Source organism: Salmo trutta, chromosome 14 (assembly GCF_901001165.1).
Source record: "Salmo trutta chromosome 14, fSalTru1.1, whole genome shotgun sequence".
NCBI classification, from domain to species: Eukaryota; Metazoa; Chordata; class Actinopteri; order Salmoniformes; family Salmonidae; genus Salmo; species Salmo trutta.
In genome coordinates this window covers 34,942,171-35,057,440 of record NC_042970.1, presented here as the reverse complement: position 1 = coordinate 35,057,440, position 115,270 = coordinate 34,942,171, and the positions used below count along the sequence as shown (strand labels likewise).

The following is a 115,270-nucleotide window of genomic DNA, read 5'->3' as shown; positions in this document are numbered from 1 at the left end:
GAGTGTTGGCTTTCAAACACTTTATATGAGTTTGTGTGCATATATACTATATATGTTTATATTTTCTTATATTTGGATTTGAAGGTATCTGAACATTCCAGGAAGCTTTAAGAAGGAGGCATCTGTTTGAGGTCATGTATTTGTGATGTCTTGTCCTCAGGCTCCTGAAGTGTATTTTCCTGTTTGTACTGTGTGTATGTCCCCTGTAGATGGTTCTTGTGAACACTGGTATGTACTTGAGCACTATGAGGGGGGTACACTCCCATATAGCAGTTGATGAGGAAAGCCATGAAGGAGTCACTCTGAAGACGTCACCACATGTAAAAGTGTTGGTATTGCTTATGTCATACATTGGGAGCACACTAAACACCTAAGTGAGAATGATTTTTTTCTCCTTGTTTTGATATGTTGGCACTGAATGACATTCTGACAGTCTTATATTTTCATCAATTTCTACTATCAATTCAGTGCTGATTTTTATGTTATTATCGCTAGTTTCTTAAGTCTACTTGTCACTTTGTTTTGTGAAGGGCCTTCCGTGAAGAGAGGTGTCCTGGTTTGATTGCAGTGTTCAAGTAAAGAAATCAGAGTACTAATATAAAAGATTTTGAGTGCTGTCTGACCAAAGTCTCATTTAAGCCTTTAATACTACTATATAAAACAAGCTGTCTAAAATGTACATTCCATTCTTTAAAAGTATATTTAATAAAGATGTGAAAAAAATCACCCTCTGTCTATCTGTATGAAATATAACAGCACAGAGAGAATAATTGTGACATGTATTAGACAGAATCTAATGATTGGTGTCCCCCAAGGATCAATAGTTGGCCCATTTACTCTTTTTATTTTATAGGTTAGGAGTTTTTCCTGAACACTTCACCTGACCAGGGAAAACTCTGAGCCCTATAGCCTAGAACTAGGTCCCAGAGTTTGTCAGGTCACATGGATGGAAAAACCCCTCTAACATAAGCATTTTTAGAGAACATAGTCTGAAATTTGTTCTTTAGCTTTTCATAGATAGAGGCATCATGATGAAGCTTGTATAGGAGGTTGTTTTTCCCCACTAATTAGAAGTGAATGAGACATTAACGACGGACACGGGCTAGATTGCTGTGTGCTGTTATGTGCATCATGCGATGCACATAACTGGTTATCCACTTATGACTAGAGTAGTGCCATTCATGCAGGGTGCTGCCCACTGTAGCCGGAGCTGAATGAGTCCTCTGACACACAGGAAGCAGGGGAATGCCACCAGATAGTGTGAAATCTCCTCTGGAGGCTCTCTCACTTTAACACTAATTAGGAAATGCCCTGCAGCTTATCTCCTGCTGTTTTTTAGGTTGCTTTATTGAAAGAGTTCCAAACGTTTCAGGACAACACAGATTGAAAATGACATATCACAATCCCAATACAGTAAGCAGACTGAAGAAAATAAAACTAAGCAGTAGAAGATCAAATTAATATACAGCTACAATGCAGATAGCCTTTAGCAGAAATATAATAAATACCGAAAATAAGTGATAAATTAATAAAGATGAGGGAAAAAAGGGTCAGATTGAGTCAAAACCTCAGTCTCCTTTTCTTAGTATGGAACAACCTGGAGAGTTCAAAGGGGTATTAATAGTTGTCCCCATTATAAAGTTACATGGTTCTTCAGGTCAGTCAGGTACGTGCCATTGCCATGGCACCTGGACCAGTCGTTAGGTAAGTGTTCTCTTACCACAGCACCTGTTGTCAAGTGAGTGTCCTCTTACCCCATTCAGACTGCCATCGGCAAAGCATTACCAGTCACTGTTCTGTAACAGTGCTAGTAGATGATGCAAAGAGGTCCATTAAAGACCCACTCCAGCCTTTTGATCACCTCATTTGAAAAGGGCTTTTTACAGTATGTGCAGATTTTTGCATTTGTCTGCAGAGCAGTCAACCACAAGCAATCAAACTACATCATATAGCGTGCGGTTATGCTAGTGTTAGCAGAAGGTGAATCCAAAGCATGTGATGCGTTGTAATTCTCTCCTAATTTAATACACACACAGGCTGCAGGACTAGTTCCTGTTATTTACGAGCAGTAACCAGGTGAGAATGAGTTTGTGGTTTGAATCACTCATCACAGAGGCAAACACTACAAAGGCTGACCTGAAGCCAGTGCCATAGAATGAAGAATCATGAATCATTCTTCATTCTATGGGCAACACAGACTGCGGAGAATAATGGTGAGACAAAGTTGATCGAGAAATGGAGTGCTGTTTGAACAGATTCTCAATAAATGTGTATAAAATATCCATTATTTACAGTCTATTTGAAAGATATGTGAAAACTTTCACCCTCAGTAGGGCATCACATCTATATGGGGTATTTTATTTCATTTATTTATACAATTTAGTTGACAGGAATAATACGTCACACATCAATATTTCAAATATAACATTTAAAGTGTGGACTTATTTCTGGTTATTCACTTTATATAAAGGCGCCATGCCCCTAATGTTGAGTACATTTTTTTACATTTTAGTCATTTAGCAGACGCTCTTATCCAGAGCGACTTACAGTAGTGAATGCATACATTTCATACATTTTTTTTTTTCGCACTGGTCCCCTGTGGGAATCAAACCCACAACCCTGGCATTGCAAACACCATGCTCTACCAACTGAGCCAGGGACTGATGGCCAAATTTCTTTGAAATAATTGTGGAAATAAACTTCTAAAACATTGAACAAATTGATGAGCATGACAATTATGATTTTATACCCCCCAAAACACACACACGCTGGCTTAATTAGCTTTTTTGGGGGGAGGGGCTTTTATCCCTTTTTCTTGTCCCATCGCTACAACTCCAGTACGGACTCGAGAGAGCCGAAGGTCGAGAGCCATGCGTCCTCCGAAACACGACCCCGCCAAGCCGCACTGCTTCTGGACACTGCTCGCTTAACCCGGGAGCCAGCCGCACCAATGTGTCGGAGGAAACACTGTACAACTGGCGACACGAGTCAGCATGCATGCACCCGGCCCACCACAAAGAGACACTAGAACACGATGGGACAAGGACATCCCGGCTGTCCAAACCCTCCCCTAACCCAGACGGTGCAAGGCCAATTGTGCGCCGCCTCATGGGTGTCCCGTTCGCAGCCGGCTGCGACACAGCCTGGGATCGAACCCTGGTCTGTAATGACGCCTCTAGACCGCTGCGCCCTTCGGCAGGCCCTGGTTTAATAATCTTAAACCTGTTTGTGTCCCTAAAGTGAATCTCTTTGGTAACAGAATGTATTGTCAGTTGATGAGGTGTGTACTCAATCTTTATCAACACTGAAAAAAATTAAGGTTCTTAAATGGTTCTTTCTCAATTCTTAAGGATCCTTGGAGAACTCTTGCCGGATTTAAGTGAGTTAAGTGTGGGGTTCTTGACGAGGTATCTACGGTTCTTCAGAATTCTTAAAGGTTCTTGAAATGCAGATGCATCCCTTTCATAGCAGGCAGCAAATTGGCCAGTGTTAACTAGTGTTGATTTTTCAGCGTAAGATTTCTAGTGTTGATTCAGGAGTTAAATTAACACTCAGTGGTATAAAAGAACCCCATCCACTGGGCACACTGGTTGAATCAACTTTGTTTCAACATAATTTCAAAGAATTTACATTAAACCAATGTGGGACATAAAATTGACATAAAGTTGAACCAAAACCAAGTCCATATCATATTTTCCAGAATGTTCTATTGCAGGTTGATTTGTAGAATTGTTTGCTTCAATATCTAGGTTTTTGCATGTACATTGATTAATGAATTAATCTTATGCTACTCAAATATAAATAATATACATTTTTATAACTAATCCAATCTGTGAGTTGGTCTTATTGCACCCGTAACTGAAATGGTTGTTCTATTAGATTATTTAGATTTATTTAGTCTAATGTCCTAAACTTCCCAACCCTGGCAGTCATTCTGAATGCAGATTGCGGGTGAATAAAAATGCAAAATGTTGGATATCCCTACCCTGGCTGGGTTCCAAGAGGAATTACACATCACGTTGCAATCCAGCATGATATGACTTGCAGGCCTGATGTGGCCTGTGAACTACAACTTTATTAAATGTGTATTGTCTAAAATGTATTTTTAATGGAAGCATTCATTTTGAATCTCACTTGGTGAAAGGCATAGTAATTACTATGATGACTGCAACAATCATGTCTCTGTCACAAGCAAACACAGTCATGGGTGTTACCATAGAGATAGATAGAGGACTCTAGTGCTTAAAAGCCCATTTTAGCATGGGCAGTGCCATTGAGCACTTTCACCATTTTGAAATGGTCAATTGGGTGGGACTTCCTTTGGGTTAAGGAAGGATCACATAATTCAATCCAGGTCACCAGGAGGATCAGCTAATGAACTAATACTTCTGAGCAAACATTGCGTAACTACTGATGGCAGTAAATCGCCAACCTTGGCTCTATACCTGTTCAAACAACACACTCCAAGTGGTCGTATACACCCTTTCAGTTTGTTTGGCAAGTCATTGAAGTAGTAGAAGAAGAAAATGTACAACTTAAAAATGGAGATGGCTTCAATGGAGCTGCCCGTGCTCTCAGAGACGGCATAATGGGACAGATATAATGTCAATCTAAGTATATGGGTGGTACTGGTAACTCTAAACTTCCCTCGAAAGGCAACCAGGGAAATATGCAAATAAGGCTCAACACCCTATAGCAGGGCTATTCAATTCCAGTTCTGGAGGGCCAGAACAATGGTTCTCAAACCTGTCCTCGGAGACCCCCAGACGTTTCACAATTTTGTTGCAGCCCTGAACTAACTCACCTGATTCACTTAGTCAAGGGCTTGATGATACGTTGGTAATTTGAATCAGTTGTGCTAGCTGTGGAATAGTTAAAATACATGGAATGGCTGGGACTCCCCAAGGAGAGGTTTGAGAACCCCTGGCCTATGGCATCGCTCTGATAAAACATATTTGGTTCCAACTCAAACTTTTATTTTTAAGAAGTTAATTGTAGGTTATTATGTGTGGCAAAAACATTAGCCAATAAAGGGGTTCTGATATGGTTAACTAGCCTATATGTTGTCCTTCTGACCTGTTTTATTTCTCTATGAATGTCACAATATTTTGTTTTTTTCCCTCAAATCCGGATAGTGGGGAAATAGGATTAAATTAGTTTATTTGGTTATGCCGGTATATAATTGGTCCATTCAGTCTAAATGATTCAGATCTGTGGGGGCTTTCCCTATTAATTGTCCGCATTCCAAATGTAAAATATTTTAGTAATGGTCGGAATGCGTAGTGTGACGTGCGTGTTGTTGGTAAAATTGAATTACTTAAACCCTTAGATTTCAACGAATGATACTAAGTGGTATGTCGCATGCTTGGGACTTTCTTCAATATTTTTCAGATAAATCAATGAATTTGGTGCGCAATGTAGGCCAACAGCCTCTTCAAGCCAAGGCTGTATAGACTTCTATGATAGAAGCCTATTTAATAGACAGACGTCGGAGTAATTGACAGAAGTCACCAGAGTATGGAGCAGGCAGGTGCATGTTAACCTGTTCAGCTCTGACACTCTCTGGTGGCATTTTATAATATATGCATAATATTGTATACTACCCTCGTAAAGTACATTTTGGTTTTAAAACTATAAGTTCTACAAACCAGGGCTTGGAAGCAGTTCAGGGACCCGAAATGAAAATGGGTAAATAAATTTTTTAAAGCACAGAATCAGAGCTGGAAACTAGCGTGATCTACACTGTTCCAGAACAGAACCGTTATTTTAAAAGCATATGCACCGGTTAATAACATTTTACATTCCAAGATTTTTTTTGCAGTCCCCCCACAAAAACGCATCAAAGCGCCTATGCACAGCCCTCACTCTGTCACTTGGAAATGTATTCCAGTGTCTGCCTGCCAGAAAATCTTTTCGCGTGTAGGCTATAGTGCCTTCGGAAAGTATTCAGACCAGTTGAATTTTTCCACATTTTGTTACATTACAGCCTTACTCTAAGGTATTACATTTTAAAAATCCTCAGCAATCTAACCACAATACCCCATAATGACAAAGTGAAAACAGGTTTAAGAAATGTTTTCAAATTTTTAAAAAATTAAAAAGGTAAGTATTCAGATGCTTTGCAGGTGCATCCTGTTTCCATTGATCATCCTTGAGACGTTTCTACAACTTGATTGGAGTCCACCTGTGGTAAATTCAATTGATTGGACATGATTTGGAAAGGCACACACCTGTCTATATAAGCTCCCACAGTTGACAGTGCATGTCAGAGAAAAAACCAAGCCATGAGGTCGAAGGAATTGTCTGTAGAGGCGCAGATCTGGGGAAGGGTACCAAAATATTTATGCCGCATTGAAGGTCCCCAAGAACACAGCGGCCTCCCTCATTCTTAAATGGAAGACTTTGGAACCACCAAGACTCTTCCTAGAGCGGGCCTCCCGGCCTAACTAAGCAATCTGGGGAGAAGGGCCTTGGTCAGGGAGGTGACCCAAGAACCCGATGGTCACTCTCACAGAGCTCTAGAGTTCCTCTGTGGAGATGGGAGAACCTTCCAGAAGGACAACCATCTGTACAGCACTCCACCAATCAGGCCTTTATGGTAGACTGGCCAGACGGAAGCCACTCCTCAGTAAAAGGCACATGACAGCCCACTTGGAGTTTGCCAAAAAGCACCTAAAGACACTCAGACCATGAGAAACAAGATTCAACAAAGTACTGAGTAAAGGGTCTGAATACTTACATAAATGTCATACTTTAGTTATTTTTATATATAAAAAAAAGTTTTGCTTTGTCAGTATGGGGCATTGTGTGTAGATTGATGAGGACATCAATTTTAGAATAAGGCTGTAACGTAACAAAATGGGGAAACAACTGTCTTGCTTGCCCGCTCCATTAAGCTGCTCTATCTGCACTGATTGGTGAAGTAATTTAATGTTGCGGTAAAAAAAGCATATGTATGATTGCTGAGGTTTTAAAAGGAACAGAAAGGAACAATATAAACTAACTTTGTTTTGCTGGTAGGAAACAGTGGAACGGAATGAAAAAAGGTTTTATTTTCAGAACGAAACGGTTGGAAAATAATTTCAGTTCCAACCTGTGCTACAAAAACATGTTTATAAAGATGAGAACTGTGGGATTCTGATAAAAGTGGCAGAAACAATGTGACTACTACAGAGCCCGAGATACAGCAGAATTGTCCAGAATTGTTTTATTCTATTTTTGTTGGGTCCCCCAATTATCAATGTTAGGGAATAAGAGTTTTGAAAATCTAGGTTTGACATAAAATACGTCACCAATTACTGTTCCAAAAGGATTTAAAAAAAGAAACTCAGCAAAAAAATAAACGTCCTCTCACTGTCAACTGCATTTATTTTCAGCAAACGTAGCATGTGTAAATATTTGTATGAACATAACAAGATTCAACAACTGAGACATAAACTGAACAAGTTCCACAGACATGTGACTAACAGAAATGGAATAATGTGTCCCTGAACAAAGGGGGGGTCCAAATCAAAAGTAACAGTCAGTATCTGGTATGGCCACCAGGTGCATTAAGTACTGCAGTGCATTTCCTTCTCATGGATTGCACCACATCTTCCAGTTGTTTTTGCATGATGTTACCCCACTCTTCCACCAAGGGCTATACAAGTTCCCGGACATTTCTGGGGGGAATGGCCCTAGCCCTCACCCTCTGATCCAACAGGTCCCAGACGTGCTCAATGGGATTGAGATGCAGGCTCTTCGCTGGCCATGGCAGAACACTGACATTCCTGTCTTGCAGGAAATCACGCACAGAACAAGCAGTATGGCTGGTGGCATTGTAATGCTTGGAGGGTCATGTCAGGATGAGCCTGCAGGAAGGGTACCACGTGAGGGAGGAGGATGTCTTCCGTGTAACGCACAGTGTTGAGATTGCCTGCAATGACATCAAGCTCAGTCCGATGATGCTGTGACACACCTCCCCAGACCATGACGGACTCTCCACCTCCAAATCGATCCCGCTCCAGAGTACAGGCCTTGATGTAATGCTCATTCCTTCGACGATAAATGCAAATCCGACCATCACACCTGGTGAGACAAAACCGTGACTCCTCAGTGAAGAGCACTTTTTGCCAGTCCTGTCTGGTCCAGCAACGGTCGGTTTGTGCTCATAGGCGATGTTGTTGCCGGTGATGTCTGGTGAGGACCTGCTTTACAACAGGCCTACAAGCCAATAAGTCCAGCCTCTCTCAGCCTACTGCGGACAGTCTGAGCACTGATGGAGGGATTGTGCATTCCTGGTGTAACTCGGGCAGTTGTTTTGCTATCCTGTACCTGTCCTGCAGATGTGATGTTTGGATGTACCGATCCTGTGCAGGTGTTGTTACACGTTGTCTGACGATCAGCTGTCCGTCCTGTCTCCCTTTAGCGCTGTCTTAGCCGTCTCACAATACGGACATTGCAATTTATTTCCCTGGCCACATCTGCAGTCCTCATGCCTCCTTGCAGCATGCCTAAGGCACGTTCACGTTGAGCAGGGACCCTGGGCATCTTTCTTTTGGTGTTTTTCAGAGTCAGTAGAAAGGCCTCTTTAGTGTCCTAAGTTTTCATAACTGTGACCTTAATTGCCTACTGTCTGTAAGCTGTTAATGTCTTAACGACCGTTCCACAGGTGCATGTTCATTAATTGTTTAGGGTTCATTGAACAAGCATGGGAAACAGTGTTTAAACCCTTTACAATGAAGATCTGTGAAGTTATTTGGATTTTTACGAATTATCTTTGAAAGAAAGGGTCCTGAAAAAGGGACGTTTCTTCTTTTGCTGAGTTTAGATCCAGTTGCAGCGTGTTAAGGTGAATCCGTTATGGTGGGTTTCGGAGCTCTACGTGATTTCTGTGATTTTCTGTACACACACACACACACACACACACACACACACACACACACACACACACACACACACACACACACACACACACACACACACACAAACACATGCACAGTCAATGTGGAGTGACACAGTGTGGGGTTTACAGACACACAGAGATTGCAATAGTTACTGGCGTTCAAACCATCAAAGAACCATCAGACCTAGAGCTCTAAAACATAACACTGTTCTAGAGATTAAGTCACTTGTGCACGGTGAGTTATGTGGCTCTAGAAGGTTCTCAGGCCGAGAAACAGCCTCGTCCATTTGCAATAAATTCAATTCATTTTTAATGTAGTGAAAATGATGACATTTAGAAAAGTCCCAGAATCACAAGACTAGCTGCATTGAAACCGCCTCGGCCCATAGTGACGGACCCTAAAATGTCTGTCCGATTGCTCTTTCAGGGACCCCGCAGCAATGCCCGGAAAAAGTGAAATTTCAGGAGCAATTAAGGTCGCTGCTCGGGCTCCAAATGACCTATCGAGCCGAAACTCGGGATTTGGGGTCATCGCAGCGAGGCTTGCAGCTAGAACGTAACTACATGTTTCACTTTTTTTTAAACGGTTTTAACAGAAGGCTCTGTGAATTTTGGGCCAGCTCTGAAATATGTGATAGTTGGCTTCTAAACGAGTTGGACAAAGTGGGTTTGGTGTCAGTATGTATCAGTTTGGTATCAGAATGATATCTTATTGACTGATGGACGATAACTTGATGGCTGACTTTTGTCCATTTCCAATAAGTTTAAACAGTGATGAACCATCACCAAATGGACAGGCTGAAATCAACACTGAAAGGGTTGGCAAATGGCATCACCATAGTCTCTAGGCCCCACTTGACCGTAGCTTGCTCGGTCTGACCGCAGCGACCATGCAAAAAGTAGGCTTGGAATGAAGCCTGACTAGTAGTTGTTAACCCCAATGAGGATATGTGTTTACTTTCAGCTTCCTGTGACAACCGGAAGTGCCTTAAATTGGGGTCATAGGGGCTGTTTCGAAGGGTTAAAAAGGTCACATCTTTCTGAAATGTCATTTGTGTGATTAGGCAACCCTCATGAACCGGTACATATTTTTTACTGAGTTAATATAGTTTACCTAATGGTGTCTCTCTAAACATATGCACATTTCCAAAGGAGCACAGCCATTTTAAAAGCGCAGGGCTTGTACAATGTAATTTTCTATCTTACAGGCATCATTTTTAATCTTACAGAAATTATGTAGATATGAGGAGAAAGCAAAAGTCTCTACCTATCCTTTGATGTTAACATATCCCTTGTCTGATTCACATGATGTCTCTTTGACACTTGAAACCAGTTGTGTCATGTTTGGGTAGTGATTCACTGTGCCAAAATGTCTGAATCAGTTCAACTTCAAGATTGTTGTCTTGGTTTAGTTTGGAATTAAATAAACAGCCTACTTTCCATTGATAACCAAATATAATCGCAGCGACTGTTCAAACAATATACTAAACAAGATTGTAACCATGGAAGGGCAAAAATGACAAAATACAGATGCAAAATACCATAAAGATCAATGTATCAAAATGAACAAAATTAGTAAAACAATTTTGCAAGTAGTCAACCCGAACAGCAACATTTTCAGTAATGGTTTAAAAAATATTTTTCTTGCTATGACTGTAATATGTTGTTGTTTATCTACCTGAGTTGACCAAGTAACTCTGAATAAGAGTGTCTGCTAAATGACCAACATGTAAATGTATACAGTGTATGTGAAATTGAACATCCCAAAATAAACTACAAAGCACACTGGGTATTATTATTGCCCTTGTTTCGGGGGTGGCGCTCATCAGAATAATACTCAGCATGCCTTGTTTTGTGATTGTTCATTTTTACATTTAGATTTAGATTTTAGTTATTTAGCAGACACTTTTATCCAGAGCGACTTATAATTGCATTCATCTTAAGATGGCTACATGAGACAACAGCATTTTACAATTGTATCAAGTACATTTTCCTTCAAAGAATTTATCAAAAATGTTACAATTATATTGAGTTCATTTAACAGACGCTCTTATCACACCATCGTGTTATCCGACTTCTGATACCAATGCAGGGTGGCACAAAATGTAAACCCCTCTAAATAATTGGTATGGGAAAGTATTTTGTGTTTAGAAAATAGAAATTACAGAATTTTGAAAATACTAAATACATTGAAGTTTAGTTCAGCCCAGTGTAATTCAAACCACAAAATACTCAGAAGTAATTCATTAAAGTATAAATATGCTCCCTTTTAAAGGTCCTAAGTGAGTTTTGGTTGGCAGGCAAAACATTTTAGTGGCCCCTCTCTTAACTGTGGAGGGAGAAGTACATTTCCTGCAATTCTACACATTATGCCATGGGGAGAGAAAATGCTGCAGTTAAAACTGCAGCAACTTTTCTGCAAGTCTACACATTTTGCTATGGTGTGGAGAGAGATCTTTGCCGTTTTAAAGCAAATTTCCTGCAATTCTACACATTTTGCCATGACTTATGCCATGATAATAGGATATCTGAGTGAGGTCAGGGCCCCTGGATGTCAGAGCCCTGGGCATGTGCCCTGCTTGCCCGGTCGGTATTTGTCCATGATAACAACAAGTTTAGATAACTGGCTAGACTAACTTAGCAATCTAAAAAGTATTAGTTGACATGGCTAATTAAGTGACTGGCAATGACTGACATAACAGGAGAAAAACTGCTGATTCACAACCAAATCTCAAAATTGCACCTTGTGTATTCTACATGAAATGTGTGATCTTTTGTAGCTCAGTTGTTGGAGCATGGTGCTTGTAACACCAGGGTAGTGGGTTTGATTCCCATGGACCACTCATACATAAAATGTATGCACATTTCACTGTAAGTCGCTTTGGATGGAAGCGTCTGCTAAATGGCATATGTTATATATTCTAACTTTCAACAGTAATTTAAGACACCAACTGAGTTCCTAATATAATTGTTTTAACATGTCTGCAACCCATACTTAAAAAAAGCTGCTTTAGACTGTCAGAATGGTGAAAACAATGAATGCTGAGGGCAAATAGAAAGCCACAATTATCACAAATCCAAACAATTATCACTAACCCCCTAACTAATAGTGAGCATGCAACTTCAGATTATTTCCCCCACTCTTCCCTACCAGCCAATTAAGGAAGTTCTGAGGAGTACAACCAGGGCCGGATCAAAAAATCATAGGCTCAGAGGCTTTGTTGTTTTATAGCTCCTTCATTTCATGCAATTCTATGTCACTTACATGACAGAAGACATTAGCTGAATCTTTTGTAATACCAGAAAAATGAACGAAATGAGTGGCTACTCTGACACTGACAAACAGAGATCAATCTGGTCTTGAATTCAAACAAACAATAGCTCAGGCCACTGAATCAATGCACAGATTGTACAATATTGGGAGACAATATACACTGAACAAAATATAAACGCAACAGGTAAAGTGTTGGTCCCATGTTTCGTGAGCTGGAATAAAAGATCCCAGAAATGTTCCATACACACGGATTTCTCTCAAATGTTGTGCACAAATGTGTTTACATCCCTGTTAGTGAGCATTTTTCCTTTGCCAAGATAATCCATCTGCCTGACAGGTGTGGCATATCAAGAAGCTGATTAAACATCATGATCATTACACAGGTGCACCTTGTGCTGGGGACAATAAAAGGCCACTGTAAAATGTGCAGTTCTGTCACACAACACAATACTAGACGTCTCAAGTTTTGAGGGAGCATGCAATTGGCATGCTGACTGCAGGAATATCAACCAGAGCTGTTGTCAGAGAATGTCATGTTAATTTCTGTAACATAAGCCGCCCCCAACGTTGTTTTTTATTTTATTTGTCAGTACGTCCAACTGGCCTCACAACCGCAGACCACGTGTATGGTTTTGTATGGGCGAGCGGTTTGCTGATGTCAACTTTGTGAACAGAGTGCCCCATGGTGGCAGTGGGGTTATGATATGGTCAGGCATAAGCTACAGACAACGAACACAATTGTATTTTATCGATAGCAATTTCAATACAGTGTGATGAGATCCTGAGGCCCATTGTTGTGCCATTCATCCTCTCCATCACCTTATGTTTCAGCATGATAATGCACAGCCCCATGTCTCAAGGATCTGTACACAATTCCTGGAAGCTGAAAATGTCTCAGTTCTTCGATGGCCTGCAAACTAAGCAGACATTTCACCCATTGAGCATGTTTGGAACGCTCTGGATCGGCGGGTACCACAGCATGTTCCAGTTCTGCTAATATCCAGTGACTTCGCACATCCATTGAAGAGGACTGGAACAACATTCTACAGGCCACAATCAACCTGATCAACTCTATACGAAGGAGTTGTGTCGCACTGCTTGAGGCAAATACAGATCACACCAGATATTGACTGGTTTTCTGATCCACACCCCTACCTTTTTTTAAAGGCATTTGAGACCTACATATGCATATCTGTATTGCCAGTCATGTGAAATCCATAGATTAGGGCCTAATGATTTTCTTAAATGAACTGTAACTCAGTACAATCTTTGAAATTGTTGCATGTTGCGATTATACTTTTGTTCAGTATATATACAGTGTCTTAGTATTCAGACCCCTTGACTTTTTCCACATTTTGTTACGTTACAGCCTTTTTCCTGAAATGGGTTAAATAAATAAAAATCCTCAGCAATATACACACAATACCCCATAATTACAAAGCAAAAACAGGTTTAAGAAATGTTTGCAAATTTATAAAACGAAAAAGTATTCAACTCCTTTGCTGTGACACTCGAAATTGAGCTCAAGTGCATGCTGTTTCCATTGATCATCCTTGAGATGTTTCTATAACTTGATTGGAGTCCACCTGTTGTAAATTCAATTGATTGGACATGATTTTGAAAGGTACACACCTTTCTATATAAGGTCCCACAGTTGACAGTGCATGTCAGAACAAAAACCAAGCCACGAGGTTGAAGGAATTGTCCGTAGAGCGCCGAAACAGGATTGTGTCGAGGCACAGATCTGGGGAAGGGTACCAAAACATTTCTGCAGCATTGAAGGTCCCCAAGAACACAGTGGCCTCCATCATTCTTAAATGGAAGAAGTTTGGAAGCACCAAGACTCTTCCTAGAGCTGGCTGCCAGGCCAAACTGAGCAATCGGTGGAGAAGGGCCTCGGTCAGGGAGGTGACCAAGAACCCGATGGTCACTCTGACAGAGCTCTAGAATTCCTCTGTGGAGATGGAAGAATCTTCCAGAAGGACAACCATCTCTGCAGCACTACACCAATCATGCCTTTTTTTGGTAGACAAGGCCAGACGGAAGCATCCTAAAGACAAGATTCTCTGGTCTGATAAAACCAAGATTGAACTCTTTGGCCTGAATGCCAAGCATCACATCTGGAGGAAACCTCCCTGCGGATGTTGGTGGCAGCATCATGCTGTGAGGATGTTTTCAGCAGCATGGACTGGGAGACTGGTCAGGATCGAGGCAAAGATGAACGGAGCAAAGTACAGATGAAAATCTGCTCCATAGTGCTCAGGACCTCAGACTGGGGCGACGGTTCACCTTCCAACAGGACAATGACCCTAAGCACACAGCCAAGACAACGCAAGAGTGGCTTCGGGACAATCAGAGCCTTACAGGCGTGCAGCGGGAAGGCCCAACAGCCTTCCTAAGAAGGCCTGGTTCTGACAGAGATACACGGCAAACGAAGGCATTTACATGTAAATACAGTCATGATTTCTTGCTCCAAATGGGCAGCGGTTCGTGTGCAAAGTACATGATTACTGTGAGAGTAGTTCCTAAAATGTACCAATGATGTGTCTCTTTCTCTCTCGCTCTCTCTCTCCCGCCATCTCCTTTGTAACAAGCCACCATAAATTGTCAGTCCGTTAGGGACCTTTTTCTAATGTTTTAAGTGTGTTTTTTTCCCATGTGTTATCATTTAGTTAGCTAGTAAATAAATAATTAAACCAATTTGTGTAGTACTGAATCATAAGTAAGGCTGGGGTTTTTGGAGATGCAGGAAATTATGACTGTTCGAAATGATATTTTACAAGGTTATGATTAATACGTTGTCTGTTTTATGGATATGATAGGTAAGAGTTTAATTCGGGAGATGGTAAGTCTTTAAACAACCGCTCTCGTGGTGCTCCAAATCCTAATGAGTTAATTGTTACATGATTCATTTAATCATAGTTAGTTGATTAGATAAATAATAGTCATTCGATTAATGAATGTAAAGTCACGACAGGATTATGTCTATGGCCACAACGCAACAAGCTGTACACTATATTTGGCACACATGATGTCCTAACTAACTGTAGGCATACCGCTAAATGTCAAAATAAAGGATACACTTGAGAAAACAAGGTATACAAAGTATATGTTATAGTGGGGGGGGGGGGGGGGGGGGGGGGGATTGGGGGGTGCATTTTCCTGGCATGGTTTAGGTCCACTTATAGAATCTATGCCAAGGCGCATTGAAGCTGTTCTGAAACACCCTTTTAAGACACTTTATGTTGGTGTTTCTTTAATTTAGGTAGATACCTGTTTGTGCTTGTGATAAAACCTAATCCACAGTTATTTTTATAAACTATTGATCCTCTGTAGATAAATTATGCTCTCTGGTGTATTGTGAACATTGAGAGTGGGCTCCTGTGATTTGATACAAAATTATTTTAATTAAACAAATTACGTAATTATTATTTAAATTGTTTCGCCTCTATGGACTTGGGCCCAGCCCCTGACTGACACAAATGGACAGTCACATTTATTTATTATGCATTTTATTTTTATTAATCAGTTACCCAATCAAGGCAGAGCCCCCCCCAGTTACCCATGTGGGCCCCATACCTCCTCTCCTCCCCCCATCTGATATTAGCAGAGCAGCAGCAGGCTGTCTACAGTACACTCATTGAGTGGGCTCATGAGTCTTCCTGTGGTTGGCGGTTGCATTAAAAAATATATTAAATATATTCTACGTATTTAATATATAGCCTACAGTACATATTTCCTTAATAAATAAATAAATAAAAATGTGTGCTGCCTCTTGTATCCCCCACGGGCCTGGGCCCAGAGGCTTCAGCCCCTGTAAGCTCCTGCATTAATCCGTCCCTCCTGCATTAACCCATCCCTTAGCACGACAAAGTTTGAGGATATTTTTCAATTAAAGTAAAGGACAGTGATGTTATGAGTAAGGTAGGAAGCGCACCCTGGTTTTGATAGGCGATACGATACTAATGTATCATGAAAGATTGTGGATATTTGGCCTGGTAAAGCGGTTTTATGCTCTGACTGAATTGGAGCTGATAATTATGAGGTTTTTACTCCGCTGGTCTCGGCTATCTCGGGAAGAAATGACCAAGACCGAGGCTGTGTTCGAATACCCATACTAATATACTAACATACTGTACACTACATACTTAATGAGTATATACTACTAGTTCCTTTTAGTATACTGTAAACAAACGGTTTCATTTCAGTTGAGCGTACTAGAGCTTCGCCTGTCTACCGGAAGTTGATGCTGTTGCTACGCAACCTCTTGCTAGCTAAACATTATACGATTTTGGGTGTGTTTGTAAATTCAATCTGTAGTGCCGTTGTCAGATTGTAAATTCAGGCGATTCGCTCTCGAAGATTTCAGAGCGCACACTGGACGCTCTGGCCGAAGAGTAGGGTTGATCCGAGTGTTCAATTGCAGTCAAGCACCCAAGCTAACTGGCTAATGTTGGCTAGCTACTTCTAGACACCAATGAGAGAACACCTCACTCTGAACATTTTACTCGCCATAGCAGAGCTGGTTAGGCTGTTTTCATGTTATCCAGAGCGTTGGGGACTGTAACTGTGCTGCTGGCAACAATTTATTACGCCCTTTTTTTGCCAACGTTTACTGACACCGGCCATATTCAACAGTGCTCTTAAATCGGAGTAGATAACCAGAATTAACAATGTCCATTGAAACGCACAACGACTATACCACTTAGCTAAGAATGATGTGAATAATCAAGTCAATAAATGTTGGTTAGTTAGATAGCAGACAGTTAATATACTGCCTGGTAAGTTCGATGTATTTGTATCCAACTAACCTTAGGTAACTAGCTAACATACCGGTACATACTGCTGTAATGCTATGCGCTTCGTTAGGATAGCGTAGCTAACAAATTGTCAGCCAACATATAATGTGTAACATAACTTATTCGAAAAGTCATTACTTTAATACATTGCTCAACATTTTCTTTACATTTGTCATTAGTTAGTTCAATGAATTTGTATTTGCTCTCGACAGACTTCGGCTGCATATTTTCAGCTATTTTCTTCAAATCTGAAACCTGAATTTAGTAGGACATCCGGGAACTTTTGGCATGCTAACTATATCCATACTATGACAAATAAGTATACTATATACTCAATTCACGTCACAAATAGTAAGGTTAGCGAGGTTAGTATGAGTATTTGAGCACAGCTCGAGTCTTCAAGACCAAGTAAAAATGTACAAGACATTGTGACAAGACCGAGACCAGGGTTGCCAGGTCAAGCTAAAATTTCTAGTCCAATGACCACTCAAAACCCACCCAAAAGGCCTGAAAACAGACCCATTTTTTTGTTTACAGCAAGAGAGAAGTTGCTATATCTGTACAATAAACCCTTTTTCCCTAACGTTATCGAGCCTATTAAGAAGGAATATCATAGTAACTTGTAATGACGTTAGAAGCAAAATTCAGGTTTCCTCAAAATAAGAATTATTGCAAGTTATGAGCTTAATCATAGCAGTCAAACGAGTTAAATCGACATCCACTGATAGAAAATTATATGGCGAATTTAATAAGGGCAAATTATATTTTCTCTTGCCCCATATTCAAATTCCTTTATTATGTCATAAGAAGTGGAAGCTGCTGAGGGGAGGACGGCTCATAATAATGTCTGGAATGAAGTCAATGGAATCGTATCAAACACATCAACAACGTGGTTTCCATTCCATTGACTCCATTCCAGCCATTATTATGAGCCATCCTGCCCTCTGCAGCCTCCACTGGTCATAAGGCACAAGGGGTATGGTATATGACCAATATACCATGGCTAAGGGCTGTTTTTAACCATGACACAACGTGGAGTGCCTAGATACAGCCGTTAGCCGTGGTATATTGGCCATATACCACAAACCCCCAGGGTGCCTTATTGCTATAAACTGGTTACCATTGTAAAAAGTCATTTTTTCATACCCGTGGTATTATGGTCTGATATACCATGGCTTTCAGACAATCAGCATTCAGGGCTCTGTCACGTCCTGACCAGTATAAGGGGTTATTGTTTATTGTAGTTTGGTCAGGACGTGGCAGGGGGTATTTGTTTTATGTGGTTCGGGGTTTAATGGTATATGTATTTATGTAAGAGGGGTGTTTGATTTATGTGTTCCGGTGTTTTTGGGTAATGTTCTTGTTTTGTATTTCTATGGTTTTTTATGTTGTGTATTTCTTTGTGTTGGCCTGGTATGGCTCTCAATCAGGAACAGCTGTACATCGTTGTTGCTGATTGAGAGTCATACTTAGGTAGCCCTGTTTTCACCTGTCCCTTTGTGGGATGTTGTTGTACTGCTGTGTGTTAGCCTGCAACGCTGTTCATTCGATCGTTTTCTTGTTTTGTTTGTTACGTGTTCTAATAAAGTAAAGATGAGCACTCAACCCGCTGCGCCTTGGTCCATTACGTACGACGGCCGTTACAGGCTCGAACAAGGTTTATAAATCTAAATGAATCCCCTTTGCGCATGTGAATAACTATACATAAATCCCACAGGAGTGTTTGAGTGATGAAAGTTGGACAGAGGATCTCGAAATCTCTGAGGAAGGAACACTTGGATGAACATAAAAAAACTCATGTTAGGCTATTTTCGGGCAATTGCACCGTTATTATGTCCCATATGTTAAGACTACAAACCGTATAAATGGCCCATTTGCGAGATTGACTTGTCATTTCAATAGGCATAGGCTACAGACTAAAATCTGGGTTTATGATTGTAGTTGCATTTTGCCATAGTTTGCTTAGCTAAAGGCAGGTAGCCTATATCCCCTAACAGGCCTACATCTAATTTCAGATAGTCTACAGTAGCCTGTAGTTCAAATTAGCAGACTAATTTATGAATGAATAGCGAGGCTATTTTGCAATAAGAAGTGCTTGTGTTTCCCAATAGCCTGCTGGAATAGGCTACCGAGGATGGTGTCATAATTTAAATCACTGAATTAAATATTAATAATAGAACTGAATATCCTTGTCAACAACAACCAGTTGTATTTTTTTTTTAAATAGTTTTACCTGTAGCCTAATCTGACTGTTACTGTCAATCTAATGTGTTCATGATAACACAAGGCTACAACAACAAACTGTTGTAGGCTATTTATTCAATTGGTTTGCCAGGTCTCGGTAGGCTACACAAGTTGCACAAATTGATTTGCAATGACTCCAGTGATATTGTTCCACATAAAACCAACCACGTGTGTCACACCCTGATCTGTTTCACTTGTCTTTGTGCTTGTCTCCACCCCTCTCCAGGTGTCGCCCATCTTCCCCATTGTCCCCTGTGTTCTGTTTGTCTGTTGCCAGTTCATCTTCTCTTGTCAAGCCTACCAGCGTGTTTTTCGTACTTCTGTTTCCTTGAGCCTGTTTTCCCGGTTTTGATCATTCTGCCTGCCCTGACCCTGGATTACGGACCTCTGCCTGCCCCAGATCCTGAGCCTGCCTGCCACTCTGTACCTTACGGACTCTGCCCTGGACTACTGACCCTTGCATGGCTATGACCTGTCCTTTGCCTGCCCCCTGTTTATATAATAAACGTCCATTATTCGAACTGTCTGCATCTGGGTCTTTTCCTGAGCCGAGATAACGCGAGGGAGTTCCATAACTTCCATTTCAAATTTCCTCTCGGGCTGACCCCGAGACCCAAGAACTGACCATGCATAAAGCCCTTTGCTTAATACCATTTTCTTTAAGCAGTCAACATTAGAATGCAGTTTAAACCACCTCTGAGTGAATTTATGTAATGCACTCTAGTGCGCCAAAAGTCATTTTCCAGTGCTTTGTCTCCATTATTTATTTAGTTCTATCGTATTATTATTATTATTATGTTTTATGGAAAAAGGGTTGTAAATAGGTGTCTCCATAATGACAATCTTTGTAGCCCACCTACAACTAGTAAAAAGTTGTCACAACCGCTCTCTCTCAATTCAATTGAAGGGGCTTTATTGGCATGGGAAACATATGTTTACATTGACAAAGCAAGTGAAATAGATAATAAACACTTGGCTCACAAGTGGCACAGCGGTCTAAGGCACTGTATCTCAGCGCAAGAGGCGTCACTAAAGTCCCTGGTTCGAATCCAGGCTGTTTCACATCCAGCTGTGATTGGATATCCCATAGGATGGCGCACAATTGGCCCAGCGTCATCTGGGGTAGGCCGTCATTGTAAATAAGAATTTGTTCTTAACTGACTTGCCTAGTTAAATAAAGGTTACATCATTTTTTTTATTGTGAAATAAACAATAAAAAATTGAACTTACAAAAGAATCAAGACATTTCAAATATACAGTGTTGAAATGATGTGCAAATAGGTGTGTACAAAAGGGAAAATAAATAAACAAAGGTTGTATTTACAATTGTGTTTGTTCTTCACTGGTTGCCCTTTTCTTGTGGCAACAGGTCACAAGTCTTGCTGCTGAGATTGCACACTGTGGTATTTCACCCAATAGATATCTCTCTGGCTCCTCTCACTCATGTGACTCAGTCAATAACTGTAGTGCTCTCTCAACACACACACACAAACACCTCTGGCCCTACCCACCAGTCGCTCACTCAGCAACAGCATGCGGCACTGCCTGACAGTCAGTAGCAGGTCACAGTGAAATACATATGTTTTAAGAGAAAATGCCATGGCGGCCGTGGTGCAACTTAGAAATAGCCCAAAAACCTGCAACATCGTTTTCAAAGTAGCCCAATTTGTCAGGAAAACTGCGAACATGGCAACACTGACCATATGTGGTCTCGAGCACGGACTCTTCTCCAGTACTAGGCCTTAAAAACTGCTGGCAAGTAAATAATATTTGCTCAGGCACATTATTTAATTATAAATCTGATTCTTTCACATGGGGGAGATGTGGGAAGCTAAAAGGCTAGCTTGCTTGCTGTTTTTAGCCAGCTAGGTAATATGCTGCTAGTGGAGTAGCCTACAGCAAATGTGCCCTTAGCGCACAGGGGCGGGTGAGGCCATGAGATCAATTTGACAACGGGTGTGGCACACTTGATAACAAAGCAGCCAGTCTTCAGACATATTTCCAGTCTGAACTAGCAGATGGTTCTGATGGCGCGAAATAACATTATGGCCCTTCACACTTGTTGACACCAAAGCAATTAGTCTGGTTGTCTCTAAGCAATGAGATCTCTTATAAAAATAAATGTCTCAAGCAGGTGTACTTTTTTTCAACCGGGTCCTCCTAATGCCAAAAAACGTAATAAAAAATATCAGAGGTCATCAATTATACTGCATGCTTGAAGGATAATTTATAATTTACAAAAAATATGTTGGCTATTACACTATATTATAATGTTAAATTGTGGGCCTATGAATCTATGGATTCATTCCAAGTTAAACATTAATAATAGGGCTAGCCTACATTTCCAACATTTGACATTGTGGCATCACATGCACTTTTACTCAGTTTTTACGCACGTTCTCTTTCAATGATAGGGCCTATCTTGCATTTTCAATTCATTTTTTCAGCCAATGCGTTTATATGGTGAAATATAGCCTTACATTACTATTTTTAAGGATTACACAAGGTAAATGGCAAGCCCCCTATTATAAAACCCTATGCCATAGTTATATTAACTTATCACAGTGAAGAGGTACAAGTTAGAGTATGATAATTTAATAATGCATTGTAATTGTGAATTACATGCGTGAATTGAATTATTTTTTATAAAGTTATGGCTAAATTGTGTTGTGTCGTGTATGATGCAACAGGTGGATGAGTCCCATGGATGATATAGCCTAAATAAACGGATTGGGATAAGATATTATCAATTTTAAACTCCCCAATATTTGCAAAGTTATTCCCATATCAATATTATTATTAATGCCATGATGTCTTGTCAGTAGTGGAACCTGCTGAGCATTATTAGGGAGATGCGTAGCTCTGTGTTGTGTGTAGCTACTAGCCTGGCGATATTAGCCAGGTACACTGGACGCGGGATTCAGCCCTCCGGTGTGACGTGGCGCCGACGTCCGCCCCCAGATCCTCATTATCAGTAGAAAATGGGCAGTCCGAGAAGACAGCGCCGTCCAAAACGTGAGACTCATGTGACAGAGGTAGGTCATTGCGAGCGAGAGTCAGGGGTTTATTTAACACGTAGCTCTGTCCTCCCCCACTTTCCCAACGAGCAACCAAGACTAGTGCATCTGCGGGACTCCCTCTTGACTGACTACGTGGAGATCTCCGGGACACTGCTCACATTATGCGATAAATAATCCTAACAACAACAATGCAAATGTAAAAGAGATTACTTATCTCTACAAATTGGAGGAAATACTGAAATATTTTTGTGAAACATTTCACGGACTATTTACTTCCATTAAATTTCATATGCATTCTTGAGTGAAAACATTGGAAAAACAAGCTTGCCCTTTCCTGCGTCATTTGGAGTAGCTTAAAGAAAATGGAAATGGAAAGGATTCCAAGTGCGCAACCCACCACCAAGCACCAGCAGGCTGAGCTGTCTGACATGCAAGGGTAAGTTGCAGATGATTCTTCTTGTGCCGTATGCCATGCTTGCCCTCTTCATAGTGGCATACATTCGCGTCTCCTGACATTGAGTGCGCAACCTCACCAAACCCACATCTCATTGACTGTCTTCTGGTTTTCTTTAGGATGGATTTCCCTATGTATGTATACAAATCCCGTCGGGGAATGAAACGAGGAGATGACAGCAAGGTTGGTTGATATTTTAGATCTTTTTTTTTATAGAAACAATATTGCTCTTTATTCACTTAATTAACTGTTTGTAAATATGATTACAATAGAAGAATAATGTGATTTATATACAATGCTATTGAAACATTGATTTATTTAGATCAATTAGTTGGCCTTATCATTCACATCATGTGGTGACCTATTTTCCCATATGATGTAATCCTTGGGAGTCCATGTTACTGTTCACAGTGCTGCTTGTCAAACTGCTGAGGTTGTTATATAACCTCAGTATCACTCCTGCCTTTAGGAAACCTACAAACTGCCTCATCGACTTATCGAGAAGAAAAGGCGTGACAGGATAAACGAGTGCATCGCTCAGTTGAAAGATTTATTGCCCGAGCACCTGAAACTTACAGTAAGTTCCTATTTATCTTGTAGTACATTACTTGGCTACAGTTCTCTGCTTGTAGATGTTGGCTAAGGCGCGATCAAGTGGTTGCTTGGTGGTACTTCAGGTTATGGTGACAGCCTGACTAACAGGTGAGACCTGTAAAGGAATTTTAAATGAATGAATGTGAATACAAATGGCATCTTTGAGATGTTAACTAAAATTGAACACATTTCCTCAGATTAGTATTTTTAATGATTAAAGAATGTAATATTACACTTTTGTATTTGAGTAGATCTACTTAGTTATTGCTTTTGATTGTTGTTGTTGTTGTTGAGCAAGTTTGTGTGCATGTGTGTGTTAGTAATCCATAAGAGATGAGCCCGTGCTGAAAGTAGTGTGTGATCTTCCCATAGACTCTTGGCCATCTGGAGAAGGCTGTGGTTTTGGAGCTCACGCTCAAGCATGTGAAAGCTCTAACCACTCTACTGGAAAACCAGCAGCAGAAAATCCTCAGTCTGCAGAATGGCATGCAAATCGGTAAGCAAACACACACACACACACACACACACACACACACACACACAATAAGATGATTATGCAGAAGCGCATACAAATCAGTGAATTTAAATATAGCTTGTGGTCTCTTGCCTTGGCTAGTTTCAATTTGGATGCAGACCACATCCTCACTAATTCTCAAATGCAGCACAGTGCATTGCTCATCTACTGCATTACAATAACATAATAATAGAATAAGGAACTGAGTCAGAATAACTGCTAAGTTTAGTTTGGATGTGGTTGCGTAGAAGGGGAATTTATACCCATAAGATATATTACTTACAAGAATTGTCCAAATACGATGAAAGTATTTTGGTAGTTTCCATAATAATGCATTGTGGTAGATCTGTGTTTGACAGTGTTTGTGGTGTTGTTCATTCCTGTCTACAGAGCAGTCCTCTTCCAGCCAGGAGAACAGTGAGGAGGTCTTCCGCTCAGGCTTCCATGTCTGTGCCAAGGAGGTGCTGCAGTACCTGGTCAACCAGGAGGGTCACGGTGACCTTACATCCTCCCACATGGTCAACCACATGCACAAGGTGTCCGCTGAGGTCCTCCAGGGTCCTCCCCGTAGCCCCTGCAAACCCCGGCCTGAAGAGGCCACCAGCCACTACCAACATCATCAGGCCCACAGGGAGAAGCCTGCAGGCCAGCCCCCCAAGCTCAGTGAAGGCCATGGGAAGAACTGCGTTCCCGTCATCCAGCGGAGGTATGCCCATGCGGGAGGCGAGCAGAGCGGCAGCGATACAGACACAGACAGCGGCTACGGTGGCGAGCAGGTTGAGCATCTGGCGTCGCATGCAGGGTACTACGGCCAGGAGAAACAGCTGAAGAGGGCGCTGGGCGAAAAGAGGGCGTCATTTTGCATTAAGCAGGAAGATGAGCCGTGCCACAAACGCAGCCGGGTCGAGTCATCCGAGGACGAGTCTCTCTCGGGCGGAGAGTCATCCTCATCGTCCTCCAGCGGCCACGGCAGCTACATGAGCGCCTACTCCCCTCACCAGGCCCAACCTCATCCCCTCTGCATGCCCTTCTACCTCATCCCCCCCTCTGCCGCCGCCTATCTGCCCATGCTGGAGAAGTGCTGGTACTCAGGGGCCATGCCCATGATTTACCCTGGCCTGGGGGGCTCCGCGCAGGGCATGCCTAGTGACAGGCATGCCCCCTCTCCCTCGATCATGATGTCCCCCAGGGGGCGCTCTCCCTCTCCCCCCACTGTAGCCCAAAGCCCCATGGACTCCCCAGCCTTCCTCCAAGTGTTAAAGCAGGTACTTCCCATGAACCTGGAAACCAAAGACTGAGAGACCACTGAACACTTACACAGAAAAGTGTTATTGAACATAGACTGCTATGCTGAAAGGGTACATGGAGGAGAACATGAGCGGACAGTCAGATCACCCACCACCCCTCTCCCCTCATCCCTCATCCCAGAAGTCAGAAGACAGAAGACAGAAGGGAGACAGACAGAGCGCATGCAGAAGGTCTGGTCCCAGACCGGTGAGGCATAATCCACAGCTGCGAACAGAAAAATAGAATGAAAGAAAGAGGGAATGTGTGGATGGAAGACAGCTCAACCTGTTACCTAACCCTCTCTGAATGTTTGACTTTATACCCCCACCAGAGTGCTGAGTGCAACATTGACCCCACTGATCTGGATACACACACACACACACACACACACACACACACACACACACGGTTGAATGTATAAATGTAAAAAAGTGGCAATCCCGTAGATGCTGCTGCCGTTGAGGTTTCTACATGCTGTGGACACTGACAGGGCTCAGCTGTACACACACCGTCCTTGTAAACCATGTCACACCAAATGTCAATAGTCACCATTCACCCAAAGGTTGCTGTCTATTTACCTTCGGTCACCATTGCCATCACTGACAATGTGCTTTGCCCCATTCCCTATGACAACAACAAACATCCTGAGTGAAATAATTTCCCTACTGTATGGAGTTAGTGAGGTCATCATGTGACCATGTCAAGTTGGGAATTCACTGACAGTTTAGAGGGACTCTGTAATTATTGTTTATACTTCTTGTACATCTCTATTTTTGATACGTGTCCTAACGCTCGAACCAGAGAGAAAGGTTGGACAGTCGTTTTACCGCATAATAACTCAGAAATCATGTACATACTGTAGCCCTATGCTGACCCTGATCTGCAATCTGTTTCTGCTCAAGTCAAACCTGGAGTTTGTTCATGCTGTTGCCTTTTACTTGTGAAACACTGATAAAAGAAAACATCAGATGTTTATGAAATGTATTTGGGAGTTGGCGAGAAGTGAATGTAAATGTTTTAACAGAAGATGAGTTTTCTATAGAAAGAGGTACTTTGATATTTTGGGACCTACCAGAAAGATGTTTGATGTACATATTTTGTCTATAAATGTTGACATACATTATATAAGCGTATTAATAAAGTATTTTATCGGCTTGGTTCGTCATGAGTGCATGTTGCGGTGAAATGTATATTCTGGGATCAAGTTCTGCCACAAACACAACAACTCTAATGGGGAGAGTTGCTGCAGTCTACCTGCTTCTCAGGCCCGGGTGGTCATAAGGAGAGACACACTGCTATGGATGTTCTCTCTGCTTCTGTTATACATAAATACACACACACACACACACACACAGATACCGTGGTAGTCCGTCAACAATCAGTAAGCTCCAAAGGCAATTTTTTATATTTATCTGGAGGTCATTTGGATGCAGAAGCACAATAATAATACAATAATACAAATACTGAGCTAAATTATATTGCAAAAAGAAATTGGGAAATTATATTATTTTATAGTAATCTATAGTAATTGCTTAGAGAAAGAGATTTTGTTTAACAAGCAATATTGTTATTCTCTCAAAAAGATGGGGGTTTTAAGAGATTGGAGAACACATTGGGAAGGATCTTAGACCATTCCTCTCGTACAGTATCTTTCCAGATCCTAGATATCTTTCTACTGCGCTTATGGACTGCCCTCTTCAATTCAAACTACAGGTTTTCAATGGGGTTAATGTCTTGAGACTGAGATGGCCACGGCAAAATGTTGATGTTGTGGTCAATAACTTCCTTGTGGATTTTGATGTGTGCTTGGGGTTATTGTCTTGCTTGGGGTTATTGTCTTCTAACCAGGTTTTTGGCTCAAATATCCTGGCAGATAGTTATAATCATAATGTTATCACTTCATAGTCCAGTCTATATAGTTTATGGAAAACAAAGAATTGGGCATTGGGTCAAAGATCCTGGTGCAATGATGATTATTAATAAACTGGGATCAAGGTTTAAAGAACTGGTGTACATTTAAGTCAAAGCTGTTGAGTTTAACAACCAACTCAGGCTGATCAATATTGTCCAATAGAAGAAGATGAATGTGGAAGCACATAATAGACCGACACAAAGTAAAAGCCAGCAGACACGTCATTTTTACAGCTACCTATGATTTTGATCACACATGGCTGTCACATGTGCAGCCACACTGCTGTCCCTGGGTAGCGCTGAGCTGTGATTGGTGAGTTGATGGGACCAGGAAGGGAGAGATGCTCGGCAGTCAGGTGTACATTTGCATGGTCACTGCTCTTCATCACACACACACCAACCTTCTCTCATACAGTGAGGGAAAAAAGTATTTGATCCCCTGCTGAATTTGTACATTTGCCCACTGACAAATAAATGATCAGTCTATAATTTTAATGGTGGGGTTATTTGAACAGTGAGAGACAGAATAACAACAAAAATATCCAGAAAAACGCATGTCAAAAATGTTCTAAATTGATTAGCATTTTAATGAGGGAAATAAGTATTTGACCCCCTCTCAATCAGAAAGATTCCTGGCTCCCAGGTGTCTTTTATACAGGTAACGAGCTGAGATTAGGAGCACACTCTTAAAGGGAGTGCTCCTAACCACAGCTGATTACCTGTATAAAAGACAACTGTCCACAGAAGCAATCAATCAATCAGATTCCAAACTCTCCACCATGGGATAGACCAAAGAGCTCTCCAAGGATGTCAGGGACAAGATTGTAGACCTACAGGTGACAACATTTGGTGCGATTATTCGCAAATGGAAGAAACACAAAAGAACTGTCAATCTCCCTCGGCCTGGGGCTCCATGCAAGATCTCACCTTGTGGAATTGCAATGATCATGAGAACGGTGAGGAATCAGCCCAGAACTACACGGGAGGATCTTGTCAATGATCTCAAGGTAGCTGGGACCATAGTCACCAAGAAAACAATTGGTAACACACTACACCATGAAGGACTGAAATCCTGCAGCACCCGCAAGGTCCCCCTGCTCAAAAATACATATACATGCCCGTCTGAAGTTTGCCAATGAACATCTGAATAATTCAGAAGACAACTGGTGAAAGTGTTGTGGTCAGATCAGACCAAAATGGAGCTCTTTGGCATCAACTCAACTCACCGTGTTTGGAGGAGGAGGAATGCTGCCTATGACCCCAAGAACACTATCTCCACCGTCAAACATGGAGGTGGAAACATTATGTTTTGGGGGTGTTTTTCTGCTAACGGGACAGGACAACTTCAACGCATCAAAGGGACGATAGACGGGGCCATGTACTGTCAAATCTTGGGTGAGAACCTCCTTCCTTAAGCCAGGGCATTGAAAATGGGTCGTGGATGGGTATTCCAGCATGACAATGACACAAAACACACGGCCAAGGCAACAAAGGATTGGCTCAAGAAGAAGCACATTAAGGTCCTGGAGTGGCCTAGCCAGTCTCCAGACCTTAATCTCATAGAAAATCTGTGGAGGGAGCTGAAGGTTCGAGTTGCCAAACGTCAGCCTCGAAACCTTAATGACTTGGAGAAGATCTGCAAAGAGGAGTGGGACAAAATCCCTCCTGAGATGTGTGCAAACCTGGTGGCCAACTACAAGAAAAGTCTGACCTCTGTGATTGCCAACAAGGGTTTTGCCACCAAGTACTAAGTCATGTTTTGCAGAGGGGTCAAATACTTATTTCCCTCATTAAAACGCAAATCATTTTATAACATTTTTGACATGCGTTTTTCAGGATTTTTTTGTTGTTATTCTGTCTCTCATTGTTCAAATAAACCTACCATTAAAATTATAGACTGATCATTTCTATGTCAGGGGGCAAATGTACAAAATCAGCAGAGGATCAAATACTTTTTTTCCGTCACTGTATATGTTTACAAATACAGCTAATTTAAAATGACTCTAAAAGAAAGCCTTTGATTGAAGGCCTCTGATAAGCTAGATTTCCATCCAATTGGTGACAGATTTTCATGTGAATATTTAAAAATCCTCATTTAAACAATATGCTCATTTTCCCAACAGAGATGTGTTTCCATCAAATTGACTTGTTGTGGATAAAAGGCAGTGCGTGATGACGTAGTGCACATAAAAATACATTTTGCAGTTAAATTCCCATGTACCAAATAAAAAATACTAGTTGAATGGGTTTCCATCGCATTTTCATCTCTACTGATGATTTTATCACAAAAAATGTGGCATTATATAGCGAATGTGCACATTCTGGTATTGCCACGTGCGCCCTAGCCAACAGCTTGCAGTAGATAGCCTACCGTGCAGGTAGGCCTATAGCCTAAACTATGAGATTATTATGGACAAAAGAGTGAGAATATTTGTGATTTGTCAAACGGCAGCCAAGCATCGATCATGTCACAAGAATAAGACCCTCAATATTTATTGGAAAGGAGAATCAAGCTCATCACCTTGCACTTTCACTACCCTGTGACGATCATAATTTATTTAATCTGTAGCCTCATAAACTGCATGCTTTCCCAGAGTCGTAGTGGGAGGATCACATGTCATTGTGTGACTCCAAGTTTACTTCAATATGATTGTTATTATATCAATATATGCGTATAAAAGCGTTTCCACCGACATGTCTCACACTATTAATTTTACCAACACAAAAATAATCTACCTTGTCTATCGTATTTTGTTTTGTTGACATTTGGAAAGTTTACCGACAAATGTGCTGTTTCCATCAGGCCTGTCGTGACATTTTTTATCCAACGTATTTTTCTCGCCTAAAATGTTTGATGGATAACTGGTTATAGACACTATCAAATGGCACATGTCCTACTAGACTTTGTTTGGTGTCTTCTCTCCCTAGTGTGTAGATATGATACTACATCTGCTATTAATCTATCCTGTTTTTCTGTACTGTTTTCCAGTGGAGAACCTCAGCCCTGTGGGGGCCCCTGCTGGTAAAATAAGGAACTCAAACCTCATTGATATGATAAAAGAATGACCTCAGCGAAACATAGAAATGATTGAGGCAATAGTTAAGGCAAATATTTATTAAAACAAAGCAATAATTTCATACTTCCATAACAATGTTTTGCTTATGGGTCAATACACATACTTAGATTTGCCCTCACTGTCCTGCTAGTGGGGGTTTGGTAAAAGATTCTGGCTGGGTTTGGGGCTTATCTTTGACTCCAGCCCCTGGATGTATTTCGTAGATCTGTTGTATTGGCCGATGTTGTTGTTACAGTTAAGCAGATTCACAGCGTCTGGGTTCCCGTTGAGTTCCCCTAGTTTGGCTTTGAGCTAGGGACCATCATCATGTGACTCTGCCATTGGCCACATTCTGCCCCACGTAGCCCAGAGCAAAGGATTTCTTGTATTTTTTTGTTGTCGTATAAATCAGATCAAAGCAAATGTTATTAGTCACTTACAGGTGTTTAGCAGATGTTATTGCGGGTGTAATGAAATGCTTGTCTTTCTAGTGCCGACAATGCAGTAATATCTAACAAGTATTATAAACTGGGTGGTTCGAGCCCTGAATGCTGATTGATTGACAGCTGTGGTATAACAATGTATACCATGGGTATGACAAAACATATATTTTTATTGCTCTAATTACGTTGGTAACCAGTTTATAATAGCAATAATGCACCACGGAGGTTTGTGGTATATGGCCAATATACCACGGCTAACGGCTGTATCCAGGCACTCCGCTTTGCGTCGTTCATATACCACACCCCCTCGTGCGTTATTGCTTAAATATCTAACAATTGTACAACATATACCCAATACACACAAATCTAAGTAAAGGAATGGAATTAAGAATATATAAATATATGGACGAGCAATACCAGAGCGGCATAGACTAATATACAGTAGAATAGAATACAGTATATACATATGAGAAGAGTAATATAAAATATGTAAACATTATTAAAGTGACTAGTGTTCCATTTATTAAAGTGGCCAGTGATTTCAAGTCAATGTATATAGATAGCAGCCTCTAATGTGCTAGTGATGGCTATTTAACAGTCTGATGGCCTTGAGATAGAAGCTGTTTTCAGTCTCTCGATCCCAACTTTGATGGACCTGTACTGACCTCACCTTCTGGATGTAAGGATGTCTGTGACCCCCTTCCCCATGTTCTCAACTGCTTTGTACAGGGTGCTGCGCTTGAGTCGTTCCATCTGGCTCCCCCAAAGGTGAACATCATGCGTTCTATCTTCTTCCTGGTTGCTCTGTCTGGGGGAACACCCTGCCTAGGTACAGGAGAATGGGGAGAATGTTTGCCTTCAAGACCAGGATAATTCTGAGGGACCATGCATTCCATTCGCAGATCTTCTGTTGGATGGAGCCACCTCCATCCCTCTGGAAGGTGACCACAAGCAGCTTGATGGTCTATGTTTTGACAGGGAACGAGGTAGTGAGAGTCTCATGCCAGTCCTGTGACAGGTACAGTTCACTCCCCTGTTGACAAGGGCAGCAGTGGTTGCACAGTAGTCGTCCACCACTTTTGTTGCTGTGGCAATGGAGCGACAATCTGTGCCGATGTTGGTGATGTCATCCATGTACGCCGCCACTTTAAGCCTCTCCCCCAGTATCTGGTAGCCAGGGATTCCTGGTGTTGACCTGATCTTCTGGAGAAAAGGCTCTAGGTAGAGGATTTACCCCAGAGAGGCTAAGGGGCAGCAGTGGTGTATGCCGGATCAGATGAGGAATGGGTCTGTGATGGTGTTGTTTACCAGAACCTGCTTGTGATGTTCTGGTAGCAGTGGATGAGATGTTGGAGGAAGTTCATCTTGGTTAGCACCATCTGCAGGATGCCATGGCTAACCCTGTCAAAAGCTTTCTCATGGTCTAGAATGAGAAGGCCCAAAGGGGACCGCCACTCCTGGGAGTGCAGGATGAGATCTCTCACCAGGAGCAGGTTGTCATTGATGGACCTACTGGGAATACAAGTCTGGTCTGGGGCTATTACTATTAATATGCATGTAAATCTCCCATGGCTCAAAGTGGAGGAGAGATTGACTTCATCGCTACTTGGTTTTGTAAGAAGTGTGGATATGCTGAATGCACTGAGCTGTCTGGTTAATCTACTAGCACACAGCTCGGACACCCATGCATACCCCACAAGACATCCCACCAAAGGTCTCTTCACAATCCCCAAGTCAACAGACTATGGGAGGTGCACAGTACTACATAGAGCCATGGCTACATGGAACTCTATTCGACATCAGGTAATGGATGCAAGCAGTAGAATCAGATAAAAAAAAAAAAAAAAACATAAAAAATACACCTTTATGGAACAGCGGGATCTGTGAAGAGACACACACACAAGCACAGACACATGATAATACACGCACTCTACACACACGTACACATGGATGTTGTATTGTAAATATGTAATAGTGGAGTAGTGGCCTGACGGAACACATTAAATGTATCTGGTAAAGTGTTATGAAATGTAATACTTTATAAATTGTATATACAGTCCATTCGGAAAGTACTCAGACCCCTTGACTTTTTTGTTACGTTACAGCCTTATTCTAAAATGGATACAACAAAATAAATTCCTCATCAATCTACACACAATACCGCATAATGACAAAGCAAAAACATTTTTTTTTTTGCAACTGTATAAAAAATAAAAGACTGAAATATCATATTTACATAAGTATTCAGACCCTTTACTCAGTACTTTGTTGAAGCACCTTTGGCAGTGATTACAGCCTCAAGTCTTCTTGGGTATGATGCTACAAGCTTGGCACACCTGTATTTGGGGAGTTTCTCCCATTTTTTTCTGCAGATCCTCTCCCAGGTTGGATGGGGAGTGTCGCTGCACAGCTATTTTCAGGTCTCTCCAGAGATGTTCGATCAGCTTCAAGTCTGGGCTCTGGCTGGGCCACTCAAGGACATTCAGAGACTTGTCCTGAAGCCACTCTTATGTTGTCTTGGTTGTACGCTTAGGGTCGTTGTCCTGTTCGAAGGTGAACCCTCGCCCCAGTCTGAGGTCCTGAGTGCTCTGGAGCAGGTTTTCATTAAGGATCTCTGTAGTTTGCTCTGTTCATCTTTCCCTCGATCCTGACTAGTCTCCCAGTCCCTGCCACTGAAAAACAACCCCACAGCAAGATGCTGCCACCACTATGCTTCACCAAAGAGATTGTGCCAGGTTTCCTCCAGATGCGACGCTTGACATTCAGGCCAGAGTTCAATCTTGGTTTCATCAGACCATGGTCTGAGAGTCTTTAGGTGCCATTTGGCAAAGTCCAAGCAGGCTGTCATGTGCCTTTCCTTAGGAATGGCTTCCGTCTGGCCGCTCTACCGTAAATGCCTGATTGGTGGAGTGTTGAAGAGATGGTTGTTCTTTTCTCCCATCTCTCCAGAGGAACTCAGGAGCTCTCTCAGAGTGACCATCGGGTTCTTGGTCACCCCCCCTGACCAACGCCCTTCTCCCCGATTGCTCAGTTTGGCCGGGCGGCCAGCTCTAGGAAGAGTCTTGGTGGTTCCAAACTTCTTCATTTAAGAATGATGGAGGACACTGTGTTCTTGCGGACTGTCAATGCTGCAGACATGTTTTGGTAACCTTCCCCAGATCTGTGCCTCTACACAAACCTGTTTCGGCGCTCTTTGGACAATTCCTTCGACCTCCTGGCTTGGTTTTTGCTCTGACATGCACTGTCAACTGTGGGACCTTATGTAGACAGGTGTTGCCTTTCCAAATCATGTCCAATCAATTGAATTTACCAATCAAGTTGTAGGAACATCTCAAGGATGATCAATGGCAACAGGATGCACCTGATCTCAATGTTGAGTCTCATAGCAAAGGGTCTGAATACTTATGCAAATAAGATATTTATGGTTTTTATTTTTAATACATTTGTGAATATTTCTAAAAACCTGTTTTCTCTTTGTCATTTTGAGTATTGTGTTTAGATTGGGGCGACAGGTAGTGTAGTGGTTAGAGCATTGGGCCAGTAACTGAAAGGTTGCTAGATCGAATCCCTGAGCTGACAAGGTAAAAATCTGTCGTTCTGCCCCTGAACAAGGCAGTTAACCCACTGTTCCTAGGCCGTCATTGTAAATAAGAATTTGTTTTTAACTGACTTGCCTAGTTAAATAAAGGTGAAATAAAAAAATTGATGAGGAAATTAATTGAATCATTTTATAATAAGGTAATATAACAAAATTAGGAAAAATTCAAGAGGTCTGAATACTTTCCGAATGCACTGTAACTGCCTTAATGTGGCCCACTCTCGACCACCATGTTGGACTTGTTGGAAGTAGGGGTTGGTCACCAATATGTTGACCCCGTCCGCTCTGGCGGTGTTGTAGCCTGACCAGATAGAACTCTCCAGGGTCCACTCCTCCTCCAGGAGCACGTACATCTCCTTGTTTGGGATGCCGCACTCCTGGAGGAGGTAGATGTCTGCAGAGTTATTGGAGAGGTTTTCCAGGACAGTCTGTCGTCTGTCTGGAAACCAGAAGCTTCCGGTGTTGAGGGTGAATAGAGTCAGGGACATAATGGGTTATTTAGACGGTCCAGTTCTGGTTTTGGCCATGTCATTGCAGATTTGGATGAGGGATTCTTGCGGAACGGTGGCACTGGATGGCAAGGTCAGGGGAGAGGACTCAGGGCAGTAGGAGGTATGGTAGTGTGATCAGGGGTAGTTGGAGTGGAAATTTTATTCACCTGCATTCAGAATGACTGTCAGGGTTAGAAACATTGATAAAGGGGACTACCTAAACAATTTAAACTGGAATAACCCATTCAGTAACAGTGACTTAAATGTAACTAACTGATTGGATTACATTAGAAAAATATGTTCTTTATCTTTCTGTAGTATAAAACTGGTCAATCAATCAATGTATTTGCAAAAACACAGATGCTGGGAAATGATAATGATGGGCGTGGTTTTGATGGACATGTTTTAAAGCCAATTTATACTTGATCCAGAGGCTTCGTGGCCAGAGGTTTCGTATGGAGGGTGTGACACAATTGCGGAGCATCCCGAGGCATGCAGAGTCTAAATCAATCTCTGTACTGCATCGCCCTGCGCCTCTGAATTTTTTTTACAATGCAGAGGGCTCTGTATAGCTCTGCATTGACATGATTGGTTGACGGTAGGTGGGGGTGGTGACGTCCTGTAAAACACAAGCTCACTTCCTTGACAACTTCCTTCACAATAGCTCTGTTCTGCTCCGCTAAGCACAAGAAGTATGAAAGCCCTGACGTTTGCTGAGGCTGCATTGCAGTAAATGCTGTACGGCCACTTCAGTTTTCGGATTGACTATGCAGAGCCTTTTATTCTCCACAGAGTGAAATTGACACAATCACACTCTCATACTCAACACTGGTTATTAACATCAACACTGGGGTTCTTTTACACCATTGAGTGTTAATTTCACTTAGAGAGTTCATTTAACTCCTGAATCAACACTACAAATGTTAAACTGAAAAATTAACACTCACTAACATTGGCCAATTTGCTGTGTAGTCACTGGTGATAGCCTGATTCACGTCACAAAATAATGGATTAAAACACACTATTTTGCAAAGAAGGTCTACAGTAGCCTCAACATAACTCTGTAGGGTAGCACCATAGTGTAGCCGGAGGACAGCTAGCTTCCGTCGTCCTCTGAGTACATTGACTTCAACACAAAACCATGGAGGCTCATGGTTCTCACCCCCTTCCATAGACTTAAACCGTAATTATAACTTTCGGAGGACGTCCTCCAACCTATCAGAGCTTTTGCAGCATGTTGTCCACCCAATCAATGGATCAGTGAATTAATCTAGTAATGAAAGCATAAGCTACAGCTAGTTAGCACTGCAGTGCATAAAATGTGGTGAGTAGTTGACTCAAAGAGAGAGAAAGAAAATAGTTCAACAGTTTTGAACACATTCATTTCTTCCTAAATGAAGGAGAAGCAAGAGAGAAATAGAGAGAGAGTGAGATTGTCATTTTTTTCCCACTTTCAGTTTCACTTACTTAGCCAACAAGTGCAGCTAGCTAATTTAGCCTACTGAAACACCCTACTCAAACAGAGGAATGCTATGTTACCTAGCTGGCTATGACTATCCAACACAACACTGGAACTGTTCCAAGTTACTAATTTATTGCCATCGGGGCCCGCCGGTGTAAATGCTAACTTGACTGTACACTGTAATGTTACTGCATGATTGTAGCAGGTTCACAAATGCGTTGGACTAATGATTACATCCACTATCAGCTAGATGCAGGCAAGAGTGTGCAAGGCGGTATCAGTCTGTCCATGTGTCATTGTCTGTGACATCAAATTTGTTTCTCGACCTGTGGTCACCTACGTTGTAAACTTTCATTCATAGGCTAGGTTGTAGCAACCTCATGATGGATATAGGGAAAATTAGAGTATCATGTAGTAGCCTAAACCTAACGCTGTTTAGCTGGGTGAATGGAATATGAATGACAGTCATCCAATATGCTGTAATAGAAATAAGGCCATGCTCATGAAAAATAATCATCCTCCCTCATCTGAAACGGCACTGACCACCATTGTTAGAAACATTTGCTTTGAATTTGTGCATGTGTGTGTGTTGCTTAATCAGTGGACTTGTAAAGGACAACATTTTTTGCTAATGTGATAAAGTTTCTTTACTCAACAAATCTGCTCGAAGTGAACTGATTTTGAAACAACTTGTTGAGTAAAATTACAAATTAATGTTTGCCTTTGAAGGCAACACTAAAAAAAGCCAACTTAAGCAATGGCTTAATTAATCAGCGCTATTCTGTGAGTTGAGTGGACTTCAAAAGGACATGAATTTGAGCTAATGTGTTAAAGATTGTTTTCTTAACAAACTCTGCTTAAAGTGAGCTGAATTTGAACAAGCTTGTTGAGTAAAATTACAAATTTATGTTAGCTCAAAACCAAACCCATCATTATCATATTTCCCAGCATGCTCTATTGAGGTTGATTTTCAAAATTGTTTGTTTCAATACCTGTGTTTTTGCATGTACATTGATTGGTTGATTAATCTTATGCTACACAAACATAAATAACATAACATTTCTAAACTAATCCAATCTGTTAGTAGTTGGACTTGGAATGGAAATCCTGACAGAAAATTACCATACCAGTGAGACTTTGCCAATGAGGTGAGATTCTGGCATCTTGTGTGGAAGTGTAAAAAGCAAATTGCCTGAAAAGAAAGGTACCAAGGCTGGCAGTCAGGCGACAGGAATGCCAAGACCTGTGAACAATTAAGAATAACACAAATGGCCCTCATCCAAATCTGCAATGAAATGATCAGACTTTGACCCTGACAACACAATACGAACAGAAGGATGACTGTTCATGGTTGCCTCCCCACTAGGGAATCCATCTATGGATGGCACACACAGAGAACTGCACCCAAGGAGGCAATCTTGCTAAACACAAGTACCAACTGTTGGTGAGTGCTCTGAGGCCAGGCGGGTCTGGACCCTGTTTGTTCTCTCAGTCCTCCAGCACCAGACCCCTTCTCCCTCTCCATCTCTCTCCCCCTTCACCAGGGTTCCCCAAAAATTGGTCCTGGGTGAGCGTTTTTTAAATTTTTCTAGGCAAGTCAGTTAAGAACAAATTAATATTTACAATGACTGCCTACCCCAGCCAAACCCAAATGACACTGAGCCAATTGTGCGCCACCCTATGGGACTCCCAATCACGGCCGGATGTGATGCAGCCTGGATTCAAACCAGGTACTGCTGTGACACCTCTTGCACTGAGATGCAGTGTCTAAGACCACTGCACCACTCGGGAGCCCTATTGTAGCACTACACAGCTCATTCAAATATTCAAAGCTTGATGGTGAGTTGGTTATTTAAATCAGCTGTGTAGTGCTAGGGCAAAAACCAAAACGTGCACCTGGGGGTGGACGACTCTTCAACGTGTGTCAAACTCATTCCATGGAGGCCTGGGTTTTCGCTCCATCCTTGTACTCGATTGATGAATTAAGGTCACTCATTAGTAAAGAACTCCCCTCACCTGATTGTCTAAGTCTTAATTGAAAGGAAGAACCAAAAGCCTGCAGACACTTGGCCCTCGAGGGAATGAGTTTTGACACCCCCACTCTACACCTATCCCTCTCACAGAACCAGGAACCTCCACTGACCCCTGAGTCTAGGGCTCCCTTGTGTGCCTGCTTGCCCCTCAGGTTGTCCTTCCTCCCCTCTACAGACCCATATCCTGACCCAGCACCTGCAGCAGCCCCAGCTCTAATCCAGATCCCGGGTTCCAATCCCAGCACTAGACCACCAGTCAAGGCGCGGAGGAGGGACCAGACCTTCACTCGGAGCGAGCAAGCCACAGGGGAGTCCTACCATTGAACTCTGGGGCTCCCTTGTGGGCCTGCTTGCTCCACAGGTTGTCCTTCCTCTCGTCTACAGACACAGATCCTGACCCAGCACCTGCAGCAGCCCCACTTCTCGGTTCCCGGTTACTGTTTTTCCCGTTCCCCAGTCCCAGCATCAACCCCTGGTCTCCAGTCCCGGCCCCAGCACAGTTCCCCGTTTTCAGTCACAGCACCAACCCCTCTGACAACCCTGGACACAGCAGCAGCCACCACAGTGCTCACCCCATCCATCCAACCAATGCCATCCCATCCCAACTCAGACCTCACCCCTTCCCCTCCCCCAATAAAAAGACACAGACAGACCGCCAACCACTCCACCAGACCAACCACTCAAGATTAAATAAAAAAGACAGACAATATCTACATTCAGCATTCAGACAGGCAAGATTTACATTCAGCAATCATTGTTAAACAAATAAATTAAATTGTGATTTCTTTTGTAATCTGCTTTTTTTCCTTGTCTACTTTTGAGTTAACTGATTGGTTGCTTTGGATATATTGACTAGATATTTCCTGAAATGGTTGAATACCTTTTTAAAAACTTTTTCACTTGAATGCCATTTGAATTATCTATCATTTATGTACAACCAAATACAATTACCAACACAGGAAGAACCCAGTTAACAAAAACTCATCCTTAGGATCACTGATAGTGATATCTGCAGGCGGTCCTGTATGTGTAGTCTAACACTGAATACAAGACACATTAACTTCATAGATGGAAAGTCTTTATTTCATGTTCTATTTAATTTTACTTTCAAGACAAATAAAATTCCAAAAGTGAGTAAGTAACACAAGATGACAGTTTAAGAGATCGTTTCCTCCCTGCAAAGCCCCGTGTGTCAAGTACATTATGACGTTACCCATAGATGCTAAGCCAAAGTCAGTTTTGTGTTTTCCCTTATGTTTCAGATAAGGATTTACGTCAAGAGGATTTGGGTCCTCCGCTGGCGCAGTCTCCTTTATAGGTGGCCATAGCCTGCCTGTGGAAGTGGGGGAGGAACTGGTGTATGCGGAGGCCAGGGTCGGAGGCCAGAGTTGGGCAGGGCCCAGATAAGGGTTCTGTCAGTGGGCTGGGGCGCAGGCCAAAGACCTCCAGGGCTGGGATGGGGCCGTAGAGTGTGGGCAGGCTCCGGGTTGGAGCCTTGCGTGGTGGTCCCAGGGAGGACTGGGGGAGGAAGGGTCGGGCGGTGCGGGGTCCTGGGGCAGGCCTGGGGTGGGGGTTAGGGTGAGAGGGGTGGGTGTCACCCCCTAATATGCCACAGGGGGTGCTAAGGGAGTGGGACAGAGTCCTGGGTACCAGGCGGAGAGGCCAATTGCTGCTCAGACTCATCCCCAGGCAACGAGCCCTCTTCTGGTGCTCGCTGTGGAGTGCCAGAGGGCGCTCTGTTGCCATTCTCTGAGACAACCTCAGAGTAGGGGAGGTGTGCTGGCGCCCCAGAGCTCCACCCTCTTCATCTCGTTTGTGGAACCTATTCCCCCTTAACCCTGATTGGTTCTCTTTGCCCGAGGGGCGGCGGCATGGGGATGGTCTATGACTGGAGGGTTTGTCTTCTGCTTCTGGGGCTGACTGGTTGGTACGGGTGTGAATGTGTGTGGTGAGAGGGGGGTCAAGGATGGCACGGATTCTATGTGGGGGCAGTCGGGGTCGTCTTAGTGGGGCTCCCTCCACCAGCAGGTTAACTCCCATGTACTGAGGGACTTCAACTGTAGCCTGGGAGAATGAGGAAAAGAGATATGTTCACACACTCCTGATGGGGCCTGGGTATTATTCATGCCTTATAGTACCTGGGAATGCTTTGCATAGTCTGCATAGACTCATCATATGTGATCATCAAGCTTGTGTCCGAATGATCTGCATGTATGTCTGTCTATTAATATATCCTTGGCCTCACCTGTTTGTAGATAAGCTGAAAGCCCCCTGTATAGGCACCAGGGTCCGCCCGTCGGTCCAGCACCACCTTGAGGGTATCCAGCTGCACGGCAGGGCAGAGACGGGCGGTGACTGCCGTGGAGGGGGCCATCGTGGGGCTGGCGTTGATCTCCAGTAGCCAGGGCCTCAGGTCCCGACCCAGCATGAAGTCTGCCCCGTAGAGCTCAAAGCTGCCCCTGCGCCCCTCCACCAGGTCTTGGGCCGTCTGGAGGGCGTGGACCACTGCCCGCTGCATCCCAGGCACCACCAGCGCCCCCCACGATGCCCCCTGGCCCTGGGCACGCAGGAAGGCCCGGAACTGGGAGCACGACCACATGTTGTCCTTGGGCACCTCCGGGTGGCGCCATTGAGACGGCTGGAAATGCTTCTGAATGGAGTTGTTGCACAGGTGGACTGTGCTGATGGAGGCATAGAGAGAAAGCGAGAGATGGACAGAATGGACTATTGATATTTTTGGTATTACTGCTCTAGAATACCCCTTGATAAAGGAAAACTGATGTGGATCAGGTAAATAAGCAAATTCTCTTTCTCATGCCTCCCACTTCTTTCTCTCTCTCTCTCTCTCTCTCTCTCTCTTTCATTCATTCATTCATTCATTCATTCATTCATTCTCCCCCCTCCACCTTTCACACTCATCCCCCCCCCCTTCTCTCTTACCTATCCAGGGTCTGTGTGGAGTAGGGTTGGGTGGAGAAGCGCAGGTAGCACTCGCGGTAGAACCACACGGTCAGGGGGTTCCAGTCTGTGACCAGGAACCACTGGCGCAGGTCGAACTTGGTGGCATAGACCAACAGGGGGCGCTCCAGGTACTTCTGCACCACCCACTTACTGTCCTTGATTAGGGACGGGTCACTGTCCACCAGCCTCAAGATCTCCTCCAGGCGATTCATACACATTATACCTGGAGGGGAGTGGGAGGAGGAGAGAGAGGGTGATTGAGAGGGAGGGAGAAAGGGGGGAGAGACAAAAAGAGAATGGCATATAAGATAGGAAAGAGGGACAACGAGAGGGAGAGAGAGAGAGAGGAGTACAAGGAAAGAAAGCGGGGGAATGAGGGTGTAAGGGTAGACATTAATAAGATATGAAAGAGAAAGAGTTACAAAAACACATGAACGTTAAAATAAACATTAACATACACAGCAAACCCTATGACACACACCCAACCTGCCCCACGCATCATATCAACTTGTCCCTCAGACACACACACAGACAGAGCCAGCCTCACCCCTGCCCCGTGACTTGGCCCCTGGTTTGATGATCCAGATGTTGTGGAGGCCATCCGTCTCCAGCTGTGGACACACCTGTAGTCTATTCAGCATGGCCTGACAACGCTCCACATACACACCACTGCCCTCGATCCCAACACCTTCACTACGAGCACAAACACACACACACACACACACACACACACAGAGAGGGAGGGAGAAACACAGAGGGGGGTATTTGAACCAAATACCTTAGTCGAGTGCTAGTATGTACCTATGGGTTAGCTGAGCAAAGACAATGAAGCTATGAATGACTAACTAAGGGCCCTTGACTACACACAACACACTCACTGGACGACCAGGTAGTAGTCATGCATGAACTTGACCCACTGCTGTTCTGTGAGGGAGGGTGGCGTTTCCATGGTGACATCAATGTCACTGTGGTCCAAGCTGTTGAGAAACTCCTGGCATACGTGCAAAGCCTTGTCAATCATTCTTGGACTGACCAATCGAGTTGCTCTGCGTTTCCTAGGGCCTGGGGAAGACGTATTGGCTTGACATTGAGAATGGCACAATGTATTGCAATTTATTGTGTGTGTGCAGTATATCACTCTGATACCCTCGGATTGTGACAAGTTCTCTTCCACCTTTTCTTCCTCTGCCTCTACTCGCTCTCTTCCCTCTCCATCACTCCGTTCCACTATGTGCTGGAGTAGACTAGTACATGCGGTCCTCCTGAAGTCTTCTAAAAAAGGGGATGAGAGAGAAGGGGAGCGGGGCCAGAGAAAGAGAGAGAAAGGGTCATGAAAAATATGATTTTTCTCAATTAGACATTCATAATAAACATGTACTATACAGTAATGTTGACTGTGAATTGGGGATGGAGAGGTGCTTGCAGAAGGACAAGTGCCTTCAGGGAGAAGTGGGTAGAAGGTCTCTCTAACCACTGATACAGGATCAGATACTGTTACATTCCTTTAATGGTTAAGGTTATAGACTTTGGGTTAAGGTCATCTGATCCTAAGGGAAACTACTACCTTGAGCTATCACAGGAAGAAAGACATGCATCTTGGGGTGCAGGACAGAATGACAGTTAGAGAGTGACCTGACCAATGAAGGCATGTTTCTCATCGTTTGCCCCGAGCCTGTAGCATCGTGGGAAGAATGTGTCTGGGTTTGTAGCATCAAACCACTGAAGGTTCCTCAAGTTCACACACAGACCCACCTGAGAGAGAGAAAGAGAGAGAGAGAGAGAGAGATTATAATTACTCTTATTATGTATCCCTGAATAAAATAGAATAAAGTAAAGAAAAGAATAGTAGGATAATAGAATAAAATAGAAGGGAGGGAGAGAGAGGCACTAGAATATAGCCTGAGTATTCCAGTTATTTCCTTAAGTGAATTGAGTGCAATCTGTATTCAGACTGTGACCTTGGTGGTGAAAGTGCCCGACTTTGCATAGTGATTGGTCATCTGGTCCTTCCGTAACGAGCGGCAGTCAATCTCATCCCTCCGTGTCGTCCAGTAGAAGTATGTTGTTTCATTTCGCACCAGACGAGACTGGGGGAAGAAAGGGTGAGTGAAAGAGTGACAGGAAAGGGGAAAATCTAGCAATGACACCACATCAAACAGCAGCTCACCATGAGGTCATACATGTCATCAGGGTCGTGCCCCCTCGCCCCCTTCACCCCTCTGTCTGAAAAAGAAGAGAGAGAATAAAAGTATGTAGAACATAGGACTAGACATGGGAGAAGGTAGTTGCTCCTAACCACTGATACAGGACCAAATATTTTCGAATCCCCCTAATGGTTAAGGTTAGGTTTTTAGTAGGCTAATCTGATCCTAGATTTGTGGTCGGGGTCAACTTCTTACTCGAGTGATGACAAGCTCTGTCCTGACAGGAGAGTAATGTGTGCGGTGTGACATATCTTGGTTGATGTGGTATAGGCTCAGGTTGTATCTTATTCTTAGGACTAGGAGCATCCTACCGGTGCTCCCATTACATTTACACTACAGCTATTAATCTAAGTGCCCTATCCATACCATTAGCAGGGATTCTGCTTTACCTTATACTGTATGAGTAGGCTCAAACTTAAAACTGTTGAAGTCTCTCTTACAGCCTTTGTGGACTACAGAATACCTCACAAGAGCAAGTTTCTTCCTAGAAAGTTTCCTTGCCACTGTCTGATTGTAGGTTGACAAATGTATTCAAACCTAATGTGCTTGCCCAATGAAGAGCTTCCGTCTTACCGTTGCCATCATTACTGTCATCCCCATCCTCACCATCGTCTTCACCATGACAATGGCCTGCTGGTTTTGGGGCGGGGCGTGGCAGTCGACGCTCCACCCAACCTCTGGCCTGCAAGGCAGCACGGATCACAGGATAGGGGCCCTGTACAGAGAAAACCCTCCGCAGCTGAGAGAGAGAGAGAGAGAGAGAGAGAGGGTAGGGAAGTGTCTTTAGGTCAGTTGGTCTGCAGCCCTGGTCCAGGAGAGCTGCAGTGTATGAAGGCTTTTTCCTCTAGCCTTTGGATCAGGTGTGAATCAGGTGCCTTAGTGCTGGGCTGGAGCCAAACCCTGCATACCCTGTTGCTCTTCAGTGTGGCCAGGGTGGGTGACCACTGCTGTAGGTAATGTGTTGATTGTGGTGTGTCTGTTGTAGGCCCAGACAGTGGTTGTGTGGAGAGAAGAGAGAGAAAGAGACCAGGGGCGTCATGCACCCCAAAAATCTAAAGGGGACCAAAAAAGTATGTGAGGATGGCTGAGGGGCTTCTCTGCTAAAATCTTTTTTTTTTTTTTTAAAGGAATGGGAGTCTTATTCAATACATTTAGTTTGGCAGCAGCATACCACCATGCATCCCACTGCTGGCTTGCCTTTGACGCTAAGCAGGATTGCTCATCGTTTGTCCCTGGATGGGAAACCAGATGCTGCTGGAAGTGGTGTTGGAGGGCCAGTAGGTGGTGGTCTTTCCTCTGGTCTTATGCCCCAGAACAGTGATTGGGGACATTTCCCTGTGTAAGATGTTGTCTTTCGGATGTCCTGACTCTCTGTGGTCGCTAAAGATCCCATGGCACTTTTTGTAAGAGTAGGGGTGTTAATACTGGTTTCCTGGCTAAATTCCTAATCTGGCCCTCATACCATCAGGGCCATCTAATCATCCCCAGCTTCCAATTGTCTCATTCCTCCTCTCCCATGTAACTATTCCCCAGATCATTGCTGTGAATGTGTTCTCAGTCACCTTAAATATAGAAATATAAGTTATTGCTTGCTTTTCTAAAGTCTACCAACCTTGCCAGCATGCAAGATAGTTAGACAAGCTAGCTACTCTAACTTGATTGATAGACTGAAATGGCTTCTTGGTAGCTAGTTATGAGGTTGGGAGATTGGGAACCAAACTTTGTGCCCCTGTGCTCCCTATGGGCATGACGCCTCTGAGAGAGACAACTGTCTTACCTGGACAGCCTTCTCCACCAGAGCCTTGGCAGTCTTCAGCCTGTCTGGGTTTATCTCTGGCAGGTTAAATGGACTGCAACGCACCCTCCCCTCTATGGGGGAAAACAGGCATACATTTAGTATACAGTATGGTGTCAGTGGCGTACCACAGTTTTGCGGGGCCCCCCGCAAGGTCTGAGAGAAAATGTTGCTGTTTTATTGTCAGTAGTACTATAAAAAAGTATTAAAAAGTCAAGTAAAACAAAAACACGACAAATAGAAATAAGAAGAGCACGAGAAAGTAAGTAAGCTACAGTGGGGGAAAAAAGTATTTGATCCCCTGCTGATTTTGTACATTTGCCCACTGACAAAGAAAGGATCAGTCTATAATTTTAATGGTAGGTTTATTTGAACAGTGAGAGACAGAATAACAACAAAAATATCCAAAAAAACGCATGTCAGAAATGTTATAAATTGATTTGCATTTTAATGAGGGAAATAAGTATTTGACCCCCTCTCAATCAGAAAGATTTCTGGCTCCCAGGTGTCTTTTATGCAGGTAACAAGCTGAGATTAGGAGCACACTCTTAAAGGGAGTGCTCCTAACCGCAGCTTGTTACCTGTAAAAAAGACACCTGTCCACAGAAGCAATCAATCAATCAGATTCCAAACTCTCCACCATGGCCAAGACCAAAGAGCTCTCCAAGGATGTCAGGGACAAGATTGTAGACCTACACAAGGCTGGAATGGGCTACAAGACCATTGCCAAGCAGCTTGGTGAGAAGGTGACAACATTTGGTGCGATTATTCGCAAATGGAAGAAACACAAAAGAACTGTCAATCTCCCTCGGCCTGGGGCTCCATGCAAGATCTCACCTCGTGGAATTGCAATGATCATGAGAATGGTGAGGAATCAGCCCAGAACTACACGGGAGGATCTTGTCAATGATCTCAAGGCAGCGTGGACCATAGTCACCAAGAAAACAATTGGTAACACACTACGCCGTGAAAAACTGAAATCCTGCAGCGCCCGCAAGGTCCCCCTGCTCAAGAATACATATACATGCCCGTCTGAAGTTTGCCAATGAACATCTGAATGACTCAGAGGACAACTGGTGAAAGTGTTGTGGTCAGATGAGACCAAAATGGAGCTCTTTGACATCAACTCAACTCGCCGTGTTTGGAGGAGGAGGAATGCTGCCTATGACCCCAAGAACACTATCTCCACCGTCAAACATGGAGGTGGAAACATTATGTTTTGGGGGTGTTTTTCTGCTAAGGGGACAGGACAACTTCAACGCATCAAAGGGACGAAAGACGGGGCCATGTACCGTCAAATCTTGGGTGAGAACCTCTTTCCCTAAGCCAGGGCATTGAAAATGGGTCATGGATGGGTATTCCAGCATGACAATGACACAAAACACACGGCCAAGGCAACAAAGGAGTGGCTCAAGAAGAAGCACATTAAGGTCCTGGAGTGGCCTAGCCAGTCTCCAGACCTTAATCTCATAGAAAATATGTGGAGGGAGCTGAAGGTTCGAGTTGCCAAATGTCAGCCTCGAAACCTTAATGACTTGGAGAAGATCTGCAAAGAGGAGTGGGACAAAATCCCTCCTGAGATGTGTGCAAACCTGGTGGCCAACTACAAGAAAAGTCTGTCCTCTGTGATTGCCAACAAGGGTTTTGCCACCAAGTACTAAGTCATGTTTTGCAGAGGGGTCAAATACTTATTTCCCTCATTAAATTGCAAATCATTTTATAACATTTTTGACATGCGTTTTTCTGGATTTTTTTGTTATTCTGTCTCTCACTGTTCAAATAAACCTACTATTAAAATTATAGACTGATCATTTCTTTGTAAGTGGGCAAACGTACAAAATCAGCAGGGGATCAAATACTTTTTTCCCCCACTGTATATACAGGTCAGTGCCAATACCATATTTACAATGTGCAGGGATACTGGAGTGGTAGGGTTAGATATGTATAGGGGTAAGGTGACTAGGCATCAGGATATACTGTATGATAAACAGGCTAGTAGCAGCGTATATGATGATTGTAGGTCAATGTGTACGTGCGTGTGTGTAGAGTCAGTATGAATGTGTGTGTGTGTTGTGTGTGTGAGCAAATTAGGTGTGTGTGTGTGACAGTGTGAGTGTGTGTGATCAGACCTCCCCAATAACCAATCATCATGACCCTGACAACACACTCCGAACAGAAGGACGTTCCTCAGACGACTGTTCATGTTTGCCTCCCCACGAAGGAATCAATTCATAGATGGCACAAGGTACGTACAGAGAACTGCCCTCTTGGAGGCACTCACACCAAATACATGTACCACCTGTTGGTGAGTGTGCCCAGGCCATGTTCCCACTGTCGCCCAGCCTTGCCGCCACATCGCTCCTCCTTCAGCACCAGCCCAGGCCAATGAAAATACTCTCCACCACCCCCCTTCTCCCTCTCCATCTCTCTCCCCTTTCCTCGCTCTACACCTATCCCTCTCACAGAAACAGACCAGAACCAGGAGCCATTCTTCACCACACCAGAAGAGGCGAGGAGGAAGCACCAAAGCTCTAGACCTATGCACGGAGCGAGCATGCCACAGGCGAGTCCCATCACTAACCTCCGGGTCTTGAGTGTCCACTGGCTCCTCAGGTTGTCCTTCCTCCCCTCTACAGACCCAGATCCGGCCCAGCACCAACCCAGTAGCCATTTTGCAGCAGAAGCCCCAGCACCAGATGAGGCGTGGAGGAAGAACCAAAGATCAAACCTTCACCCGGAGCGAGCAGGTCACAAGGGAGTATCACCATTGACCTCTGGATCTAGGGCTCCCTTGTGTGTCTGCTGGCTCCTCAGGTTGTCCTTCCTCCCCTCTACAAACCCAGATCCAGACCCAGCACCTGCAGCAGCCCTGGTTCCTGGTCCCTAGTCCCAACACCAGACCCAGCATCAACCCATGGTATCCAGTCCCGGCCCCAGCAATAGCACGGATCCCAGTTTCTAGTTCCAGCACCAACCCCTCTCGTAGCATACCCTCCGATTCGGATGACCATTTCCCAACGGAGAACATCACAGGTACTTCCTGTTTAAGCTTCTGCTTGTGCAGTATAGAGTTATGATCTGATTTGCCGAAAGGGGGGGATGAGGGAGGGCCTTTGTATGCTTGCTTGTGGGTAGAGTAACAGTGGTTTTTGTCGCTCCTAATGATGAAAGAAACATGTCGAGGGAAGTTGGGTGTTACATGTCTTAATGAAGTGGAATTAAAATCCCTGGCAACAAGAAAAGCAGCCTCCGGGTTCATGGTTTCCTGCTTGTTCATAGCCTCGTACAGTTCGTTTTTTTTCTTGTCCTAAGGAGGAATATATACAGTAGTCACGATAACAGATGAAAGCTCTCTAGATAGGTAGAAGGGTCAGCATTTGACCATCAGGTATTCCAAGACGGGTGAACAATGGATCGGGACTTCCACTGCACTAGAGTCAGCACACTATTTGCTGTTGCTGAAGATGCATACCCCTTGTTATAGGTTTATTTTTTCCATGTATGTTTTGAGGTTGGACAATAGCATGTATATCATGTTTTTTTATTTAACTAGGAAAGTCAGTTAAGAACACATTTGAATTTTACAATGACGGCCTAACACAGGACGACGCTGGGCAAATTGTGCGTTGCCCTACAGGACTCCCGATCACAGCCGGTTGTGATGCAGCCCGGGATCAAACCAGGGTCTGTAGTGACACCTCAAGCACTGAGATGTAGTGCCTTAAACCGCAGTGCCACTTGGGAGCCACGTTAGCACATAGGGTGCACCGATTGGTGTCACCTCGTTAGTGATCGGCAGTGTTGAGGATGTCAGGGATCCCACCATGGTTGATCTGTCCGAGACATTTATGGGTGATCCTGATTTCGCTAAACCTCCTGAGTTGACCTCTCCTTTGAAAACCCCAAAGGTGAGTGAGTTTGTTGGATCACTGAAGGAAGAGAGGGTTCCTACAGTTGACACTTCGATGTCTAGGAAGCAACTGATTGCTGAAAAGAGTAAAGATGTTTCCCTCTCATCTTTTTTGCTGAAATATGTCCGGAGGAGTTTGAGGAAGTTCACGTGGGTTACTTTGACAGAGATGGTGTTCTAATGAAGAAATGGCATTCTCACACCACTTCTGGGCAAGACGATTGGCCCAGTGTATCTCAAATTGTCATTCCAGTTATACTTCAACAAGAGATACTGAGGTTGGCTCACGATGGTAGTATAGCATGCCATCTTTGGGTCAACGAACTGTACTTTTGGGTATGACCATATCTTGCATAACTTCTTTTGGCCTGGTCTGAAACAGGATGTTGTGGCTTACTGTAAATCCTGTCGAGTTTGCCAGCAGACGGATAAACCTAACCAAGCCGTGTCGGTTGCACCTTTGCAGCCTATTCCTGGTTTTGACTAACCTTTCAGAAGGGTTCTGGTGGATTGTGTTGGTCCTTTGCCCAAAGCAAAGAGTGGTAACTAGTTTCTCTTAACCATCATGTGCGCTGCCACTCGTTTCCCAAAGGCCATTCCACTGAGGAAAATCATGAGAGGAAAGTTACTATGGATATTGCAGGAGTTTCCCCCTGAAATCAGACATGTCCGTGGTAAGGACAACTTGGTAGCTGATTGTCTTTCAAGGGTAGGCAGTCAATTGGTTTTGCGTTTAGCCAGTGTGTTGCCCTGGCTCACAATTTAGCTTGCCTGCATGTTGTGTCTTTTTGGAGAGGAGTTTGGTATTGGTTGCACTCATTCCAAGGGCACGAGAGTTATAGAAGCGTTAGTGAGTTTTTCAAAACTTGTGAGTTTTAGGCATCTATTAAAATAATATATTAAGACTGTAAAAAATAAATAATAAAATATATATTTGCAAAAAAAGTGTTTTGTCTTATATTTAATTGTTGACAGCCAGTAGACGCCATGTTTACATTGGAGAAGGTGACGCATTTAAGTAATTTATAATTTCAGTAGTTGACTCAAAGTTTTACTGTAAATGTACAGCAATTTGTTACAGTGCATGTTACAGAAAAGCAGAGAATATTTCAGTTACGAGAGTCCCGTTGATAGCAAATCCGCGAAGGGAGTTCATCCATTTTATTATCAATAGACTGTACATTGTCCAATAGAATGTGGCCGGTTGTTAGCGTCAGTTACGTGGAGGTGAGGATAGAGTCAAGCGCATGACATAGAACTGAGTAAAATAACGTACTTTACTCACGGAGAAACTCAAAATCCACGCAGGGATAAACAATCCTGACACAAACCAACTAACACGACGACAAGCAAACAATCACACACAAAACATAATGAGAACCAGAGGGTTAAATAAGTAAATACTCATAATGAGATGAGATCCAGGTGTGAACAATCAAGACATAACAAATGGAAAAAGAAACGTGGATCGGTTGTAGCTAGAAGGCCGGTGACGATGACCGCCGAACACCACCCGAACAAGGAGAGGCCCCAACTTCGGCGGAAGTCGTGACACCGGTTTTCCCTTCACCTCTTTTCACCAGCGTTTCCTCTTGGATAGCCTGAAAAATGGGTTGTAAAATTACACAAAGACCCCGGCGTAGAGTTGAAGTCGAAGCTGGAATTGAGGTTAGTAACGGTCGATCTGATGTTTAAAAGTTCTTGTTGATCATAAGAAATGGTAGAGGATACATTTTGTGCAAAATTATAACTAAATAGCAAAGTGGCAGCCATACATTATGCCGCCAACATCGTGTTTGTGTGTGTGTGTGTTCTTACGAGGCATGTGCTGCATGCTGCTCTCAGGGTTGGCTGAAATCTGTCACTCTGGTGTCCCCTTCTCTCTGGTCATTTAAGGAGAGAATCGATAATCATCATGCTGTAGTTAGCCTACTATCAGCCAATAGGTCTGGACCTTTATGGCACAGGCATATGCAAGCTCTGATCCAACCGTTACTCCTAAATCGCCTAGTGTTGATTTTTTTTGCAGTGTAACATTTATAGTGTTGATTCAGGTGTTAAATTAACACTCATTGGTATAAATGAACCCAAGTGTGGGTATTAATAACCAGTGTTAAACCAAAACCATGGCATCATTACCATATTTCCCAGCATTCTCTATTGCAGGTTGATTTTTAGAATTGTTTTTGTATTGATGGATGAATTAATCTTATGCTACTCAAATAAATAACAAACATTTTTCTAAACTAATACAATCTGTTAATTGAACTTGTTGCACCCATTACTGAAATGTTTGTTTCAGTACAGCTGGTTTAGGTAGTCTCATCATTTATCTTCCCAAACCCGGCAATCATTCTGAATGCAGGTTGCGGTTGGAGATCCTCACTCTGGCTGGATTCCAATAAGAATTACACATCCCTTTACAGTTCATTACAATGTGACTTGCAGGCTGGAAAACCACAAATGTCAGGCCACTGCATTAGGGTAACATTAGGCTCTCAAAGTAGGACCTAAAAATGTGTTGTACTATTATTTAATTAATGACATGTACATTTAGGAGCTCACTTGGTGAAGGCCACAAGTCAGAAAATAGATGAACGCAACAACCATGTCTCTTTCACTAACAAATACAGTCTTGGGTTGTAACTACAATTCACTCGAACAGCAAGGCACTCTGGGAAATATGCAAATAAGGCTTTACACTAAGCAGTGTGTTAATTTAACACTGAAAAGTGTTGACCCGTATAGACACTGGACCAGTATTAAACTTAACAGAAGCTGTGTTTATCTAACACTGGAGAATTTGCTGTGTATGTATACACCAAAAAAATGATACCCTTTTGTTTTTAAAGTGGCTTACTGGCAGCCAATTACCTGTAAATTACTGTAAAGAAACAGGTTCAGTATGTTACCATAAATTCCAAATAAACTTTGGTTTACCAGTACATTACTGTAAAGTTTCTAACATACTGGACATTTTTTCAGCAACTTACAGTTTGCCAGTAAATTACCGTAAAAACAACAGGATTTTTTTTACAGTGTAGACTAAGCAGTCACTTCACAGAGTGAAGCCGACAGTGAAGGCAACTGCCGACTGATTGATCTACAAATCACCTTGCATCATAAATAACTACTTATTAATATTTATAGATCAGTCAGTCACCATTTACCCACAATGCATCATGAATTTTACACTTTCAAACACAGCCACAGGTTCTGCTGTTAGCTGTCTGTAGGGCAGGTTCTCTTAAAATGACACAGCCAGTGGGTAGTGATCTGGGTCAGGTGGTTGTTAATCTGTGGCGAGGCGAAACAAACACTGTCACCTGTTTTGCCCAACCTCCATCCACCCACCCACTCTGGAGTGAATTACATATACACCCCTCCCACATGCACCTGAGGCTTTTCACAGACAATGGTCAAGCTCACCAAAAAAACACATGGACACAAACAAAGGGCAGAAATCCTAATGCACAATGTTGACATGCAATTATTCTTACCTAGTTACAGCTACCTCGTCACCTAGCCCACTCAATAATAGGGATTAAATATGTACTGCCACATCTCAGGCTAGACAAGTCTACAATAATTAGTTCATTATCAGGTATGAAAAGACACTCATATCTTCTCCCCCGATGAGCAATGAAGTGCAGTAATCTATATAGTCAGACAGTGAGTAGCCTATGGGCAATTCCATGGTAACGGAATTATGCTGTATGCCAAACAAAAACCATTGATTGTAAAGTATGACAATGACTTTGAACAATTTCCAATGTAAAACGAAAAAAAAGTCGTTTACTGGAAAAAGGTTTGGTAACAGAATGATGTTAAAATCTCCCTCAGTTTTATTCTGTTACCAAATGTTGTAGCTGCATAGTCCTTCCTGTATGTGTGTTTTAGTACAATGTTCTGTGGAACATTGGTTTTTATTTAGTATACATTTTATAGTGAAAAATAGGAGTCTCAGCATAATGCCATTACCATGCAATACGGAAAATACAAACATTCCCAGGCAATCAGTTGAATACAGATAATGGGGTTATTAAATATGTGTCAAATCATTTACCAATAAAACATATCTGTATCTAAGCTTCAAATATCATGCTCACGGTCATTTCTGCACTCACTGTGAACTTACCTGTCCTCCCATGGTGCTTTTATTCCCCCAGCTGCCTCTTGCACCATTTTGCTTCCTTTTGACTGCCTTGACCCAACTGCTACCTGCACACCTGCGCAATCCTCCCTCAAGTTCCTACACACTGGGAGAATCTCAATTGCAGAATGCTTGTGTCCTTCCTGCTCTCGCCTCACCTCTTCTCAAAACCCATTGGAGGTGATGGTCAGTGGGGCGGGACCTCTGGCTTTCTCATCCAATGGGTTGGAGAAGAAGGTGAGGAGATATGGAAGGTCCAAACCTGCCATAATTAGAATTAAATTAATAAATAAATAATTGCATGCATAAATAGATAAATAAAACAATAAATCAACACATAATTAAATGAGCAAGGAAATTCAAAAATACTGATAAAAATGTATATATTTTCTCTACATATCTGTATGTATTTAATTATTATCTATGCATTAACTAATTGTTCAAACTTTAATTATTTATTCATTTTATTTATATATTTATTCATTCATTTATTTCTGTATTTCCTCCTCCAATATGATAATGAGGGGGTGTCAATCAAACTCATGTGGGTGGTATCTAACACACCAATGGTAGATCAATGTCATGGTGCAGTTGTTCATTGCTTTTGCCTGCTTTTGCACCTATGTGAAGCTAGCCACAATAACGATTAGCCATAATAGCAGAATTTGTGGTTCGCCTTCAAAATCAAAGTCCCAAATTGAAACCGATGCAAACAGATACGAATAGTGGAATCATTCCATATTTGGACAAGATAATGCTTAACAAGTTTGGAATGTTGTTATATAAATTCAACAAAAGACAATTCGTTCATTTGACCCAAAAATCTAAATCAGTTGAAATCGCACTGTGGCTCTATTAAACTTCAGAATAGCATTGGGGCATATTGTATGCATTGTACAGCCTTGCCTATGGATCTTTGGTCCCTGAAATGTTTACAACTGTGAAGAGTTTACACAAACATTAGCGTCATATCTCCTATTGCAGGACTTTAACTGTGGGAAATCCCCTCACTATTCAGCCTGTTGTGTGTATTTAACATTCATATTGCAATGGTACAGCTTTAGCTATGGATCTTGGGTCCATGAACTGGGGTGTCAATCCAGAACACAACTGTGAAGTGTTTACACAAATATTAGCGTTGTGGCTCTTATTGCAGGACTTTGTCACCACTGGGGAAAGAGCCATATTAGCTCACCAGTCAACTTACTGTGTAGTGAACATTCATATTGCAATGTACAGCCTTACCTATGGATCTTGGGTCGATGAAATGGAGTATCAGCCTACTAAGTGACACCCAGAGATCACAACTATGAAGAGTTTATAAATATTAGTGTTGTAGCTCATATTGCAGGACTTTGACAGTTGTGTTCTGTGGTGTCACTGAGTAGGCTGATACCCCATTTTATGGACCCAAGATACTTAGGTAAGGCTGTACTTTGCAATATAATTGTTCAATATGCACCGATGACACAACGGTGGTAGGCTTGATCACCGACAATGAGACAGCCTATTGGGAGTCAGTATGGTGCCAGGGCAGCAACCTCTCCCTCAATGTGGGCAAGACAAAGGAGCTTATCGTAGACTACAGGAAACAGAGGGCAGAACACGCCCCCATTCAAATCGACAGGGCTGTAGTGGAGCGCGTCGAGAGCTTCAAGTTCCTCGGTGTCCACAGCACTAAGGGCCTATCATGGTTCAAACACACCAACACTGTCGTGAGGAGGGCATGACAATGGCTATTTGTCACAAGGAGTGGACCAACACGCAGCGGGAAAATGTATACTCATCTTCTTTTTTATTTGAAGAAGGAAAAACAAAATAAACACGTATACAAAACAAACGACTCCAAACAGTCCAGTCAGGTGCAACAAACACTAAACCAGGAAATAACAACCCCCAAACCCCATAGAACAAACACCCCTATAAATAGGACCTTCAATCGGAGGCAACGAGAAGCAGCTGCCTCCAATTGAAGGTCAACCCAATAAACACCACATAGAAATAGACCAACTAGAAATAACATAGAAATACACTAACATAGAACATAACCCAAACAACCCCGAAACACCCTAAACAAACACCCCCTGCCACGCCCTGAGCAAACTATAATAACAAACAGCCCCTTTACTGGTCAGGACGTGACACTATTACCTCAGGAGGCTGAAAACTCACTGCGAGCTCACAGAACAGGGCTCCGGGACCTGGCATCCTTTCACTCCCTCCTCTCTACATTCTCCTCTTCTGTCTCTGCTGCTAAAGCCACTTTCTACCACTCTAAATTCCAAGCATCTGCCTCTAACCCTAGGAAGCTCTTTGCTACCTTCTCCTCCCTCCTGAATCCTCCTCCCCCTCCCCCCCCTCCTCCCTCTCTGCGGATGACTTCGTCAACCATTTTGAAAAGATGGTTGACGATATCCGATCCTCGTTTGCTAAGTCAAACGACACCGCTGGTCCTGCTCACACTGCCCTACCCTGTGCTTTGACCTCTTTCTCCCCTCTCTCTCCAGATGAAATCTCGCGTCTTGTGACGGCCGGCCGCCCAACAACCTGCCCACTTGACCCTATCCCCTCCTCTCTTCTCCAGACCATTTCCGGAGACCTTCTCCCCTACCTCACCTCGCTCATCAACTCATCCTTGACCGCTGGCTACGTCCCTTCCGTCTTCAAGAGAGCGAGAGTTGCACCCCTTCTGAAAAAACCTACACTCGATCCCTCCCATGTCAACAACTACAGACCAGTATCCCTTCTTTCTTTTCTCTCCAAAACTCTTGAACGTGCCGTCCTTGGCCAGCTCTCCTGCTATCTCTCTCAGAATGACCTTCTTGATCCTAATCAGTCAGGTTTCAAGACTGGGCATTCAACTGAGACTGCTCTTCTCTGTGTCACGGAGGCTCTCCGCACTGCTAAAGCTAACTCTCTCTCCTCTGCTCTCATCCTTCTAGACCTATCTGCTGCCTTTGATACTGTGAACGATCAGATCCTCCTCTCCACCCTCTCCGAGTTGGGCATCTCCGGCGCGGCCCACGCTTGGATTGCGTCCTACCTGACAGGTCGCTCCTACCAGGCGGCGTGGCGAGAATCTGTCTCCGCACCACGCGCTCTCACCACTGGTGTCCCCCAGGGCTCTGTTCTAGGCCCTCTCCTATTCTCGCTATACACCAAGTCACTTGGCTCTGTCATATCCTCACATGGTCTCTCCTATTATTGCTATGCAGACGACACACAATTAATCTTCTCCTTTCCCCCTTCTGATAACCAGGCGGCGAATCGCATCTCTGCATGTCTGGCAAACATATCAGTGTGGATGACGGATCACCACCTCAAGCTGAACCACGGCAAGACGGAGCTGCTCTTCCTCCCGGGGAAGGACTGCCCGTTCCATGATCTCGCCATCACGGTTGACAACTCCCTTGTGTCCTCCTCCCAGAGTGCTAAGAACCTTGGCGTGATCCTGGACAACACCCTGTCGTTCTCCACTAACATCAAGGCGGTGACCCGATCCTGTAGGTTCATGCTCTACAACATTCGCAGAGTACGACCCTGCCTCACACAGGAAGCGACGCAGGTCCTAATCCAGGCACTTGTCATCCCTCGTCTGGATTACTGCAACTCGCTGTTGGCTGGGCTCCCTGCCTGTGCCATTAAACCCCTACAACTCATCCAGAACGCCGCAGCCCGTCTGGTGTTCAACCTTCCCAAGTTCTCTCACATCCCTCCGCTCTCTCCACTGGCTTCCAGTTGAAGCTCGCATCCGCTACAAGACCATGGTGCTTGCCTACGGAGCAGTGAGGGGAACGGCACCTCCATACCTTCAGGCTCTGATCAGGCCCTACACCCAAACGAGGGCACTGCGTTCATCCACCTCTGGCCTGCTGGCCCCCCTACCTCTGAGGAAGCACGGTTCCCGCTCAGCCCAGTCCAAACTGTTCGCTGCTCTGGCACCCCAATGGTGGAACAAGCTCCCTCACGACGCCAGGACAGCGGAGTCAATCACCACCTTCCGGAGACACCTGAAACCCCACCTCTTTAAGGAATACCTGGGATAGGATAAAGTAATCCTTCTACCCCCCCCCCTTAAAAGATTTAGATGCACTATTGTAAAGTGGTTGTTCCACTGGATATCATAAGGTGAATGCACCAATTTGTAAGTCGCTCTGGATAAGAGCGTCTGCTAAATGACTTAAATGTAATGTAAATGTAAATGAAAAGATTTGGCATGGGCCCTCATGACCTTAAAAAGTTCTACAGCTGCCAGTAGCGGTGCGTGGGTAAAATCACAGGGAATTTCAGAAGAAAAAGCCATATTACAACCTATGTGTTGTGATAATAGCGTTTTTTGCTCTATAACCTGTTAGTTCATATGCCTTGACACCTTGACATATAGGCCTAAGGCCGAGATAATAAGAAGACACAGTGGCAGAATAAATTCAACCACACATTTTGTTTCATTACAAAACTGGAGAGCAACAACTGTCTGTTGAAGTCCACAAAACATACTGCATGTAACAAACATGACCTACAGCATGGTAAAGCAAGGTAATGTTTCTGACATTTTCCAACATTTTTGAGTTAAACCACGGAGTTACCGCAAGGCGCAATGAAAACAGGAGCTGCCTCCACTATTCCAGCACCATTTCAACTTCAATATCATCTAATCACCAATGCTTAGTGTAATACAGTGACAACTAAAAGATACCAAAAACGATTTAGTCCAATCAACGTAAGCTAAATATGATGTGGCTGTCCATGGTACTGATTTCTGTGTGTGTACGTGGTGTATGTGTGTGTGCATGCAAGTTGAAAAAACATGTTGACTCACCAATGCTTTCCTCCTCTTTCATGTTGCCTAAAGTACATTTTGTCATATAGTTTTTATTTTCATTTTCCTAGACTACCTGTCTAAAATACTTGTTTGCTAGTCGCTAGCCTAACTTCCTTTCATGGGCAAAGATGTGCCAGGCCAGCTAGTTCACATTAGCATACTACATCAAGCTACGTTGTTGAACTTCCATTCTCTCAGTCCAGGGGCACAATGTATGAATTTATGGTTGGATCAGAATTGCCGTTATAATCATTGGCCAGTACAGAGATTTAAGTAAAACCACAAGTACAAATCTCTATCTCCATCCGTGGCTAATTTAGGAAAGGGATGATTTTAGCTAGCTAGCTAGGCACCGGAGGACAACACAACAAGATGTTTTCTGTTAATAATGACGTTTGGTTTGTTATGTGATTGGTCTGAAGTCAAATCTAAACTGTCTTACATTGACACTTTTTATTGTGCGCCAGGACCATTCACAGCTGAGCTCACTCAGTCTATCTCAACGCTGATTGGCAATCATTTTTATTCATTTTTTATCAAGAGAGGCCAAATGCTCTCTGGCTTCCCTTGCATTCAATGCTACGGGCGGCAACAATGTCATACTCTTTCTGACCAGACAGCTTCAGATACTGTAGATACTCTACACATACTGAGACGGAGGGGTGCTGTTTCGTTCACTCGGATGCTTTAACTGGTGAGATACATTCAGCCTCTTGTGAATTGAAGGAAATTTATGAAACACAGAGACAAAATAATTATTATTTTGTATTTTTATTTGTTTTGTTTTTGGTACATTTTTTGGGGAAGCCTGGCTCCCTTGGCATCCATGAACACATGCCACTGACAGCTGCACCATTGAGAGCATCTTGACTGGCTGTATCATCGCTTGGTATGGCAAATGCTTGCCATTGACCACAATGCGCTACAGAGGATAGTGCGTATGGCCCAGCACATCACTATCCATATTTAAGAGGTAACTCTGGGTCTTCCTTTCCTGTGGTGGTCCTCATGAGAGCCAGTTTCATCATAGTGCTTGATGGTTTTTGTGACTGCACTTGAAGAAACGTTCAAAGTTCTTGACATTTTACGGATTGACTGACCTTCATGTTTTAAAGTAATGATGAACTGTTGTTGCTCTTTGCTTATTTGAGCTGTTCTTGTCATAATATTGACTTGGTCTTTTACAAGATAGGGCTATGTACTATAAATCATCCATACCTTGTCACAACACAACTGATTGGCTCAAACTCATTAAGAAGGAAAGACATTCCACAAATTAACTTTCAAATTGGCACACCTGTTAATTGAAATGCATTCCAGTTGGCTACCTCATGAAGCTGGTTGAGATAATGCCAAGCGTGTGCAAAACTGTCATCAAGGTTACTACATGATTCCATATGTGTTATTTCATAGTTTTGATGTCCTCACCATTATTCTACAATCTAGAAAATAGTAAAAATAAAGAAAAACCATGGAATGAGTAGGTGTGTCCAAACTTTTGACTGGTACTGTTTATAATATGCTTATACCTGCTCCTTTTACTTTCTATTCCGGACGTCATAGATGACCAATTCTCATAGCTTTTAGCCTACTCCTACTCCTCCTCTTATCCTACTCCTCCAATCCAAAGTAAAATCTAGAATTGGCTTCCTATTTCGCAACAAAGCATACTTCACTCATGCTGCCAAACATACCCTCGTAAAACTGACCATCCTACCGATCCTCGACTTCGGCGATGTCATTTACAAAATAGCCTCCAATACCCTACTCAATAAACTGGATGCAGTCTATCACAGTGCCATCCGTTTTGTCACCAAAGCCCCATATACTACCCACCACTGCGACCTGTACGCTCTCGTTGGCTGGCCCTCGCTTCATACTCGTCGCCAATTCCACTGGCTCCAGGTAATCTACAAGACCCTGCTAGGTAAAGTACCCCCTTATCTCAGCTCACTGGTCACCCACCATAGCAGCACCCACCTGTAGCACGCGCTCCAGCAGGTATATCTCCCTGGTCACCCCCAAAGCCAATTCCTCCTATGGCCGTCTCTCCTTCCAGTTCTCTGCTGCCAATGACTGGAACGAACTACAAAAATCTCTGAAACTGGAAACACTTATCTCCCTCACTAGCTTTAAGCACCAGCTGTCAGAGCAGCTCACAGATCACTGTACCTGTACATAGCCCATCTATAATTTAGCCCATACAACTACCACTTCCCCTACTGTATTTATTTATTTATTTTGCTCCTTTGCACCCCATTATTTCTATTTCTACTTTGCACTTTCTTCCACTACAAATCTACCATTCCAGTGTTTTACTTGCTATATTGTATTTACTTTGCCACCATGGCCTTTTTTGCCTTTACCTCCCTTATCACACCTCATTTGCTCACATTGTATATAGACTTATATTTCTACTGTATTATTGACTGTATGTTTGTTTTACTCCATGTGTAACTCTGTGTTGTTGTATGTGTCGAACTGCTTTGCTTTATCTTGGCCAGGTCGCAATGGTAAATGAGAACTTGTTCTCAACTTGCCTACCTGGTTAAATAAAGGTGAAATTAAAAAATGAATAAAATATATCAAATATGACTGCATTCAGGGTCAATATAATGAGTTGCAGGACGGTCATGGTGGTTGGAAAGTCCAGTATTTGGCACAGCTATAGGAGGGTTCGGTTGCAAGGTGACGGCTTTTTACCTCTGTTGGGTTGGAGGTGAGGAGGTCTGGGCTAGGGGTTGTGGTGGTCGGTGCAGAGTTTGTAGGGACGGTGGAAGGCGGGTGATGGTGATGTCCTTCGGTCCAGTGATCTTCCAGTGGCTGTTGGTGGTGTCTTGTCCTAGGCAGTGAGTGTCCAGTGTGATGTAGTCCTGGATGGCCTTTTAGATGATGCGGGAGGTGACGATTGGGAGTGTGTCCTGTTTGTAAAACAATTCAAGATTGTTTTGATTACGCGGACTGAAATATGTTCCGGGCAGCCTCAGAGAACAACATCGACCTATACGCTGACTTGGTGAGTGCATTTATAAAGAAGTGCATTGGAGATGTTGTACCCACTGTGACTATTAAAACCTACCCTAACCAGAAACCGTGGATGGATGGCGGCATTCACTCAAAACTGAAAGCACGATCCATCGCATTTAACCATAGAAAGAGGTCTGGGAATATGACTGAATATAAACAGTGTAGTTATTCCCTCCGCAAGGCAATCAAACAAGCGAAATGCCGGTACAGGGACAAGATGGAGTTGCAATTCAACGGCTCCGACACGAGAAGTATGTGGCAGAGTCTACAGGAAATCACTGACTACAAAAAGAAAATCAGCCACGTCACGGACACTGGCATCACGCTTCCAGACAAACTTAACACCTTTGCCCGCTTTGAGGATAATACAGTGCCACCGTCGCGGCCCGCTAACAAGGACTGTGCCCCCCTTCTCCTTCTCCGTGGCTGACGTGAGTAAAACATTTAAATGTGTTAACCCTCGCAAGGCTGCTGGCCCAGACAGCCTCCCTAGCCGTGACCTCAGAGCATGCTCAGACCAGCTGGCTGGTGTGTTTACGGACATATTCAATCGCTCCCTATCCCAATCTGTTGTCCCCACATGCTTCAAGATGGCTACCACTGTTCCTGTACCCAAGAAGGCAACGATAACTGAACTAAATTACTAACGCCCCGTAGCACTCACTTCTGTCATCATGAAGTGCTTTGAGAGACTAGTCAAGGATCATATCACCTCCATCTTACCGGCCACCATAGACCCACTTCAGTTTGCATACCGCCCCAACAGGTCCACAGATGGCGCAATCGCCATCACACTGCACACTGCCCTATTCCATCTATGTAAGAACGCTATTCATTGACTACAGCTCAGCATTCAACATCATAGTACCCTCCAAGCTCATCATCAAGCTGGAGGACCTGGGTCTGAATTTCGCCCTGTGCAATTGGGTCCTGGACTTTCTGACGGGCAGTGGAGAAGGTAGGAAACAACATCTTCACTTCGCTGACCCTCAATGCTGGGGCCCCACAAGGGTGCGTGCTCAGCCCCCTCCTATACTCCTTGTTCACCCACGACTGCGTAGCCAAGCCATGCACACCTCCAACTCAATCATCAAGTGGGCTTGATTACCAACAACGACGAGACAGCCTACAGGGAGGAGGTGAGTGCACTCGCAGTGTGGTGTCAGGAAAACAACCTCTCACTGCCCTCCATGACACCTACACCACCTGATGTCACAGGAAGGCCAAAAAGGTCATCAAGGACACAACCACCCGAGCCACTGCCTGTTCACACCGCTACCATCCAGAAGGTGAGGTCAGTACAGGTGCATCAAAGCTGGGACCAAAAGACTGAAAAACAGCTTCTATCTCAAGGCCATCAGACTGCTAAACAGCAATCACTAACTCAGAGAGACCGCGGCTTACATTGAGACACAATCACTGGCCACTTTAATAAATGGCATGGGTTCCCAGATCCTAAAAAAGTTCTACAGCTGCACCATTGAGAGTATCCTGACCGGTTGCATCACTGCCTGGTATGGCAACTGCTCTGCATCTGACCATAAGGCGCTACAGAGGGTAGTGCCTATGGCCCAGTACATCACTGGGCCCAAGCTTCCTGACATCCAGGACCTATATACTAGCCGGTGTCAGAGGAAGGCCCAAAGAATTGTCAGACTCCAGTCACCCAAGTCATAGACTGTTCTCTCTGCTACCACATGGCAAGCGGAACCGGAGCGCCAAGTCTAGGACCAAAAGGCTCCTTAACAGCTTATACCCCCAAGCCATAAGACTGCTGCACAATTAATCAAATGGCCACTTGGCTATTTACATTTACCCCTCCCACTTTGTTTTGACACTTTTGCTACTCACTGTTTATTATCTATGCATAGTCACTTTACAAATTACCTCGACTAACCTGTACCCCCGCACATTGACTCTGTACCTGTACCCCCTGTATATAGCCCCCTGATTGTTCTGTAATTTTCTTGTTACTACTACAATAAAAAATAAAAAATACCTTTAGTTTATTTAGTAAATATAAAACATCTGATTTGATGGTGGAGAGGTTGCTAGAGCCGCCCTCCCCGGAGCACCACTAGTCTGGTCGGAACCAACAACCTACGGGAGCGAACTTTGCATCCTAGTCATGTCTGCTTTCGCTAGTACCTTGTAGTCTGAGCCCAAAAGACTGATGGGGCGCCAGTTCTTGTGCTCAGTAGCTTCTCCCTTGATTGCACTTTCCTGCATTGACAGAGCTAACCTGCCCTCCCTGTACATGCTACTGTAAACCCACCCAGACTGACTTTGAGGTTTTCCCAGAATATTATGTAAAACTCAGCAGGGAGCCCATCTGGACCTCGTGTCTTACCATTGCTTAAGGAGTGAGGTCTTCCAGCAACAGGTCCACCTCATTCTCTTCCTGGTGTTGAGGGATTAGGGTTATGTGGCTGAGAAGTTTGTTGAACAGTGTGTTGTCTGTTGTATAGGTTATTGTAGAGTCTCTAATGATGTTGTTAATGGCCTGATTGTCAGTCTGCAGTGTCTGTTGGTTGTCTTTCAGTGAGTCTATTGTTTGTTTCTTTCATCTGATTTGTTTGAAAAAGTGTTTGGTGCACTTCTCGTCCTATTGTAGGTGTTGGATTTTGCTTGTGTGTTTGATTTTCTGGTGTTCCTGCCTGTGTAAGAGTGCAAGTCTGTGTTTGGTTTCTGCTATTTTGGGTGCCATATCGAAGACTGCTGGCTGGAGGTCAGATTGGCGTTGTAATCATCGGTTGAGTTTGTTGAGTTGTTCTCTTTTGCCTTTTGTTTTGCCTGCCTTGATGTAAAGGTGTTTGGTTCTCTCCTTGACCATTTCCCAACACTCAAGGGGGTAATCGAAAAAGCCCAAGCTCCAGCTCTTCAGCTGCGTGGTGTATTGGTTGTTGAGTCTGGTGGTCAGTAAAGTGGTGTTTAGTTTCCATAGTCCCTTTCCTCGAACAGTCTGTGTCGCTGGGAGGTGTCCAGTCATACTGAGTTGTCTGTGGTCTGAGAAGAAAGTGGCTGATGATGTGGTGCCTGATGCTGTAAGGGTCTGGTCCAGGAGGAGGAGGTCTATCCTGGAGTAAGATTTGCTGTCAGAGCTCACCCAAGTGTAAAAAGGCACCAGGTCCCTGCCTGTTCTAGGAGGGGGAGCCGGTCTCTCAGAGGGGACAGGGTTTTTTGGGAGTCGTGCAGTCAAGTCAGGTGCAGTAAAGACCATGGCGGACAGATCTGGGCCCATAGGGGCTAGGGTTCTAGGAGTGTGAGCCAGTCTCTCAGATGGGACAGCAGTTTTTGGGAGTCGTGCAGTAAAGTCAGGTGCAGTAAGGACCATGGGAGACAGATCTGGGTCCGTAGGGGCTAGGGTGGAGGGATCAGGGGTGGTAAAGAGTGGGGGGGATGGTTTTCAAGTAGATTACTAAGAAAAGCTCATCCATTGTTTAAAAGTTGCCTTTTTGCCTTTGTGCAGATTGCTATGTCTCATTTTCGATTAATGAAAAATGATACTTTTTTCAAAGTATCTCTCTTTTTCAAACAAGAATTGCAGAGATGGCTACAATTTCAATTTCATCCCCCTGAAAAGATAGAACAAATATTGTGGCTGAATTCAAATGTGCTGTTTGATAAAATACCTGTGTTTATGGGAAATATGTTTGAAAAGGATATTTTGTTCTTAAATGATATTGTAAATTGGAATGGTCGAGTTATAGCTTTCATGTAGTTATCAGAATTGTACGGATAGGTCTGCTCAATCCAAGAGTACAACCAATTGACTACAGCATTACCCCAAAAATGGAGGAGGCAGGTGGCAGCGGGAGGAGGTAGGGAACTGGTCTGTCTGCCCAAAATAAAGGATCAAAACTCGCAGAGGAATAAAAATAGGAAAGTATACCAATTTCATTTGAGGATCAGGATGTTGACAACTGTGCCGTACAGATTGAAAAATAGTTGGGAAGAGATTTTTGATGTACCGATTTCATGAGTTAATATATAAAACGACGTAAGATTCAAGACTTTGTGCTTTCAGCTAAAATTATTATGTAGAATTCTTGCCACCAACACAATGTTGAATATTTGGGGCATAAAATCATCCAAGCTCTGCACATTTTGATGTGAGGATACAGAATCAATAGACCAATTATTTTGGTATTGCCCGCAGGTAGCCTGTTTCTGGTCTCTGGTTCAGGAATGGCTGAAAATGCATAACATTGATCTAAAATTGACCCTAGAAATAGTGCTGATGGGAGATCTGGAGAGACCGGGTCAGTCAATTACTAATATACTAATACTCTTAGTAAAAGTATTTATCTTCAACTCGCAATCTGTGGATTCTATTTGATTAGATAGATTGAAATTGTACGTTAAACATCACAGCATAGTTGAAAGATACACACTACCGTTCAAAAGTTTGGGGTCACTTGGAAATGTCCTTGGTTTTGAAAGAAAAGCCAATTTTTTTGTCCATTAAAATAACATAAAATTGATCAGAAATACAGTGTAGTCATTGTTAATGTTGTAAATGAGTATTGTAGCTGGAAACGGCAGATTTTTAATGGAATATCTACATAGGTGTACAGAGGCCCATTATCAGCAACCATCACTCCTGTGTTCCAATGGCACATTGTGTTAGCTAATCCAAGTTTATAATTTTAAAAGGCTAATTGATCATTAGATACCCATTTTGCAATTATGTTAGCACAGCTAAAAACTTTTGATCTGATTAAAGAAGCAATTAAACTGGCCTTCTTTAGACTAGTTGAGTATCTGGAGCATCAGCATTTGTGGGTTCAATTACAGGCTCAAAATGGCCAGAAACAAAGAACTTTCTTCTGAAACTCGTCAGTCTATTCTTGTTCTGAGAAATGAAGGCTATTCCATGTGAGAAATTGCCAAGAAACTGAAGATCTCGTACAATGCTGTGTACTGCTCCCTTCACAGAACAGTGCAAACTGGCTCTAACCAGAATAGAAAGAGGAGTGGTAGGCCCCGGTGCACAACTGTGCAAGAAGGCCAGCATCCCGGAGTCACCTCTTCACTGTTGATGTTGAGACTGGTGTTTTGCGGGTACTATTTAATGAAGCTCCCAGTTGAGGACTTGTAGTGGAAATTTCAGTACTGAGAGAGACATCAATTCATTATTTCAAATATGAAACCGTCAACCGCACACTCTAAGTTGTGTTGCTGAGAGCTTAACTGATAATGAAAAAACAGATCTTATAAAGGCCCTAAATGCTTAGTCAGTCATTTCTAAGCTTTCCATAAGCCACCTTGGTCCATCTCCTGGATATCTGCATGGGATGTTGTTTTACTTCCAACTCGGCTTAGTTTCCCCACACATCACATCTTGTCTATGGAATGCCAGCTTTTAGGTTTTTATCACCTTAACCAGATGCCCAGACTAACTGCAGGAAGCTAGAGTGGAAACCATCTCTTTAACACAGCATTAGCAGAACAGAAATATCTTACTGTTTGTTAAGTAAATAATTGTTGTAAATATCCACCAAATGAGGTAAATACATATTTTTTCTGTCACATTCCCCTCTCAAGAAACTAAGTTTCCTCCACAACAATTTAAGGGTACAAGCATTACATTATTATTGGTAAACATACATTTAAACAAACAAAGTTTGTGCCTGATATTTCATCCATTATAAACAACCATCATTTGGGTTGCTGAGTTTTAGACCATTCTTATCCAAACACAGTCAATCTATAACAGAAAATGAAACATAAAAAATAAAATCACACACACACAAGCTTCATTACAGCAAATAGGACAGTCATCACACAGGCACCATGCACAAAGGTAGGGGTCAGAATGGTTAAAAATGTCCATCCTTACCATTCATTGATTTTTAACACCAAGAACACCTTGGGACATTTCTTACAAATTGAGTGGATCATTAGTTCAATACCCTTAGCCCTAAGATCATGGTTAGGGTCCTCATCATCAGATGTGTAATCAGGAATGGGAAATAGGTCTGGGAAGTCAGGCATTCTATCATTTATAGATGCATCATTATTCTCATCATCATCCTCAAAGTCAGCATGATCAACAAGCAATGGCATAGTAAGGGCAGTATCCAGCACTTTACAACAAAGCTTTATAACACAGACAATAAGAAATAGTACAGCAAAAAGGATTACTAGGCCATAAATGAGCCAATGAAAAACTGTTGCTCCCATAACACCAAATAATGATTTAACCCATCCAAACGGATTCCAATCGTTGTCTGGTTGGTGTTCTTTTGCGAGATTACCGCTGAGCTCTTTCAGATGTTCCACTGCAATAGTCAAGTTACCCTCACCCTGGGGTATGAATGTACAGCAATGTTCGCCTATCATTTGGCACACTCCCCCTTCCCGTGCTAGTAACATGCCAAGTGCTACTCTATTCTGTATAGCCGTGAGGCGAGCGGCTTGCAATTCCGGTTTCATTATTGAAAATCCGGAAGTGGTTAGATATATCTAAGATTCTAAATGATATTCCAATCGGTCTATCCCAATCGGTCTAACTCATCGGCATTTTCCGAAACTTCTCAAGTTTCGAGGATCGTTGTGACTCAATTGGAACGTCATTCAATTGTGAAATGCTCCTTCAAATCCGTTTTAATCTGCTTGGAATAGAGAAGTTTGTTTTATGCATTACAACAATGGATATATTCAGATTACCAAAAACACAGCACCCTGTCCAATTTGCTGGTAAATAAATGTATGCATTATCACCACAGATCCAATAATGATCAGTAAACGTAGCTGAGCCATATTGATGTGGAGAACGCTCGTCTGTTTCTGCCTGAATAGTGGTGTGCCCCACATTCATTTTAACGGGCCAGTTAGAATCACATGTTCCATTTACCCAGATACATCCTAGTGGGAAGACTCTATAATTAACAAATGTTAAAACCTCTCTAGGGTAGGGGGCAGTATTTTCACGGCCGGATGAAAAACGTACCCAAATTAAACGGCCTACTACTCGGGCCCAGGAACTAGAATATGCATATTATTAGTAGATTTGGATAGAAAACACTGTGAAGTTTCTAAAATTGTTTGAATGATGTCTGTGAGTATAACAGAACTCATATGGCAGGCAAAAACCTGAGAAAAATCTAACCAGGAAGTGAGAATTCTGGTGCTTGTAGTCCTTCCAAGTCATTGCCTATCGAACACAGTGACTTAGGGTTCATTTTGCACTTCCTAAGGCTTCCACTAGATGTCAACAGTCTTTAGAAAGTTGTTTGAGGCGTCTATGGTGAACAGAGAGCAAGCAGAGGAAGTTGGAAGTTGTTGACTCAGGAAGGTACTGGCGTTCATTGGCGCGCATTCACGTGAGAGTTAGCTGTGTTCCAAAACGTTTTTCAAGACATTGCAATCGTCTGGTTGGAATATTATTGAAGTTCTAAGTGATAAAGAAATGGGCAGAAATGGGGAGATTGTTACGCGACGCGAACACAGGGGAACCCAAGAGCGGACTCAGATGCAGAAGCAGGGATGAATGAACCGAAATGTTTATTGTACACAGAGAGATATGGAGTGCAGAACCAGGGTAGCTCAGATGAGTTGCAGAAAAACCAGAAGTGTAGAGTGAGGTTGGAGTTGACTGAGTTGAACAGGGTTAACAGGTCCTGAGGGAATCCAAGGTAGTGGTGGTGAGTGAAATCCAGAGCAAGGTGGTTGGGTGGTGAGATGTGGTACAGGAGCCAGAGACAGAGCGGTAACTGCAATGAGACGACAAATCGGTGTAAGGCAGGGAAACAAGCACAGCAGAGCAACAGGATCTTGAGAACTAACAAAAGGCTAGGATAACAACTGACTGAGCAGAGATTACGATCTGGCAGAGTGGAAGTGGCAGGAATGAGAAATATGTAGAGGTCTTGATTTATGGAACAATTTGAAAAGTTGAAAAGGTTTTGGGTTTGTGACCCATTGCAGCTGAGCCAGTGCTGCAGATTACCCAAAATGCTTTGCTCTCGATATAGTTTTTTTTTTACTACTGGAAAAAAGTAACATCTATTGTTTAAGTACCCCACCTTGCCATGAATTACATGTAATCAAGAATCCACCAAAGTGTTAAGTAGGGGGCGAACTTCTAGACATTCCAATGTAAAAACACAATAATACCGTTAACGGAGAAGCTGTGCAAGACACTGCAAACAGTTTGAGTAGCTGTAATTTGTCATTCTTTTGCAGTGGCATATCATAGCCTATGAAGTCCATCTGAGGCGTGATTATTGCTGATTGAAAACTTAACCCAATACCCCGCTTGGGATGACTTGAAATTATAGTCATCCTTGGCAATATTTGATAGTCTCATGTGAAACTACTATAAATGTGAAAGAGAAGATAGTGCCAAGACCAAAGATGGACTGCATCAAACTCATTTCCTCTTCACATTTTTTGATGTTTCAGCAGACAGGTGAACATTATCTTGAAACTAGGTAGAAACAGAAAAAAGGTGGCAGTAGCATACGCTGTGTCAGAAGTAGTGTTGGGGAGAAAAAACTCAGCAATAGAGGGTTTGGGCCCACAATTTCAGCTTTGCCCCGACACTGCCTCTAATTGTTGCAAGAAGTAAGTTACCCAAAGCCACTTTACACACTTCTTCTTGCCTCCACTAGAGGCAGCGATGGCAAGATTTAATTGAAAAGGTTTTGGGTTCGCGACCCATTGCAGCTGAGCCAGTGGTGCTGATTACCCAAAGTGCTTTGCTCTCGATATTGGTTTTGTACAGGAAAAAAGGTAACATCTATTGAACAAGGACCCCACCTTGCCATTAATTACATGTAATCAAGAATCCACCAACGTGTTAGGTAAGGGCTAACTGCTAGACATACCAATGTAACAAAAAATAATACAGTTTGCTGAAAGCTGTGCGAGATACTGGGTAGTCAGAAGTAGTCTTGGGGAGAATAGACTCAGCAACAGGGGGTTTGGGCCCACACTTTCAGCTTTGCCCTCACACTGCCTCTAATTCTTGCAAGAAGTAAGGTACCCAAAGCCACGTTATACACTTTTTCTTGCCTCTACTAGGTTGAGTTGAAAAGGTTTTGGGTTTGTGACCCATTGCAGCTGAGCCAGTGCTGCAGATTACCCAAAATGCTTTGCTCTCGATATAGATTTTTTTTTTACTACTGGAAAAAAGTAACATCTATTGTTTAAGTACCCCACCTTGCCATGAATTACATGTAATCAAGAATCCACCAAAGTGTTAAGTAGGGGGCGAACTTCTAGACATTCCAATGTAAAAACACAATAATATCGTTAACGGAGAAGCTGTGCAAGACACTGCAAACAGTTTGAGTAGCTGTAATTTGACATTCTTTTGCAGTGGCGATATCATAGCCTATGAAGTCCATCTGAGGCGTGATTATTGCTGGTTGAAAACTTAACCCAATACCCCGCTTGGGATGACTTGAAATATAGTCATCCTTGGCAATTTTTGATAGTCTCATGTGAGACTACTATAAATGTGAAAGAGAAGATAGCGCCAAGACCAAAGATGGACTGCATCAAACTCATTTCCTCTTCAAATTTTTTGATGTTTCAGCAGACAGGTGAACATTATCTTGAAACTAGGTAGAAACAGAAAAAAGGTGGCAGTAGCATAAGCTGTGTCAGAAGTAGTGTTGGGGAGAAAAAACTCAGCAATAGAGGGTTTGGGCCCACAATTTCAGCTTTCCCCCCGACACTGCCTCTAATTGTTGCAAGAAGTAAGTTACCCAAAGCCACTTTACACACTTCTTCTTGCCTCCACTAGAGGCAGCGACGGCAAGATTTAATTGAAAAGGTTTTGGGTTCGCGACCCATTGCAGCTGAGCCAGTGGTGCTGATTACCCAAAGTGCTTTGCTCTCGATATTGGTTTTGTACAGGAAAAAAGGTAACATCTATTGAACAAGGACCCCACCTTGCCATTAATTACATGTAATCAAGAATCCACCAAAGTGTTAGGTAAGGGCTAACTGCTAGACATACCAATGTAACAAAAAATAATACAGTTTGCTGAAAGCTGTGCGAGATACTGGGTAGTCAGAAGTAGTCTTGGATAGAATAGACTCAGCAACAGGGGGTTTGGGCCCACACTTTCAGCTTTGCCCTCACACTGCCTCTAATTCTTGCAAGAAGTAAGGTACCCAAAGCCACGTTATACACTTTTTCTTGCCTCTACTAGGTTGAGTTGAAAAGGTTTTGGGTTTGTGACCCATTGCAGCTGAGCCAGTGCTGCAGATTACCCAAAATGCTTTGCTCTCGATATAGTTTTTTTTTTTTACTACTGGAAAAAAGTAACATCTATTGTTTAAGTACCCCACCTTGCCATGAATTACATGTAATCAAGAATCCACCAAAGTGTTAAGTAGGGGGCGAACTTCTAGACATTCCAATGTAAAAACACAATAATACCGTTAACGGAGAAGCTGTGCAAGACACTACAAACAGTTTGAGTAGCTGTAATTTGACATTCTTTTGCAGTGACGATATCATAGCCTATGAAGTCCATCTGAGGCGTGATTATTGCTGGTTGAAAACTTAACCCAATACCCTGCTTGGGACGACTTGAAATATAGTCATCCTTGGCAATTTTTGATAGTCTCATGTGAGACTACTATAAATGTGAAAGAGAAGATAGTGCCAAGACCAAAGATGGACTGCATCAAACTCATTTCCTCTTCAAATTTTTTGATGTTTCAGCAGACAGGTGAACATTATCTTGAAACTAGGTAGAAACAGAAAAAAGGTGGCAGTAGCATACCCTGTGTCAGAAGTAGTGTTGGGGAGAAAAAACTCAGCAATAGAGGGTTTGGGCCCACAATTTCAGCTTTGCCCCAACACTGCCTCTAATTGTTGCAAGAAGTAAGTTACCCAAAGCCACTTTACACACTTCTTCTTGCCTCCACTAGAGGCAGCGATGGCAAGATTTAATTGAAAAGGTTTTGGGTTCGCGACCCATTGCAGCTGAGCCAGTGGTGCTGATTACCCAAAGTGCTTTGCTCTCGATATTGGTTTTGTACAGGAAAAAAGGTAACATCTATTGAACAAGGACCCCACCTTGCCATTAATTACATGTAATCAAGAATCCACCAAAGTGTTAGGTAAGGGCTAACTGCTAGACATACCAATGTAACAAAAAATAATACAGTTTGATGAAAACTGTGCGAGATACTGGGTAGTCAGAAGTAGTCTTGGGGAGAATAGACTCAGCAACAGGGGGTTTGGGCCCACACTTTCAGCTTTGCCCTCACACTGCCTCTAATTCTTGCAAGAAGTAAGGTACCCAAAGCCACGTTATACACTTTTTCTTGCCTCTACTAGGTTGAGTTGAAAAGGTTTTGGGTTTGTGACCCATTGCAGCTGAGCCAGTGCTGCAGATTACCCAAAATGCTTTGCTCTCGATATAGTTTTTTTTTTTTACTACTGGAAAAAAGTAACATCTATTGTTTAAGTACCCCACCTTGCCATGAATTACATGTAATCAAGAATCCACCAAAGTGTTAAGTAGGGGGCGAACTTCTAGACATTCCAATGTAAAAACACAATAATACCGTTAACGGAGAAGCTGTGCAAGACACTACAAACAGTTTGAGTAGCTGTAATTTGACATTCTTTTGCAGTGGCGATATCATAGCCTATGAAGTCCATCTGAGGCGTGATTATTGCTGGTTGAAAACTTAACCCAATACCCCGCTTGGGACGACTTGAAATATAGTCATCCTTGGCAATTTTTGATAGTCTCATGTGAGACTACTATAAATGTGAAAGAGAAGATAGTGCCAAGACCAAAGATGGACTGCATCAAACTCATTTCCTCTTCAAATTTTTTGATGTTTCAGCAGACAGGTGAACATTATCTTGAAACTAGGTAGAAACAGAAAAAAGGTGGCAGTAGCATACGCTGTGTCAGAAGTAGTGTTGGGGAGAAAAAACTCAGCAATAGAGGGTTTGGGCCCACAATTTCAGCTTTGCCCCGCCACTGCCTCTAATTGTTGCAAGAAGTAAGTTACCCAAAGCCACTTTACACACTTCTTCTTGCCTCCACTAGAGGCAGCGATGGCAAGATTTAATTGAAAAGGTTTTGGGTTCGCGACCCATATCAGCTGAGCCAGTGGTGCTGATTACCCAAAGTGCTTTGCTCTCGATATTGGTTTTGTACAGGAAAAAAGGTAACATCTATTGAACAAGGACCCCACCTTGCCATTAATTACATGTAATCAAGAATCCACCAAAGTGTTAGGTAAGGGCTAACTGCTAGACATACCAATGTAACAAAAAATAATACAGTTTGCTGAAAGCTGTGCGAGATACTGGGTAGTCAGAAGTAGTCTTGGGGAGAATAGACTCAGCAACAGGGGGTTTGGGCCCACACTTTCAGCTTTGCCCTCACACTGCCTCTAATTCTTGCAAGAAGTAAGGTACCCAAAGCCACGTTATACACTTTTTCTTGCCTCTACTAGGTTGAGTTGAAAAGGTTTTGGGTTTGTGACCCATTGCAGCTGAGCCAGTGCTGCAGATTACCCAAAATGCTTTGCTCTCGATATAGATTTTTTTTTTACTACTGGAAAAAAGTAACATCTATTGTTTAAGTACCCCACCTTGCCATGAATTACATGTAATCAAGAATCTACCAAAGTGTTAAGTAGGGGGCGAACTTCTAGACATTCCAATGTAAAAACACAATAATACCGTTAACGGAGAAGCTGTGCAAGACACTGCAAACAGTTTGAGTAGCTGTAATTTGTCATTGTTTTGCAGTGGCGATATCATAGCCTATGAAGTCCATCTGAGGCGTGATTATTGCTGGTTGAAAACTTAACCCAATACCCCGCTTGGGACGACTTGAAATATAGTCATCCTTGGCAATTTTTGATAGTCTCATGTGAGACTACTATAAATGTGAAAGAGAAGATAGTGCCAAGACCAAAGATGGACTGCATCAAACTCATTTCCTCTTCAAATTTTTTGATGTTTCAGCAGACAGGTGAACATTATCTTGAAACTAGGTAGAAACAGAAAAAAGGTGGCAGTAGCATACCCTGTGTCAGAAGTAGTGTTGGGGAGAAAAAACTCAGCAATAGAGGGTTTGGGCCCACAATTTCAGCTTTGCCCCAACACTGCCTCTAATTGTTGCAAGAAGTAAGTTACCCAAAGCCACTTTACACACTTCTTCTTGCCTCCACTAGAGGCAGCGATGGCAAGATTTAATTGAAAAGGTTTTGGGTTCGCGACCCATTGCAGCTGAGCCAGTGGTGCTGATTACCCAAAGTGCTTTGCTCTCGATATTGGTTTTGTACAGGAAAAAAGGTAACATCTATTGAACAAGGACCCCACCTTGCCATTAATTACATGTAATCAAGAATCCACCAAAGTGTTAGGTAAGGGCTAACTGCTAGACATACCAATGTAACAAAAAATAATACAGTTTGATGAAAACTGTGCGAGATACTGGGTAGTCAGAAGTAGTCTTGGGGAGAATAGACTAAGCAACAGGGGGTTTGGGCCCACACTTTCAGCTTTGCCCTCACACTGCCTCTAATTCTTGCAAGAAGTAAGGTACCCAAAGCCACGTTATACACTTTTTCTTGCCTCTACTAGGTTGAGTTGAAAAGGTTTTGGGTTTGTGACCCATTGCAGCTGAGCCAGTGCTGCAGATTACCCAAAATGCTTTGCTCTCGATATAGTTTTTTTTTTTACTACTGGAAAAAAGTAACATCTATTGTTTAAGTACCCCACCTTGCCATGAATTACATGTAATCAAGAATCCACCAAAGTGTTAAGTAGGGGGCGAACTTCTAGACATTCCAATGTAAAAACACAATAATATCGTTAACGGAGAAGCTGTGCAAGACACTGCAAACAGTTTGAGTAGCTGTAATTTGACATTCTTTTGCAGTGGCGATATCATAATCACTGAAGTCCATCTGAGGCGTGATTATTGCTGGTTGAAAACTTAACCCAATACCCCGCTTGGGACGACTTGAAATATAGTCATCCTTGGCAATTTTTGATAGTCTCATGTGAGACTACTATAAATGTGAAAGAGAAGATAGTGCCAAGACCAAAGATGGACTGCATCAAACTCATTTCCTCTTCAAATTTTTTGATGTTTCAGCAGACCGGTGAACATCATCTTGAAACTAGGTAGAAACAGAAAAAAGGTGGCAGTAGCATACGCTGTGTCAGAAGTAGTGTTGGGGAGAAAAAACTCAGCAATAGAGGGTTTGGGCCCACAATTTCAGCTTTGCCCCGCCACTGCCTCTAATTGTTGCAAGAAGTAAGTTACCCAAAGCCACTTTACACACTTCTTCTTGCCTCCACTAGAGGCAGCGATGGCAAGATTTAATTGAAAAGGTTTTGGGTTCGCGACCCATATCAGCTGAGCCAGTGGTGCTGATTACCCAAAGTGCTTTGCTCTCGATATTGGTTTTGTACAGGAAAAAAGGTAACATCTATTGAACAAGGACCCCACCTTGCCATTAATTACATGTAATCAAGAATCCACCAAAGTGTTAGGTAAGGGCTAACTGCTAGACATACCAATGTAACAAAAAATAATACAGTTTGCTGAAAGCTGTGCGAGATACTGGGTAGTCAGAAGTAGTCTTGGGGAGAATAGACTCAGCAACAGGGGGTTTGGGCCCACACTTTCAGCTTTGCCCTCACACTGCCTCTAATTCTTGCAAGAAGTAATGTACCCAAAGCCACGTTATACACTTTTTCTTGCCTCTACTAGGTTGAGTTGAAAAGGTTTTGGGTTTGTGACCCATTGCAGCTGAGCCAGTGCTGCAGATTACCCAAAATGCTTTGCTCTCGATATAGTTTTTTTTTTTTACTACTGGAAAAAAGTAACATCTATTGTTTAAGTACCCCACCTTGCCATGAATTACATGTAATCAAGAATCTACCAAAGTGTTAAGTAGGGGGCGAACTTCTAGACATTCCAATGTAAAAACACAATAATACCGTTAACGGAGAAGCTGTGCAAGACACTGCAAACAGTTTGAGTAGCTGTAATTTGTCATTCTTTTGCAGTGGCGATATCATAGCCTATGAAGTCCATCTGAGGCGTGATTATTGCTGGTTGAAAACTTAACCCAATACCCCGCTTGGGACGACTTGAAATATAGTCATCCTTGGCAATTTTTGATAGTCTCATGTGAGACTACTATAAATGTGAAAGAGAAGATAGTGCCAAGACCAAAGATGGACTGCATCAAACTCATTTCCTCTTCAAATTTTTTGATGTTTCAGCAGACAGGTGAACATTATCTTGAAACTAGGTAGAAACAGAAAAAAGGTGGCAGTAGCATACCCTGTGTCAGAAGTAGTGTTGGGGAGAAAAAACTCAGCAATAGAGGGTTTGGGCCCACAATTTCAGCTTTGCCCCAACACTGCCTCTAATTGTTGCAAGAAGTAAGTTACCCAAAGCCACTTTACACACTTCTTCTTGCCTCCACTAGAGGCAGCGATGGCAAGATTTAATTGAAAAGGTTTTGGGTTCGCGACCCATTGCAGCTGAGCCAGTGGTGCTGATTACCCAAAGTGCTTTGCTCTCGATATTGGTTTTGTACAGGAAAAAAGGTAACATCTATTGAACAAGGACCCCACCTTGCCATTAATTACATGTAATCAAGAATCCACCAAAGTGTTAGGTAAGGGCTAACTGCTAGACATACCAATGTAACAAAAAATAATACAGTTTGATGAAAACTGTGCGAGATACTGGGTAGTCAGAAGTAGTCTTGGGGAGAATAGACTAAGCAACAGGGGGTTTGGGCCCACACTTTCAGCTTTGCCCTCACACTGCCTCTAATTCTTGCAAGAAGTAAGGTACCCAAAGCCACGTTATACACTTTTTCTTGCCTCTACTAGGTTGAGTTGAAAAGGTTTTGGGTTTGTGACCCATTGCAGCTGAGCCAGTGCTGCAGATTACCCAAAATGCTTTGCTCTCGATATAGTTTTTTTTTTTACTACTGGAAAAAAGTAACATCTATTGTTTAAGTACCCCACCTTGCCATGAATTACATGTAATCAAGAATCCACCAAAGTGTTAAGTAGGGGGCGAACTTCTAGACATTCCAATGTAAAAACACAATAATACCGTTAACGGAGAAGCTGTGCAAGACACTGCAAACAGTTTGAGTAGCTGTAATTTGACATTCTTTTGCAGTGGCGATATCATAGCCTATGAAGTCCATCTGAGGCGTGATTATTGCTGGTTGAAAACTTAACCCAATACCCCGCTTGGGACGACTTGAAATATAGTCATCCTTGGCAATTTTTGATAGTCTCATGTGAGACTACTATAAATGTGAAAGAGAAGATAGTGCCAAGACCAAAGATGGACTGCATCAAACTCATTTCCTCTTCAAATTTTTTGATGTTTCAGCAGACAGGTGAACATTATCTTGAAACTAGGTAGAAACAGAAAAAAGGTGGCAGTAGCATACGCTGTGTCAGAAGTAGTGTTGGGGAGAAAAAACTCAGCAATAGAGGGTTTGGGCCCACAATTTCAGCTTTGCCCCGACACTGCCTCTAATTGTTGCAAGAAGTAAGTTACCCAAAGCCACTTTACACACTTCTTCTTGCCTCCACTAGAGGCAGCGATGGCAAGATTTAATTGAAAAGGTTTTGGGTTCGCGACCCATTGCAGCTGAGCCAGTGGTGCTGATTACCCAAAGTGCTTTGCTCTCGATATTGGTTTTGTACAGGAAAAAAGGTAACATCTATTGAACAAGGACCCCACCTTGCCATTAATTACATGTAATCAAGAATCCACCAAAGTGTTAGGTAAGGGCTAACTGCTAGACATACCAATGTAACAAAAAATAATACAGTTTGCTGAAAGCTGTGCGAGATACTGGGTAGTCAGAAGTAGTCTTGGGGAGAATAGACTCAGCAACAGGGGGTTTGGGCCCACACTTTCAGCTTTGCCCTCACACTGCCTCTAATTCTTGCAAGAAGTAAGGTACCCAAAGCCACGTTATACACTTTTTCTTGCCTCTACTAGGTTGAGTTGAAAAGGTTTTGGGTTTGTGACCCATTGCAGCTGAGCCAGTGCTGCAGATTACCCAAAATGCTTTGCTCTCGATATAGATTTTTTTTTTACTACTGGAAAAAAGTAACATCTATTGTTTAAGTACCCCACCTTGCCATGAATTACATGTAATCAAGAATCCACCAAAGTGTTAAGTAGGGGGCGAACTTCTAGACATTCCAATGTAAAAACACAATAATACCGTTAACGGAGAAGCTGTGCAAGACACTGCAAACAGTTTGAGTAGCTGTAATTTGTCATTCTTTTGCAGTGGCGATATCATAGCCTATGAAGTCAATCTGAGGCGTGATTATTGCTGGTTGAAAACTTAACCCAATACCCCGCTTGGGATGACTTGAAATATAGTCATCCTTGGCAATTTTTGATAGTCTCATGTGAGACTACTATAAATGTGAAAGAGAAGATAGTGCCAAGACCAAAGATGGACTGCATCAAACTCATTTCCTCTTCACATTATTTGATGTTTCAGCAGACAGGTGAACATTATCTTGAAACTAGGTAGAAACAGAAAAAAGGTGGCAGTAGCATACGCTGTGTCAGAAGTAGTGTTGGGGAGAAAAAACTCAGCAATAGAGGGTTTGGGCCCACAATTTCAGCTTTGCCCCGACACTGCCTCTAATTGTTGCAAGAAGTAAGTTACCCAAAGCCACTTTACACACTTCTTCTTGCCTCCACTAGAGGCAGCGACGGCAAGATTTAATTGAAAAGGTTTTGGGTTCGCGACCCATTGCAGCTGAGCCAGTGGTGCTGATTACCCAAAGTGCTTTGCTCTCGATATTGGTTTTGTACAGGAAAAAAGGTAACATCTATTGAACAAGGACCCCACCTTGCCATTAATTACATGTAATCAAGAATCCACCAAAGTGTTAGGTAAGGGCTAACTGCTAGACATACCAATGTAACAAAAAATAATACAGTTTGCTGAAAGCTGTGCGAGATACTGGGTAGTCAGAAGTAGTCTTGGGTAGAATAGACTCAGCAACAGGGGGTTTGGGCCCACACTTTCAGCTTTGCCCTCACACTGCCTCTAATTCTTGCAAGAAGTAAGGTACCCAAAGCCACGTTATACACTTTTTCTTGCCTCTACTAGGTTGAGTTGAAAAGGTTTTGGGTTTGTGACCCATTGCAGCTGAGCCAGTGCTGCAGATTACCCAAAATGCTTTGCTCTCGATATAGTTTTTTTTTTTACTACTGGAAAAAAGTAACATCTATTGTTTAAGTACCCCACCTTGCCATGAATTACATGTAATCAAGAATCCTACCAAAGTGTTAAGTAGGGGGCGAACTTCTAGACATTCCAATGTAAAAACACAATAATACCGTTAACGGAGAAGCTGTGCAAGACACTGCAAACAGTTTGAGTAGCTGTAATTTGTCATTCTTTTGCAGTGGCGATATCATAGCCTATGAAGTCCATCTGAGGCGTGATTATTGCTGGTTGAAAACTTAACCCAATACCCCGCTTGGGACGACTTGAAATATAGTCATCCTTGGCAATTTTTGATAGTCTCATGTGAGACTACTATAAATGTGAAAGAGAAGATAGTGCCAAGACCAAAGATGGACTGCATCAAACTCATTTCCTCTTCAAATTTTTTGATGTTTCAGCAGACAGGTGAACATTATCTTGAAACTAGGTAGAAACAGAAAAAAGGTGGCAGTAGCATACGCTGTCAGAAGTAGTGTTGGGGAGAAAAAACTCAGCAATAGAGGGTTTGGGCCCACAATTTCAGCTTTCCCCCCGACACTGCCTCTAATTGTTGCAAGAAGTAAGTTACCCAAAGCCACTTTACACACTTCTTCTTGCCTCCACTAGAGGCAGCGATGGCAAGATTTAATTGAAAAGGTTTTGGGTTCGCGACCCATTGCAGCTGAGCCAGTGGTGCTGATTACCCAAAGTGCTTTGCTCTCGATATTGGTTTTGCACAGGAAAAAAGGTAACATCTATTGAACAAGGACCCCACCTTGCCATTAATTACATGTAATCAAGAATCCACCAAAGTGTTAGGTAAGGGCTAACTGCTAGACATACCAATGTAACAAAAAATAATACAGTTTGCTGAAAGCTGTGCGAGATACTGGGTAGTCAGAAGTAGTCTTGGGGAGAATAGACTCAGCAACAGGGGCTTTGGGCCCACACTTTCAGCTTTGCCCTCACACTGCCTCTAATTCTTGCAAGAAGTAAGGTACCCAAAGCCACGTTATACACTTTTTCTTGCCTCTACTAGGTTGAGTTGAAAAGGTTTTGGGTTTGTGACCCATTGCAGCTGAGCCAGTGCTGCAGATTACCCAAAATGCTTTGCTCTCGATATATTTTTTTTTTACTACTGGAAAAAAGTAACATCTATTGTTTAAGTACCCCACCTTGCCATGAATTACATGTAATCAAGAATCCACCAAAGTGTTAAGTAGGGGGCGAACTTCTAGACATTCCAATGTAAAAACACAATAATACCGTTAACGGAGAAGCTGTGCAAGACACTGCAAACAGTTTGAGTAGCTGTAATTTGTCATTCTTTTGCAGTGGCGATATCATAGCCTATGAAGTCCATCTGAGGTGTGATTATTGCTGGTTGAAAACTTAACCCAATACCCCGCTTGGGACGACTTGAAATATAGTCATCCTTGGCAATTTTTGATAGTCTCATGTGAGACTACTATAAATGTGAAAGAGAAGATAGTGCCAAGACCAAAGATGGACTGCATCAAACTCATTTCCTCTTCAAATTTTTTGATGTTTCAGCAGACAGGTGAACATTATCTTGAAACTAGGTAGAAACAGAAAAAAGGTGGCAGTAGCGTACGCTGTCAGAAGTAGTGTTGGGGAGAAAAAACTCAGCAATAGAGGGTTTGGGCCCACAATTTCAGCTTTCCCCCCGACACTGCCTCTAATTGTTGCAAGAAGTAAGTTACCCAAAGCCACTTTACACACTTCTTCTTGCCTCCACTAGAGGCAGCGACGGCAAGATTTAATTGAAAAGGTTTTGGGTTCGCGACCCATTGCAGCTGAGCCAGTGGTGCTGATTACCCAAAGTGCTTTGCTCTCGATATTGGTTTTGTACAGGAAAAAAGGTAACATCTATTGAACAAGGACCCCACCTTGCCATTAATTACATGTAATCAAGAATCCACCAAAGTGTTAGGTAAGGGCTAACTGCTAGACATACCAATGTAACAAAAAATAATACAGTTTGCTGAAAGCTGTGCGAGATACTGGGTAGTCAGAAGTAGTCTTGGGGAGAATAGACTCAGCAACAGGGGGTTTGGGCCCACACTTTCAGCTTTGCCCTCACACTGCCTCTAATTCTTGCAAGAAGTAAGGTACCCAAAGCCACGTTATACACTTTTTCTTGCCTCTACTAGGTTGAGTTGAAAAGGTTTTGGGTTTGTGACCCATTGCAGCTGAGCCAGTGCTGCAGATTACCCAAAATGCTTTGCTCTCGATATAGTTTTTTTTTTACTACTGGAAAAAAGTAACATCTATTGTTTAAGTACCCCACCTTGCCATGAATTACATGTAATCAAGAATCTACCAAAGTGTTAAGTAGGGGGCGAACTTCTAGACATTCCAATGTAAAAACACAATAATACCGTTAACGGAGAAGCTGTGCAAGACACTGCAAACAGTTTGAGTAGCTGTAATTTGACATTCTTTTGCAGTGGCGATATCATAGCCTATGAAGTCCATCTGAGGCGTGATTATTGCTGGTTGAAAACTTAACCCAATACCCCGCTTGGGACGACTTGAAATATAGTCATCCTTGGCAATTTTTGATAGTCTCATGTGAGACTACTATAAATGTGAAAGAGAAGATAGCGCCAAGACCAAAGATGGACTGCATCAAACTCATTTCCTCTTCAAATTTTTTGATGTTTCAGCAGACAGGTGAACATTATCTTGAAACTAGGTAGAAACAGAAAAAAGGTGGCAGTAGCATACGCTGTGTCAGAAGTAGTGTTGGGGAGAAAAAACTCAGCAATAGAGGGTTTGGGCCCACAATTTCAGCTTTCCCCCCGACACTGCCTCTAATTGTTGCAAGAAGTAAGTTACCCAAAGCCACTTTACACACTTCTTCTTGCCTCCACTAGAGGCAGCGATGGCAAGATTTAATTGAAAAGGTTTTGGGTTCGCGACCCATTGCAGCTGAGCCAGTGGTGCTGATTACCCAAAGTGCTTTGCTCTCGATATTGGTTTTGTACAGGAAAAAAGGTAACATCTATTGAACAAGGACCCCACCTTGCCATTAATTACATGTAATCAAGAATCCACCAAAGTGTTAGGTAAGGGCTAACTGCTAGACATACCAATGTAACAAAAAATAATACAGTTTGCTGAAAGCTGTGCGAGATACTGGGTAGTCAGAAGTAGTCTTGGGGAGAATAGACTCAGCAACAGGGGGTTTGGGCCCACACTTTCAGCTTTGCCCTCACACTGCCTCTAATTCTTGCAAGAAGTAAGGTACCCAAAGCCACGTTATACACTTTTTCTTGCCTCTACTAGGTTGAGTTGAAAAGGTTTTGGGTTTGTGACCCATTGCAGCTGAGCCAGTGCTGCAGATTACCCAAAATGCTTTGCTCTCGATATAGTTTTTTTTTTACTACTGGAAAAAAGTAACATCTATTGTTTAAGTACCCCACCTTGCCATGAATTACATGTAATCAAGAATCCACCAAAGTGTTAAGTAGGGGGCGAACTTCTAGACATTCCAATGTAAAAACACAATAATACCGTTAACGGAGAAGCTGTGCAAGACACTGCAAACAGTTTGAGTAGCTGTAATTTGTCATTCTTTTGCAGTGGCGATATCATAGCCTATGAAGTCCATCTGAGGCGTGATTATTGCTGGTTGAAAACTTAACCCAATACCCCGCTTGGGACGACTTGAAATATAGTCATCCTTGGCAATTTTTGATAGTCTCATGTGAGACTACTATAAATGTGAAAGAGAAGATAGCGCCAAGACCAAGGATGGACTGCATCAAACTCATTTCCTCTTCAAATTTTTTGATGTTTCAGCAGACAGGTGAACATTATCTTGAAACTAGGTAGAAACAGAAAAAAGGTGGCAGTAGCATACGCTGTGTCAGAAGTAGTGTTGGGGAGAAAAAACTCAGCAATAGAGGGTTTGGGCCCACAATTTCAGCTTTCCCCCCGACACTGCCTCTAATTGTTGCAAGAAGTAAGTTACCCAAAGCCACTTTACACACTTCTTCTTGCCTCCACTAGAGGCAGCGACGGCAAGATTTAATTGAAAAGGTTTTGGGTTCGCGACCCATTGCAGCTGAGCCAGTGGTGCTGATTACCCAAAGTGCTTTGCTCTCGATATTGGTTTTGCACAGGAAAAAAGGTAACATCTATTGAACAAGGACCCCACCTTGCCATTAATTACATGTAATCAAGAATCCACCAAAGTGTTAGGTAAGGGCTAACTGCTAGACATACCAATGTAACAAAAAATAATACAGTTTGCTGAAAGCTGTGCGAGATACTGGGTAGTCAGAAGTAGTCTTGGGGAGAATAGACTCAGCAACAGGGGGTTTGGGCCCACACTTTCAGCTTTGCCCTCACACTGCCTCTAATTCTTGCAAGAAGTAAGGTACCCAAAGCCACGTTATACACTTTTTCTTGCCTCTACTAGGTTGAGTTGAAAAGGTTTTGGGTTTGTGACCCATTGCAGCTGAGCCAGTGCTGCAGATTACCCAAAATGCTTTGCTCTCGATATAGTTTTTTTTTTTACTACTGGAAAAAAGTAACATCTATTGTTTAAGTACCCCACCTTGCCATGAATTACATGTAATCAAGAATCCACCAAAGTGTTAAGTAGGGGGCGAACTTCTAGACATTCCAATGTAAAAACACAATAATACCGTTAACGGAGAAGCTGTGCAAGACACTGCAAACAGTTTGAGTAGCTGTAATTTGACATTCTTTTGCAGTGGCGATATCATAGCCTATGAAGTCCATCTGAGGCGTGATTATTGCTGGTTGAAAACTTAACCCAATACCCCGCTTGGGACGACTTGAAATATAGTCATCCTTGGCAATTTTTGATAGTCTCATGTGAGACTACTATAAATGTGAAAGAGAAGATAGTGCCAAGACCAAAGATGGACTGCATCAAACTCATTTCCTCTTCAAATTTTTTGATGTTTCAGCAGACAGGTGAACATTATCTTGAAACTAGGTAGAAACAGAAAAAAGGTGGCAGTAGCATACGCTGTGTCAGAAGTAGTGTTGGGGAGAAAAAACTCAGTAATAGAGGGTTTGGGCCCACAATTTCAGCTTTCCCCCGACACTGCCTCTAATTGTTGCAAGAAGTAAGTTACCCAAAGCCACTTTACACACTTCTTCTTGCCTCCACTAGAGGCAGCGATGGCAAGATTTAATTGAAAAGGTTTTGGGTTCGCGACCCATTGCAGCTGAGCCAGTGGTGCTGATTACCCAAAGTGCTTTGCTCTCGATATTGGTTTTGCACAGGAACAAAGGTAACATCTATTGAACAAGGACCCCACCTTGCCATTAATTACATGTAATCAAGAATCCACCAAAGTGTTAGGTAAGGGCTAACTGCTAGACATACCAATGTAACAAAAAATAATACAGTTTGCTGAAAGCTGTGCGAGATACTGGGTAGTCAGAAGTAGTCTTGGGGAGAATAGACTCAGCAACAGGGGGTTTGGGCCCACACTTTCAGCTTTGCCCTCACACTGCCTCTAATTCTTGCAAGAAGTAAGGTACCCAAAGCCACGTTATACACTTTTTCTTGCCTCCACTAGGTTGAGTTGAAAAGGTTTTGGGTTTGTGACCCATTGCAGCTGAGCCAGTGCTGCAGATTACCCAAAATGCTTTGCTCTCGATATAGTTTTTTTTTTACTACTGGAAAAAAGTAACATCTATTGTTTAAGTACCCCACCTTGCCATGAATTATATGTAATCAAGAATCCACCAAAGTGTTAAGTAGGGGGCGAACTTCTAGACATTCCAATGTAAAATCACAATAATACCGTTAACGGAGAAGCTGTGCAAGACACTGCAAACAGTTTGAGTAGCTGTAATTTTGACATTCTTTTGCAGTGGCGATATCATAGCCTATGAAGTCCATCTGAGGTGCGATTATTGCTGGTTGAAAACTTAACCCAATACCCCGCTTGGGATGACTTGAAATATAGTCATCCTTGGCAATTTTTGATATTCTCATGTGAGACTACTATAAATGTGACAGAGAAGATAGTGCCAAGACCAAAGATGGACTGCATCAAACTCATTTCCTCTTCAAATTTTTTGATGTTTCAGCAGACAGGTGAACATTATCTTGAAACTAGGTAGAAACAGAAAAAAGGTGGCAGTAGCATACGCTGTGTCAGAAGTAGTGTTGGGGAGAAAAAACTCAGCAATAGAGGGTTTGGGCCCACAATTTCAGCTTTCCCCCCGACACTGCCTCTAATTGTTGCAAGAAGTAAGTTACCCAAAGCCACTTTACACACTTCTTCTTGCCTCCACTAGAGGCAGCGACGGCAAGATTTAATTGAAAAGGTTTTGGGTTCGCGACCCATTGCAGCTGAGCCAGTGGTGCTGATTACCCAAAGTGCTTTGCTCTCGATATTGGTTTTGCACAGGAAAAAAGGTAACATCTATTGAACAAGGACCCCACCTTGCCATTAATTACATGTAATCAAGAATCCACCAAAGTGTTAGGTAAGGGCTAACTGCTAGACATACCAATGTAACAAAAAATAATACAGTTTGCTGAAAGCTGTGCGAGATACTGGGTAGTCAGAAGTAGTCTTGGGGAGAATAGACTCAGCAACAGGGGGTTTGGGCCCACACTTTCAGCTTTGCCCTCACACTGCCTCTAATTCTTGCAAGAAGTAAGGTACCCAAAGCCACGTTATACACTTTTTCTTGCCTCTACTAGGTTGAGTTGAAAAGGTTTTGGGTTTGTGACCCATTGCAGCTGAGCCAGTGCTGCAGATTACCCAAAATGCTTTGCTCTCGATATAGTTTTTTTTTTACTACTGGAAAAAAGTAACATCTATTGTTTAAGTACCCCACCTTGCCATGAATTACATGTAATCAAGAATCCACCAAAGTGTTAAGTAGGGGGCGAACTTCTAGACATTCCAATGTAAAAACACAATAATATCGTTAACGGAGAAGCTGTGCAAGACACTGCAAACAGTTTGAGTAGCTGTAATTTGACATTCTTTTGCAGTGGCGATATCATAGCCACTGAAGTCCATCTGAGGCGTGATTATTGCTGGTTGAAAACTTAACCCAATACCCCGCTTGGGACGACTTGAAATATAGTCATCCTTGGCAATTTTTGATAGTCTCATGTGAGACTACTATAAATGTGAAAGAGAAGATAGCGCCAAGACCAAAGATGGACTGCATCAAACTCATTTCCTCTTCAAATTTTTTGATGTTTCAGCAGACAGGTGAACATTATCTTGAAACTAGGTAGAAACAGAAAAAAGGTGGCAGTAGCATACGCTGTGTCAGAAGTAGTGTTGGGGAGAAAAAACTCAGCAATAGAGGGTTTGGGCCCACAATTTCAGCTTTCCCCCGACACTGCCTCTAATTGTTGCAAGAAGTAAGTTACCCAAAGCCACTTTACACACTTCTTCTTGCCTCCACTAGAGGCAGCGATGGCAAGATTTAATTGAAAAGGTTTTGGGTTCGCGACCCATTGCAGCTGAGCCAGTGGTGCTGATTACCCAAAGTGCTTTGCTCTCGATATTGGTTTTGTACAGGAAAAAAGGTAACATCTATTGAACAAGGACCCCACCTTGCCATTAATTACATGTAATCAAGAATCCACCAAAGTGTTAGGTAAGGGCTAACTGCTAGACATACCAATGTAACAAAAAATAATACAGTTTGCTGAAAGCTGTGCGAGATACTGGGTAGTCAGAAGTAGTCTTGGGGAGAATAGACTCAGCAACAGGGGGTTTGGGCCCACACTTTCAGCTTTGCCCTCACACTGCCTCTAATTCTTGCAAGAAGTAAGGTACCCAAAGCCACGTTATACACTTTTTCTTACCTCTACTAGGTTGAGTTGAAAAGGTTTTGGGTTTGTGACCCATTGCAGCTGAGCCAGTGCTGCAGATTACCCAAAATGCTTTGCTCTCGATATAGTTTTTTTTTTACTACTGGAAAAAAGTAACATCTATTGTTTAAGTACCCCACCTTGCCATGAATTACATGTAATCAAGAATCCACCAAAGTGTTAAGTAGGGGGCGAACTTCTAGACATTCCAATGTAAAAACACAATAATACCGTTAACGGAGAAGCTGTGCAAGACACTGCAAACAGTTTGAGTAGCTGTAATTTGACATTCTTTTGCAGTGGCGATATCATAGCCTATGAAGTCAATCTGAGGCGTGATTATTGCTGGTTGAAAACTTAACCCAATACCCCGCTTGGGACGACTTGAAATATGGTCATCCTTGGCAATTTTTGATAGTCTCATGTGAGACTACTATAAATGTGAAAGAGAAGATAGTGCCAAGACCAAAGATGGACTGCATCAAACTCATTTCCTCTTCAAATTTTTGATGTTTCAGCAGACAGGTGAACATTATCTTGAAACTAGGTAGAAACAGAAAAAAGGTGGCAGTAGCATACGCTGTGTCAGAAGTAGTGTTGGGGAGAAAAAACTCAGTAATAGAGGGTTTGGGCCCACAATTTCAGCTTTCCCCCGACACTGCCTCTAATTGTTGCAAGAAGTAAGTTACCCAAAGCCACTTTACACACTTCTTCTTGCCTCCACTAGAGGCAGCGATGGCAAGATTTAATTGAAAAGGTTTTGGGTTCGCGACCCATTGCAGCTGAGCCAGTGGTGCTGATTACCCAAAGTGCTTTGCTCTCGATATTGGTTTTGTACAGGAAAAAAGGTAACATCTATTGAACAAGGACCCCACCTTGCCATTAATTACATGTAATCAAGAATCCACCAAAGTGTTAGGTAAGGGCTAACTGCTAGACATACCAATGTAACAAAAAATAATACAGTTTGCTGAAAGCTGTGCGAGATACTGGGTAGTCAGAAGTAGTCTTGGGGAGAATAGACTCAGCAACAGGGGGTTTGGGCCCACACTTTCAGCTTTGCCCTCACACTGCCTCTAATTCTTGCAAGAAGTAAGGTACCCAAAGCCACGTTATACACTTTTTCTTGCCTCTACTAGGTTGAGTTGAAAAGGTTTTGGGTTTGTGACCCATTGCAGCTGAGCCAGTGCTGCAGATTACCCAAAATGCTTTGCTCTCGATATAGTTTTTTTTTTACTACTGGAAAAAAGTAACATCTATTGTTTAAGTACCCCACCTTGCCATGAATTACATGTAATCAAGAATCCACCAAAGTGTTAAGTAGGGGGCGAACTTCTAGACATTCCAATGTAAAAACACAATAATACCGTTAACGGAGAAGCTGTGCAAGACACTGCAAACAGTTTGAGTAGCTGTAATTTGACATTCTTTTGCAGTGGCGATATCATAGCCTATGAAGTCCATCTGAGGCGTGATTATTGCTGGTTGAAAACTTAACCCAATACCCCGCTTGGGACGACTTGAAATATAGTCATCCTTGGCAATTTTTGATAGTCTCATGTGAGACTACTATAAATGTGAAAGAGAAGATAGTGCCAAGACCAAAGATGGACTGCATCAAACTCATTTCCTCTTCAAATTTTTTGATGTTTCAGCAGACAGGTGAACATTATCTTGAAACTAGGTAGAAACAGAAAAAAGGTGGCAGTAGCATACGCTGTGTCAGAAGTAGTGTTGGGGAGAAAAAACTAGAGGCAGCGATGGCAAGATTTAATTGAAAAGGTTTTGGGTTCGCGACCCATTGCAGCTGAGCCAGTGGTGCTGATTACCCAAAGTGCTTTGCTCTCGATATTGGTTTTGTACAGGAAAAAAGGTAACATCTATTGAACAAGGACCCCACCTTGCCATTAATTACATGTAATCAAGAATCCACCAAAGTGTTAGGTAAGGGCTAACTGCTAGACATACCAATGTAACAAAAAATAATACAGTTTGCTGAAAGCTGTGCGAGATACTGGGTAGTCAGAAGTAGTCTTGGGGAGAATAGACTCAGCAACAGGGGGTTTGGGCCCACACTTTCAGCTTTGCCCTCACACTGCCTCTAATTCTTGCAAGAAGTAAGGTACCCAAAGCCACGTTATACACTTTTTCTTGCCTCTACTAGGTTGAGTTGAAAAGGTTTTGGGTTTGTGACCCATTGCAGCTGAGCCAGTGCTGCAGATTACCCAAAATGCTTTGCTCTCGATATAGTTTTTTTTTTACTACTGGAAAAAAGTAACATCTATTGTTTAAGTACCCCACCTTGCCATGAATTACATGTAATCAAGAATCCACCAAAGTGTTAAGTAGGGGGCGAACTTCTAGACATTCCAATGTAAAAACACAATAATACCGTTAACGGAGAAGCTGTGCAAGACACTGCAAACAGTTTGAGTAGCTGTAATTTGACATTCTTTTGCAGTGGCGATATCATAGCCTATGAAGTCCATCTGAGGCGTGATTATTGCTGGTTGAAAACTTAACCCAATACCCCGCTTGGGACGACTTGAAATATAGTCATCCTTGGCAATTTTTGATAGTCTCATGTGAGACTACTATAAATGTGAAAGAGAAGATAGTGCCAAGACCAAAGATGGACTGCATCAAACTCATTTCCTCTTCAAATTTTTTGATGTTTCAGCAGACAGGTGAACATTATCTTGAAACTAGGTAGAAACAGAAAAAAGGTGGCAGTAGCATAAGCTGTGTCAGAAGTAGTGTTGGGGAGAAAAAACTCAGCAATAGAGGGTTTGGGCCCACAATTTCAGCTTTCCCCCCGACACTGCCTCTAATTGTTGCAAGAAGTAAGTTACCCAAAGCCACTTTACACACTTCTTCTTGCCTCCACTAGAGGCAGCGACGGCAAGATTTAATTGAAAAGGTTTTGGGTTCGCGACCCATTGCAGCTGAGCCAGTGGTGCTGATTACCCAAAGTGCTTTGCTCTCGATATTGGTTTTGCACAGGAACAAAGGTAACATCTATTGAACAAGGACCCCACCTTGCCATTAATTACATGTAATCAAGAATCCACCAAAGTGTTAGGTAAGGGCTAACTGCTAGACATACCAATGTAACAAAAAATAATACAGTTTGCTGAAAGCTGTGCGAGATACTGGGTAGTCAGAAGTAGTCTTGGGGAGAATAGACTCAGCAACAGGGGGTTTGGGCCCACACTTTCAGCTTTGCCCTCACACTGCCTCTAATTCTTGCAAGAAGTAAGGTACCCAAAGCCACGTTATACACTTTTTCTTACCTCTACTAGGTTGAGTTGAAAAGGTTTTGGGTTTGTGACCCATTGCAGCTGAGCCAGTGCTGCAGATTACCCAAAATGCTTTGCTCTCGATATAGTTTTTTTTTTACTACTGGAAAAAAGTAACATCTATTGTTTAAGTACCCCACCTTGCCATGAATTACATGTAATCAAGAATCCACCAAAGTGTTAAGTAGGGGGCGAACTTCTAGACATTCCAATGTAAAAACACAATAATACCGTTAACGGAGAAGCTGTGCAAGACACTGCAAACAGTTTGAGTAGCTGTAATTTGACATTCTTTTGCAGTGGCGATATCATAGCCTATGAAGTCCATCTGAGGCGTGATTATTGCTGGTTGAAAACTTAACCCAATACCCCGCTTGGGACGACTTGAAATATGGTCATCCTTGGCAATTTTTGATAGTCTCATGTGAGACTACTATAAATGTGACAGAGAAGATAGTGCCAAGACCAAAGATGGACTGCATCAAACTCATTTCCTCTTCAAATTTTTTGATGTTTCAGCAGACAGGTGAACATTATCTTGAAACTAGGTAGAAACAGAAAGAAGGTGGCAGTAGCATACGCTGTGTCAGAAGTAGTGTTGGGGAGAAAATACTCAGCAATAGAGGGTTTGGGCCCACAATTTCAGCTTTCCCCCGACACTGCCTCTAATTGTTGCAAGAAGTAAGTTACCCAAAGCCACTTTACACACTTCTTCTTGCCTCCACTAGAGGCAGCGATGGCAAGATTTAATTGAAAAGGTTTTGGGTTCGCGACCCATTGCAGCTGAGCCAGTGGTGCTGATTACCCAAAGTGCTTTGCTCTCGATATTGGTTTTGTACAGGAAAAAAGGTAACATCTATTGAACAAGGACCCCACCTTGCCATTAATTACATGTAATCAAGAATCCACCAAAGTGTTAGGTAAGGGCTAACTGCTAGACATACCAATGTAACAAAAAATAATACAGTTTGCTGAAAGCTGTGCGAGATACTGGGTAGTCAGAAGTAGTCTTGGGGAGAATAGACTCAGCAACAGGGGGTTTGGGCCCACACTTTCAGCTTTGCCCTCACACTGCCTCTAATTCTTGCAAGAAGTAAGGTACCCAAAGCCACGTTATACACTTTTTCTTGCCTCTACTAGGTTGAGTTGAAAAGGTTTTGGGTTTGTGACCCATTGCAGCTGAGCCAGTGCTGCAGATTACCCAAAATGCTTTGCTCTCGATATAGTTTTTTTTTTACTACTGGAAAAAAGTAACATCTATTGTTTAAGTACCCCACCTTGCCATGAATTACATGTAATCAATAATCCACCAAAGTGTTAAGTAGGGGGCGAACTTCTAGACATTCCAATGTAAAAACACAATAATACCGTTAACGGAGAAGCTGTGCAAGACACTGCAAACAGTTTGAGTAGCTGTAATTTGACATTCTTTTGCAGTGGCGATATCATAGCCTACGAAGTCAATCTGAGGCGTGATTATTGCTGGTTGAAAACTTAACCCAATACCCCGCTTGGGATGACTTGAAATATAGTCATCCTTGGCAATTTTTGATAGTCTCATGTGAGACTACTATAAATGTGAAAGAGAAGATAGCGCCAAGACCAAAGATGGACTGCATCAAACTCATTTCCTCTTCAAATTTTTTGATGTTTCAGCAGACAGGTGAACATTATCTTGAAACTAGGTAGAAACAGAAAGAAGGTGGCAGTAGCATACGCTGTGTCAGAAGTAGTGTTGGGGAGAAAAAACTCAGCAATAGAGGGTTTGGGCCCACAATTTCAGCTTTCCCCCGACACTGCCTCTAATTGTTGCAAGAAGTAAGTTACCCAAAGCCACTTTACACACTTCTTCTTGCCTCCACTAGAGGCAGCGACGGCAAGATTTAATTGAAAAGGTTTTGGGTTCGCGACCCATTGCAGCTGAGCCAGTGGTGCTGATTACCCAAAGTGCTTTGCTCTCGATATTGGTTTTGTACAGGAAAAAAGGTAACATCTATTGAACAAGTACCCCACCTTGCCATGAATTACATGTAATCAAGAATCCACCAAAGTGTTAAGTAGGGGGCGAACTTCTAGACATTGCAATGTAAAAACACAATAATACCGTTAACGGAGAAGCTGTGCAAGACACTGCAAACAGTTTGAGTAGCTGTAATTTGACATTCTTTTGCAGTGGCGATATCATAGCCTATGAAGTCCATCTGAGGCGTGATTATTGCTGGTTGAAAACTTAACCCAATACCCCGCTTGGGACGACTTGAAATATAGTCATCCTTGGCAATTTTTGATAGTCTCATGTGAGACTACTATAAATGTGAAAGAGAAGATAGTGCCAAGAACAAAGATGGACTGCATCAAACTCATTTCCTCTTCAAATGTTTTGATGTTTCAGCAGACAGGTGAACATTATCTTGAAACTAGGTAGAAACAGAAAGAAGGTGGCAGTAGCATACGCTGTGTCAGAAGTAGTGTTGGGGAGAAAAAACTCAGCAATAGAGGGTTTGTGCCCAATATTTCAGCTTTCCCCCGACACTGCCTCTAATTGTTGCAAGAAGTAAGTTACCCAAAGCCACTTTACACACTTCTTCTTGCCTCCACTAGAGGCAGCGACGGCAAGATTTAATTGAAAAGGTTTTGGGTTCGCGACCCATTGCAGCTGAGCCAGTGGTGCTGATTACCCAAAGTGCTTTGCTCTCGATATTGGTTTTGTACAGGAAAAAAGGTAACATCTATTGAAGAAGTACCCCACCTTGCCATGAATTACATGTAATCAAGAATCCACCAAAGTGTTAAGTAGGGGGCGAACTTCTAGACATTCCAATGTAAAAACACAATAATACCGTTAACGGAGAAGCTGTGCAAGACACTGCAAACAGTTTGAGTAGCTGTAATTTGACATTCTTTTGCAGTTGCGATATCATAGCCTATGAAGTCCATCTGAGGCGTGATTATTGCTGGTTGAAAACTTAACCCAATACCCTGCTTGGGACGACTTGAAATATAGTCATCCTTGGCAAATTTTGATAGTCTCATGTGAGACTACTATAAATGTGAAAGAGAAGATAGTGCCAAGACCAAAGATGGACTGCATCAAACTCATTTCCTCTTCAAATGTTTTGATGTTTCAGCAGACAGGTGAACATTATCTTGAAACTAGGTAGAAACAGAAAGAAGGTGGCAGTAGCATACGCTGTGTCAGAAGTAGTGTTGGGGAGAAAAAACTCAGCAATAGAGGGTTTGGGCCCACAATTTCAGCTTTCCCCCGACACTGCCTCTAATTGTTGCAAGAAGTAAGTTACCCAAAGCCACTTTACACACTTCTTCTTGCCTCCACTAGAGGCAGCGACGGCAAGATTTAATTGAAAAGGTTTTGGGTTCGCGACCCATTGCAGCTGAGCCAGTGGTGCTGATTACCCAAAGTGCTTTGCTCTCGATATTGGTTTTGCACAGGAAAAAAGGTAACATCTATTGAACAAGGACCCCACCTTGCCATTAATTACATGTAATCAAGAATCCACCAAAGTGTTAGGTAAGGGCTAACTGCTAGACATACCAATGTAACAAAAAATAATACAGTTTGCTGAAAGCTGTGCGAGATACTGGGTAGTCAGAAGTAGTCTTGGGGAGAATAGACTCAGCAACAGGGGGTTTGGGCCCACACTTTCAGCTTTGCCCTCACACTGCCTATAATTCTTGCAAGAAGTAAGTTACCCAAAGCCACGTTATACACTTTTTCTTGCCTCTACTAGGTTGAGTTGAAAAGGTTTTGGGTTTGTGACCCATTGCAGCTGAGCCAGTGCTGCAGATTACCCAAAATGCTTTGCTCTCGAAATAGTTTTTTTTTTACTACTGGAAAAAAGTAACATCTATTGTTTAAGTACCCCACCTTGCCATGAATTACATGTAATCAATAATCCACCAAAGTGTTAAGTAGGGGGCGAACTTCTAGACATTCCAATGTAAAAACACAATAATACCGTTAACGGAGAAGCTGTGCAAGACACTGCAAACAGTTTGAGTAGCTGTAATTTGACATTCTTTTGCAGTGGCGATATCATAGCCTACGAAGTCAATCTGAGGCGTGATTATTGCTGGTTGAAAACTTAACCCAATACCCCGCTTGGGATGACTTGAAATATAGTCATCTTTGGCAATTTTTGATAGTCTCATGTGAGACTACTATAAATGTGAAAGAGAAGATAGCGCCAAGACCAAAGATGGACTGCATCAAACTCATTTCCTCTTCAAATTTTTTGATGTTTCAGCAGACAGGTGAACATTATCTTGAAACTAGGTAGAAACAGAAAAAAGGTGGCAGTAGCATACGCTGTGTCAGAAGTAGTGTTGGGGAGAAAAAACTCAGCAATAGAGGGTTTGGGCCCACAATTTCAGCTTTCCCCCGACACTGCCTCTAATTGTTGCAAGAAGTAAGTTACCCAAAGCCACTTTACACACTTCTTCTTGCCTCCACTAGAGGCAGCGACGGCAAGATTTAATTGAAAAGGTTTTGGGTTCGCGACCCATTGCAGCTGAGCCAGTGGTGCTGATTACCCAAAGTGCTTTGCTCTCGATATTGGTTTTGTACAGGAAAAAAGGTAACATCTATTGAACAAGTACCCCACCTTGCCATGAATTACATGTAATCAAGAATCCACCAAAGTGTTAAGTAGGGGGCGAACTTCTAGACATTGCAATGTAAAAACACAATAATACCGTTAACGGAGAAGCTGTGCAAGACACTGCAAACAGTTTGAGTAGCTGTAATTTGACATTCTTTTGCAGTGGCGATATCATAGCCTATGAAGTCCATCTGAGGCGTGATTATTGCTGGTTGAAAACTTAACCCAATACCCCGCTTGGGACGACTTGAAATATAGTCATCCTTGGCAATTTTTGATAGTCTCATGTGAGACTACTATAAATGTGAAAGAGAAGATAGTGCCAAGAACAAAGATGGACTGCATCAAACTCATTTCCTCTTCAAATGTTTTGATGTTTCAGCAGACAGGTGAACATTATCTTGAAACTAGGTAGAAACAGAAAGAAGGTGGCAGTAGCATACGCTGTGTCAGAAGTAGTGTTGGGGAGAAAAAACTCAGCAATAGAGGGTTTGTGCCCAATATTTCAGCTTTCCCCCGACACTGCCTCTAATTGTTGCAAGAAGTAAGTTACCCAAAGCCACTTTACACACTTCTTCTTGCCTCCACTAGAGGCAGCGACGGCAAGATTTAATTGAAAAGGTTTTGGGTTCGCGACCCATTGCAGCTGAGCCAGTGGTGCTGATTACCCAAAGTGCTTTGCTCTCGATATTGGTTTTGTACAGGAAAAAAGGTAACATCTATTGAACAAGTACCCCACCTTGCCATGAATTACATGTAATCAAGAATCCACCAAAGTGTTAAGTAGGGGGCGAACTTCTAGACATTCCAATGTAAAAACACAATAATACCGTTAACGGAGAAGCTGTGCAAGACACTGCAAACAGTTTGAGTAGCTGTAATTTGACATTCTTTTGCAGTTGCGATATCATAGCCTATGAAGTCCATCTGAGGCGTGATTATTGCTGGTCGAAAACTTAACCCAATACCCTGCTTGGGACGACTTGAAATATAGTCATCCTTGGCAAATTTTGATAGTCTCATGTGAGACTACTATAAATGTGAAAGAGAAGATAGTGCCAAGACCAAAGATGGACTGCATCAAACTCATTTCCTCTTCAAATGTTTTGATGTTTCAGCAGACAGGTGAACATTATCTTGAAACTAGGTAGAAACAGAAAGAAGGTGGCAGTAGCATACGCTGTGTCAGAAGTAGTGTTGGGGAGAAAAAATTCAGCAATAGAGGGTTTGGGCCCACAATTTCAGCTTTCCCCCGACACTGCCTCTAATTGTTGCAAGAAGTAAGTTACCCAAAGCCACTTTACACACTTCTTCTTGCCTCCACTAGAGGCAGCGACGGCAAGATTTAATTGAAAAGGTTTTGGGTTCGCGACCCATTGCAGCTGAGCCAGTGGTGCTGATTACCCAAAGTGCTTTGCTCTCGATATTGGTTTTGTACAGGAAAAAAGGTAACATCTATTGAACAAGGACCCCACCTTGCCATTAATTACATGTAATCAAGAATCCACCAAAGTGTTAGGTAAGGGCTAACTGCTAGACATACCAATGTAACAAAAAATAATACAGTTTGCTGAAAGCTGTGCGAGATACTGGGTAGTCAGAAGTAGTCTTGGGGAGAATAGACTCAGCAACAGGGGCTTTGGGCCCACACTTTCAGCTTTGCCCTCACACTGCCTCTAATTCTTGCAAGAAGTAAGGTACCCAAAGCCACGTTATACACTTTTTCTTGCCTCTACTAGGTTGAGTTGAAAAGGTTTTGGGTTTGTGACCCATTGCAGCTGAGCCAGTGCTGCAGATTACCCAAAATGCTTTGCTCTCGAAATAGTTTTTTTTTTACTACTGGAAAAAAGTAACATCTATTGTTTAAGTACCCCACCTTGCCATGAATTACATGTAATCAATAATCCACCAAAGTGTTAAGTAGGGGGCGAACTTCTAGACATTCCAATGTAAAAACACAATAATACCGTTAACGGAGAAGCTGTGCAAGACACTGCAAACAGTTTGAGTAGCTGTAATTTGACATTCTTTTGCAGTGGCGATATCATAGCCTACGAAGTCAATCTGAGGCGTGATTATTGCTGGTTGAAAACTTAACCCAATACCCCGCTTGGGATGACTTGAAATATAGTCATCTTTGGCAATTTTTGATAGTCTCATGTGAGACTACTATAAATGTGAAAGAGAAGATAGCGCCAAGACCAAAGATGGACTGCATCAAACTCATTTCCTCTTCAAATTTTTTGATGTTTCAGCAGACAGGTGAACATTATCTTGAAACTAGGTAGAAACAGAAAAAAGGTGGCAGTAGCATACGCTGTGTCAGAAGTAGTGTTGGGCAGAAAAAACTCAGCAATAGAGGGTTTGGGCCCACAATTTCAGCTTTCCCCCGACACTGCCTCTAATTGTTGCAAGAAGTAAGTTACCCAAAGCCACTTTACACACTTCTTCTTGCCTCCACTAGAGGCAGCGATGGCAAGATTTAATTGAAAAGGTTTTGGGTTCGCGACCCATTGCAGCTGAGCCAGTGGTGCTGATTACCCAAAGTGCTTTGCTCTCGATATTGGTTTTGTACAGGAAAAAAGGTAACATCTATTGAACAAGGACCCCACCTTGCCATTAATTACATGTAATCAAGAATCCACCAAAGTGTTAGGTAAGGGCTAACTGCTAGACATACCAATGTAACAAAAAATAATACAGTTTGCTGAAAGCTGTGCGAGATACTGGGTAGTCAGAAGTAGTCTTGGGGAGAATAGACTCAGCAACAGGGGGTTTGGGCCCACACTTTCAGCTTTGCCCTCACACTGCCTCTAATTCTTGCAAGAAGTAAGTTACCCAAAGCCACGTTATACACTTTTTCTTGCCTCTACTAGGTTGAGTTGAAAAGGTTTTGGGTTTGTGACCCATTGCAGCTGAGCCAGTGCTGCAGATTACCCAAAATGCTTTGCTCTCGATATAGTTTTTTTTTACTACTGGAAAAAAGTAACATCTATTGTTTAAGTACCCCACCTTGCCATGAATTACATGTAATCAAGAATCCACCAAAGTGTTAAGTAGGGGGCGAACTTCTAGACATTCCAATGTAAAAACACAATAATACCGTTAACGGAGAAGCTGTGCAAGACACTGCAAACAGTTTGAGTAGCTGTAATTTGACATTCTTTTGCAGTGGCGATATCATAGCCTTTGAAGTCCATCTGAGGCGTGATTATTGCTGGTTGAAAACTTGACCCAATACCCCGCTTGGGATGACTTGAAATATATTCATCCTTGGCAATTTTTGATAGTCTCATGTGAGACTACTATAAATGTGAAAGAGAAGATAGTGCCAAGACCAAAGATGGACTGCATCAAACTCATTTCCTCTTCAAATTTTTTGATGTTTCAGCAGACAGGTGAACATTATCTTGAAACTAGGTAGAAACAGAAAGGTGGCAGTAGCATACGCTGTGTCAGAAGTAGTGTTGGGGAGAAAAAACTCAGCAATAGAGGGTTTGGGCCCACAATTTCAGCTTTCCCCCGACACTGCCTCTAATTGTTGCAAGAAGTAAGTTACCCAAAGCCACTTTACACACTTCTTCTTGCCTCCACTAGAGGCAGCGACGGCAAGATTTAATTGAAAAGGTTTTGGGTTCGCGACCCATTGCAGCTGAGCCAGTGGTGCTGATTACCCAAAGTGCTTTGCTCTCGATATTGGTTTTGTACAGGAAAAAAGGTAACATCTATTGAACAAGTACCCCACCTTGCCATGAATTACATGTAATCAAGAATCCACCAAAGTGTTAAGTAGGGGGCGAACTTCTAGACATTCCAATGTAAAAACACAATAATACCGTTAACGGAGAAGCTGTGCAAGACACTGCAAACAGTTTGAGTAGCTGTAATTTGACATTCTTTTGCAGTTGCGATATCATAGCCTATGAAGTCCATCTGAGGCGTGATTATTGCTGGTCGAAAACTTAACCCAATACCCTGCTTGGGACGACTTGAAATATAGTCATCCTTGGCAAATTTTGATAGTCTCATGTGAGACTACTATAAATGTGAAAGAGAAGATAGTGCCAAGACCAAAGATGGACTGCATCAAACTCATTTCCTCTTCAAATGTTTTGATGTTTCAGCAGACAGGTGAACATTATCTTGAAACTAGGTAGAAACAGAAAGAAGGTGGCAGTAGCATACGCTGTGTCAGAAGTAGTGTTGGGGAGAAAAAATTCAGCAATAGAGGGTTTGGGCCCACAATTTCAGCTTTCCCCCGACACTGCCTCTAATTGTTGCAAGAAGTAAGTTACCCAAAGCCACTTTACACACTTCTTCTTGCCTCCACTAGAGGCAGCGACGGCAAGATTTAATTGAAAAGGTTTTGGGTTCGCGACCCATTGCAGCTGAGCCAGTGGTGCTGATTACCCAAAGTGCTTTGCTCTCGATATTGGTTTTGTACAGGAAAAAAGGTAACATCTATTGAACAAGGACCCCACCTTGCCATTAATTACATGTAATCAAGAATCCACCAAAGTGTTAGGTAAGGGCTAACTGCTAGACATACCAATGTAACAAAAAATAATACAGTTTGCTGAAAGCTGTGCGAGATACTGGGTAGTCAGAAGTAGTCTTGGGGAGAATAGACTCAGCAACAGGGGCTTTGGGCCCACACTTTCAGCTTTGCCCTCACACTGCCTCTAATTCTTGCAAGAAGTAAGGTACCCAAAGCCACGTTATACACTTTTTCTTGCCTCTACTAGGTTGAGTTGAAAAGGTTTTGGGTTTGTGACCCATTGCAGCTGAGCCAGTGCTGCAGATTACCCAAAATGCTTTGCTCTCGAAATAGTTTTTTTTTACTACTGGAAAAAAGTAACATCTATTGTTTAAGTACCCCACCTTGCCATGAATTACATGTAATCAATAATCCACCAAAGTGTTAAGTAGGGGGCGAACTTCTAGACATTCCAATGTAAAAACACAATAATACCGTTAACGGAGAAGCTGTGCAAGACACTGCAAACAGTTTGAGTAGCTGTAATTTGACATTCTTTTGCAGTGGCGATATCATAGCCTACGAAGTCAATCTGAGGCGTGATTATTGCTGGTTGAAAACTTAACCCAATACCCCGCTTGGGATGACTTGAAATATAGTCATCTTTGGCAATTTTTGATAGTCTCATGTGAGACTACTATAAATGTGAAAGAGAAGATAGCGCCAAGACCAAAGATGGACTGCATCAAACTCATTTCCTCTTCAAATTTTTTGATGTTTCAGCAGACAGGTGAACATTATCTTGAAACTAGGTAGAAACAGAAAAAAGGTGGCAGTAGCATACGCTGTGTCAGAAGTAGTGTTGGGCAGAAAAAACTCAGCAATAGAGGGTTTGGGCCCACAATTTCAGCTTTCCCCCGACACTGCCTCTAATTGTTGCAAGAAGTAAGTTACCCAAAGCCACTTTACACACTTCTTCTTGCCTCCACTAGAGGCAGCGACGGCAAGATTTAATTGAAAAGGTTTTGGGTTCGCGACCCATTGCAGCTGAGCCAGTGGTGCTGATTACCCAAAGTGCTTTGCTCTCGATATTGGTTTTGTACAGGAAAAAAGGTAACATCTATTGAACAAGGACCCCACCTTGCCATTAATTACATGTAATCAAGAATCCACCAAAGTGTTAGGTAAGGGCTAACTGCTAGACATACCAATGTAACAAAAAATAATACAGTTTGCTGAAAGCTGTGCGAGATACTGGGTAGTCAGAAGTAGTCTTGGGGAGAATAGACTCAGCAACAGGGGGTTTGGGCCCACACTTTCAGCTTTGCCCTCACACTGCCTCTAATTCTTGCAAGAAGTAAGTTACCCAAAGCCACGTTATACACTTTTTCTTGCCTCTACTAGGTTGAGTTGAAAAGGTTTTGGGTTTGTGACCCATTGCAGCTGAGCCAGTGCTGCAGATTACCCAAAATGCTTTGCTCTCGATATAGTTTTTTTTTACTACTGGAAAAAAGTAACATCTATTGTTTAAGTACCCCACCTTGCCATGAATTACATGTAATCAAGAATCCACCAAAGTGTTAAGTAGGGGGCGAACTTCTAGACATTCCAATGTAAAAACACAATAATACCGTTAACGGAGAAGCTGTGCAAGACACTGCAAACAGTTTGAGTAGCTGTAATTTGACATTCTTTTGCAGTGGCGATATCATAGCCTTTGAAGTCCATCTGAGGCGTGATTATTGCTGGTTGAAAACTTGACCCAATACCCCGCTTGGGATGACTTGAAATATATTCATCCTTGGCAATTTTTGATAGTCTCATGTGAGACTACTATAAATGTGAAAGAGAAGATAGTGCCAAGACCAAAGATGGACTGCATCAAACTCATTTCCTCTTCAAATTTTTTGATGTTTCAGCAGACAGGTGAACATTATCTTGAAACTAGGTAGAAACAGAAAGGTGGCAGTAGCATACGCTGTGTCAGAAGTAGTGTTGGGGAGAAAAAACTCAGCAATAGAGGGTTTGGGCCCACAATTTCAGCTTTCCCCCGACACTGCCTCTAATTGTTGCAAGAAGTAAGTTACCCAAAGCCACTTTACACACTTCTTCTTGCCTCCACTAGAGGCAGCGACGGCAAGATTTAATTGAAAAGGTTTTGGGTTCGCGACCCATTGCAGCTGAGCCAGTGGTGCTGATTACCCAAAGTGCTTTGCTCTCGATATTGGTTTTGTACAGGAAACAAGGTAACATCTATTGAACAAGGACCCCACCTTGCCATTAATTACATGTAATCAAGAATCCACCAAAGTGTTAGGTAAGGGCTAACTGCTATACATACCAATGTAACAAAAAATAATACAGTTTGCTGAAAGCTGTGCGAGATACTGGGTAGTCAGAAGTAGTCTTGGGGAGAATAGACTCAGCAACAGGGGGTTTGGGCCCACACTTTCAGCTTTGCCCTCACACTGCCTCTAATTCTTGCAAGAAGTAAGGTACCCAAAGCCACGTTATACACTTTTTCTTGCCTCTACTAGGTTGAGTTGAAAAGGTTTTGGGTTTGTGACCCATTGCAGCTGAGCCAGTGCTGCAGATTACCCAAAATGCTTTGCTCTCGATATAGTTTTTTTTACTACTGGAAAAAAGTAACAACTCCCAATCCTATATAAGCCCCTTGACAAAAATGTAACTTTCTGTTCCGAGGATGTTAGGGCGACGGTCCTACGTTAAAAGGGCTCAAATAATAACCTCTTCCGAGGATGTTAGGGCGACGGTCCTATGTTACCTGTTAGGGACAGACGTTCCGCTAGCGGAACGCCTCACCAATATCCAATAGTACAGCGTGGCGCGAAATACAAACACCTCAAAAATGCTATAACTTCAATTTCTCAAACATATTACTATTTTACACCATTTTAAAGATAAGACTCTCGTTAATCTAACCAGACTGTCCGATTTCAAAAAGGCTTTACAGCGAAAGCAAAACATTAGATTATGTCAGGAGAGTACCCTCCCAAAAATAATCACACAGCCATTTTCAAAGCAAGCATATATGTCACAAAAACCAAAACCACAGCTAAATGCAGCACTAACCTTTGATGATCTTCATCAGATGACATTCCTAGGACATTATGTTATCCTGCTCTGAAATATGTGATAGTTGGCTTCTAAACGAGTTGGACAAAGTGGGTTTGGTGTCAGTATGTATCAGTTTGGTGTCAGAATGATATCTTATTGACTAATGGATGCTGACTTGATGGCTGAATTTTGTCCGTTTGCAATAAGTTTAAACAGTGATGAACCATCACCAAATTGACAGGCTGAAATCAACACCAACGAGCGATTGAGAGGAACCCCTACCACTGCCCTGACATCCCGAGTTCAACAGGCCAGTCAATTGGGCATTTTGGCAGTATATTAGAGCATGTCAAATTTGTGATGGTAAATGCCCATTGTAAGACATTGCAAATGGACAGCTGTGCACCTGGTTAACTGAAGGAGTTACACATAGCACATTTTTTAAATGCTTTTTAATGCCTTTAGGGGGATGCAAGGGGTCCATGGCCGGGTAGGGAGCACCCTACACCCATGCCCAAGCCAATGGAGGGCGCCACTGGTCATTTTGGACGTTTTTCAAAAAATATTTTAAAAACGACAGAGTCCCACTTCTCTCTCATTGCACCAATGAGTGATGGAGAGGAACCACTATCACTGCCCGACCATCCCGAGTTCAACGGGCCAGTCAATTGGGCATTTCTGCAGTATATTAGAGCATGTCAAATTTGTGATGGTAAATGTCCATTGTAAGACATTGCAAATGGACAGCCGTGCGCCTGGTTACCTGAACGGGTTACCAGTAGCACATTTTTCAAATGGGTTTTAATGCCTTTAGGGGGTGCAAGGGGTCTATGGCCGGGTAGGGAGCGCCCTCCACCCGTGCCCAACCAATGGAGGGTGCCCCTGGTCATTTTAGACGTTTTCCACTTCTCTCTCATTGCACCAAGTTCTTATTTCCTATGACTTCCTATGATCAAACATGACAAATAGACCTTCTAGGTTGATTCAGGGCTTAACATAGTTATATATATTATTTGGTCAGTATAAATGCCATTTGGACATTTCTTATGCCATTTGGCGATGGTTCACTGACTTTTGAAATCCTATGATCATATATTGCAAATGGACAAAACATAGGCCTTATGGACAAACTCAATAAAATAAGACAAAGGTATGTTCATACGGTTATTATATATATAATTGACAAAAACATCTAAAATAATTCGAAAAATGGTCCAGAAAGCACTTTTTAGAGGGGGTTGTATTTTTGAAAACATTTTAACATTTTCAAAATTTCACCCTTGGGTTTTGACTTTGTGACCATTTGCAATATGAAAATCTACGTTGGAGCGCGCTCGCCATCTTTGGGATTTTTGTTGTATGACACTTGACATTTGCCATATGCCAATTGCCATATGGTTTCGATGAACTGCCATCCATTTGAGTGGTATTTGTGATTGTGTAGATGTTTCCAATGCCTATATGTTGCCATTCATTTTTGTCCATTTCATGGGGGTTTTCCCTTACTATAATGTAGGACCAGGTGTCCATTGGTCAGTCAGTAAAGCCTCACTACTGGCTGTAACTGTAACGGCCGTCAAAGGGAGTAGACCAAGGCGCAGCGGGTTGAGTGCTCATCTTAAACTTTTATTTGAAGAGAACACAAAAACAAGAAAAACGCACAACAGCAAAACAGGCTTGCAGGCTATACACAGCAGTGCAAAAACAACTTCCCACAAAAGACAGGTGAAAAAAGGGCTACCTAAGTATGACTCCCAATCAGCAACAACGATGTACAGCTGTTCCTGATCGAGAGCCATACCAGGCCAACACAAAAAAATACACAACATAGAAAAACCATAGAAATACAAAACATAGAACAATACCCCAAAACCCAGACAACACAAAACAAACACACCCCTGCCACGCCCTGACCAAACTACAATAACAAATAACCCCTTATACTGGTCAGGATGTGACAGTAACCCTAACTCCAGCCCCAACCTGTAAAAAAAAATCCTATTGTTTTTTTGGTAACCGACTGTAAGTTACTGAAGAAAACAAAAAGGTACAGAATGTTACTGTATATTCCAAAGAACCAAAATCTCTCTCTCTCTCTCTCTCTCTCTCACCAGATTCTAGTAGGGTGAGGCCGGCTGCTGCAGACTGTTCTAGTGCCCTCGCCAATTCGTTGAGATATATGTTGAAGAGGGTGGGGCTTAAGCTGCATCCCGGAACGGCCTTCTGGTCAGACTTCGGAGGCGTACACGCCACCTACCGCTTCCAAGTATATTACTCGCCAATGTCCAGTCTCTAGATAACAACGTAGATGAAATTAGGGCAAGGGTTGCTTTCCAGGGAGACATCAGGGATTGTAACATACTCTGTTTCACGGAAACATGGCTCTCTCGGGATATGTTGTCAGAGTCGATCCAGCCACCTGGATTCTTTATGCGTCGCGCCGACAGAAATGAACATCTATCTGGGAAGAAGAAGGGCGGGGGTGTATGCTTCATGATTAACGACTCATGGTGTAATCGTAACAACATACAGGAACTCAAGTCCTTTTGTTCACCTGACCTAGAATTTCTCATAATCAAATGCCGACCATATTATCTCCCAAGAGAATTCTCGTCAGTTATTGTCACAGCCGTGTATATCCTCCCTCAAGCCGATACCAAGATGGCCCTCAAGGAACTTCACTGGACTCTATGCAAATTGGAAACCATATATCCTGAGGCTGCATTTATTGTATCTGGGGATTTTAACAAAGCAAATTTGACAACAAGGCTCCCTAAATTCTATCAGAATATTGATTGTAGCACTCGTGCGGGCAATACACTGGATCACTGCTACTCTAACTTCCACGATGCATTTAAGGCCCTCCCCCGCCCACCCTTCGGTAAATCTGACCAGGACTCAAACAGGGTGTACCCGTGACAAGAACTATTCAATGCTGGTCTGACCAATCGGAATCCTCACTTCAAGATTGTTTTGATCACGCGGACTGGGATATGTTCCGGGTAGCCTCAGAGAATAATATAGATTAATATGGTGATTGAATTTATAACGGTGCATTGGAGATGTTGTACCCTCTGTGACTATTAAAAACTTCTTCAGGCTAGGCATCCCGCTAGCTGGACAACTTCCGGTGAAACTGGAGGGCGCGCAATTCAAATAAATAATCATAAAACTGAAACCTTTAACATTGAGTGCTGACACCCAGTGGAAGCCATAGGAATTGCATACTGGGTGCTAGATTTGATTATTTCCCTATACGCTCCACTGTAAGAGCATGGGCTCTCAAAAAAAAAGAATTTCCGGTTGGTTTTTCTTTGGATTTTCTCCTACCATATCTATTGTATTATAGTCTCCTACAAATGTCAAAGTGTCTTCTTTCCAATGGTACCAATTATATGCATATCCTGGCTTCAGGGCCTGAGCAACAGGCAGTTTACTTTGGGCACGTTAATAAGGCGGAAATTGAGAGAAAAGGACCCTAGCCTGAAGACGCTTTAACATCTTTAAATGTCTTACTCACGTCGGTGAGGGACAGCCCGCAGTCCTTGGTAGCAGGCCGCGTCGGTGACACTGTATTATCCTCAAAGCAGGCAAAGAAGGTGTTTACTTTGTCTGGAAGCAAGACATCGGTGTCCGTGACGTGGCTGATTTGTTTGTAGTCCATGATTGCCTGTTTACCCTGCCACATATGTCTCATGTCTGAGCTGTTGAATTGCAACTCCACTTTGTCCCTATACCAACATTTTGCTTGTTTGATTGCCTTGCGGAAGGAATAACTACACTGTTTGCATTCGGCCATATTCCCAGTCATCTTTCCATGGTTAAATGCGGTGATTCGCGCTTTCAGTTTTGCGCAAATTCCACCATCTATCCACGGTTTCTGGGTAGCAAGGCTGCTGACCCAGACGGCATCCCTGACCGCATGCTCGGAGCATGCGCAGACCAGCTGGCTGGTGGGTTTATGGACATATTCAATCTCTCCCTATCCCAGTCTGCTGTCCCCACATGCTTCAAGATGGCCACTGTTGTTCATGTACCCAAGAAGGCCAACGTAACTGAACCAATTGACTATCGTCCCATAGCACTCACTGCTGCCATCATGAAGTGTTTTGAGAGACTAGTCAAGAATCATATCACCTCCACCTTACCTGCCACCCTAGACCCACACCATTTGCATACCGCCCTAACAGGTCCACAGACGATGCAATCGCCATCACACTGCACACTGCCCTATCCTATCTGGACAAGAGGAATACCTATGTAAGAATGCTGTTCATTGACTACAGCTCAGCATTCAACACCATAGTACCCTCCAAGCTCATCATTAAGCTTGAGGCCTTTGGCCGCCCTGTGCAATTGGGTCCAGGACATCTTGATGGGCCTCCCCCAGGTGGTGAAGGTAGGAAACAACATCTCCACTTCACTGATCCTCAACACTGGGGCCCCACAAAGGTGCGTGCTCAGACCCCTCCTGTACTCCCTGTTCACCCATGAGTGTGTGGCCATGCACGCCTCCAACTCAATCATCAAGTTTGCAGATGACACAACAGTAGTAGGCTTGATCACCAACAACAACGAGACAGCCTATAGGGAGGAGGTGAGGGCACTCGGAGTGTGGTGTCAGGAAAAAAAACTCTCAACCCCATCCACATTGACAGGACAGTAGTGGAGAAGATGGAAAGTTTAAAGTTCCTCGGCGTACACATTACGGACAAACTGAAATGGTCCACCCACATAGACAGACAGTGTGGTGAAGAAGGCGCAATAGCGCCTCATCAACCTCAGGAGGATGAAGAAATTTGGCTTGTCACCTAAAAAACCTCACCAACTTTTACAGATGCACAATTGAGAGCATCCTGTCGGGCTGTATCACCGACTGATACGGCAACTGCACCGCCCACAACCGCAGAGCTCCCCAGAGGGTGGTTCGGTCTGCACAACGCATCACCGGGGGCAAACTACCTGCCCTCCAGGACACCTACACCACCCGTTGTCACAGGAAGGCCAAAAAGATCATCAAGGACAACAACCACCCGAGCCACTATCTGTTCACCCCGCTACCATCCAGAACGCGAGGTCAGTACAGGTGCATTAAACCTGGTGCCGAGAGACTGAAAAATAGCTTCTATCTCAAGGCCATCAGACTGTTATACAGCAGTCACCAATACAGAGAGGATGCTGCCTACATACATACTTGAAATCATTGGCCACTTTAATAAATAAATCACCAGTCACTTTAATAATGCCACTTTAATAATATTTACATATCTTGCATTACTCATCCAACATATATATATATATACTGTATTTTTATACCATCTATTGCATCTTGCCTATGCCGCTCGGTCATCGCTCATCCATATATTTATATCTCTATATTCATATTCCATCCCTTTACTTAGATTGTGTGTATTAGGTAGTTGCTGTGGAATTGTTAGATTACTTGTTAGATATTACTGCACTGTCAGAACTAGAAGCACAAGCATTTTGCTACACTCGCAATAACATCTGCTAACCATGTGTATATGACCATTAAAATTTGATTTAATTTGATTTTGTCTCATCCCCCTGTCCTGTGGAAAGAAATGTGTTTTTTGCCAATTTTTACTGCACACTTGTTGTTTGTGGAAATTGATTTTATAATGTATGTTTTCCCCCAACAACACTTTTATCGGGGTCAAATTTGTCTCCACCTTTGTTTATTGGGGTGGTTCAAAATATTGGGGAATATGCCAGAGCTGAGGATGATGTTAAAGAGTTTAAGTATAGCCAATTGGAATTTGTGGTCTGTATATTTTAGCATTTTTTTTGGGATACCATCAACCCTACAGGCCTTTTTGGGTTGGAGGGTTTGTATTGTGTCATTTTTATTCTTTCCATGTAATTGGAGAATCCAGTGTATTTGATCATGTATATGTTTTTGCTGTTTGTTCTTTGTTATAAAACCGAAAAGATGGAGAAGGGGTTTATCCATACATCTCCATTTTGGATAGATAACTCTTCGTGTTGTTTTTTGTTTGGAGTTTCCCAATTTTCCCAGAAGTGCTTAGATTCTATGGATCTCTCTCTCTCTCTCATATGATTTGGTCTAATTGTGTTGCTGTCCTTGGCTCTGTGGGGTCTGTTTGTGAACAGAGCTCATTTCTCTGTAGGTGATGGCTTTGTTATGGAAGATTTGGGAATCGCTTCCTATTTGGTGGTTGTAGAATTTAACGGCTCTTTTCTGGATTTTGATAATTAGCAAGCATTGGCCTAATTCTGCTCTGCATGCATTATTTGGTGTTTTACGTCTCTCTCTCAGTCAGTCAGTAGACCATTGTTTCCCTTTCTCCCTAACAGAGGCAGCTCTCAGGCCTGGCCCTTCCCTCCATCAATCTCTGTCATAAATCTTTCAGAGGAAGAGAAAGGGAGCTGCTGAATACAGATTTGTCAGCAATTCATCTAACTTCCATTAACAGGCTTTGGATATTGTGTTTTCCTAACCAGGAAACAATGAGCCACTCAAACACCTAGCCCCGAGGTTGTGTGTGTATGTGTGTGGGATGGGGGGAGGAACACAACATCCTGATCTGACACATAACTCCATTCTTCTCTTGTTCATTCTCTAAAACTTGCTTTTATGATCTGGTCAGTCATCTATCTGTCTCTTTCAGGAAACCCCATCAACGCTGGTCTTTCTCTTAGAACCCCATAGAGGGTCAACAGGAAGAGGAAGCAGGGATCAGCTCAGTTGCATTTTAATTCAGCCAATTCCTAAATCCCTTATTTCTAATAGAAGGCACTACTCAAAATTCCATTGGAATGTAAATTCATTTTCTGAATTTAAATGGAACTGAGGATGACAAACAGGGAGGTGAATCGAGCCGTGACTATAATGTATTGAGCCATGACTAGACTGTATTAGCAGTGGAGAGGCAGGCTGCTGGACTGTCATGTTCTCTGTTGGAGGGTTGTGGGATACCGTCATACACTCTGGCCAGCTAATTGATGATCTGTACTTGAGGAAGGAAAGGACACAAGTGTGTGTGCGTGCGCCCATGTGCCCTGATGAGTAAGTATAAGAGTGCTGACAGCGTTTCTGAGAGACAATGCCCAGCTCAACAAACACTTTTCCTGTTCTGTGTCCAAAGCTTTCCTGTCTCTGTTTTGGTTGCTTTCTCTCTCTGTCAGTGAAATTCAGCATCCGATTTCGTTGAAAGGATTGAGATCTTACACACACACACAATTTACTTTGGTTCTTTATCTTCCTGTCCCTCATATTGACACAAACAGATGCATGCACGAGCAAACACATGCACATTACATTTACATTTTAGTCATTTTAGCAGATGCTCTTATCCAGAGAGACTTACAGTAGTGAATGCATACATTTCATTTCATGCATTTTTTTTGTATTTTTTTTTTGTACTGGCCCCCCATGGGAATCAAACCCACAACCCTGGCGTTGCACACACCATGCTGGCATTGCAAACACCATGCTCTACCAACTGAGCCACAGGGAAGATGCACGCATGTACGCACACACATACACAATCTTGCTGACTCTAATCGCCCCATATAGAGAGCCTGTGGTTCTTCAACCCATAGTGGGACATATCCTTGAATTGCTGCTTCAGATTATCCCCCATCCCCCTCTACCCCATCCTCTCCTCGGGTCCCCCTATTAGCTCTCCTACTGCACCACGGGGGCTAAATGTAACCCCTCTACCTCCAGTGGATCTAGGATAGTGTCCCAGGCAGTGCTCAGCTGCCACAGCCAGAATTAGAGTAACAAACAGCTGAGCCTCTCGAAGGTATGGTCATGTGACATTCCCACCCACAGGGGGATAGGGACCAGGGTAGGGTTACTGCCCTGAATCACAAGCTGCACACGTGTGCATGTCATGTGTGTTTGTGTCCATATGTGCTATTTGAGTGTGTTTGTGAGCATGAGAGGCAGCCACAGGCACCATGTTCTTTATATCGTGGACCTGGTTTGAAAACTTGCTGACAAAAGCATTTTTTTCATCAATCATTACTCGTAATGGCCTTTGTCCTAGTGACCTGGTTTATGATACACACAATTGTGTGTGGATATCTCAATGAATGTAATGAGAGACACTGACACACTGTTGTCTCATGTCATGAGAGACAATATCTGGAGGGCTTTTATGTTTGAAAAGTATTATTGGTGAGGAGTTTACATTGTATCTTATGAAAAAAACTGCTTTCACCAGCATATTTGTGATTGTTTAGATAGATTGTTTCTGGTCTGTAGAACAACAACAACAGGGAGGCTGTTTTTCAATGTCTGTCAGCAGAGCAGGTAAAGGAGAAAGCGCTGAGCTGTGCACTAGCAATTACTCCTCTGGGTGACCTGATGCTTAGTCTTCAAATCAAATCAAATTTTATTAGTCACATGGCCTACCACTGTTGTGTCATTTGCAAATTTAACGATGGTGTTGGAGTCGTGCCTGGCCGTGCAGTCAGGAGTGAACAGGGAGTACAGGAGGGGCTGAGCACGCACCCCTGAGGGGCCCCCGTGTTGAGGATCTGAGTGGCGGATGTGTTGTTACCTACCCTTACTACCTGGGCTGGCCCATCAGGAAGTCCAGGATCCAGTTGCAGAGGGAGGTGTTTAGTGTCAGGGTCCTTAGCTTATTGATGAGCTTTGAGGGCACTATGGTGTTGAACGCTGAGCTGTAGTTAATGAATAGCATTCTCTTACAGATGTGTTCCTTTTGTCCAGGTGGGAAAGGGCAGTGTGGGGTGTAATAGAGATTGCATCATCTGTGGGTCTGTTGGGGCGTATGCAAATTGAAGTGGGTCTAGGGTTTCTGGGATGATGGTGTTGATGTGAGCCATGACCAGCCTTTCAAAACACTTTATGGCTACAGATGTGAGTGCTATGGGTCGGTAGTCATTTAGGCAGGTTATCTTAGTGTTCTTGGGTACAGGCACTATGGTGGTCTGCTTAAAACATGTTGATATTACAGACTCGGACAGGGAGAGGTTGAAAATGTAAGTGAAGACACTTGCTAGTTGGTCAGCGCATGCTCACAGCACACGTCCTGGTTATCTGTCTTGCCCTGCTGCCTTGTGAATGTTGACCTGTCTAAAGGTCTTACTCACATCGGCTGCGGAGAGCGTGATCACACAGTCTTCCGGTACAGCTGGTTCTCTCATGCATGTTTCAGTGTTATTTGCCTCGAAGCGAGCATATAAGTAGTTTAGCTCATCTGGTAGGCTCATGTCACTGGGCAGCTCTCGGCTGTGCTTCCCTTTGTAGTCTGTAATGGTTTGCAAGCCCTGCCACATCCGGCGAGCATCAGAGCCGGTGTTGTACGACTCGATCTTTGTCCTGTATTGATGCATTGCCTGTTTGTCGGAGGGCATAGTGGGATTTATTATAAGCTTCCGGGTTAGAGTTCCGCTCCTTGAAAGAGGCAGCTCTAACCTTTGTCTCAGTGCGGATGTTACCTGTAAATCCATGGCTTCTGGTTGGGGTATGTACATACGGTCACTGTGGGGAAAACGTCATCAATGCACCCATTGATGAAGCCAATGACATATGTGGTGTACTCCTCAATGCCATTGGAGGAATCCCGGGACATATTCAAGTAAACAATCCTGTAGCTTAGCATCTGCTTCATCTGAATTTTTTTATTGATCTAGTCATTGGTGCTTCCTGCTTTTATTTTTTGCTTGTAAGCAGGAATCAGGAGGATGGAATTATGGTCAGATTTGCCAAATGGAGGGCAAGGGAGAGCTTTGTATGTGTCTCTGTGTGTGGACTAGAGGTGATCCAGAGTTATTTTCCCTCTGGTTAACATGCTGATAGAAATTTGGTAAAACTGATTTAAGATTCCCTGTGTTAAAGTCCCCGGCTACTAGGAGCGCCGACTCTGGGTGAGCGTTTTCTTGTTTGCTTATGGCGGAATACAGCTCATTCAATGCTATCTTAGTGCCAACCTCTGACTGAGGTGGTATGCAAACAGCTGTGAAGAATGCAGATGAGAACTCTCTTGGTAGGTAGTGTGGTCTTTAGCTTATCATGATATACTCAACCTCAGGCGAGCAATAGCTTGAGACTTCCATTGATACCAGCTGTTATTTACAAAACTACATAGTCCACTGCCCCTTGTCTTACCAGACGCCGCTCTTCTATCCTTCCGGTACATCGTATAACCAGCCAGCTGTATGTTGATATTGTCGTCGTTCAGCCACGACTTCGTGAAGCATAAGATGTTACAGTTTTGGTAGTTTAATCTTCCCCGTAACTCATCGATTTTGTTGTCCAAAGATTGCACATTTTCTAGCAGAATTGAGGGAAGTGGGGATTTATTTGATCGCCTTCGAATTCTCAGAAGGCAGCCCGCTCTCCGGTCTCTCTTTCCTCACCTCCTCTTCATGCAGATCACGGGGGTCGGGGCCTGTTCCCGAGGGAGCCGTATATCCTCCACCTCGGGCTCGTCAGAGTCGTTAAAGAAAAAAAGGATTCTGCTAGTCCGTTGTGAGTAATCGCAGTCCTGATGTCTAGAAGTTATTTCCGTAATAAGAGACGATAGCGGCAACATTATGTACAAAATGAGTGAAAAAATAAGTTACAAACAACGCAGATAAACAAACAAAAAAAACACAATCGGTTGGGGGCACGTAAAACGTCTTCCTTCTGCTCCGGTGCCATCTTACTAGTCTTACTACTGCTACTACTGTTGGTACTACAGCAGGGGTGTCAAACTCATTCCATGGAGGACCTAGTGTCTGCTGGTTTTTGATTTCTGCATTCAATTAAAACCTACACAACCAGGTGAGGGGACTTATTTACTAATCAGTGACCTTAATTCCTCAAAACAGTACTACATAGAGCCATGACTACATGAAACTCTATTCCACATCAAGTTACTGACGCAAGCAGTAAAATTAGATTTAAAAACCACGCACGCACACACGCACGCACACACACACACAGACACTATACATGCACATGGATTTAGTACTGTAGATATGTGGTAGTGGTGGAGTAGGGGCCTGAGGGCACACAGTGTGTTGTGAAATCTGTGAATGTATTGTAATGTTTTTAAAATTGTATAAACTTGTCACGACTTCTACCGAAGGTGGCTCCTCTCCCTGTTCGGGCGGCGGTCGTTGTCGCCGGTCTACTAGCTGCCACTGATCCCTTGACCACGGGCCTGTGGTCGTCAGAAGGAGAGCGCTGACCTCCACCGCAGTGAGGCCCCCGTGTTCGCGCCGGGGGACCGGGTGTGGCTCTTGACCCGAAACCTGCCCCTCTGCCTGCCCTGCTGGAAGCTGGGGCCGCAGTTTGTGGGGCCATTTAAAGTCCTGAGGAGAATAAACGAGGTGTGTTATAGGTTACAGCTCCCCTCTTACTACCGTATTAACCCCTCGTTTCATGTGTCTCTCCTCAGGCCAGTGGTAGCTGGTCCACTGCAGGACGTTGAGGTGCGAGAGGTCCCTTCGCCCCCCCTGGACATCGAGGGGGCCCCGGCGTACACAGTCAGTTCCATCTTGGACTCTAGGCGTCGGGTGGTGGGCCTGCAGTACCTCGTGGACTGGGAGGGGTACGATCCGGAGAAGAGGTGCTGGGTACCGGTGGGGGACATCTTGGACCCATCACTGCTGCGTGAGTTCCACAGCCTCCATCCGGTTCACCCTGCGCCTCGCCCTCCAGGTCGTCCTCGAGGCCGGCGTCGGCGCGCTACGGGAGCCGCACATCGGGGGGGTACTGTCACGGCTTCTACTGAAGGTGGCTCCTCTCCCTGTTCGGGCGGCACTCGGCGGTCGTCGTCGCCAGTCTAATAGCTGCCAACGATCCCTTTTCGTTTGGTTTTTGTTGCACCTGTTTTGAGTTGGGTCATTAGTGGGGTATTTAGTCTCACTTGTCTAGGTTGGGTTCGTGCGGGATTGTTTGTTGTTACCTGTTGTGGGTTTTGGGGTTGCGTTTATTTTTCTTTGTCTATTGTGAGCTTGCGTTTCTCTCTGGACTGCGTCCCAGCACTTTTTGGGGTGGACTATTTTGTCTGGTTTAATTTATGCCTGTTCATGGTATTTTTAGACTCTGGAATAAACATGCTCTGCAAGTGCACTTTTGGTCTCCTGCACCTGACCTCCCCTCCCCACCATTCCTAGAGAGCAGTGACAAAACTGCCTTAATTTTGCTGGACCCCAGGAAGAGTAGCTGCTGCTTTGACAGCAGCTAATGGGGAGCCTCTCCACCAGGTGGATTAATCAATGAATGTCATATTTTTAGGCATCTTTTCCGGATATTGAAAAATACACATTTTCCTGACATTGAAATCAGATTCATTTTAGTTTCTGAATGAAAGTTGAAAATACTTACTTTTCTGATGCTGAAAATACATATTTTACAGAGGTTGAAAATATCAATTTTCCAGATGTTGAAATCAGGCTCATTTTTGGTTCTGAATGAAAGTTGAAAAGAGGTAATTTATAGGAGTCTATGTTTGGGCCATATCAAGGCTGGTTCAGACTGGATAAAATCTGAACCAAAAATAGACGTCTATGATTGGTTCAGATTTGGTCTGGACGGGACCACAAACCAATGTCCTTTGATGTGGAAATCAAGGACGGTCCGGAACTGCAACAAAAAAAGACATCCAAAAGGCGTCGGAATCAGTCCATACTTACTGAGGTGTAGCCTACGGTGTTGTCTGAAATTGAATTTTATGAATGCCCATCTATGTGGTAAGCCTACCGTTTGTAAAACATAAAAGAACGACGTCCGGACAGGACCAAAAAAAGT

At 42.9% G+C, this 115,270-nt stretch overlaps 2 protein-coding genes, 30 non-coding genes and 1 pseudogene across 34 annotated transcripts; 32 read left to right on the top strand and 1 right to left on the bottom strand.

The window, feature by feature from the left end:
- Positions 1 to 22,214: 22,214 nt before the first annotated feature.
- Positions 22,215 to 26,224, top strand: LOC115207910 (class E basic helix-loop-helix protein 40). Its single transcript, XM_029775472.1, has 5 exons — positions 22,215 to 22,657; positions 22,795 to 22,858; positions 23,145 to 23,252; positions 23,642 to 23,765; positions 24,174 to 26,224. The coding sequence occupies exons 1-5, from the start codon at positions 22,584 to 22,586 to the stop codon at positions 25,079 to 25,081; spliced, it is 1,278 nt and encodes a 425-aa protein (XP_029631332.1). The 5' UTR covers positions 22,215 to 22,583; the 3' UTR covers positions 25,082 to 26,224.
- Positions 26,225 to 39,158: 12,934 nt separating this feature from the next.
- Positions 39,159 to 53,160, bottom strand: ttll3 (tubulin tyrosine ligase-like family, member 3). 3 transcript variants are annotated; one of them, XM_029775470.1, is made up of 14 exons: positions 53,073 to 53,160; positions 50,753 to 50,817; positions 50,339 to 50,535; positions 45,007 to 45,098; positions 43,803 to 43,968; positions 43,193 to 43,248; positions 42,984 to 43,112; positions 42,663 to 42,777; positions 42,172 to 42,297; positions 41,904 to 42,087; positions 41,573 to 41,718; positions 41,005 to 41,248; positions 40,310 to 40,745; positions 39,159 to 40,128 (listed from the first exon to the last, which is right to left on the bottom strand). In XM_029775470.1, the coding sequence occupies exons 3-14, from the start codon at positions 50,340 to 50,342 to the stop codon at positions 39,340 to 39,342; spliced, it is 2,487 nt and encodes an 828-aa protein (XP_029631330.1). In that variant the 5' UTR covers positions 50,343 to 50,535; positions 50,753 to 50,817; positions 53,073 to 53,160; the 3' UTR covers positions 39,159 to 39,339. The 3 variants fall into 3 exon arrangements, with proteins under 3 accessions (XP_029631330.1, XP_029631331.1, XP_029631329.1); XM_029775471.1 differs by having other exon boundaries at positions 50,339 to 50,817; XM_029775469.1 differs by lacking the exon at positions 50,339 to 50,535.
- A 15,954-nt stretch (positions 53,161 to 69,114) lies between these two features.
- On the top strand, positions 69,115 to 69,277 carry LOC115147993 (uncharacterized; annotated as a pseudogene).
- Positions 69,278 to 70,252: 975 nt separating this feature from the next.
- On the top strand, positions 70,253 to 70,394 carry LOC115147965 (U4 spliceosomal RNA). The gene has a single exon (XR_003866543.1). It is a non-coding gene; the product is annotated as a U4 spliceosomal RNA (small nuclear RNA).
- A 998-nt stretch (positions 70,395 to 71,392) lies between these two features.
- On the top strand, positions 71,393 to 71,534 carry LOC115147991 (U4 spliceosomal RNA). The gene has a single exon (XR_003866567.1). It is a non-coding gene; the product is annotated as a U4 spliceosomal RNA (small nuclear RNA).
- A 997-nt stretch (positions 71,535 to 72,531) lies between these two features.
- On the top strand, positions 72,532 to 72,673 carry LOC115147977 (U4 spliceosomal RNA). The gene has a single exon (XR_003866554.1). It is a non-coding gene; the product is annotated as a U4 spliceosomal RNA (small nuclear RNA).
- A 996-nt stretch (positions 72,674 to 73,669) lies between these two features.
- LOC115147988 (U4 spliceosomal RNA) lies at positions 73,670 to 73,811 on the top strand. The gene has a single exon (XR_003866564.1). It is a non-coding gene; the product is annotated as a U4 spliceosomal RNA (small nuclear RNA).
- A 996-nt stretch (positions 73,812 to 74,807) lies between these two features.
- On the top strand, positions 74,808 to 74,949 carry LOC115147992 (U4 spliceosomal RNA). The gene has a single exon (XR_003866568.1). It is a non-coding gene; the product is annotated as a U4 spliceosomal RNA (small nuclear RNA).
- Positions 74,950 to 75,946: 997 nt separating this feature from the next.
- On the top strand, positions 75,947 to 76,088 carry LOC115147976 (U4 spliceosomal RNA). Its single transcript, XR_003866553.1, has one exon. It is a non-coding gene; the product is annotated as a U4 spliceosomal RNA (small nuclear RNA).
- Positions 76,089 to 77,084: 996 nt separating this feature from the next.
- Positions 77,085 to 77,226, top strand: LOC115147974 (U4 spliceosomal RNA). The gene has a single exon (XR_003866552.1). It is a non-coding gene; the product is annotated as a U4 spliceosomal RNA (small nuclear RNA).
- Positions 77,227 to 78,222: 996 nt separating this feature from the next.
- LOC115147963 (U4 spliceosomal RNA) lies at positions 78,223 to 78,364 on the top strand. The gene has a single exon (XR_003866542.1). It is a non-coding gene; the product is annotated as a U4 spliceosomal RNA (small nuclear RNA).
- A 997-nt stretch (positions 78,365 to 79,361) lies between these two features.
- LOC115147973 (U4 spliceosomal RNA) lies at positions 79,362 to 79,503 on the top strand. Its single transcript, XR_003866551.1, has one exon. It is a non-coding gene; the product is annotated as a U4 spliceosomal RNA (small nuclear RNA).
- A 993-nt stretch (positions 79,504 to 80,496) lies between these two features.
- Positions 80,497 to 80,638, top strand: LOC115147982 (U4 spliceosomal RNA). The gene has a single exon (XR_003866559.1). It is a non-coding gene; the product is annotated as a U4 spliceosomal RNA (small nuclear RNA).
- A 994-nt stretch (positions 80,639 to 81,632) lies between these two features.
- Positions 81,633 to 81,774, top strand: LOC115147972 (U4 spliceosomal RNA). Its single transcript, XR_003866550.1, has one exon. It is a non-coding gene; the product is annotated as a U4 spliceosomal RNA (small nuclear RNA).
- A 996-nt stretch (positions 81,775 to 82,770) lies between these two features.
- LOC115147971 (U4 spliceosomal RNA) lies at positions 82,771 to 82,912 on the top strand. Its single transcript, XR_003866549.1, has one exon. It is a non-coding gene; the product is annotated as a U4 spliceosomal RNA (small nuclear RNA).
- Positions 82,913 to 83,909: 997 nt separating this feature from the next.
- LOC115147970 (U4 spliceosomal RNA) lies at positions 83,910 to 84,051 on the top strand. The gene has a single exon (XR_003866548.1). It is a non-coding gene; the product is annotated as a U4 spliceosomal RNA (small nuclear RNA).
- A 996-nt stretch (positions 84,052 to 85,047) lies between these two features.
- Positions 85,048 to 85,189, top strand: LOC115147983 (U4 spliceosomal RNA). The gene has a single exon (XR_003866560.1). It is a non-coding gene; the product is annotated as a U4 spliceosomal RNA (small nuclear RNA).
- A 996-nt stretch (positions 85,190 to 86,185) lies between these two features.
- Positions 86,186 to 86,327, top strand: LOC115147978 (U4 spliceosomal RNA). The gene has a single exon (XR_003866555.1). It is a non-coding gene; the product is annotated as a U4 spliceosomal RNA (small nuclear RNA).
- Positions 86,328 to 87,322: 995 nt separating this feature from the next.
- LOC115147980 (U4 spliceosomal RNA) lies at positions 87,323 to 87,464 on the top strand. Its single transcript, XR_003866557.1, has one exon. It is a non-coding gene; the product is annotated as a U4 spliceosomal RNA (small nuclear RNA).
- A 994-nt stretch (positions 87,465 to 88,458) lies between these two features.
- LOC115147969 (U4 spliceosomal RNA) lies at positions 88,459 to 88,600 on the top strand. The gene has a single exon (XR_003866547.1). It is a non-coding gene; the product is annotated as a U4 spliceosomal RNA (small nuclear RNA).
- Positions 88,601 to 89,483: 883 nt separating this feature from the next.
- LOC115147968 (U4 spliceosomal RNA) lies at positions 89,484 to 89,625 on the top strand. The gene has a single exon (XR_003866546.1). It is a non-coding gene; the product is annotated as a U4 spliceosomal RNA (small nuclear RNA).
- A 996-nt stretch (positions 89,626 to 90,621) lies between these two features.
- Positions 90,622 to 90,763, top strand: LOC115147981 (U4 spliceosomal RNA). Its single transcript, XR_003866558.1, has one exon. It is a non-coding gene; the product is annotated as a U4 spliceosomal RNA (small nuclear RNA).
- A 995-nt stretch (positions 90,764 to 91,758) lies between these two features.
- LOC115147979 (U4 spliceosomal RNA) lies at positions 91,759 to 91,900 on the top strand. Its single transcript, XR_003866556.1, has one exon. It is a non-coding gene; the product is annotated as a U4 spliceosomal RNA (small nuclear RNA).
- A 594-nt stretch (positions 91,901 to 92,494) lies between these two features.
- Positions 92,495 to 92,636, top strand: LOC115147967 (U4 spliceosomal RNA). Its single transcript, XR_003866545.1, has one exon. It is a non-coding gene; the product is annotated as a U4 spliceosomal RNA (small nuclear RNA).
- A 594-nt stretch (positions 92,637 to 93,230) lies between these two features.
- LOC115147994 (U4 spliceosomal RNA) lies at positions 93,231 to 93,372 on the top strand. Its single transcript, XR_003866569.1, has one exon. It is a non-coding gene; the product is annotated as a U4 spliceosomal RNA (small nuclear RNA).
- Positions 93,373 to 94,367: 995 nt separating this feature from the next.
- Positions 94,368 to 94,509, top strand: LOC115147987 (U4 spliceosomal RNA). The gene has a single exon (XR_003866563.1). It is a non-coding gene; the product is annotated as a U4 spliceosomal RNA (small nuclear RNA).
- A 594-nt stretch (positions 94,510 to 95,103) lies between these two features.
- LOC115147966 (U4 spliceosomal RNA) lies at positions 95,104 to 95,245 on the top strand. The gene has a single exon (XR_003866544.1). It is a non-coding gene; the product is annotated as a U4 spliceosomal RNA (small nuclear RNA).
- Positions 95,246 to 95,839: 594 nt separating this feature from the next.
- On the top strand, positions 95,840 to 95,981 carry LOC115147996 (U4 spliceosomal RNA). Its single transcript, XR_003866571.1, has one exon. It is a non-coding gene; the product is annotated as a U4 spliceosomal RNA (small nuclear RNA).
- A 995-nt stretch (positions 95,982 to 96,976) lies between these two features.
- Positions 96,977 to 97,118, top strand: LOC115147985 (U4 spliceosomal RNA). Its single transcript, XR_003866562.1, has one exon. It is a non-coding gene; the product is annotated as a U4 spliceosomal RNA (small nuclear RNA).
- A 994-nt stretch (positions 97,119 to 98,112) lies between these two features.
- LOC115147990 (U4 spliceosomal RNA) lies at positions 98,113 to 98,254 on the top strand. The gene has a single exon (XR_003866566.1). It is a non-coding gene; the product is annotated as a U4 spliceosomal RNA (small nuclear RNA).
- A 591-nt stretch (positions 98,255 to 98,845) lies between these two features.
- On the top strand, positions 98,846 to 98,987 carry LOC115147995 (U4 spliceosomal RNA). Its single transcript, XR_003866570.1, has one exon. It is a non-coding gene; the product is annotated as a U4 spliceosomal RNA (small nuclear RNA).
- Positions 98,988 to 99,981: 994 nt separating this feature from the next.
- LOC115147984 (U4 spliceosomal RNA) lies at positions 99,982 to 100,123 on the top strand. The gene has a single exon (XR_003866561.1). It is a non-coding gene; the product is annotated as a U4 spliceosomal RNA (small nuclear RNA).
- A 994-nt stretch (positions 100,124 to 101,117) lies between these two features.
- Positions 101,118 to 101,259, top strand: LOC115147989 (U4 spliceosomal RNA). The gene has a single exon (XR_003866565.1). It is a non-coding gene; the product is annotated as a U4 spliceosomal RNA (small nuclear RNA).
- The last annotated feature ends 14,011 nt before the right edge of the window (positions 101,260 to 115,270 follow it).

What these genes read in the sequence shown, in the direction of transcription:
- LOC115207910 (XM_029775472.1), top strand. Translation starts at nt 22,584, where the DNA reads ATGGAAATGGAAAGGATTCCAAGTGCGCAACCCACCACCAAGCACCAG. An exon ending in GAGCTGTCTGACATGCAAGG is followed by an intron (nt 22,658 to 22,794) that starts GTAAGTTGCAGA and finishes GGTTTTCTTTAG; the next exon opens with GATGGATTTCCCTATGTATG. An exon ending in AACGAGGAGATGACAGCAAG is followed by an intron (nt 22,859 to 23,144) that starts GTTGGTTGATAT and finishes TCCTGCCTTTAG; the next exon opens with GAAACCTACAAACTGCCTCA.
- ttll3 (XM_029775469.1), bottom strand. An exon ending in GACTACTACCTGGTCGTCCA is followed by an intron (nt 41,719 to 41,903) that starts GTGAGTGTGTTG and finishes TTGTGCTCGTAG; the next exon opens with TGAAGGTGTTGGGATCGAGG. An exon ending in TTCAGCTTATCTACAAACAG is followed by an intron (nt 40,129 to 40,309) that starts GTGAGGCCAAGG and finishes TCATTCTCCCAG; the next exon opens with GCTACAGTTGAAGTCCCTCA.